At 29.7% G+C, this 144,179-nt stretch overlaps 2 protein-coding genes, 1 long non-coding RNA gene, 13 other non-coding genes and 2 pseudogenes across 16 annotated transcripts; 11 read left to right on the top strand and 7 right to left on the bottom strand.

The window, feature by feature from the left end:
* The first annotated feature begins 57,369 nt into the window (after nt 1–57,369).
* LOC148230504 (uncharacterized) lies at nt 57,370–58,045 on the top strand. The gene is made up of 4 exons (XM_088195680.1): nt 57,370–57,381; nt 57,445–57,678; nt 57,740–57,903; nt 57,973–58,045. Exons 1-4 carry the CDS (start codon nt 57,370–57,372, stop codon nt 58,043–58,045), a joined length of 483 nt encoding a protein of 160 aa, XP_088051806.1.
* A 15,709-nt stretch (nt 58,046–73,754) lies between these two features.
* LOC148230503 (U6 spliceosomal RNA) lies at nt 73,755–73,860 on the top strand. Its single transcript, XR_015811250.1, has one exon. It is a non-coding gene; the product is annotated as a U6 spliceosomal RNA (small nuclear RNA).
* A 48-nt stretch (nt 73,861–73,908) lies between these two features.
* On the bottom strand, nt 73,909–74,027 carry LOC148230502 (5S ribosomal RNA; annotated as a pseudogene).
* Nucleotides 74,028–74,718: 691 nt separating this feature from the next.
* Nucleotides 74,719–74,837, bottom strand: LOC148230501 (5S ribosomal RNA). Its single transcript, XR_015811241.1, has one exon. It is a non-coding gene; the product is annotated as a 5S ribosomal RNA (ribosomal RNA).
* Nucleotides 74,838–76,686: 1,849 nt separating this feature from the next.
* On the top strand, nt 76,687–76,879 carry LOC148230500 (U2 spliceosomal RNA). Its single transcript, XR_015811245.1, has one exon. It is a non-coding gene; the product is annotated as a U2 spliceosomal RNA (small nuclear RNA).
* On the top strand, nt 76,687–78,629 carry LOC148230499 (uncharacterized). The gene is made up of 3 exons (XR_015811061.1): nt 76,687–76,895; nt 77,000–77,522; nt 77,793–78,629. It is a non-coding gene; the product is annotated as an uncharacterized LOC148230499 (long non-coding RNA).
* Nucleotides 78,630–78,678: 49 nt separating this feature from the next.
* On the top strand, nt 78,679–78,797 carry LOC148230498 (5S ribosomal RNA). Its single transcript, XR_015811236.1, has one exon. It is a non-coding gene; the product is annotated as a 5S ribosomal RNA (ribosomal RNA).
* Nucleotides 78,798–79,282: 485 nt separating this feature from the next.
* On the top strand, nt 79,283–79,401 carry LOC148230497 (5S ribosomal RNA). The gene has a single exon (XR_015811243.1). It is a non-coding gene; the product is annotated as a 5S ribosomal RNA (ribosomal RNA).
* Nucleotides 79,402–79,449: 48 nt separating this feature from the next.
* On the bottom strand, nt 79,450–79,555 carry LOC148230496 (U6 spliceosomal RNA). Its single transcript, XR_015811249.1, has one exon. It is a non-coding gene; the product is annotated as a U6 spliceosomal RNA (small nuclear RNA).
* Nucleotides 79,556–83,055: 3,500 nt separating this feature from the next.
* Nucleotides 83,056–106,979, top strand: LOC148230495 (protein APCDD1-like). Its single transcript, XM_088194692.1, has 4 exons — nt 83,056–83,268; nt 84,550–84,709; nt 104,833–105,074; nt 105,149–106,979. The coding sequence occupies exons 1-4, from the start codon at nt 83,235–83,237 to the stop codon at nt 106,531–106,533; spliced, it is 1,821 nt and encodes a 606-aa protein (XP_088050818.1). The 5' UTR covers nt 83,056–83,234; the 3' UTR covers nt 106,534–106,979.
* Nucleotides 106,980–108,747: 1,768 nt separating this feature from the next.
* Nucleotides 108,748–108,853, top strand: LOC148230494 (U6 spliceosomal RNA). The gene has a single exon (XR_015811248.1). It is a non-coding gene; the product is annotated as a U6 spliceosomal RNA (small nuclear RNA).
* Nucleotides 108,854–108,905: 52 nt separating this feature from the next.
* LOC148230493 (5S ribosomal RNA) lies at nt 108,906–109,025 on the bottom strand. The gene has a single exon (XR_015811242.1). It is a non-coding gene; the product is annotated as a 5S ribosomal RNA (ribosomal RNA).
* Nucleotides 109,026–109,623: 598 nt separating this feature from the next.
* LOC148230492 (5S ribosomal RNA) lies at nt 109,624–109,742 on the bottom strand. Its single transcript, XR_015811240.1, has one exon. It is a non-coding gene; the product is annotated as a 5S ribosomal RNA (ribosomal RNA).
* Nucleotides 109,743–110,494: 752 nt separating this feature from the next.
* On the top strand, nt 110,495–110,687 carry LOC148230491 (U2 spliceosomal RNA). The gene has a single exon (XR_015811246.1). It is a non-coding gene; the product is annotated as a U2 spliceosomal RNA (small nuclear RNA).
* A 5,378-nt stretch (nt 110,688–116,065) lies between these two features.
* Nucleotides 116,066–116,258, bottom strand: LOC148230490 (U2 spliceosomal RNA). Its single transcript, XR_015811247.1, has one exon. It is a non-coding gene; the product is annotated as a U2 spliceosomal RNA (small nuclear RNA).
* Nucleotides 116,259–116,673: 415 nt separating this feature from the next.
* On the top strand, nt 116,674–116,792 carry LOC148230489 (5S ribosomal RNA). Its single transcript, XR_015811239.1, has one exon. It is a non-coding gene; the product is annotated as a 5S ribosomal RNA (ribosomal RNA).
* A 597-nt stretch (nt 116,793–117,389) lies between these two features.
* On the top strand, nt 117,390–117,507 carry LOC148230488 (5S ribosomal RNA; annotated as a pseudogene).
* A 51-nt stretch (nt 117,508–117,558) lies between these two features.
* LOC148230487 (U6 spliceosomal RNA) lies at nt 117,559–117,664 on the bottom strand. The gene has a single exon (XR_015811244.1). It is a non-coding gene; the product is annotated as a U6 spliceosomal RNA (small nuclear RNA).
* Nucleotides 117,665–144,179: the final 26,515 nt, after the last annotated feature.

Raw genomic sequence — 144,179 nt, 5'->3', positions numbered from 1 at the left:
ACGGTTACCGAAAGATAAGGCTATCGAAAATAGAGCGGGGGAAAGATTTATATGACTTTGGAATCATGAAACTCGTTTCCAGACTCACCAAACGTATTGGGTCCAATTTGACTATAAATAAATATAGGAGCATCCTAAAGGTATTATCCAAGACGTTCCGAATATATATCGTATGTAAATAGGATAGGCAGATATTGTTCAAAAAGTTTTGATGAAGAATAATATAAGAAGCTTAGCACACCGTGTTGATTTATAGCACCTTTCCAATTAAAATCTCTCATTTACATTTTGCTATTATCGAGCTGCGAGGGCCGCCAAGAATAAAAACGACTTTTTCATCTTCCATCTCCTGCGTAATTACGATTGGACGCTCGCCTTCGCAAATTTATGTTAATTTATTACCGCTGGTGGGCGAAACGTTCGTTTATTTCTCTTTAAGGACCCAGAGCGGAAACGTCCCCGTCCAATCTCGTCGTTAATTAAAAGCCTCCCTCTAAAAGAGGCGAGCAAAAAAAATCTCATTATCGAAGCCGTCACGCCTTCGTCCTATCTCTCTCGAGAGGCTCCTAAAGCCCGCTCGCCCAATGGCCAATCTGCGACCCCTCGACACCTCCCGCGAAGCCTCCGCTTTTAATTTAGTCGCTAATTAAAACTCCGGCCAAGCGACTCCGCCCACGGCGAACGCCCATCAAAGCGAGCGACCAATCGTGGCTCTTGATTGTGATAATTAGAACAAAAGTGTTTGCTCTTCATCGGCCAATGAGAGCTATCGCCCTGTTTACCTTCACTGGAAATGCTTAATCTCGAGGCTGTGTGAATTAAAAACGTTGATTTTGTACGGTAGTTGCATGTCGCTTACGACGTTTCGGCCGACGTGAGAGTTTTATGCTTATATGTATGTATGCGTCGGATGTATAAGGCGTTAAGTAGTATCTTGAAACACAAACACATAACGTTAATGTGTATATACGTACGTCATGTGTGGAGGGTGTGGGCGAAACGAGAGCAGGCGTTCGCAAAGTGTTGTTGACGTTGTGCCCCGTCCATACGTTCAACATTATCATAATATATTTTTAAATTAAAAAATAATATATAAGACTCTAGGTCTTTTGCCGTCGAGCTGTGCCAATAGTATAGCAATATCTATATAAAATATTAATAAATAATAGTATGTAATTAAAATTTGGACGTTTTTTATTATCCTCAGAAATCCTGCTAAATTTTTATTTCAGCGGATTATCCTATGGATATTATTTTATATACCTACACCTCTGTACAATACTCCCTTTCAGCTACAGTATTCTCAGTATTAAATTCCTAGTATTTAAATCTCTATTTCTTAATAAATATTTATAAAAATATCTTAAATTAAAAATAATTCTTAATATTTCTTAACATTCAAACGTAATATTGCTTTATCTCCTTTATTAAACATAACTTATATTGCTACTAATTTAATAATAATAATTGCTGCTGGTGGCATGAGCTCGTGACCTCTGGGTTACCAGTCTAGATCTTACAGACTATGTTATTTCGACCTTAACAAGTTGCATTATTCTTCAAAATTACAATATAACCATATTAGTTAAAACCATCATAACTTTTTGATTAGTTCAAATTTAGAATATAATTTTGTAATGTTTGTTTTTTTATAGTCTCAATTGTAAAATCAGTATACGTCAAACAATGGATTGCTTACCAAAAAAATTAATTTGTATTCTTTTAAAAATAAAAATGATACAGATTATAATAAAATGATAGTTAAATACAAAATTAACAGATATCAAAATTTTGGACCTACACTACTTCTTTGTTTTTAAAACTTTACGTTAAATAATCATTAATCAATAAATCGTAAGACATAAATAATAAAAATAATAATCATAAATTTATTAAAAAAATATTTTTTTAGTTTTAACTAGTCATAAAAAAATATAACATAATACCATTTTAAATTTAAAACACCTTACTTTAAAGTTGTATAACCAATATTTACTAAATAGAAATACCATGAAATATATTATAACTAGTATTTCCCATTTGTAGAGAGATAAAAAATTGAAATCAATTTCTGAGACATTGTGCTATATGAAAATATATATATATATATATGTAACATACAATATGTTTTTATATTATTGCAGTAAATATTTTTGTATTTAAAAAATCATTTTACTGATTACATTTACAAAAATTAGGGTCAATATGTATGCATGTTAATAATATTATAAATGTATATTTAATTATTATAATAATAATTTATTTTATAATAATTCTAAATAAAATATTTATTAAATGTTTAACTAACTGGTACGTTATTTTTCAACGTATTTAGCAAAAAAATATTTAGTAAACGAATCCGTAAAAAGACTTAAAATTATATTTATTCTCAAATCATTAATCTTTGCATAGTATTGTTTTTTAAGTTAAAATGAAATGTCTACTAATTGTAATTTCTAGAGTCAGTCATAAAATTATTATCAAACTATATTTTCGAAATGTTAATCAGCCCAAACCTAAATATTTTTTAAGAAAAATCATCGACAACATATATATAAAGAATTGAAAATATATTATCATATTACATTTACATCTATATAGTGTTATTATTATTTAAATATCACTACTTGTATTATTTATAATAATAACTTATGCATTTAATAAAAGGTAAAAGAATTCACATTTTTCTCTACGTAATGAAAATTCTCTTTAAACTTTGAGAAGCGCTACTTCAAGGGGACATTATAGAAGTTTTGTACTGTCCCGAACGACCCTCGGTAATAATTTGGTCTAACGAAGAAAACCACCCCCTCATGTAGTAGATGTAACGGCGTAGCACCGCAGTGACTTGTTTGTTTTTCTCCTGTTTTTCCATCCGAGCTGTATCTAATAGTTAAGAGCGGCCGGCTGAAAGGGCTTAAGCGCCCCGCAGACGCTGCGCATAATTGCGAAAGGTCCCTGTTTGGAAACCGAACGAAAATTGCACTCTCTCAATCGATGCGCGCACTATTTTGCGCGCGCGCGCAATTACCGCGTCGTAAAAAATGCAAAACATTTCCGACGCGCTTTTTTCCGAACGTTCCTCTCTTCTTCTGACGTCACTTACCCCCGATATTAAAAATATAAAAATAGGGGAAAACGACCCCAATGCGTATGAGTGTGTGTATGTGTGTTTGTCGCGGTGCCCTTCCTACGCGCTTTTCCTACACTTTCCACGCGAATTAATGTGTTTTCTTACCTTGACGTTTTTTTGTGTGTTGTCGGTTCCAGCGATGGTAGAATGCAAACTGCAGTGAGTGAAATATGTTTTAGGTGTTTAAGGGTTGATACAATTTTTTATTAAAAATATAATAATCATTACAAAATACAAAGCATTATTTTAAATAGATATTATATAGCTGATTATATAATCGTGGAAATCTGATTCATAATTGAAATACACTAATAATTTAAAAAATAATACTTTAATAGCAATTAATCAGTAAAAAATAAATATAATGAATATAAAACTGGACTAGGGAAAACACGTTTTTAGAATAACACAAACTTAAATCTAAGAATTTCATAAATTTGGTAAATAATTATGTAAGACGGTTAATTCATTTAAAATAAATCTTATTTTACCGTAAAAATCGCATAAAACATAATCATGCTCCTTAAAAAAAAACTGTTTCTATCAAAATATTTTTTATTTAATTCAGAAAATTGCTTATCTACCTTTGAAGAGTTTTCTGTTCAATGTTAGTTAAAAACAAAACCTAACTACTTCATTCTTGTCAAAATATCCAATAAATGTATATCAAATATGAAATACATTAAAAAAATTAGCAACATTTTTTTATATTTCAATCATTATCCATATTATTAAAACGTTGTATTTTTATTGTAAATTATATAAAAAAAGCAAATCTGAAAATATGTAAATATTTCAGAACTATCAGTTAATAATTTATTATCTTGGAATATTTACATATCTTTGCTATATTTTTTTAACCATATATATGTATTTATGAAATCTAACATATATTTTAGATAATATAAAATTAAAATATACACTCATTTGTATTTTTTTTTGTTTTAATTTTATGTTCATTAAACAGTTAATAAAATACTTTTTGGTTTCAAATGTTTCATTATAATTTATAAAACCAGCATGATAGAGCAATAGTAGACGAAAACTAAATGTGAAAGTTTAAATACCATACGCGCTTTACATAGTGTCTTTCAATTTCTATTGAGTCTGGGAATAATTTTACTCTACAATCACTGATTATGTTTTTTATATTGTCATAATATCAAGGAATATTGTCATAAATATAATAAAATCAATATAAGTCGGTTCTGTATGAATAAATAAAATAAAATCAATGTATATTAAATATTGTTCAGTATTAAATCTCATTACTTTATAGTAGTTCTTGGGGAATAATTTATTTTATTTCCTCGTTTACCGGGAAAAAGCAAAATATTCTCAGAAAAAAAATAAAAACATTTATATTAATACCTTATATACAGCCACTCGTTAGGAAAGTAGAAATTGAAATACCCTACAAATTGAAATATTCCTAAAAAATGTTGACTCACTTTTGAAAGGCATTAAAATATTTTTATTCTTAAATTATTACTGGATAACAATATTAAAGAATATCTGTAATTCACTTAAGCTAATTAAATTAGCAACTGAAACGTTTAGTAAACGTAATTAAAATATGGTTACGCTGTTTTTAAGTTTTTAATCGATTCTTTACGTAAAAATGATGGTGAAGGTTTGAAATTCCGCGTTCTTGAGCTAAGAAATAATGATCTTCTTTCTTGATTAAATTTCTGTAAACACTGAATTTGAAATCTGCTTTTACAGAAGATTTGCCTTAATCATCAAAGTTTATAATTACTTTTTATGCTAGCAAGAAGTTTAATTACTCGATAAAGACATTGAATGCGATTTAAAAAGAAAACTTTCAGTGAATATTCATTTGAAAAATTTAATGGCAAGTTCATAAAATATATGAAAGATTGACTGATGCTATCAATGCAGCACTCAAAAATTAAAATAATATAAATCAAACCGTCAGATAATTAGACAAAAAATAAACAAAACATATCAAAAAACGTCAATTAAAACCAAAAGACTATTCTCGGCGTCATTAAATTTTTATTAAAAAAAAACATTTTTGATCGACACATCCCTTGACTGTCCTTTTTATAATATATTTTTTTAATCAATAATAAACTAAATACAAATATTTTATTTTTTTCTAAATTATATAATTTACTGTATTTTTTTAATATATATTATATTTAATTTTTTGAAAACATTTTATTTTACATATTCTCAATTTTTCATAATCTTCTTTTCTCATTTAACTCTTTTAAATTTTTCTGGATTCTTGAGATTCCCACAAATATTGATTTTTGATTTCTCGATATATGTTACAACAGAAGATTTAATAAATAAATAAATATAATAACTCATGAAGGTAATATTAGTATTGTATTTAAATATTTAGTTTTACAGTTTTAGTTTAATACTGGTTATTTTTAGATTTTAAAACATATTTTAAAATCATGATTTATTTTTATATACATATTTTTATAAAATAATATATTGTTTTCAAAAAATACAATATTTTAGCAATAAACAAATAATGAAAGCTGTTGCTTATAATATTATGTTTTACTACGTAATTTTATGACGCTTTTGATATATAAACATAATTTATCCCAAAATTTCCAATTTTTATTTAAAACATAATAATTCATTCATTTATGTTTATATATTTATTTTATACTAGTAAGTCTTATTTAAATATTTAATTACGATTTATTAGTATAAAAATGACTTCAAATAATAATATTATTTTTGAGTGGCAAATTGATTCCGAATGAAACTTAAAACATATACACATAAAATATAGAATACACAAAAATGTACGTACATCTTCTATATTCAATTAAATATTTCCTGGTATTCTCGAGCTTTATAACATATATTACATGCTAATACAATTTTTCTTTCGAGCAATGAGCATACACGAGATATTATTAATATTAACGATATTCATTCGACAGCACTCTCCCTTAACATAATCCCATCAAAACAAGCATGCCTTTTGATTTTCTCTTAAAAAAAAAACTTTAACACATAATTTTTCCTAATGCTCTTCCGAAATATAATATAATATAATATTTTTAATGCTTTGCAAATTGAAAAGACCCTACGTACCTATGTGTATAGGGCTCGATACGCACGCGTGCACGCACACACACACGTGGACCCGCGCCCCCGAGCACACATGCATACAGCTAAATTATACACTTACATAAATAAATACATATTAAACGAGAGACGGGTTGGTGTGGCGGGCTTAAGAAGAGTGAGACAGAGGAGTCATTATCGACCAGGGGTCAGGGCGCATGCTCACGTGATGCTGCGCAAATTAGAACAGAGCGCGTCCTTCTCTGACACAGGGTCGCAGCTGGAGGTTCATTAGTATGGTCGTCTCACTCGGGCGCCAACTCTTGAGAGGCGCCACCTGATTATAATAAGAATGAAACAACTTAAAATCGCGTCCGAGGGAAGAAGATGATACCGGTGGATGTACAGGATGTGCAAAGATTTTTAATAATTTTATTTATCTGATGATTAGGTAATTCTTTTGTAATTAAATCAAATTAACCACTACATTGTAAGAATCAAATTACAATCAATCATAATAAGTAAGAAACTTGCATTAAAGAGGCCACCAAGGTCCAGGGCTGCCGAGAACGAACCCGGGCCCTGGAAAAACAATGATTCCGGACCTTATGACAAAAAAAAGCATTTTGTATGTTTTTAGTTTTATTTCTTGAATAAATATTTAAATGAGACATACGAGTTAACCCTTTCCATGCCACAAATAAATATAAAAATGAACAACCGTAGCGACATATTTTATATAAAATATTTTAATTAATCATTAAAAATATCTATTCATATTATTTACCTGAAAATTAGTCTTGTTTTCCTTACTGCTCATTATTGCCATATAGTAAACTTTCAGTATAGATCAAAATCAATAAAACCGTTCGATTATCAAGCGTTTATATTAAGTCTTTTTATAACAATATTACTAGTGAGAATCGAATAAAGCTCATCTACTCCGAAATTTGCCCAATAGGAGAGCGCAAAAAACAATTATCCCTTCTCAGAAGTCAAAAATCCACGTCAAAAGCAATAAAATCGTGCCGTCGCCGTCGCAGTGGGAACGCTCGGTAACGAGCGTTCCCACTGCGACGGCGCCGACACGATTTTATTGCTTTTGACGTGAATTTTTGCCTTCTGAGAAGTGATAATTGTTTTTACGATCTCCTATTGATCAAAATCCGGTTTTAAAATAATTTGATGAGCCCTCTTATATTAGAAGTCCATAGTTATATCGGTAAGGATAGTGATCATATTTTTAAAACATAGTGTAATATCGATATGCAGACAAACTATGGAGCAATATGTGAGATGCGATGTCTGTTTAATAAAAGTTCTAAAATTAATTATAGTTTTAGAACTTTCATTAGATTTGGTTTGGGTTTGAACAGCAAATGGATGTTTCGCAACTGTCAAATTGAGCTTTATAGACATTTTAAAGCAGCATATTAGTGCCTATCAGTTAAATTATATTTTCGCTGGTATAAATATATACATCTACTGGTGAAAATGTATTTGAACTTTACTAGTGAAAATATAACTTTACCAAAAAATACACATTTACTGTAACATCTATACATTGGATGTAAATAAATAATGATTAATATGTAAATATACATACATAACGCATTTTTTATAAATAAAAATTCGAATGCTGCTGCCGGGGCTCGAACCTACAACCTCGGGGTTACTAGTCTAAATTGTTACGAACTTAACTATTCTATTATGTTGTTTAGTTGTTGTTTAAATTAAATTATGTTCAAAATTAATTGTTTAATTGTTCTCATTTATTTACAAATCTGGTACTATTCCCAAGTTTTTTACGTTTTTTTTTATCAAACAGCTGCCATGTTCATTACTATAAACCAACGTTCAATAAATTCGCGTTAATTTAAAAAACTATTTTTAGACAAAATTGTAGTGTTTTATTTTTTATAAAATTAACCAATAAAATATTTTTATAAATTAACTAATAAAATCATAAATATCCACTCTGTATAATACATTAATTCCGATACATTATACAGTAAACTGGATTTTTTTGTATAAGTATAAATGTATGCAATTTCTTCATTTAAATCCTACCATAATAATTACAAGATTTATAAATCGGGTGAATCATCATTTATTAAATCCTCCCATGGATTTTTGCTGGCTTTCTTTGTCGTTTAAAATACAATGACAGTTTTTTAAAATGTAACACTTGGATAATGTATTAAATCATTAATTAAAAAAGCCGTAGTTCAATAGGCACTAAGCCATATGTTTGATTTCTGCAGAATCTTTTATTTTGCTTATAATTATTATTATACTGATAAAAAATAACACTTGGACTACGTGCTGATATAATAAATGTAAAACTATTTATAAATAATACAAATAATTAATATTAATCAAGCAAGCAAAAAATATTACGTGTTTATGTTTTCATAATAAGACATAAATTATAAGAATAATGAAATATTAAATTTATTATATATTCAGGTGTGTCAGTATTATTTCAGTACCTCCACCGTCATAGAATATATGCTAAACTTAATGACCAAGTACGAGAAAACGGTAGCTAGAGCGAGACGAAGCACACAGAAAAGTTGCAAGTGCGAGCGAGACGCGCACACGACCACGGAAGAAATTATAATTTGAAATTGGAGAAGTCTCGCAGAGTGTACGGTCAATACTGAAAAGATCATTAGCATACAACCTCTTTATAATGTAGACGTATAGCTATCGCTAGCCACCTACGTGAAGAGCTTTCGCAAATGAGCTTTTTTATACGAGCTTATCTGACCGTTGGAAAGGGACGAGAGAAATTGCTAAAGAAAACTTATTTTTTTGCAATTTCACCAACGGGAAAATTTCCTAATGTACGATTCTTTCTATTGTTACGTAAGAGAGTGTGAAGGTCTGCATCATTAATTCATTTTATAATATATATTTATATATATATATTGTAAAGTATTTTTAACGCGATTAAATTTAGATATTATTTCAATACAAATTATTTAATGAATATTATAATACACAACTAGTTAAAACGTAAACTATTTTTGGCAGCACTGCTATTTTCAGTGCTAGTTTTAACCAGAATCGCAACACCTTAAAGAAAAATTAATGTTTATGGCTATGAGGTTATGAAAAGAACTAACTTAATAAACTAATGGCATAAATGCAAATTAGGAATATGTATCATTTATAAAAAAATATGGAATTAAAATCCATACATTATCAATGAATAACTAATTAAAAACATATTTCTTTAACAACTGATAAACTTCATGAACATTTTTAAGTTATTCCAGAATTATCGTTAATAAGATGGTAATCGAAAGATTTTGTTATCAAAACTCGCGAGTTGGTGGTTCAAAAAAATACGTGAGACTCATATGAGGTTGAATCCATAAATTATAAAATTCATTTACCTACAATTTATTAAAATATATTAGTAGGTAATAATATATTATAACACATTATTTTTAAAATAATTTTTTTAAAGCACATAGTTACCATCCAAATTGGATTCGGCTATCCTTGTGCTTTTATTGTTTTTTTTAAACTCTGTGGAAAGCCCCTATATATTTTTGCAATCTGTCGATTCACACGCGGAGCGATTTCTTCTTACCTAATTAATAACGTAATTCTTAGATTACCAAAGCAAATTAAAAGCTGATTAGAATAGTTACAAAAATCGTATGCAATTTTTTGCCATTAAAATACTTTTGATCTCGATTAAGAGCTTCCAAAAATGAATGCATATTTTCATATATCTGGCACGAATCTGCACTTTTTATGCAGTGGTTATGAAATATTTTAACTGATTAAATTTGAAACAAAAAAAAATATTATTCTAAAAATCAGCAAATTTTATGAGAATTTAAAAATCGATTTAGCATTTTTTTTTCGATAAATTCTTAAGAAGAAACATTATTTGCTTCAAATCTCGCATTTAAAGTGGAATATTTTTTAAGTATTTAAGACGCCAAACATTCTCATTATATTATACATTTATTTAGTGGACGAGTGTCTTATTTACTGATGCGATCTTTTTTTTTTTTTTATAAAAGTTTATTTCTTAAATAGACATAGGTAAAATAGCATACAGATATATTAAATGCACAATACTGGTTCATAACCATTTACATTGTTTACAAATTGTTAAGTTATACAATAACATAAAAAGAATAATAAATTATACGAGAATATACTAAATTAAAGGAAAAATACATAAAACCTTTTACAAATTTAAAAAAACTCCAAAAAAAAAAAAAAAATTTTGGAAAAGAATGAAGCAGATGAGAAAAACAAATTATACAAAATACATAATATACAAAATAAAACACATACAAAGGTAAATAAACCTAGCCCTGTAGACCTGAAACTGATGACACTGTGATGAGCTTAACTGCATCAAAGCAATATGTGCTTAGGCATTTTATGTTTGTATTTAAATTTAAGTTTTGCTTTGTCGTAATCACCGATTCTTGAAATTAGTGGGTTTGCGTGGTCTCGCGAGATTTTTTTATAGTATTTTTCGGTTTGATAATAACAGTATTCTTTAATGGTAGGAATTAAATGTTTGGTGTGGAGTTTTTTAAGGTTAGTATAAAACGGTGTATTATAAATTATTTTTATGGCTTTATTTTGAATTACTTGAAGTTTATTAAAATTACTATTACTCGCGTTACTCCACACTGAACAAGCGTAAGTTAAAACAGGTCTGATTAATTGTCTATAGACTAGAATTTTATTTTTTATTGTAAGCGCACTTTTTCTATTAAATATTGATTTTAGAGCCGCAATGGCGCCGAGCCCTTTCGACCGGAGTTCAGTTATATGTTTATTGAATTTTAGTCTGGAGTCCAGGTGTATACCCAGATATTTAACGCTCGCTCTCCATTCAATGTTATGCCCTTGTTCACTTTTAATGGGTGCAGGCAAGGGTTGTCTACGTTTAGTGAATATTATTGCTTCTGTTTTGTCTTGATTAATTTTAATTCTCCATTTCATAAAATATTTATTTAAGTTTTCAAGGGATTTTTGAAGTTTAACTGCAATAGGTTTAAGACCATAAGAACTAGTAAGGATTGCAGTGTCGTCAGCGTACATTGAGAGTTTAGTATTTTTTAACATTGGAATATCATTAGTATATAGAATGAAGAGAAACGGGCCAAGTATACTTCCTTGAGGAACACCAGCTGGTATTTTACGCGGTGTCGAAAATGTATTATTTAGCGAAACAACATAGCTTCGATTCTTCAGGTAAGACCGTAACATGTGAATAATGTAATAGGGAGTTTCATATTTTAAAAGTTTATACATTAATCCATCATGCCATACTGTATCAAAAGCCTTTTCCATATCTAATAATAAAAGACCAGAACTTTTTTTCATATTAAAATCGGCAGATATGTGCTCTGTTAATCTATTAAGTTGATGCGTAGTCGAGTGATTTTCGCGGAAACCAAATTGCTCATTAATGAGTTTGCTATTAAGAGATTCCTTTAATCGAGATAATATAATTTTTTCAAATAATTTGCTAAATGAGGGAAGTAAACTTATCGGGCGGTAGTTAATTGGTATGTTATCTGCTTTGCCAGGTTTTTTTATCGGATGAATTTTTGCCGTTTTCCAGATTATTGGGAAATATCCAAAAGATAAGCATGAATTAAAAATGTTATTTAAGTACTTAAAGCAAACAAAAGGAAGGTTTTTAATCAATATATTCTCTAATTTATCTATACCTGGAGCCTTTCTATTTGATAATCGTTTAACAATACTAAGAATTTCTGATATGCCGACTTGGTTAATGGATTTTTTATCTATTGGAGTTTTACTGATATCTTTAATTGCCCGGTCTACTTTATTTTGGGTTTTTTGGTCAATGTAATTTTGCGTAAGTTGATAAGATGTAGAAAATGTCTCAGCTAAAATCTCGACCTTCTCCTGAGTCGTGTTAGCTACGTTGTTTCCGGTTTTTAAAGGTGGTATATTTGAGTTTTTATTTTTAAGCGATTTCGTCATTCTCCATAAGGAATTATCTCCCGGTTTCAAAGCTTTTAGTTTACGCGACCACGAAGCGTTTTTGATGTTTTGAATTTGAACGCGAATTTCATCAGTTAGTTTGTTAATTAGAGTTTTAAGTTGGGGCGATTTATTTTTGTGCCATTGCTTTCTCATATTATTTTTAATTTTAATACGTTTAATTATTTCTGGGGTGAGTTCTATGTTATTCCAAATATTTTTACGCGACGGAATTGATGATATTTTGGCCTGCTCGATCACGGATGTTAAGTAATGAATATCATCGTCAATAGTTTTAGTGTCATTTGAGGTATAATTCTGTCGTTTAATCAATACCCGAGACTCTACTATGCTTCTGAATCGCTTCCAATCAGCCTTTGCATAATTGAAACTGATGCGATCTTGATATTCAGTATATTATAGATAAACCCTATTTTTACAAGTGGCACGTTAACTATTTAACACTGATATTTGCGAGCTAAAATACTTCATTTTCATAATTCAAATAATTTATCTTCAAAGGGGTTAGGACGTTATTTAAAAAAATCCTGACCACGCATAATCACTTCATTAATTTCAAGCGATTTTATTCAGAGCCAAGTAATAATCCGCTAAGCAACGCAAACTCTAGACAATTGGAAAACGTACTTAGGTTCAAGAAAAGTATTGGAAAACTGTTCGCTTATTTCTAGATGTTAGATAAAGCACACTCCGAGGTGTCTGACCGAGACAATGTCTGGAATAATTTCTTTTATAAAAATCCCCCGCCGAGGGCTTTCATACATACATATATACATATATTATGCACTAGCACAAGTATTCGCGGTATCATCTTTCTTTCATCAGACAGTAAAGTATGAATCATTATCGTCAATCAAAGCGGTTTACATCCCATCATCTTTGAATGTTTTTTCACTAATCCGGCCGCGTAAACGCTACCACAAAGGGAAAACGACCGAAATCATTACAGCAAAAAAGTGGCCATTCAGGGTTTGTGTTTCTATTGCCAAGATTTTTTCTCTTGCATATGAACAATAATTTATTGGAGGTCTTCCGTGACTATTCACGGTCCATTCTGAGCGATATTTTATGTAAACAGTCGATAAGTCAGGAGCAATGGCCCTTACGCGTTGTTAGAATGTGAGCTTGTATATAATGATATCAGCGGCTCAACTGGACGTTGATATATAATATTGGATCAAATGGAAAGAATACAAGCGATATAATATACAAATATACACGTATGGGATCGTTCCAACTCGGGGTAGCATTAGATAAAGCGAGGGTGTAAGAATAGCGATAGAACATTCATATAAAATGGTTCGATAATTATATGAATGAACGTTATTTACCTGACGTACTACATTTTACATACAAATAATCTTAAACTTCATATTTGATAACTCTTAAAAATAGCCAATAAAATAGTAAAAGAGATAGTTATAACCAGGTTTAAGTTATGTTAAAGGTTAGTAAATATATGTATATGTTAAAGGTTATCATAAGTTATAACATTTTCAAAAAAAAACAATTTCTGTTAGACGTTGAATAATATATTTTTTAACATAATTCAGATTTCTTATTTTTTAATATAAATATATTCCTAAAATAACTTAATATTTATTTAGTATCACATTTTTTAAAGGGCAATATTATACTAAAACTTCTCCAAGCTAACGCTCATTCTTCATTACTTTTACAAAATAGTGCATTTCCTAGTCATCATAAAACAATATCAGTAGTAATAATATAACTATTTTGTCATTGCGCTACTTTGAATTAAATTGCATACATGTAAAAAATAAGTCATTGTTCTGTTAAACTGTTTTAACAAAATAGTATAATTTTAGAAACATCAAGGAAGAGATAAGATGTGAATAATAAATTACAAAAATATGATGTTAGACGTTCAATATTTATTTAGTTAATCGTTTTTGGATTCTCACACAGCAGGGTTCAATTTTGATGATTTTTTTGCAAAAATCTGTATTTTATGGGCTCTCCTGGTGATCGAAAAAGAGTATGCGTACCACCTCTCGTCGTCGTTAAACGATGGTAAATATTATTATTTAATTTTATAAGCATTTTGAGATTTATTCTGAAATATGCTTTTTACTAGGTTACCCTCAGAAATAAAATGAATATTATTATATAAAATGTAAACAATAACACGTAACCTCATTGTAGAGTTTTTTTTCTTATTTACTTACTTCAAGAGTTTTTCTTTGTAAAATATAATTTATTTTATTTAGCGATAGTTGTGCTTTGTATGTGTGTATGAACGGTACATGGCGGAACTTTTAACCCATCACGGCCCCGGGGCAGTTTTTCTAATCAAGCTTCCATCTGCGAGACACGTACGGAACGTTTTGGATCATCATATTTTAGGGTGACTCGCAACGAGTGAGGGGCGGCAGGGGGTTAAGAAGAAGTGGTACAATTTCCCAACGCCAGTGGCGAAAAACTAAAATGAAATTTTATTTTTATGCCTCGTCCTCGGATAAGATGCCTCTCCGACGTTTTTCTCCTCTCTTGTTCTTGTTTCCTTAACAACAAGTAAATAGGTCTTACGAGAGCCGCGCAAGAAGAATGTCGCAAAATTACTTTTGCATAAAGTGACAACTTAATGTAAGGCTACAAGAAATGAAGACGAAACTTTCTTGCTCTACGCGTACTACGGAATGAGAATTATTAATGTACATACTAGTAGCTATACGGTAAATATGTACACTGAATAATTTATTTTTAATAGATTTATGTCGTTCAAGAAGCTATGAAAATTATATTAATGAAAAATTTAATTAATACAAAAAAGGTTATCGTAATATATCCGCATCGAACACCACTCGATATGCTAATTTTACGCCCGATATAAAAGTGTATAAGCTCGTCTCGAGCCCGGCTCTGTATTGATCAAAATCATTAAAAGACAAATGGCTCAATGGGGATTTGCCTTATAATATTGGAAGGCAACTCGACGTCTCCTTATACCCTACCGGGAGGTGGATGATTACATACACTTTTCATATGTGTGGAGGCAGACCGTCCTGAAATTGGCACCCCCGAGAAATGGTGGTTAAAAAAACGGGATATTTTTATTGTCCCCAAGGGATTGTTAAGACCCCCTCGCCGTACACGGAGAAAGAGAAGAGAACGACGTAAAGAGGATGCAAGCGTGCACGGTATAACTAGTGGCGATATCCAAGCAGGTAGAATAAATTAACCAAATAGATATATATTAAAAGTGAAAGATTTTTTAAACATTAGATTTAATAATAATTATTACTTGTGAAGACATACTCCATGATTCTCAAATTTTATAGGTTGTGCTTCCAAACAATATTATCTTATATTTTCATATTGTATTGCTTAAAACCCAAACCTATTCTTGAGCATTTTTTTATTTAAATCTGAACATATTTATTTTTTATATTAGAACATAAAAACTTTTTTAAAAAACTGTTTAAATAAAATATTTGCTATCGAATCATATAAAGTTTATAAAAAAAATTCTAGCTGATCCGAGTTTCTCCTTATACATTTTTTCTAGAGAGAAAAAATTTAACGTTAAAAGGGCGTTTCTTTTGCAAAAAAAAATTATTTATTATCATATTATATAATTCATTGATATATATTATATATATTTTATTTATTACTTTTACACTCTTGCGCTTCAATACTTAAATAGACAAATGTCATTTAAAGTTAAAGTCTTTCAATACAACATTAACATGCTAGCTTAATGTATTACAACAGGATATACACAATCAACGACTACTAAGTAAGTAGTGAGACTCCTAACCAAAATCAAAGTTTGTTAATCAGTGACTTATTTACATTAATTAAAAACTATTATAACAGCTTATAATCAGAAGATACCACTATGCACGATCCAATTCGTTTTTTTATTACCCATGACGATATTCATCCGTAAGGTTAGAAAAATTTAAGAAAACCTAGAATGTAATAATCAAACATAATTATAAGAATATAATAAACATGAATTATGATCTCCAAAAATACTAGGATTCATATGGGATTTGGACCCAAATATTCCAGGCATATTATTAATCAAAAACGTACATAAATCACTGGTCTAGTGCTTCTTCTTGAGAATTATTTCTCAATAATTTCTCAGAAAAAAATACAAAATTAGGATTTCTTATTTTTTTTAAATTGAAGGCTTAGAAACATGGATCTCGAAATACTAATTATCGAGAGATAATTCTATTATGAAATGTTTTTTTCGTTTAAATATTTTAAAATGGTTCACAACAATTCAGTTTTAAAAATAAATAGTGGTTATAATATATTAAATTCACAGTTGCATTCAGAGCAGGTAGTGAGAAAAGAAACAGATTTTTTATTATCACTCCGAAAATCATAAATTTTATGACCGGATCAAGTAATCATTAAAGCAAATACATATTTTTTATTTTTAATACATGATATTTTTATGCGCTGTATTAGCTCACTATTTGAGAATTTTCAATACCAGACATGCACCCTAGCTCGATTTTATTTATTCATTAAGATATTCATCCGAGAGATTTGTAAAATCTAGGTAAACCTAATCTATGATGATTGATTGGAATTATAATTATATAATAATCACTAATTTCGATCTCCCAGACACGATATACATAAATTTAAAACCACTAAGGTTCGTATGAAATTCGAAACCAAGTCTAACAGGTCAATAGTCAGAGACGTGTTTATTTCAGATTTAATAGTAGATTAAATAAAATATTTTAAATATATACTATATAATTTTTAGAAAGCTATTTTTTCAGACACTGAATCAGAAATACAATTATATGTTATATCTATAAATAGTAAAAACTGACAATTTATTTATTTTTATTATTTTAGAACCTTTTTAGAAATAAAGCAGAATTTAGCTAACATGGACAACAATTAAGTAAAAAAAAAGTAAAATTATATTCTTTAATTTATTAAATTAATAAATAAATAATATCAAATGATGGTAATATATATCAATTAATCAAGTCGCACTTAAATTATATTTTTTGAAGAACTAATGTATGTAAATAAATAATTCCTTCAAGTAGTTTAATAAAATGATAAAGCATAGATTATTTTTTTTTTATATAACAAGATTAGTAAAAGTTAAAATCTTATAAATATAACTTAAATTAAATAAAAAATACATTCCCATGAAAAAGCAATTAAAATAAAATTTAGTCTTTATAACCAGCGTATTTATATAATTTACATTGTGTGTTAAAATCTGATTTATAAAATTCCGATCACGTTCATCGACGACATTATTGTATCTTTTAAAAATCTTTAGCGTGCGAATTCGCAAAAAATACATATTATGTACATATTTGATGAAATATTTCAGTGTCAGACACGGAGCGTTGACGCGAAACTGGTTGTTTTTAAAAACAATATCTCGTTTCCAGCAATATACAACCTTTTTGCGGTTTAACCGATAAAATAGTCAAGATTATGAATAAGCAAAAAATAACAAATCAAAAATAATTTTGCCATCCTTTAAGCAGAAATACATCTCAAAATAAAATATTCTCTGGACTTCGTATCTTTGCTTTCCAAATATCATTCGAATTATTATTGTAATAGTAATAATATAAAAATAATAATAATAAACGTGTATAGTGTGAAAATGTCTTTGGGTAACGTATTGTTATATATAAAATATAGTGGTCGAATACGTAGAGAATTTATCATGGAGCCGGCGTAATGTTCGGTTATAGTGTTTGCCTTATATCGCCGGCGCGTTAGTATACGGCGTGAATAAATGTGATGGAAATTGGAGGATTTGTTTACCCATTTTTTTCCAAGTTTTTCTTTTGACACTAAAAGGGATGAATGTCGGAGGAAGCGCCCGAACCCAACCCCCAGTATCGCCGGTATGTGTGTGTGGACCAGTGTGGGGTGGTTGGGCGGCTATTTATTTAAGATATCACATGTTTTATTCGGGCCGGTGGGGTGGCCAGGCTTAGGGGGTTGGAGGCCCAACCCCCGCGACCTGGGTCTAATTCCTACGGTGATATATGGAAGTGAAGATTCGGGATAGCCGGCGATGTTTGCATGGCGTAATGGGATTTCGCTTGGGCGTAATTTTATTTGGATAATGATATAAGGTGACGCCGTGTTAGAAAAGTGGTTCTTTTATGATTGAACGATTGGTAAGGTACCGCTTTCGAGGCTTAAAGAAAGAGGTAGGATTTTTTTGACCAAAGTCCAACTTATCGATTTAATAGTATTAAAATTGTATCTGAATTGATATAGAATTATACAAAACATTTTTTTTAAAGTATCTGTACCAAATTTACCATACTCTTTTCTAGCTTTAAAATAAAAATATATAGTTGGTTATAGTAGTCAAAAATATTAATTTTATATTTAGTAAAAGAGCAATTGTTAATATGTAGATAATAAAATTAATAGTTTTATACAATAAGAAAATAATTAACGTAATAATGCATTTCTAAAATATTTAATTCACATATAATATACTATGATACTTTTGTAAAAAAATATGTCATTAAAAGTTGAAAAAGCGCAACCAATTATATGGCCAGTTTTTTTTTAATATATTATATGTTAATAATATTTAAATGGAGCAATCACTACCTAATCGTATATATGTGGTTAGTTAATAATAATAAATAGTCGATAGCTTTAAATTAACGGTCAATAATTTGATTGTAGGCGTCCATTAATAATTTATTTATTTTATGGAATTTTTACTTATTTTTTATTAAAATTTTTTTATTTTTTCTTTTTAAGAAGCCATTATATTTCATGTCTTGACTCATCTCAGGAGATAATTCCCCAGATTCTTGGTGTACTGATAACACAAGTCCCATGTATTGTTTATTTTAAAAATATTTTATAATTAATCCTCGTTCGAAATGTTGTTGCTAAAAGCAGATATGTATAATATTTTCTTTTACCATTTTACTAATCAATGACTAACAGCTAGTCCTTTAACTAAATTAACGATAGATAAGATTTCCTTTGAATTTCTTCAGCAACATCATTTAAAAGCTGTATTAAAAAATAGTTTTCATAAAAAAATGTATACCTATATTTTTAATCATTTCTAAATAAATATTTTATAAATATGATTTTTTTTCACATATATTTTATTAGTTATATTTACTAACAATGTATTTCTATTTAGTTATTAAATCGATTTTAACTTAGTAGTAAAAAAGCATATAAAGCAGTAAAATTAAATAGGTCGTGGATCAATTATGGATCGATTTTAACTTGTCGAGATAAATATATTTCAGTGTCATCCTCTCAGTTTTTTATAAAAAATGAATATTATTGTTGTGTATTTTTTTGTATTATAATAGCAACAAAATTGTGAATTTAAAGTTAATGAATAATAAATTTTAACCCAACAAGTTTTTTTCCTTTGCCCTTGAATTGTCATTAATCCATTATCCAAAAAAGTTTCATGTTTTTTTCAAGTTTCAAAATATAATTAAGATCAAATTTTAAAGCACAATATTATAAATAATAATTAGTAAACTATTTTTCTACGGCTTTAACTTGAATAGTTTCTGCAATAGTTACAGCATTTTATATATTTTTTTTTTTTAAAATAGTATAGAATCAACTTTATTTTTAAGCATATTTAAAAATTCCAGGTACCTGGGAATTCCTGGAAATGCCTCATAAATAAAAACTCACATTTAATAATAAGTAATTAAAATCAATGCCCATTTAACAAGTGACCATTTAATTAAATCTCCGAATCGCTTCATTAAATTACTGACCAAATAAATAAATGCCTTGAAAAATTTTAAAAATAATTTTATACAATGAATAGATGCAATTCAATTAAATTAAAATAATTAGGAGTGGGAGTGGGAGTAATTTAAATATTTTTTATTTAATATCCAAATCCTTGTTCATTGTTTTTATATAACCAAAATATATTATACATATACATACTATATGAGGACCTTAGTAAAAATTATATTTTTTTTTAAATATGAAAAAAGTTTCATATATTAAGTTGCATAATAAATTGTTATTGAGTTTAGTGTGTTATTAATTTTTACATTATATTTTGATCATGTATATTCTGTTGCAATATATAATATCCCAACCATTTGCTTCATAAATAAAATAATAATGAAAAAGTGAATATTTGTATACATATAATATTGCCAAAAACATTTTATTTATTATTTTGTTTACGAACATAACAAAAAAACGCAATAATTTGCCATGTTAGCATATTGATAAATGTTTGTTTAATCCTGTAACGTAATTTCATTCTCTTTTTGCGAATCGCATGTGAATATCATGCGTCAGAAGGGAAGCGATGTTGTTATATACATATTATGTAGTACGTTCATCCCTGTATGATATATGCCAAATATTATTATTTTTCATATATATGCCAATATTATAATAATAATTTTTCTCTGAATATGTTAAGCATGTCCCGACATAATAGGGGGGATATTCTGTGTAAAGAAAAAAGCTATTTAGAAGTCGGTATCGTGACGGTAGCCCCGGGCCGGGTTTTCCCAGAAAATAGGGAAATTCTGGAGTGGGGACCCAAGTTTATAAAGCCAGGGTAATCTCTAGGCCGATTCACGGCCCTGGTCCGATAGAGCCTAATGCATTTAATCTGCGGCTCCGCACGCCCTCTGTTTGTCTTCCCTTGATGGGACAACACTTTGAAGATAAGCAAGAGAAGATAAATGAAGGAGAAAAAAGTAACAACGCCTTAAACAATCAGTCATCCCTCGGAATAATGGAATTCATAACGCGCGTTAAGACATAAAAAAAATATTTCGGATACAATAATAAAAATATTAATTTCAGATCTACGTTGACATAACGTTTTTTATATAATGTGATGTGAAAAATTAACTTTAATAAATATAATACATTCCTTTTCTTATAAGTGATACTACAGATTTAAATCATCAGTTTATTGTAATATGTCTATGGGAATTGTTCTATTGCCATATTATGCCTTTATGTGTAATAGTAATAAACGAAAGCGTATACCTATAATACGAGATTCGTTCGATGACCAACAATATTTGACTTGTGCGTCATAAAAAGCAAAGCATCCCACCTGTGCTCGAATATTGCGTCCAACAATAAAATTTGAATAGGTTTTGCGGGTTTTTCGCCGAGGAAAGTACGTCGGAAAAGTGTAAGGCAAGTTAAGCACTTAGAATTCAAATCATACGGCGGGATAGCCAGGCGATTTGAATACTTGTGCAAGTTTGTGGCAAGTTTGAAGCCTTCTCGGCCTGGCTAATGACTCCCCGACCGCAAATCTTGTATCGGGATAAGTCAAACGGGGAAAAGCCTTCGCCCTCGAGAGAGAGGAACTTGCAACGAACAACAAACTTACAATATCAATGCCGATATACGTATATTATATTCAGATACATAATTAATGCTGAAAAACTACAGTCATTATAGTAAATAGAAAAATTATTCAGCATCTGATATATGTAGATATATTTTTTCATGTCTCATAATTAAAAAAATTGTATTGTCTATTAAGAAGTAATTGACCTATAGAATAGATTTATTTTAAATAATATTGTATAGTATATGTTTTTTAAATTTTACTATAGATTATAATTAAGTAGCATAATAATTGTTATTATAATAACCATCGATTGCGTTTTTCTACATTTAGTGCAATTTTAACATCTCATATATTTTCCCTAGTCTCTTATCAATATTTAAGTTATTATGAAATTTTAAGTTTAAATATGACTACAATAAAATTATAAAATAATTTTTATCAACTGTAAATATCATACTTTACATCTTTAAATCTGAATTTCATTTTTTGTAAAACAAAAAACTTTTAAAATTATTTTATTAAATACGTTCAAGGTGCATGAAAAATATTTATTTATTTTATTGCTTACGTAGAAAAGATTTTCATAAGAAAATGTTGGTGATTAACTTACATCGCTCACCAAGAGCACTGACCCACAAAATGTGTTCTCTCGACTTCGTCGATCGTTAACAAAGGGGTAAAATAGTAATAGTATTTTGCGCATGGGAATATGCATTGTCTGTAGCGCATCTTTGCTACACAAATATTATGTTTTATGGTACTTACGAGCGATTCACGAGTTTGTACGGGGTGTTCCGTGAAATATTGATAATATCGCAATTGTTTAGTCCCGAGATCTCTTTCCCATTGAAAACCTTATTTTCGAGACGAGTTGATTTTTCTTTTAATTTGCTTAAAATAATTGTTAAAATAAACTCTAAATTAATTATGCAAATGTATGAATCCCCCATGCTATTATATATTTATAGCCCTCGACTTATACGCTTCAATATATATTTATAACCCTCGACTTATATTTTTTTAAATATGCCAAACCCATTTTAAAACATGTGGGATTAATATGATTTTATTTTATAAATATCAGGCATTATATTTATATGTGAATACCGAAAATTTTAATATAATATTTTTATTGTGCTCTTAAGCATTATTGAAAAATTTTAAAAATAATTTGTAAGTAAATTTCAAATCAATAATAAAATATGTACTATTTTAATATTTTAATAATTTTATATTTAATACACGAGTATGCACTTTTTCATATTAATAATTTTTAGATATTGTCAATTTTAATTTTTAAAAACATCAACAAAATTAATATTTTTTAATCACTTTCTGTTTTAGAATTCTTATATGTTATCAATATCAATTTTAATACCGTATATATCATATATAGTGAGTTTATTATTAAGCATATTTTTTCGCTCTAAATTTCAAACTTTTAAAGTAGAAAATATGAAATTTCATTACATAAATCGCAACAAGAAATTTCTTAATATGTTGCAGGGTGCTGTATTGTCTTTTATATGTTTTCTTTTATATTGGTCTTATTATTTTTACGACTACTTGATATATTTTAATATTTAAAAAATATTGAAAAATGTAAATTAATACGAAGAAAATACGATAATTATAAATTAAGATATGAAAGCATAACATTTTAAAATATTCCAACCATTCTACATAGATCGCACAGGGGTGACCCAATCTAGCCGCAATCTACAAATCTGCCTCCTCCGATCATTCTCGTCGCACATCGCCAACATCCAAGATCGTCGCTCTTTGTCCGTGGTATTCTGTGTACGGAATATATTCCGGTGCCGCGTTATAAACAGGTCCAGCGCCAAGATGAACGAGTCTGAGGGACACGAGAGGAGGCCTCCACGTCCTGGGGGCTGATCCCCCGGACCCCCGTGAGGCCACCGGCTGAGGTGCGAACAAGGGATGAATATTGAGTAACACTCGTGGTGGCTCAAGTGCTCCGAGGGGGCGCTCTTAACCAGCTACGTATTTTTTGGGTATTCATTGACTTTTCCCTCAGACCTTAGCTTACATAACGCGCAATTATGAATTCAAGGCGTATCTGATGGCTTTGAGCTCATAAAAAGTTCATAAAACAATATGTAGATAGTATATCCAAGTATTGAAAATATATATTATAAAATTCATTTTCAATATCTAAAGAATTATATTATTCATCATAGGAACAAAATAAATATTCATCATAATAAAATAAAAGACAATTATATATACAAAACCTAGACAAGTTATGCGTTAACAAGATAGTAATATGAAATGGAAATCGAGCGTTTAATACATATATATATACAATTTTGGAATTAACCAATATATTAAAAGCAGAGCGTTAAATGCAATAAAAATAATACACAAACAATAGATCAGGTTTATTTTAATATAATTTGTCAGCACAATAGAGCAGTGGTATAAATTTAAAATTAATACCTGAATAAGCTGGGTTTGAATCTAATATTAATCCTATTGTTTTTGTGTGTTTTCTTTCGTGTTTCGGATATTTGAATTAGTTACTAATATATAATTATAATTTTGATCGATCATTAATAATCATGTTTTTATAAAAAAAAATTATCTCACGGTGAATAGTTAGCCTAGATGTCGTAATGAACAAATAAAAATCGCACTTTATCGTACAGAGTAAGATCTATTGATAGTAAAATGTTTCATTAATTTATAATTAATAAATTTACACGTGAGACTAACGCCTGTCATGTTTCAACGATATATTTATAATAAATAAAATAAAAAATATGCTTGCTCGGCATGGAGTAACATTATTATTTATACCACATTTTATTCAAAATACTGATATGTAGATAAAAATCACACATTTAGTTATTTTATATTTTATATTTATATTTTATCAATTGTACAATATCTCAATCTTTGATATTACGTTTATTTTTTCTCGAATTTAAATTTTAATATGTACTTAATTTTTACAACAAATATTTTCTTCGTCTTATATAATTTTATTTAAAAAATTTCACAATCATAAGCATGAAAATTGTAAGGTACTACTTGTACAAATATCTTATTTACGAGTCGAAGTGAAATAAACGTAAATGTAAAAAAAATATAATAAAATGTCCATTACTCCAAAACGTAACGATACACTGAAAATACATGGCACTAAATAATGATAACGATTAAAAGATCGTCAAAATAAAACATGATATTTATAAAAATATAGCAAAATGTTATTCAAATTCAATCCTGGAGTGGTGCTTGAGACAGGGGTGACAAACTCCACCCCGCGAGCTAACCGCTCTCCTTTATGGCCACCGCCGGACAAATATCTAAAGGCAGCCAAGGGGTAAGGGTGCCGGATGGGGGTGAAACGGGGGTGGGCGCAAAGAAAATTAAACTTTGGAAAGCGAAGAATATAAGTTTAGCGGTGGACTATCCTGCCCCATACCTCGACTCCACCTCTTCCGTTCCTTACACTCGACTATGTGGCCGACGACTATATGTAAATTTTTCGCAAATGCAACAAAAGTATATTTATACATATAAAACAATTATTTATTTCTTGCAATAAAAGAATCAAGCTATTTTATTTTTACATACATACTTAAATGCGTTTTGTAAGCTCTGATTTTTTTGCAATATAAAATTGAACATGCGAAAAGCATTCATCACTCAAGACAATTCCTGTTACTTAGAACGACTGTTTTTGTGACTTATTTATTTGTATTTATTATGTCATAAGGAATGCAATGCTGATTAAGAACTAAACCTTGAAGCTAAAATGCAAAGCACTGATAAAAAAAATATTTTGTTACTAAATATGTATTATGATATGACTAAGTTTGATTAAATTAAAACTTATTTCTGAAAGGCTGTAAATTTAACAAAATAAAACAACTTTTACTGGTAATTCTGTATTTGCAGAATACACAAAATATTTTAACAATTAAATCTAATGTTTTCGCAATAGCTCAGAGACCCAATATTGTTGTTATCTGGAAAATTATTGCAATGATTCTAATATCAGAGCTTTTAAAAAATATATAAAAATATAAGGTCTCCTTAAGAGCCTGAAAAAATTCTAGCAAATCTATTTAATATATTTGAAACAAATAATTAACATAATAAACTAATTAAATTCTCTGAAAGTAATAATTCAAGAAAGAGTATAACTTACCTAAATAAATAAAATCAAATCTATCTATTTTTAAATAATAATAAATCTATTTACTTAATATTTTCATCAACTTATCTGAGAATCGTTTTATTGATGATTATATCAGAAAAATAAATTCAGAGCAATGTTTCAAAAGAAGACATAAAAAACAATAAATATGTTAATTTAGGTACTTGAAGAAATAATATCAGATGGTGATCAAAAGGTGAAGCATATTTTTAACTAAAACATGGTTTAAAAATAAAAATTTAAAAAAGAGTACAACTTTAATTGGAAATTATTTTACTGTCTTCGCAGAATCCACAAAATATTTTTTGCAATACTGGAATTTGAAAGCTGTTTTCTGTATAACTCCCTACCAGATGATCAGCTAGTAATACATTCTTATGATAATAATTTACAGCTTTCATATTTTATTTTTAACGATTTATTTCACAAATAAAGTAAGGTCTTCGTCAATATATCAACGTCCACAAGGCTAGTAAAACAATACAATTGGTTTCGAATCGCTTATTCGCATTTATGCGCATGAGCATTATACCCCACCGGTCGCACAATCGCACGCATTCGCATTAAAAAATCGTTGCATTCAAAATGCGCATACATTTGCGCACGGCGAGAGAAGAGCGTTGCACACATTATATCAGAAATCTCATTCCAGCCTCCCAGTCCAGCAGCGCTTAATACCTGCATGGAGAAAAAAGAAAATATGACTGAGAAAATTTTAGGCTCTCTTCTGTCTCTCTCTTTCTTCGTCTTGAATTGTTCGATAGAAAGAGATAGGATATGTAGGCACGTACGCGATTTCGCGGTCCGGCGTCGAATGTTTTAATATCCGTCGTGCTATGCAGGATATATCCGTATCACTTTGGAACACGAGTTATTTCCATAATGTTTTATATTCTGATTCTTGCGTTTCGTTTTGCGATCTTGAAAAACTGATGTTTGAACGCGCCTGTGAATGGCCTTCGTGTGGGCAAGGGGTTAAATTTGTCAAAGTATAATAAATCTCATTGTTGAAATCTAATACACTTCTACCTCGTATTTGTTTCACTAAATATTGAAGTTTTTAATATAATGTTTTAAAATATTAATTTAAATTTACGACCCAATATGTTTTCATATATGGATAAAAATGTTTCGACTTGATACTGCTTTTCCAGAATGCAGTAAATTTTGTCAAAATGAAATATTTAACAAATCAGACAGAATTGCGTTTTTATAGTCCTTTATCTATTTATATCTCTAAATTATAGCAATTAAAAAAAATTAAACTTTTTTTAAAATCCTCAAAATATTTTTTTATATTGAAAAAGTAAAACATTGTAACATATCATACTTTAAATAAAAAAGGTTACGAATTCCTACCACTGATAATGGTTCTCAAAGTGTATTTATAAATGTAAAGATAATATAAAATTCAGGTAAGCGCATACATAACTGCAGTATTACCTTCACGGTGGAAAAAACCGAAGTGCTCTCGCAACGAACACAATCTCATTAGTGTCTCCTTTTGCGTATAATAATAATAATCGGAGCGAGACAAAAGAGCGATTGGCGTGCTAATGAAAGAGGGACGGCAATAACAAAGGGTGTAGCCACACCGGACCTCCCAGTTAACAGCTACGCCCCGCGAAGGGCGCGCGACAAACGGCGTATGCATATGTGGCTCGCGAAACGTACACCATGTGTGCAAAAAAACACCGATTGAGATACAAACTGTGGGAGGTTACAGAAAATTGTATTTTAAATTATGTGAACTCACATAAACATACCCTATAAGAAAATCTAATAAATATTTTTATAATTATGCTTAATCATCAACCATATTTTTTTTTAAATATTTATATAAAAATGTTATAAAAATGAACATTGGTTATATAACATTATTATATTCATTAAATCAGACGTGAATCGGTGAGCAGAAAATGTCAGCTGTCCATGTGGGCAGAGTGGTGTTCCATTTCTTAGAAACTGGTTTAGCTAACTATTTGGGTCAGTCGACGAAAATATTATTATTTTTGTTGACCAATCGAGTAGATCTATATATAAATACGGATCCATTAATAAATTTTATTTTAATAAATATACAATACAATACATCATCTAGTTTATAAACAATTTATGGTTACAATTTTGGTATAAGCTACAATATAATAATAAAAAAAAATATAAAATAAAAAGTTAATGTTTATAATTTAAGGGTAGAAACTAAAAATACATTTTACAATTTAAGAGCAATAAAACAGAAAAATGCATGTAAAGAATCTAATAATTAAAAGGTATAAAGTTTTTTTAAATATTAAAAATTATGAATTATATATTTTTGTAAAGCTTTATTCTGTATAAGTTGCAATATTACTGCTGTTACTCCACACAGGATGCATATGTAAATATGAGTCTATTTATTTATTTTTATATAAGAATTTTATTTTTGTGTTAAGCGCGCTCTTTCTATTAAATATCGGCATAATGGCCGCAATAGTGGCACGCCCAAGATGTGTATATAAAATTTAAGCTAGATGTTCTTCTCTGTTCACTTTGGAGAGGCGGTGATAAAGTTTGTCTACGTTTCGTATATATAATGAATTATGTTTTATTAGATTGAGTAGATTAAAATATATGGAAGATCCAAAACCATATATAACCAACATATTTCATTAATTTAAACGCTCTTTGATTGATGATCGAATAAAATGTTGTATGTTCAAAATCCCAAATGAATCTCGTATTTTACAGTTATGTTGCACTTCTTAAAATAGCTGCTTAGACTTTCCTGATCTTATAGATCAATATTGAGTTAATTAATTAATTTTGGCCAAAAAATATACATAATTAAGAGCTAAATTAATCTCCTATTGGAGCAAACTATATCATCTAAAAATAAAGTAAAAACTCAATAAGCTAATAATATTTATGGAAATTGCGGCAGAAAAAAGTATTTTTATGACGCAAAATATTTTAAATAATGTAATTTTATAACCAAATAAAGGAGCATTAAAGCTTCGCTTGATTCTATATTCATAAGCTAAGCGCCATGAAGCATTCAACTTTTATTATCACAATAAAAGTGCTCACAACTTCCACACGTTACAGCTGAAAGTCACACAAATATAAATAATTATAATGTAGTACGCGATCATAAATAACGCGTCACTGATAGTTATATTTCAAAATGGTAATGTGTAAATAAAACAGTAAATTTTTGCGTGCGCCACAGATTTACATTCGCTACTTTAATCTGTCCACCAAGCGTCAATATAGGAATGGCCGAACCAATAATATAAACTGATCAATATTCTATATTTGAAATACAACACACACACGCTCGCTCACACTGACACTCTCAGATGAGAATGTGTACTCATATGCAAGTGTACACTCGAATGGGGGTCGTCAACCATCCTGAATATATGTTTTTATACTTATTTTAATAGACGTCCTCAATTGTATAAAACAATTACTTCATAATAAAAAAGAAATGTATTATATATGAAAATGTTCTCGTTCCGATTTTTAGTACTACTTTCATTATTATGATATATTTCTTAATACAACATTCAACTATGATAACTTATGTTAAGTTGCTTTTATATGAACTGCTTTAAGCAACTACTTCTAGTTTTTATTTATCTTATTCATAAATGTAATTATTATCTACTCTTGCCAATTTTCCAAAGCAATTTTTTTGTTAGTACATACATATACCCAGAAGGGGAGAGAGAGGACAAATTCTCGGGAACGTTCTAATTGACGGGTGAAAAAAATCTCTGAAAAAATCATAGCAAGAATCTATGACCTCAAATAATGAATCTGAATTTCACAACAGTTGTTTGAGATATATGTATGTACTGATGTATTTCAAGTATAAGTTCCATCAGCCCTTTTTATACATAAAATAAATAAAAAGAGCAGAACATCGCCTTCAAAAGCACCCACATTCTAGGTAGTACTTTCACATTAAACATTATTATTCAAAGGGACAGATTGTAGTTTTTACCGCGGCTCCGTTTGTGTTAAATTATTGTTGACTTCATTGCTTTTTGAACCTTTAAAAAATATTAGACAATATATTTATCTGAAAATTCAGATCGAATATCAGACAACGAATCTCACATATTGCTTTACAGTTTGTCTGAATTTCGATATTACACTGTTTTAAAAATATGATCACTATCCTTACCGATATTACTATAAACTTCTAATATAAGAGGGCTCATCGAAGTATTTTAAAACCGAATTTTGATCAATAGGAGATCGTAAAAACAATTATCACTTCTCAGAAGGCAAAAATTCACGTCAAAAGCAATAAAATCGTGTCGGCGCCGTCGCAGTGGGAACGCTCGGTAACGAGCGTACCCACTGCGACGGCGACGGCACGATTTTATTGCTTTTGGTGTGGATTTTTGACTTCTGAGAAGGGATAATTGTTTTTTACGATCTTCTATTGGTCAAAATTCGGTTTAGATGTATTTTATTCAATTTTCAAAGTCTTAATATAACGGTTCCGCGACGGTACAATTTTATTGCATTTGACCTGGACTAGAAATCCACTTTATGGAAATACTGAGCAGCAAAGAAAACATGACTAATTATTATGTAAATATTAGGAGTAGATATTTTTAATGTCTAATTAAAAGATTTTCCAATAAAATATGATTTCAGAAAATATGTCGCAACAGTGGCTAATTTTATATTTATTTGTAGCGTAGAAAAAGTTAACTCGTACCTTATATTATTTATTCAAGAAATTATATTACGATGTAAAAAATATAAAAAATACCATTTTTGTCTTGAGGCCCGGAATCATTGTTTTCCAAGGGCCCGGGCTGGCTCTCGGTGGCCCTGCATATACCATTTATTTTCTGACTGGTGTTCAATACTTCTTGCCACATAGGAACGGTAAGAGAAATTTAGAATCACTAAGCAATTTTCATTAAATAGTATAATTAGCCAATATGTCATTTAGCTGATCAATTTGATTCAATACCATTGAGAATGTGAAATAGAAATTTATTTTGCTATGTTTAAGTTTTCGTATAAGAGACATATAATCAAAATATATTTTTTTTATCTTAGAAAAAACTATTTTAATCAATAATGCATTTAAATAATTACAATGATGATTTTTATATTATTATATGTAAAAGTATTTGAGTCAGAGTTTCATATCCCTGTAGCGAATAACTATGCGCTCTTACACTTTCACATTCGCAACTCCTCAAAAAGCAAATAAATGTATATTGACCATTCCCAAACTTTTTTACGTTTTATTTCAATGGTTTTATGCGTTCTTTAAGATACGTGCATCGAAAGATTATTTATTAAAAGATTAAATCACCATGTGCATCCATTAAAAAACATATATAGATAATATATTCTCACATGGTATAATAGAATAGGTGCAATAAAATAATTAATCAGATTTTTGTCTTAATTATTATTAATGTATTGTTACCATTCATTTTTAATCACAATAGTGTCCTTCGTCCAATTTGCAGACGACTAATAAAAACCATTTCGCGCTCCATCGTAAAACTCACATAATAAATTTTTAATAACTCTGGAGAATTTCCATCCCACCAATGCCTCGCGCACCGATAGTGCGATAGAACTTTTTTAAAGAAGTAGTAAATTGTACTTGTGTGAAAGGGACAACGCTAGGCGATCGCATATCACGCGAAAGAGATGAAAAAACTAATTTCGCATACAAGTCTAGCGCCGCCGGAGGAGAAGCACCTACTTAAGCCAGGATCTCCGTACCACAAGTTGACAAACTGTGCGGCAATAATTGCGCATTGTTCATAAAATATTTTTTAAATTGTAATTTAAATTATAATCAAATCATGCAGTATACCTCAAAATACGTATCTTTCAACACTATAATTAATATTTAAGAAATGCAACAGATAAATAAATATTAGTGGCGATGGCAAAATTAATCATATCAACTTATTACATCCAATAAAAATATTTCGTTCACTTAAACATTATATAATAATATAGTAAACTATCAGTTACTAGATTTCGTGTAAGCATCATCTTTAATTAGTAAATAGTTACTGTTCGAAAACTGTTCGAGCGAGTGACCTTACCCTAAAGGTCGAGAGCCGGTCTTGAAATGTACAGCCTATCCTTACCGCAGCATTACGCATCTTACATATTTCTATGTGTAGGAGTTTTACTAAGAACTGCCATCATATGTATGCCACAGTAAGGCTAAACAACTATTGTGCTATTTTTTTAATTCAAAGATTTTATTGAGTCTACCACAATTAACATTTTTAATAATTCTTTTTAAACCTAATTCTATTAAATATTATTAATGATAAACTACTACTGTATAACGGTTACAAATAAAGTCATATATTTAAAAAAAACTTCAGTGCGTTTTAGACTATTTTACACTTTTATAAAAAATAGGTTTTACATTTTTGTATGAAAATATTTCGTTTTGCCTAAATTCACTAATCCCTAATGAGTCGTTATGTTTCATATGTATTAATAAACGAAGACAATTTAAATTAGCCATATATCAAATAAAATACGCATTTAAAAGTCATTATTTAAATATCAATGCGCGCTTTCAATAAGTTATATGAAAACGAATAATATGTGCATTATAATATATAATCTGTGCATTAGTGTAGATGTGGTTTTCGCTTTTCAAAAACAAGAATTAGTTTTTGAACTTTTATTAGGTTAGGTTTTGGTTTGAACAGCAAGTGTTCATTTCGCAACTGTTACAGTGAAGTTATATTTTCAATGGTATGAATATAATTTAACTTATATTTTTTATTGAACAAAGATGTATTTATTTAACGCTTATGTCTTAATATTTTAATGCACAAATTATTAGTTCTACTGCACACTACCGAGGAAATGTTTCTTAATTTAATATTTTTTATCGAACATAGACATATTTATTTAATGCTCATTTTTTTATTATTGTAATGCGCAAACATGTTTATTTAAGTGCATTTATCTCTTAAAATATCATTCTTTTAAATCGAACCCTTAATAAAATAATTAGCTTAGTTTGTGATAGTTAAGCAAATATCATTAAATCATATAATACATAAATAAAGATGTATTATGATTTAAGTTAATCAGATTTTTGAAATAAATTATTTTATAAATGTTAAATTATTATCGTGCATGTGTACGTGTACGGCTGATATCTTCTTCGAGTGTCGAAAACGGAAAGAAAGGGGCACGAGGAGAAAAAAGAAATTAGAATATTTTATACATATGTATATATCCGAGAAATAGATAAAATGGGCAAAAGAGGCCACCCCTCATCCTCACTGCCTCCTCCCTCCACCCTCGGGCAGGTCAACGGGTGGAATAGGTAGAAAGACGCTTACGAAATGTACAGCATTTTTTTTGTTCCTCAGAAGTGACTTTGTCCGAGGTTCTGCGTGGAGCGAGGGGTGTGGGGAGGACGACCGTGAGGGTGGACATATTTTACATATGAGGATAAAAGGATAACGCGTAGTTGTGATGAAAAATGAATGGTAGGGATAGAAAGGTGTGCTGCAATCAACTGGTAATGTATTTTTTCTCATTCTACCACTTTGCGAGGGTTCTGCGCTGGGGATATCGACGCCTTTGTATCCGATTGGACCTCTTGAATTATTCCGCTCTTTCATATCTCAGACACTTATATTTATAATTTGTTATATTATTATAATAAAAAATATGTATTTAGATATTTTTGAGCATACCTTATACGAATTGTCGTATGTCATACGAATCCACGTATATACCCTCACACGTGTGCTAACTTATGGTTGTGTAGAGTCAAAATCGAAATGAAATAGTAAAATGAGATGCAAAGTAAAAAAAGCTTCAAAGCGGGAACTTCGAACACACATGCAGCGCCCTGCGACGGCTCAGTGTGTTCAATATTACTTTATAAAGTAAAAAATACTTTTAAAAGTTTATCTATATTTTTCTACTATTCAATATTATTTACCAATTATATATTAATAATCGTTTTAATATATTATTAATTTATCGTATAAATTATTATAAAAAATATATATTAAAAAAATATTTATTTTCTCAAATAAAAATTGTTATTTGATTTGTTTATTTATTTATTTCGTCGCATTTTTGTATATACACCGTCGCAGGTGATAGTTCTTTCTTTTCGCGCCCAGACACAGGCTAGAGTTGTGGAGATCTCCATAAGGGCGGAAAAGGAGTGAGGACCAGGGAAAGAGATAAAGGGTGACACCACCATACATCCTCGAAGCAAAGATCCGAATCAGTGATCCCAGCTACTGATGTATGCCGCATATACATAATTAGCATACAATCTACAGGGTGACTTGAAAAATGTTTTTTTAAATAAACTCATACGTTAGTAACTACGTTATAAATATGTCTAATAAGTAGTTTAATAATCATTAATCAGACATATATAAAAATATATTGATATATATTTATTTAAAGCAGATTTTAAATGTTACGTTCTTTTCTGAATTTTTCTTGAGTTTTATCTCTACGTTTCGCCATAAATATATTTCAGAATCATCAGAAGATAGTTTTTTTAATTAGATAATGTTAATATAATCCTCATATGTGAAAAATAATATTTTGAAGAAAATAAATATAAATCTATTAATATATTTTATACTTGAACAATACACTGACTTAAAAATGAAGCCTATTAAGTTGTTTATTGTTGTATTTTCATGAATAAAAAAAATATGTTTTTTTTTTATTAAATTATAATAATTTATTGTCAACTCTGTACATCTCAATAGTACATCACGATCGATTTTACGTCTACCCTTCAACAAAGCCGTATTTCAATCTTCGCTTTGACCATTCAAATGCGAAATAGTCCGCAGCGGTCAAGTGATTAATGGAATTAACACTTTGAATTTTAGGGTAAGTTTCACCCCACTGTAAAATAGTGTTAAGGAATTTTCATTTGATATCAAGTCAAATAGAAATAACTTTATGTAGATACGATGCAGGCAAACGATAGTATCAAAATCGAATCCCTATAAAACACCGTCTTTATATAGTTTTCCTGTTTGCCTAATTCAGAAATAAGGATCTACAATTTGAGAATCTCGGGAATAGTCGTCCAGAGCTTATTTCGAATCGGTTGCACTGCACAAATACCAAACTAGCATAAAGCAATATAGAGCCTGTTTTACCTAAGCATACCTCCGAAAGGGGACCTCCTGCCAATGGTGATGTGCACAAACATATGAGGCTTTTAAGTCAAACACACTCGTTCACCCATACATGTACCTACACATATACATCTGAGCTCGGTCTAAAAGCTTGGCTCCACTACTATTTCATTTCTACGTGTACGTGTATAACGAATGCACGGAGGAGGACTCCCTGTTTCGCAATAAAGAAAATTGGCAATGTCTTCGAGTCTGCGACGAATCACCTTTTGAAGAGCGGTGTCGCTCTTAAAGATACTCTCCTTAATGTCCATACTATGTATCGTATTCTATTTCGGAGGAAAGCGAATTAAAAAAATATGAAGGTATGATAGAACGCGCGGAAGTATGCGCGTAGTCATAAAAGTAACAAATATCTGTTTGAAGCACAAAAACCACTTTATTACCCGCTTTTTTTACTATATGTGACGTTACACGTTGAGAAAATGGCGAACGTTGATCTTCACAATTCCCTCATAAATAGTTATTGTATCGGTGTTGTCTTTTTACATTTTATATGATAGATTTTAATTTAAGAATGTATTACAAATCTAATTACATATTCAAATAATATAAAATATTTAAAATACTCTAGAATATCTTACAAACCAATTAGGAAATCAAATTGCAATTTAAACTTTAAATATAAAAAAATGCGTTATCATCAAATACACTCCTATGCTGTTTTTAAAAAAAATTAAAGAAATAAATAAAAAACACAGTTTATATAAATCGCAAATATGTTTTTTTCACCTTTTATTTTAAAAAAATAGCAATTTATTATCAAACCAAAAAAAATTGTTTAATAATATTTTAATATAAACAAATATCTTCAAAATACTTTTTTTATTATTAGGGGTTGCAAAATCTTAAGTTTTTTTCACCCTTGAGCAATATTTTTATTTTATATGGAATTATACACCCTTTGACCTATCTAAATATTGCATGGTTACTCTTTATGACCATGCTTGAAGCATGGGCACCCTCCCAATTCCTGTTAGCCACACCATCCTGCCCCCTGTTATAAATGCATGTAGTATTAAATCCCATCCATTATCAAATTTTTACAATTGCACTTTAAGACCTTAAAGATAAAGTTGTCTCTCCACTCTGAACATCTCTTAATAGTTCCCGATTAATTGTAATATATGTTTTATTAAATACCGCTCGTTTTAAATTTTGCTTAGTTGCACTTCAGGACCCTGATGGCAATATAGTTGCACCATTTTTATTATACATTTCATAATTATTTTAATTTTTATATTATATTTTTGCTTTCATTCCATTTTTTGGCATTGCCTAAGATATTAATAATTGTGCCTTTCTCCTTAAGTATGTATACAAAAAAACAAAGTAGACTGTTCTTAATTAATTATATGTTTATTTGGTATGGACTGATTAAATAAAGTTAAAGCCAATGGATTAAACTCCATGATGTTTGCGTAATTTTTTTTGCACAAATAATTCAAGTTCCTATTAATATCTTATAAATATTAGATATTTAAAAACCATCTTTAATTTTATTGAAAATTGAATACCAAATCACAATTATTTTTAAATAATTTTACTACAACATTAATTAACTACTTAATGATAGAGTTTTTGTACAAAAATAATTTAAAAACATGTTTTTGATTGTTTATTTTAATTTTATACACATTTTAATTTAAAAATAAAAATAAAATTTGCTGTTGTAAATTTTATAACAAGATGTTAAACATAAACCTACGGTACAGTCTGGACAATAATACATACTTTCCAATCCTATTTAATATCTCATTTTGCTCTGCTTTGAATATCGTACTAAGAACCTTTTTTGTAACCGATTTCTTTTCCGTCATTGAAATGGGTTCTAAAAATGTCTAAATAAATTTAAAACGCCCATTTTTTATAAATATTCTGCTTTTACTAAACACAACTGCAGGAATAAAATAGTTTGCAACTGCATTATGATGTTTTATTGTAAATAAGTCGGAACTGGCGAGATTTACACGTGTTAGCGAGCATTACTCGGGCTAGCGGAAATTGAAACGCATTTGACATGCGAGAAAGTATTGTTTAAGGGCATTATTTTTTTATTCTTATACACAATTGTGAGTAATTTTATATAATCTAGTTGGTGTTGAAATAAAATTGTATTTGGTTAAGCTGATTGTGATAATACAATTTTTTTAAATAGTCTCGAAATAACAGGATAGTAACAAATTTTCATATTATAAATTCTATTAAGAAAATTATAAAATTTATTATGAAAAAAATAAAAAAATGTTTAGCTTAATAATTTTTATCCCCCTCCGGTTATCTTTTTTCTACCATTTAAAAATTATTTCCAATAGCAAAAACACACAACCTTGTTTTTTTAAGAATCGTTCTTTCGTGAAATGACAGGAATGGGAAAATGTTTTTATTTTAACTTATATATTCTACTTCTAATAGGTACAGATAAGTAAAAAATATAAGAACTTCTACAGAAGTTAAAAAAGATAAAATGACGATGAAACACATTTTATCTTTACCATCGTTCTTTAATAATTTTTTATCTATAAGTTAAATTTAAAAATATAATGAACACAATCTGGTAAAAAATCAATAAATTTGCTTATAAATCTTAATTTATAATCTATATGAAACATTTGCATGTAAAGCGCAAATTTCCATAATGTTTTTTTTCCAAAAATTATGGTAATGGAAAAACGGTTTTCTTTCAACTGTAAATAATTTGCTAACATGTAAATGTTTTGGTGTGTTAAGTTAAATTGTTAATATTTGATCAAGAGGTTCATGAATTTAATCTACTTGAAACTTTTCTTTAATACAAAAGCTTGTCTATTTGTTAAATTAAAAGGTGTATATGATAAAGGTAAAATTGAATTGTTTTAATAACAAAAATATTAACTATCATATGACATAAAAAGGCGTCAATGGTTAAAGTTTGAAGTACTTGTGGCGTAGAAAGAGAACAGGCACCGTTCCACAGCCATATTTCACGAAGCCCAATTTTAATATTCCTCATGGGCGTTCCGCAATACGTAAAGGGGTAGGTATTTAAGGGGAAAAAAGCGTAACGAGCAAATCCTGTTTGCTCAAAGGAAGGTCAGGTGTTCGTGCCAGCACCACGTTTTCGCATTCCATGTTTACATGGAAAATAAATTTTCTTCGTGCGAACGATTTACACAAACATCGTCCTGCGAGAGAGAAAGAAAAAGCAACCAAAGGCAGCGCGCCGATAAATATGGCGTGAAATTATAAAGGAGAGAGAATCGACGTTTCTCAAATTGGAAATAAACATGCGAAGTGTCTTTCTCGTGTGTCGGTCACGCTCACACAAGCAATTTTCTTCAATTATACTGGTATTCTTCGTATTTGCTCTAAAAGTATTCATAAACGAACCATCATATATATGGTTCATTGAGCCTGTGATTTTTGACTGTGAAAATTATTTTAAAATATAAAATTATGATATAACTTATAATATGGGAAGGATATATTCTAATAAGAAAAATATAATCGATTATGAAATATAAAAATATAATCGATTATCCAATTTTAATTTTTTTAATTAATTTAAAATTTTGCAATCATCTAAAAAGCGTAATGTTTATTTGCTGTGAAAATGCATCTGGAACTCATAAAATTAAGATTTTGGCGATTGGAAAAGCAAAAAAACTAGATCATTTATGGATACTGAAATAAAAATATATTCAACAATTATTCTTAAAACATGTCAGAAATTTAATATTTACCACAACTGAGTAAAAAAAATTAAATTAATACCATTGTTTCCAAGTGTGGCAATAGTAGTATTAACATACATTTCAGAGCAATTATCTTTATATTAGTTTGTAAAATATAGGTTTACAATTTTTTTTATATAGATATATAAACATCTACAAACAATACATATAAAAATAAAAACAATTTTAAAAAAGTTATTAAAATACGTGGCGCGTAGCTTCATGCATTGTACATGGATCTGCGTGTTTATTGCATCAATGTTGTTAAGAGTTACAAATATTTACAGTTAAATTAAATTCCTGCCTATTTTATTTCAATATAAAAGTAAAAATATATTTTTTGCCACCACAATTTTTTTACAGGTGTTTTAATTCATATCACAAGAATTTAAATTAATATGTATTTGATATTAAAAGCTAGTAAAGAAATGTTATATACCGTAAACATAAACTAGATTTCTCATTTCAGCATTCGCCTTTGAAAATGGATTAAACCGAAAAAGCCTGATTGATAGATTAACCGCCCTTTGACTTTCCATCAAGTTCGTAATGATGAACCTAGCCTCCACATATAAAATCAATACCCCACAAAATATTTTTATTTTATGTTGATATGTATACTCGTATTTATAACCAAATTGATTTAATAAATTAAATTAAAATGAAAAAAGCAATAGATTTTTAAAACGACATACAAACATTATTTTATAAAATATAATTATAAGATAACAAAGGTATACTGATTAATTTATAGTTTGAGTGAAAGGTAAGAATATAGAATTTCTTACAATGACCCGAGAATATGGCTGGCCTTAGCCGGCCAATAATAATAATAAAAAATAATGTAAAGCCAAGATGGCGGCCGGCCACTTAATAACTGGCTGACACCGCTTGGGAAATATAATTTAATTTTTGTGTCGGTGCGTTTTTTTTCTCTCGGCTCCCCTTCTCGCCCGAAATTTCTCCATATAGGAAAGGAGTCCGCGCGTATGTGTGTGTGCGTTAAATTGTGAATGTATGAACATTTTTAACGCGAATGTGTGTGTAAGAAAGGAGCCATTCCTCCTTTCTGTAAGAATTTTTCAAGACCAACTCGCGGTGATCGCCGAGAGGAATGACGTAAATTATGAAGTGCGATTAAATCAATATATTTTAATTAACTGTATATTAAATGAACGACTATAAGCTTATGTCTGGTGTATTTCTTATCATAGAAGTTGATTTGTCTTCTTCCTTTATTGTTCAGGTTCTGCTTTCAATAGTAACAGTTACACAATAAATTTAATATGGAGTAGATAACAATCGCCTTTTACGGTTATAAGTCTGCGTTAGAGATTTTTCTCAATTAAATTAATCACTTTACTATTTATTTATGCAATTAGATAATGCTTAGAAATCTCTTGACGTAAGCAATTAAAATTTTAATTGTAATAATTATTATTAATTGAGCAAAACTTTGTATTGGATTTGAACCTAACTTATCAGAATAAATTACACCATTACCCTGTAATTTTTCTAGCTACATCCAAATCATTTTAACCCATTTGTTGAGCAGTACATTTTATTTTAGAGTATTGGTCAAAGTGTATTCAAATCTAATTTTGGTCAATAGGAGGGTGCAAAAACAATTATCCCTTTATAGAATTCAAATATTCACGTCAAAGCAATAAAATCGTGTTGGCGCCGTCTATAGTCAAATTTTATGGCTCTGTGGAAAGACCCCATACATTTTTGCAATTTTTCGATTGCCACGCAGAGCGGTTTCTTCTTGTCTTATTATTCTTGTAATTTTTAGAGTATAAAAGCAAAGATAAGGTTTATTAGAGTAGTTAAGAAATTCTTTACAATTTTTTGCCATTCAAATACTTCAGACCTTAATTAAAAGCTTCAAAAAAAGCATGCGTATTTTAAAGCATCTGGCATGGATCCACCGTTTCTTATGCAGCGTAATCAAAAATGCATATGTGCTAAAACATTTGATAATATTCGTAGAAATTTAATTTCTAACGAAAAATTTGCTTATTTCTCGAGAATTTTCATTTCAATTTACATGAGAATTCTCGGTTTATATATTTTTTTTAAGAATCTTACTTTGCACGATCTAGATTCTAGAAATTAAAAAATCGATAATATTTTTAATAAATATATTTCTGTAACCAATATTATTTTATTTATATTAGCATAGTGCATATGTGTAAGAATTATATTTTAAATTCTAAATCGCTGTTAGAAGGATTTGTTTTTAATAAGTTTTTATTTGTGGCATATTTTAAAAAAAATATATATAATATTATATCACGTACTTTATTTTATAATATATCAAGTAAAATAGTATATATGTTTTAATCGTGCTCGTAAAATATATTTTTAATTAGGTGACTTATAATTACTCATTACATCGCTTGACACCCTATCGTAGATCCACTTTCTAATGCTTTCTATGGAAAGTGTTTTTTTATAATTACAAGCAATTAACGGCATTCAATCACAGCTGTACGTCACCACGAGCCGTAAATTTTCTCCAAACACACATAAGCAAACTCACATGTCGGCGAAGCGGTGAAAGGGTGCCGCGCGTAGGGCGGGGGGTGGTGGAGCAGTGGGGGGCTGCTCGGTACGTGAATTGAATTTTCTATACCTTTCCCGCTTACGCTCACGCCATCCGCATGCAGACATCTCTCTCGCCGCTCGGAGTCGTCCACTACAATTTATCATCAAATCGCCACCTAGGTGCCTTCATATGTTTTTCTTATATTTTCACATTAATTTTTCGAAATCGAATTTCAGCTGCGAATCCAATATGACCTCTCGTACGTGCCCAAGCGACCTCACGGACCGCGAATGAGGAATTGTGGACCGCTGACGTTAATTTTGGAACGGTCCAAAAAAGCTCTTAATGTACATTTAATTCTTAAAAAAAACTTTAAAATAAATATTATACATCAACATTACACAACGATGATATTAGTGAATATTAATATAATTATATATGATTTAATTTGTAAAGCATTACATTTTATATTTATTTTTTATAAAAGTAATGGATTTTTTTACATTATTAGAATATTTTTTTAATAAAGTATTAATATCTAAAATTTAAAAATTAAAAGTAATTTTTAGATCATGATATTTTCAATATATAATATATAACGATTTCTACCCCTTCTGTTCTCATATATTTTTTAAATTACGAAATAGTGGTTTCATATAACTTATCAACGAATTTGTTTATCGGTGATGGAAGTTTCAAATAAAGGTTAGAATCTAGAAGTTTCCCTCCGTCTACGATTTATAGCCAACAATTCACCACTGAGTTCATCGTCTTAATAAAAATACTATTTTTACAAGTACAGCGACAAAAAATTAAGAGTCTTGTTTTAATGTTTGTTACAAAAATATATGACCACACATACTTTTTATAAAATTTTAATTTGCACTGATAGTTATTTTTCAAGTTTTACTCAAGTTTTTATTTTAATTTTATTTAAACTTGATTATATATTCAACATATTTTATGAATTTTACTTATCTTCCAACTGAAATTAATATAATAACCAGCACGATAGACAACTGGTATCTAAAAGTCAGTATCTCATACCTGAAAGACCTGGCTTCATTTCTGTGAGATCGAAATTAGTGATTAAATCATAAATAATTATCATACAGATTTAGTTTTTCTAGATTTCCTAATATCATGGATGAATATCATTGATTCTGTCTTATGCCTCACTACTTGTTGATTGTATTTACCCCATTGTAAAATATAAGATCATGATACAATAAATAAAAAAGAGGTATATCAATCAAATTTTCGATTTTATCAACATATTCATTTCACCCAGGTTTTAAACATTTCTTTGAAATTTGCCAGGTCTAAATAAAATTTTGAATAGGAACTCGTTAGTACCCTGCTTAAAACTACCCCGTCTCTTATTTAACACACTACCCCAATTTTTTTTTAATTTTCTTATTAGTACTTAAGGAAAAAACTACCTAACCCTCGAATATTTCAGTGTCTGGAAGACCGGGAATAATATAATAATTATTATTTATTTTTGATGGATTATTACAGATTAGATTTTCTTAGGTTATCCTAATCTTACAAATCAATATCGTGATATTTATTGTTATATTCTTGTCAGTAATAATAGTGATATATCAATAATTTAATTTCAGTCTCACTACTCACTTAATATATGTTGATTGAGCTTATCTCATTGTGACGCTTTGGACTAAGGCCTGTCTGTAAAAAAATATATTTACTATTTTTATCGCGGTATTAGAATTTTAGGCGATTAATAATTGAGAGGGGAATGGCTGTAAACTATGATTGTAAATTATTATATTTGTACTTTATTACAGTTAATATATATTTCTATTACTGAAAATATTTATATTTTAATTATTCATATCACCTATTTTCTACCTTCATATTACTACATTTTATAAATAATTTATTAAGTAAATAACTAAGCTTTAAGCACTTTTAAATTGAAATGTTATAGCGTCCATGGTACATCGACAAAATAATAAAATAATTACAAATAAAATATCAAAAGAAACAAGGCCACAAAATTTACACAAAACGACGACGATAAAAGCTAACGTCATATTCGACAAAAAACGATCGCCCACAATCAAATGCATTTTACAAACAATACGTTTTACAAAACAAAGTGACAACGACAAAAGGAATTCGATACAAGTTAACGTCATATTTGATAATAAAAAAAATACCTCTAATTAAAATCATTGAAGTGTTAACAATTTACTCAGTTTATTTAGGCGAATTTAAATAATTTTTCATAAATGTAATTTTCTTACACATTTAATTTATGCTGCAATCAGCTGAAGAAAATCACAAAAATAAAATTCAGAATTGAGATTTGGATCTAATATTAACAGCCAAGTTGTACCTTTGGATTTGGTTGAGAGCCACGCATCCACCAGAAAACAGCCAATTTTATAATTTAGAATTTAAAATTTAAAACAAATAATTTCAAATCCTAACCGCCCATCATGGAATGATTCTAAATTGATAATAAATTACATAAATACATAAGTTTTAAATATCTTTATTAATTGCATTTTTGTTAATTCTCAAATTACGATTTTAAATAATAATATAAAAGGTCCAGAGCGCCAATTTTCGTCTCGCAGCCCAAGATGGCGGGGCCTTGGAGGGCTGTCGGCGTAATCAAGCGTTTTGTTGTAAATGATCTGCTACGCCGGGCGATATTTTATGTTTTATACCTCCGGTCGGCTGTGATGCCGAAGGGAGGCCTCATCCTCATCCTCTGTATGCTGGTCCTCGACCACATATACACGACCAGCCCCCCACATGTGACCCCCACCATCTCTCAGCCACCCCCACCACCGCATTACACATACTGGAGAGTCCCCCGCATCTTCCTACTCTACTTGACAGTTTTTCTTTCGATACGAACGCTTTCACCCCCCTATCCATGCATAATCATCATTAAAAATATATGTATATATGTGTGGATGTAAGTCCATAAAATGAAAAAAGCATTTAAAATAAGGTAATAAATAACTCCGCATCATTTTAAGAAGATACCAGGTATAATTCACCTTAGAATAATCTAAGAATTTCACAACTATAAAAATATGAAAAATCGTAAGTTGTGTATATGTATTACTTATAAAAAATAAAATTAATTATGTTCTTTAAAATTAGACAGTTTTTTATTTTATATGTAGATTTAAAAGTAATATAAAAATGACTTAATTAATATAATTATATTGATTTTTAAATACTTTCTTATTACACCTATAAGCATCAGACATATTAATAAATCATTTACAACTGTGTATATATGTTTAAGCTTTTTTGCCATGAGAGCACATTTTAGTAGAGATAAAAGATTAACGGCACGCGTTAACCTCACTCCTCCCCCCCCCCCTCCTTATTCCGTATTACACGAGGCGCCACTGGAAATGCAACGGTTCCGTTTTAACGGGAAACGACCTTACGAGCTAACGAATCTATCGTGCCGCCAGTTAAACGGGCGATTCGATAGATCGTTACTGTTAGATTGTATTAGCCAGCGATTGGAATTTATAAACCCAGTGGAGTCCGTGCCTGATTTTAATTAATTGAAAATAGCTTTCTACCAAAGGTAATCTTCGCAGTAACTAGTAATCCATCGATGTTTATAATTAAAGTTTACAAACCCATTATTTTACTTCTAATGGCTTCATCGAGAATCTAATATTATCATTTAAAATTATGCTAATGATAAAAAACAGTATCGTTTCTGATAAAATTGGTATAAATTAACCATTTTTAGTTCGTATTAAAATCAATAAAAAATATTTATCTAAAGTTAATAAATCAATTTAGATCAATATAATTCTAAATATTTATGTTGAATAAATATTGTTGTATTACATAGTATATAAAGACTTTCAAATTAACTCAAATGAGTTTTTACGTAATAATAATATTGTTGTATTTCATAAAATCAGACTTATACTTATACTCTTATACTAGTAACATAAATTAAAATAAAAGATTAATTATATTAATTACGACTAGTGTTTGTAAAATTTGCTGTTATAGCTTATCTAATACTATAGATATATTCTCAAAACAATAAGAAAATATTCAGATATGTAAGTAAATAAATTTATTTTACTTACCTTGTCCAAATGACTTGCTTTTCGCTTCAAAAACCTTATTTAAATAATAATATAACTAAGTTTTTGGCAAAGGTAACAAGACAGTTTGTCCAGAGGACAAGAAAATGCCTAAAGAAAATTGTTAACAACCAACAATTAAACACAGTGGAGATCCGTTTATTTTTGGTGTTGTTTTTCAGCGTCTGGAATTGGGTATTCGAAGGATAATTGCAAAACGGTATTTTTAAATTATTAAAAAATACCCAAAGCAAATAATCAAATAAATACCTGTATATCGCTGCCACAAAGTCCTGATCATAATATATGCATTTTATATATAGTATGTATATATAAGTGTTCACGGAAATTCTTAGAGTCATCAAAAAAGACACTACAATACTTCAGATAGATTATTTTAAGTTCTATAAATATTAAGTGCGTATTACAGACAAATAGTGGACATAACGACTATAAATTTAATTGTGTTTTAGATATTTTTAATATTAATTAAATAAAAATATGTGTAAGTATGCGTTTAATGCGTAATAAATATTGATAATAATTAAACGTTATTTTTATATTTTTTTCTTAAAACATAGTTGTGTTTGGTGGCCCCTTACTTTTGCACAGTAATGTATATTAAAATAAAACTTATTAAAAATTTAATTTTATATAAAAACTAAATATATAAAATAACTTATATAATATATTTATAATACTTTAAAGTAATGTTTTAGAAATCATATGATCATTCTGTCACGTTTTTTTATTTATATATTATTATTTTCAATTAAAAAATTCTGATCTTTTTGAGTAGACGCATATTTAATCTTTTGTAAATTTTCCGTCCTATTATAAGTATTTTTAAATAGATAAATCGAACTCTAGATAGAGCCCAAAATGTATCAGCACCATTCTCTCCAGGCTAAAACTATCTTTACAATAGTTAATTTGCAAGAAATGCAAACTTGCTTTAAATAGTTGTAATGCAAATTTGCATAAAAATTGAAAAAAAGTAGAAAACAAAATTGCTTTTAAAAGTAAAAAAATTGCTTTAAATAGTTGATTTACAAGAAGAATATTATTTTTTACATGAGATAAAATTTGTTCTTTTGTACATTTTTTTTGTTGATAAAAGCTAAATTACAAATGTTGCTGTTACAATATGTTTGCTTGATGTAATTGCAAAATAATATTTGAGTGTAATTTTGATATTCAACGACTTAAAAAGATTTGCTTTTTCTTTAAAAATTCCAAGAAAGAATTTTTAAGAAGAAACATGTTAAACTTGCAAAAATCATTTCTATACATATGATATTATAGAATGTCTAATTATTGCAAAAAGATTTTGAAATAGCGCTTAATATATTTTAATTGAGTATTTAAAAGATTTCACCAATAATAATAAATATACTATGTTAGGTTACGTTTTTTTATTTACATATATCTACTTTTACCCTTTGGACTAGCAATGTGAGGTATAAAGGTTCAAAAAAGATGATAAAATAAATTGCACTCTACAAAAGCTAGTTTATTGTTCAGCGTGACTTAATTTTACTAGAATAATATGTCAATATATAACATAATATATTGAGAAACTTAAAAAATTGATGGATAAAAAGTTATGCATCTTTCACGCTTTTAAATAATATCATTCTCTCTCCGTTTAAAAAGTAAAAATTTGACATAAAGTACATCCAAAAACGTACATTGAACAATCAAATCCGAAACTTTAAAATTTGCAAAATCTACAAACTACAACCCACCCCTGGCGACAAAGTTGAGTACGAAACCCTCCCTCAGCTCGCCCTCCCTTTGTCTTTGATCTGTTTCCAATCTAAATTCATTGGTTAACAATGCTGCCGGGACCGTCTCCATACATGTAGATAATCTCCCATGTCGTAATCTACTTATACCTACCCCTTACAGCACACACACACACATAACACAGTTAAAGGCAAAAGTTTAATTCTGCATTTTTTACAACCGAACCGATAGCGAAATGTCCATTTTTAAGCATTGCAAAGAGGAAAATTTGTCTACCCTTGTCCGTTGCCAGTATCGGGTGTGTAATACTGACACAGTGTCTCCGCCCTATCTCCCTTCTACATCTAAACCCCGTCACAAGGATCGTCTCTCCACAAAGCGAACGGATCTGGATACAAAGTGGACCAAACAAGATTAGACTCGGAAGCCGGTAGTACACTCGGAGTCTAAAAGGGGGACACCCGAACAAGGTAGACCTCATCAGACCCATTAGCCGTTTTTAGACCACTTGCCTCACAAATTACTTTTGCTAGATTCGATTAGGACCTGATGAGTTTTTAATTCGCTTTCGACAATTTGAATTTGCCACGCTCTTTAAATGTTAAACTAGTTGAATGCATCCCTTAATGATTACGAAAGTGCAGAGCTAGAATAATTATACATAACATACATAACCGTCTAGGTTTTTATAGTAATAATTACGCTGTAAGCTGGTACTTTTTACTATAAAAATATATTAAGTAACTGCAATCTAAAATTAGTTTTTCTTTATCAAAATAAAAATGTCATTCTGCATATTGGTTTTGACAAAATTGTAAATTGTGATATATAGTTCATAATAAACTCATTTACAGCAGATTTTTAAATTAATTTATAATTAAATAGTCAAAAAAAGTCAATATATGTTATCAATAATTATAATCATATTTTTTTTAATAAAATAATACGTTTCTATTTTTCATATACGGGATGAAAAAAATCAGGGTACATAAAATAATCTAATTAGTTTTACAATTTTAAATTAAGCATGCACTTTACATGTGACATTACATCCCTCTCTAATTACAAAGGCGTGTGGTTGAAATTATGGCTTATGTGCAAACATTATAACGATATCATTGTAACTCGCACCAAAAAAAGTGGTATAACCAGTATGCATATTAAGGGGTATTTTTTTCTTCCTACGTTTTTTTCTTAATAAAAAAAATCCCCTACATATAATGGCATTGTTTAAACTACAAAACCCATATACTGTAGTGGAGCGTGCTCATAAACAAATGACATGCTAATTCTCATCCCCAATTGAGCCACCAGGAAAAAAGTCGTCCCGCCCTTGCGGAACGATGGGCAAGATTGATTTGGCCATTGTGGATCGTCCAGATGCGTAGGATGCGGAATGAAAAAAAATCTCGAATACATAAATCAAAAATGTTTACCGTTGGCAGAAAAAAAAAAGAAAATCAGATTCGTGTGTAGAGTCAGAAAGGGTAGACTCTGCGTTTTCATCTGTTCGAGTGGCGGGATCAATTTTCGTAATATGTGACCGGAGGAGAGACGCGCAGGAAGTGTATCAGAGTTTGATCTGTTTCATATAAATGCATAATGATGTTCATTTTTCCATAAGGTAAGAGTGTGACCTGAGGAGCGTCAGGTGTGCAATATGCCAAGCAAAGAAATTGTGCGACTTTGCAGGCAACGTCGTATTTCATATACCGCCCAACCGAACAACTCTACATACATAGGTAGGTATATGTAATATTTTATATAATAAATAATGATATATTTTATTAATTTTGTATCACTTAAAAACAACAAGCTCTTTTTCAACTTTTGATCTTAACAAAAGTGTGTACTTAACAAAAGCAACAGTAAATGTAAATTAAACTTATTTAGTCAAGAAGAGAATGTTAAAAAGATTTTAGCAAAAGCTTATATTAAAAAAAATATATATTATAAATACTATTTTAACCCATAACTACGTGCAATTTTTATACGTTTGATTTTGCATTTTTATCTAATGCATTTATGACTTTTAATTATTATAATTATTTGGTAAAAACACGTTCTTTTTAAATTTAAAATTCTTATGTTTACACAATTTAACATGTACACTAAGTTTACATCACCGGAGCATGCGATTTTTCTACTCTGTAAGATGAAGGTTAAACCCACACTTTTAGCATTTTTTAAAAATGTATTTTTTTTCAACTCAAGAGTCTAAAATAACTTAGTGTTTGCCACTGTAGGTCATAACTTAACGCGTGAACATTAAGTCACATACTGCAATATATAATTATATTATTACTAACTATAGTCAATATAAAAAAAAAAATACTTTAATGAACTTTTAAAAATAATTAGCAGAAATCAAAAAAAAATCAAGGCTACGGAATTGGAGTCTGACTTCAATTCTAAAAATTTGAAAACGACTCCACAGATTTCTTAACAAGCAAAAGTAGATTAGTCGCAACTAAATAATAAATAATAGATAATTAAATATTTTAATATTAATATTAAACGTGGCCAAATATATATACATAATAATATATGTACAAAAATATTATTTTTATTAGTCTATTTTTACAAGATACAACAAAATTCTATTTGAACAGTGCATAAATTAGTTTTATATTATGCATAATTTAATGTTATATACTATAGTTACAATATATTTCTTAGTAAGAGTAAATTACATAAGCTCACTAAAAGAGTGAAAGTCACGGTAAAAAACAACTGTACTGTGAGCTTACGTTCTCTAAAATGTTCTATCGATTCGGTAAGCTATTAATTTAAATTACAGAAAAAAGCGAAAAATCTTGAATGTATCATGAATCGGTATTGCTATTGAAAAACAGTAAAAAAATGTTCTTTCATTTTTTTATCTCTTTTGCAATAGGCGCGATTGTCATTGCAAAGTTACAAAAACTAAAATTAATAAAAAAAAAAGATCTCATTCAGCAAAAAAGTTTTAAAAAATATAAGAAAAAATTAAACTAGTTTTATTTTATATTTATAGCATCAATGAGTATTCAAAGATATTTTTTGTTAAGGTAGATTACCAAAAATTGAGTCTATGAATGCTGCACAACTTCACTATAAAATTATATTTTATAAGATTTCCAATCGACGCCTTATATATATTTGCATACGTTGCTTGTTCCATCAGAACAACCCTATTCGTACGTATGCATATATAATACATATTCTCGTATGTGGAGACGTAGCTCGCACAGTCTCATTATTGATTGGACATCTACTTGCATATCGGCACATTTATAACGAGGGGGGGCTGTACGAAAAAATCGCTAACCGAGACATTCATTTTCACGCCGAAGCGAAAGTCTCCCAGGGTGTGTGTTATTCGATTCGACCCACCCTCGTCCCTTAAAAAAACGCAATTCTCATTTTGCACATGTGTGTGTGTCGCTTGATGAGCGTATGTGTATATATATGTGTGTGTGTGTGTGATATGTACATTTCATATCCGTCCATTTGCACAGTGCTCACTTTTTATACCGTACTCTTAACATAATATAATATTTTCGCTCGCGAAATATATTAATGAATTATATATTACTAAAATTTACTTTTTGATTTAATTATTTACATTTTAAATGAAAACAATTATACTGAATATTATATTAGGATTGGATGTAATGTAAAAATACTTAAATATTTATTTTATATTGACGAGTCCAAAAATAATGCACACGTGAGGAGAACTTGCGATCTTCACATAGTGTATGAAGTTCTAACCTCATACAGTAAATTTATACCCCAAGGTAAACAACATTTTTAATTGATAATGACTAATAAGTTATATTATAACATATAATCAACTATTTGTAATGCTCTATCAAATTAACATACCTTCGTTGCTCGAAAGCGACTAAGTTATACAAAACTAATAAGTGGAAAAGGTGATATTTGTAACTTTCTAAAATACACCAATAATTACATTAATGTGTTTAACTATATAGTTAACATGTCTTTAATATAAATATATTTTGCAATTTGGCTCTGAAGGTATTACGAATATTTTAACAACAAAAACTGATTCTGTTTAATGAATCTATGTAAGAATTATGTGAGACATTAATTTATTTACATTTAATGTTATGTTAATAAAAAAAATATTAAATATAAAAGATAAAAATCAGAAATAATTGAACAGTAGACATAAACAGAATCATTAAGTTGTAGATTTTGAATATTCGAGTTATATAAGAAAAATTGAAAATAAATACTTATTAAATATAAATATACATAAAATAACATACTTATCTCAATCTTAAGCATTTTTTTATCTTTTACTTAAGAAGCTATTATCAGGAAATAATTAAGATTTTTTATATGTAAACGCTACTTCAGATATGTTACAAAGTTCGTAAACCTGCTTACATTTGCTTCAAATATTTTGAGAAAGCATTCGATCGTTTAAAACATGATCATCTTATAGAGGGCCTTAGTTATATCTGGCTAGATGATAAAAATGTCAAGATCTCGCAAAAATCTGTAATGAAGTAATAAGCGTTGAGGGAGATCAAACCGAAAATATTCCAATACAGATGTTCATCTTATCTTCAGTCTCTCTTCTCAATATTTTTTTATAATGTTAACATTATTCCAATAAGCTTGTGATAATGACCGTAAACACAGAGTGACGTAATTAGATAGAGCATTATTAAATGTTTTTATTTTAATATTTCTTACAAAAGTTTATATGTGCGTGTGCGCCTGTATAATTGTCAGTTTTAGTGGTTGAATCGCGAGGGCGAGTGTGTGTAGTATTTTCATTTCACCCCCAGGAGGCAAAAAAGTGCCATAAAAATGCGAGGCAGGGCCCCTCTCTCCCCCTGGGCCTCCTTGACAACCCCTGGCCCCGCTAACTAAGCTACCTAGGGCCCAGGGCCATGCCGAGGGGTGAACTTTTTTTCATCCCAACATGTAATAACTAATTTAAAAACGCACTCGCATCACCTCTGCGTAATGTAATATTTATATTTATTCGCAACACAAGACATAATGTATAATTATTCAATGGGGTTGGTTAAAAACAACTGGGCGTTTATGCATACATATACTCATTGAATATCAGTGGAACTTAATTGATAATATATCACAAACTAGCAACTAAACCAACTGAACCTATTATTTTAGAATAGATTATTTATAAGAGTATGAATAGCGTTCAGGGAAATACTAGCAGGTGCTGAAATCATACCACTACGGTTTATTAATGCATACGTGACTTTAGTTCACATTGTAGATATTAATTTAAGTTCTAGGAAGGAATTCTTTACTAAAAATCAATTAAAATTTTGCATAACGTGCTGTACTTGTTGACAAAATAATGAAAAAGTAACAAAACCTACCATAAAGTCTTGCAACTTGCAAATATACGATAATTTCAATTAAATGTATATATTATGTAAACACAATTATAAAAAATATTGTAGTTGCTAGTTCTGTATAAAATTATTTTTATTATATAAAGTTTTTATATTATTTATTATATAAATTATAATAAATAAAAATTGATGTTTTTTACACATTAGTACACACTTACGCTTTGAGCTAACAAATAAATATTTTCGGTAAGTAAATAAATTAAATACATTATTATTTCAATAACATAATTAAAAATGTATAACTATTACATAAATGTAAACCAGTGGGATGCAAATAGAATAACTAAAAACAAAAATCCTCACTGTAACATCAGAAATATTAGTTTTGCTAAAATATATCTTATCTTTGTTATTTCACTAAGCCTTCTATTCCACAATATTTATTATTAATCGCGTATATTCTTTACCTTGACAATGAATAACGATCTATATTATTTATTATTATTTTTTGGCAGGAACACTGTCTCACATCATCGCTTATTGCTACGACTTGGACAACGGAGCGAAAAAATGCCATTAAGCGATCGGTGCCGTTCAAAGCGGATTTGGGTGGACAGGGCAAAATTGAATTTTGTCACCCCCTTTGTAATATATGGCTAAATTTTTAGGGTAGCTCCTTTAAAATTAAACAGGGGCTACTTTTAACTGCACCACGTGCTGCCGTTTATCAGATGAATAATTAATACACGTGCATAAACACAAATATTTCATACTCAATTAATTACTTTAATTTTATTATATATATATATATATATATATATATATATATATATATATATATATATATATATATATATATATATATATATATATATATATATATATATATATATATATATATATATATATATATATATATATATATATATACATATGTATATTAAAATTACTACAGTATATCTTTTAGTTTGTCTCTCACGTTTGAAACATAAAGACGTAAGCTTATTTATAGTAAAAAAAATATTTGAGGCCAAGTCATAAATATTTGTAACGAAATATATTCTTTTTGCTTTAAGAAATTGTTAAAATGTCTTCATTTATCATTGAACCGAATACATAATTTTTATTAAATTACAGTTTTCTAGTCAAAAATTTAGTTAAGTATTATAAATATGTAAAGTCTAGCTAAGTATTTGAAAGATATATAATATTAAAAAAATTAACTAACATATAATCTATTAAATTTATTTCCCATCATAATTCTCACAATAAAAAAATAATTTTTAAATATCTAAATATTCCGAATATATTTATGTCTTAATCAATTAACATTAATTAGTTAAGTAGCTACATACAATGCCTTAAAAAATACATATAAAAGTCGATAAAATATAATTATCTATCAAGGTCAAGTCAAGTCTAATTGTCCTGCTGATAAATTTTTATTCAGCAAAAAAATATTAATGCCTTTAAAGCTGCTTTAAATCTCAATTTATGTTTTTAATAAATAAGTCACATGAAAAGTCGCGCAATATTACATGAATTTCATGAGGGCTGTGTGCTTCTCTCATGATCAATTTTATTACTCTATTATGAGCTTAGTATTTTTATTGTTTTTGTACTGTTTTTATTTTTTAAATATTAAATCATGTAAAATATAATAATAATAGTAATTAAAATCTAAAAGAATTTGAAGAATAGTAAAACATTTATTATTTAATAAAACTTATTAGTAGGTACATTATCACACATTATTCTTAACATAACCCTTCAAAATCAATTTATTATATACAATAGAATTTAGCAAATTTTCGTTAGAAAAAAACTCCGTTGAAAGCTCTCAAACTTATTTGCAATCTGCTGATTCTTACGCTGCTAATTCTTTTTATCTGATTATTAATGTAGATCGTAGATTACCAAAGCAAAGATAGAGTAGTTGATTTTTTACAATTTTTTGCCATTCAATTACTTCCTACCTTTATTAAAACCTTCCAAGAAAGCATGCATATTTTCAAAGTTCTGAAACGGACTAGCGGTGTAAAAAATACAGCGTTTGTAAAACATTTTAAAATATTCGTACAAATTCAATTTTTAACAATATAAAGGCCCTATGAGAATTCTCGAAAAAGCATTTTTTCGAGAATTCTTTAAAAATATTTATCGAGAAGAAACACTAGGGAAAGCTTATTACTAATAAAATACATAAATCTGCAAGCAGTTCAATAAGACCATAACTTCTATGTTTAATTGCAATTAAAAATATGTAAATTACTTTATCATCTACTCTAGAATAAGTATACTATTCCAGCTGTTCATTTTACAAAGTAGTCACCCACTATCTAATGATAGAATACAACGCTCTAAGAGGAAAAATAATTTATTTATAAATAAATACTTGACCCACCCGCGTGCCACTTTTAGTAACCACTGGCCGGTCTGCGGGCGTCGTCGTTGAGTTGTGTTTTCGCCGCTAGTGAATTTACAGCCTTTGTGGTGAAAAAGATGAAACATTTGTGTATCGTTCCGTACTTTATAGCCGCCATGAGCTATCGCTTATTCAGACAATTCCGGATAAATGCGGAATCAGACAAAAAGGCAAGTTTTGCCGCGATAAAACTAGACGAATGTAAAACACCACATTGCCCCGGGAACAACAATAACAATCATCTTCGTATCATTTCGTCCGAGAGGGCCATGAAAATCCGATACACGACGCTCTCTTTCTCTCTCTCTCACTCTAACTTTTTTTTATATACGACCCGCACTTTTCCCCGCTTTTCCATCTGACAAACGATGATTTATCCAAGAGATATTTGCATAGGCATAAGAAAATCCACGCACCGCGATTACGCACTGGACTATGTCAGTTGTGTGTATGTGTACATGAAATATGTGCCTATAACCCTTTTTATTTATCAAATCAAGAAAATCTCTAATGTTAATATTATATTACTAGTATAGTACCAATACCAGTATACGAAATCAATGCTGAGATTGAATATATGTATAGCTCATGAATAATATAATTTATTTATAATAAAAAAAAACGATTTAAAAAACAATTATATAGTCATTAGAATAATATTTATATATTCTATAAAATCTGTCAGTATGTTATTATATAAAAATCTATAAGTAATAGAAAATAAAATTATTTTATTACTTTAGCCAAGTTCAAAACCTTTAATAAAATATTTATTATTTCACTTGTGGCTAACGTCGGATAAAAAATAAAAACATCGAAATGTAAAAGATCATTACATAAATAATGTCGTGTTTTTTAATTGATCAGAATAGCGCAGTACTGCGTAATTCTCGAAGATATAGAAAGGATTTATATACTAAAGTAAACATATATCACTTGAGTACATCATGGTTTAAAAGTTTTAAATTTACTAAAGTCGTATGAAGGTTTAAATTTTATGTAAGACAAGTTTTGATTTGAAAGTTTCATTAGAGCTATTCTGAATTATTTTGAAAATGCCAATTAAAACAATTGCTGATGATAAATATGCTGAAACCAATCAAAGTGTCTGCTTTTTAAGCCTATAGAAACACGAAATATAAATCATTTTAAAAAAATCAAAGTGTTTCGTTGGTCCTTCGATGCCTTGATAACATTCAGAAAACTTTCTAAAAGCTTATATTACTAAATGATTTATTTAAATAAACGATTGCGTACCTGAGCGTATTTTATATAACTGTATATATTAACAGGTTTAACCCTTTGTACGCGTTAATCAAAAATAATAATTATTTTTTTATTTTATTTTTTAAATGCAAACCTTGATACTGTGTTTAAATGTTCTGATTTCTTAATTTTTATTTATTTAAAATGATATTTTATGTTTTTTCAGCATTATTTTTACTGATTTTTGCGTAAAGAAATTGGGCGACCGTAGTTGATTTCCACGTTCAAAGGGTTAAAGCACTTAAACCTGTTAATAGATTCCGGACTTAACAGTAAACAGATACCGGAACTCACGATTTCACATTTCATAAAATAGCCTATCTTACAATTTTTCGAATCAGCTCTACGCAGATACAGTCTAACAAGATATTTATTAGACAATAACCTTTAATCTGTTTCCGCCCCGAATCATCAGCATTTGCCAGACGATTGCGAGTTGTAAGGAACAAGTCAAGATGCGTATGATAGGCAGAACTCTAATATTTATTAGGAATACATTTCCTTCAAGAACTTAATTTAGAACTACATTTTGCTTCCGACTTTGTATAAATAAGGGTTCAATCGAACTCACTCCAAACGTAACTACACCGAAGCGAACCCTAAAAGACCGTTGAATTAGCCGAATATTGAATATACTCTGATCGATGAATAGGTCCAGCTTAGTAGTTGCTTAAAACCTAAGAATTCAACCCAATCTTCGAGACAACTTGAAGACTACGTGCCGCAGTACTACGGCAAAAACAGTCACATATATGTGTTCATTACTGTATAAAATCTACGAATAATTTCTATTGTGTTTTTAAAATAATTTGCACTTTATACGCACAATATAAAAAAATATATATAATTATATGGGATATAATAAAATTGTCAGTAAAGCCAAAATTTAATTCATTATTCTTAAAAAATACTAGGTGCATAATATCACATATACAGATACTATAATTTACTATATTTTAAAACATCTTTATTGTTATAATAATAATAATAACAAAACACACATTTCACTAAGAACTCAATAGAAATGCTTCACGTTTTTTTATAAGTCGGACAATCGATAGTAATTTATTACATTATATGCAATACTACATTACACGCAAACAATATTTCAGACACTTTTACGCAATCAACTGCGCTGACATTTCCTCATTTTTGTTACATTTAATCACTTTCTGGTATAAAAGCGATAGATATCTGGAACATGGTACATTCAGCATCGGAAATCAATCCTGATAACACTCCAACAATCAACAATCATGATCAGCAAGGTAAAATATCCAAAACTCTAGCTAATTGTGTATTTAATTTAATCATCTATTTTTGATATATAGGTAGCCGTTGTTCTTGGCCTGGTAGCCGTAGCTATTGCTTGGCCCCATGGACATGACGGTGGTCATCGTGGACAAGGAGGACACGGAGGACATGTCTCAGGACATGGTCACGCCACGTCACACCAAAACGTGCACAGATTTGATGGACCGTCTCATGGATACACTGCTCCTGAACATGGAGATGGACATGGACATGGTCACGGACACGGACATGGACACTACTACGATGAACATGTAAATATAAATTAAAAATCACTACTCAAGTAAACCAATAATTTACTGAACATATTTAAAGGCCCATCCTGGATACAAATTCGAATATGGAGTGAATGACCACCATACCGGTGATAAGAAGAGCCAAGCTGAGCACAGAGATGGCGATAATGTCAAGGGACACTATTCCTTGGTTGAACCCGACGGTTCAGTCAGAACTGTCCATTATCATGCCGACAAGCATGGGTATACTATATTTTTTATATATTTTTTTATCTTACGCTATCAAAAATTAATATTTTTTTAATATTTCAGATTCAACGCCGATGTCCACCGTACCGAGAACACTCACCCAGCTCATTACCATACCCATGATGGACACCATTAAATTCTGAAAACATTATGTGACCTGATATATTATCTAAATGTATATTTTCATTGTTACTTCGTTTATATGTGAATATATTATTAAATAAAATATTATAAATAAAAGTTTATCGTATTAATTCATTACTAATATTTTTTTTGAGACATTTCTAATAATACAGTGTAAGTGTATATATGTAATTATGTATGAATAAACAAAAAAATATTTTTTGCATAAAAATATATGATTTAAGTATACTTATTGTTTACATAATAAGTATAAGAGAATAAGCTTCTTTAACATTATTACTTTACTTAGATTCCCATTGATTTTATTTTGTCACCAGTATGTAAATTAATTCGGACTAATCTATTATAACGCGTAATAATAATATTGTTGTATTTTTTTAAATCAGACAGTAAGTAAATATATTCATCAACTATCAATATAAAATAAGCAAAAATTTATTTAAAATATTTTTTTAAATTGAGTCTTTATTCGGCCATAAGCTTTGAAAACATTCATATACCAAAAATAAATATTAAATTCTAAATGCGGCCCTTGACAATTTTTTTGTTGGGTGATGCAGCTTAGAAAATTCAAAAGGTTGGGCACCACTGCTTTATCTAATCTCTGCAATGAATATCCGAAAAGTATTATTCACGTTCATATTGTCAACATCAATTCTCGGATAATCATCTCATATATTGTATTATATCATATAATCGAGACTGATACTCTTTTCCCTTTATGATACACAAAGTCTTATTGTTTACTAACTTCGACAACTTTGACCTTTTCCAACAAGTTTTATGTTTTTTTCAATATCTTACAAAAATGTCTGTAATCTTTTATATGCGTTAGTAAATACAATAGAATCTGGTCCATCCCCATATTTATATACATACATAAACATTGAAACGCTTAGCCAAGACAATCTTTTCTATTTCGCTTATAACCAATGTAAGATGATGCAACGAATTTATAAAATACACAACGCCAAATACCAACAAATGGCTAAGAAACTTGTGTAACAAGTTGTCCCATTGTCACGCATTAAAATACTTACGTGCTTATTTAAAAAATCGTAAGCTTACATAATGTATTATTTGTTGAGTTTCTAATAAAAATAAAAATAAATTATCTCTGTAACAAAATAATTAATCAGAAATGTATTGTATTTTTAACGTTAATTAATTAATTTATTTATTAATATATAAGAACTTCTTAAACATCCAATATACTATATATTGACTATTTCAAAAGATTATTTAAACAGGAAAACATACATCAAAATATGGTCTGGTGGCTAATATAGGTACTGGTGTACCTCCCCCGGAATCGAGAATCGACTACGATGCATAAATATCCGCAAAGATGAACACACAACCATAAAATGGAAATATAAAATTTGCTAAGTTTAACGTTGTACATAGACACGGGGTCCGGATGCGGGCATATAAATTTAACAGTCCAGAAATCTTGGCAATGCCCCACAGCATCCTGCTTATCCAACGGCCAGCGGCGTCTTGCATAATAACGCTCGCAATGGCAACACTTCTAAACATCAAAACAGTATTCTCTCTTTTGCTTTATTGCCGCCGAAAATTCATGAAAATATTTTTTATATTGTTTTTTACGGCCAGGATCTGGCATCTTGCGGCGTAAGAATTTGGATGTAAATCTATGAATAAACATCATAGGGTATCATGGTATCTTGCTTGATATTTTCATAAACATAAATGTACACACATGCTTACATTCGTTTGTATATCAATAAATAATAACACCATACACTATATAATTTAAATAATAAGCTTATTATTAGGTTATATGTTGTTATTAATAAAAATAATAATACATTATTTATTATTAGTTGTGTTTGTACATATTAATAATACTCAATAATTTTATATAAATATTATATTCTAGAGCTTTATAATCAATTGGGCATATTTTAATAAAATAAAAAGCAATTTTGATTTAAATTTAGTATTAAATTAATTGTTATATACTTATATTATGCAATATTATTTAATTGCATAATAAATTATTTTTGTTGCTAATTTTATAAAAAAATATTATAAAAATATTTATTATTTTACATGAAATTTATTTTCAGAACAATGATATCTTGTTTGTAATAAGTTGGTCATCAAATAAAACAGCATTAAAATCTATCGAAAAAAAAATATTTAAAATTTTTTTTTAAAAAATGCTTTTTTAATAAACTATTATATTTTTAATTGAATTCTTTAAATATTACAAATTTACTTTAGTAAATAAATAGTTATTTTCTAGACTCAGTTTTTGTATATAGTTTAATATCAAAATAAGTTCTATATATGTAAGACTTTAATATCAAATAAAATATATATTAATGTAAACATATTTTTTTCATACAAATATGATATTATCTATGAGCTTAAAAGAAGCTCCTAATTTTTTATACATAATAGTAAAATAATAATAATAATAATTATAATACCTAACTTGATTTGAATAAATTATTTATTTTATTAATTTAAATTAAATTAATAACATCGTGACATTAAAGGTTATCCCAATGCATCACAATGGTCAAAAACCATTACATAATATTATTACAATACACGAAAAAATATAATAGAAATAATAAGAAAATAATTAAATGTTAAAATTTAATGATACGAAGCGGACCAGCTCCTCGTAGCTGACATTTTTTTTAAAATACCTTTTTTCAATAATTTAAATAATTTTATAAACATACTAATTATACTATTTATATGCTTATTATTTTTTATTAGCTACAGTTTTATAAAAAAAATAAGAATATAAAATAAAACGTTTATGGTTGTAATTTAATGTAATTTGTAATACATATATATTATGTAAAGTATTTTTTAAATATACATATGCGTATATCAACGAGTATACGCGTTAGTTATATTGCTAAAGAATACCTATATGTATATTTCATCGTTCCACCCTTCTTTCATTCCGTACAATCCATACATTATCGAATCAATCATTTACAGTGCCAACTCTTAATCTCACCTTTACGAGTACAAAAAATGCATCGCATGAAAGAGAATTTAAAAAACCTCCGATTGAAAACCACAAAGATGGATATTAGGAATTGCATTTTTTTGTACAGTGGCGACTTATCAATCACCCCGTTCGGCGGTAATCTATGTCCATCCATCATATGGATTGTCGGCGGGAGAGAGAGATATACATAAAGCACCTTATCTTGCTAATGGCCTTCCGCTTCCTTGGGCGTTTGTCCAAATGAAGGAAACCGCCCCATTTGTGTTTTCGTTCCGATAAATAATATCATCCGATATCCGATTGGCGATTCGTTTTTCGCCCCTTTCGCCCGCCCGAATAACACGAATTCAATTTGCGAAATTCTCGCATACCGAATGTGTGGCGTGGCGTGGTGTGGCGTGGGGCGAATGTGTATGTATCTGTGTGTCATGAGTGTTTGTGCGAGCGCGCAAACATGTATCGACGCCCATCACGACATGCGCCATCGAAATTTATTCTGAACGCGGTACACAATTCACGCAAGACGTATGATGTCCGTAATTTAGAACAGTGATGCGCAATCTTTTGCGGGCGCGCACTAAAGTATTCAAAAGGCGCAAAGGGTTTACGCGACGTGCGAGAAAAACGTAGGCCGTTAAGGGTTGGGCTGATACAAAATAGCCAATTGAAATGACTTTATCTACATTCATAATTAATTGTAAATATACGTATTACATTGACATTATTTACATACACTGAAACCTCGGTTTGCGAGTGTTTCGTAACACGAACAAAAATTGACTTGATACACGAGCAATGTCTTGCAATACGAGCAGTACGTATTGTGTCACTTTCTCCTACACTGAGCTGATGATTATTCTTACAGTGAAGACAGTAAGAATAATCATCAGCTCAGTGGTAATTGTGGTAAGAAATAAATGCTTCTCTCATTGTCAAATTTATATCGCAATGTCACGAGCGGAACATTCAAATCATCTATAATATACACCGACAGATGAAAATATTCCAAGAAAAAACTTAAGCATGTACATATTGCATCAAAACGCGGTCAAGTTGTGTAAAAAATATAGTACTTATTACAATAATATTAAGTTTAGTCATGATTTAATTGTTAATAATTTAATTGAAAATAATTTAATTTACAAATAATAAAAAATTATATATGTATAAAATATATCTTATACAAATCATGATGTATGTATGATCTTACATATTAAATAATAAAAATCCTTTCAAGCACTACTAACTTAAATTAAATGTATTTTTCTTGATTGAAACGCTTCTTTCAATTCTAAATCACCCATTCTCAGTACCATTCTCAATCTCATTCATTTCATTTTCACATACAAAGAATACAGCATCGTCTACGACTTTCCGAGCGTCTCGATACACATTTCATAACAGCGTTAAAGTTAAAAGTTTTAAGTTTTAGAGCCGATTCCGAACAAACAAAACGAGACGAACGTTCAATGGCTTCTCCGATATCGCTTAAGAAAATTGTTTCATAACTGAAACCGTAAATCTTCGACGCTTCGACATCTCGCGATGGAGAGATGCTGCCTCAATACATACGTACACGCGAATTTATGTGTGAGGAAAAAGTATTTTTCATACCTAAGCGAGAAACGAACCCCTGTTTGAGCATATCAATAAAGCTGATTGTGAAAATATACGCAAACATAAACTGGTTTCGTCCTTCAAATTGATTACTCCAACGTTATCGATAATAAATCGTAATCAATACATAGCAAGTGGTAATTAAAATGCAATCATTCAACATTTGCCACAATTTAATTCAGATTTATTTTTAATTAAATACTATATAAAAATTGTAATTTATATTGTATTGAATTTTTTTTTGTGTGAAAGTTTGCTAGCTGACAGTAAAATATATCGTCTAGCTTAGCATATTCGATTTCACTGTTTTATTTTTATATTTTATTCGCTACCAATCTTTGATAGTAGATGCATTTTAGTTACCATTTTAAATAATACCAAGATTACCAAGAGAATACTTATTTCTGCTTAAAGAAAACCGTAGTCTAATTTCTTTGACGGATTTTTCAGCCGCCAATTGTCGTCCTTATTTGTCCCTAAGGAAGAACATGGTACGAGAGGTAAGTGAGGACAATAATCAAGATTTGGTGAAGGAACATGGCCCGAAGCTGACCAACGAAGAACTAATAGATCTACATCGCGAGCATCAGCACGAAACTACAGAGTAAATATCTGGGGAAGAGGCGAAAAAGGCCGAGAATCACATCACTTCAAATGAGATTAGGAATATTTGTATAATGTGTAAAACAGTGCAAAATTTAGTGAAAAAGTACCATGCAGTATCAAATTTCGGTTCCTCAAAAGGAGACAAATGCAAATGTCATGGGATAGGTTCCTATACCCTATTTACGTTAACACAGTCAGTTCAATATCTATATATTTCATCAGTATTAAGAAAGAGATGGCAAGTTTCGGTTTACGCCCCTACTATTAATTTTAAGGCACGCGATAAGGATATATTTTCGATATACTTATCATTACTCTGATTAATTGATAAATATAAAAAATATAGTAATGATTTTAATTTCTATAAATGTGTTCTAAATATAAACAGGAGTAATGATAAATATATCTGTCAACACAAACTTGTCATATTATTCTCAATTATGAATAATGATGAAATGGATAGTTCTCGAACTGACTGTGTTAACGAAAATATGATATAATTGAAGTTCCATGAAAAGAAAAAGATTTCATTGCGCTTTCGTTAATAGTCAGCAGTGATTCTGATATGAATTATTATTAATTCGGCTATTATATAATAAATTTACATAATAAAAAATATATGTGAATTTTGTATTAATTATTTTTATATGAATTTTTGGGTTTTGGAACGAATTAACCTAAGAATTAACCTATCTCTTATTGGGAAATACGCATTGATATAAGTGTTTTGCAATAAGAGCACATTTCCAAAATTAATTATACTTCTAAACCGAGATTCCACTATCTGTGATATTTTTTGGCACCCAACAAGCAGAAATTTTACGGTAATATTTATGAAGGACATTTATTGACATAATTTGTATTGCTCAACATAATTTTTTTCTAATTTTTTTCAATATTTTGAATATCGCTTTTTTCTGCACAATTAATTCAGAGGTCATTTTAATCAAATAAAAAGAAATAAGAACTCGGTTCAAAAGTAAAGCATAACAATAGAAGAGAGAGCTTGTGACTAAACAAATGTGTTAATAATTGTTATTATTTTACGGACTGCATATTAGCACTGCCGTCTCAAAGCGTTAATCACCCGTAAAAACTACTATTTGTTTGCAAATATATGCGATAGACAATGCCTTCTACCTTGCGCAAAAGGACCATTCTTATTTCAACCCCTTTGTTAACGATCTTTGCTAAGCAGCCATCTGAAAGTTTTATTTTTAAAGCGCATATTTCGTGGGTGTGTTCAAGAAGCGATGCGGTTGATCCACCAACATCCTCATATGCGATTAACTAGAGCTGTCTCAAACCAACAATATAAAATATGTGACACTTGGTTACAGAGGAGCAGACTATAAGGCAGAGAGAGAGAAAGAGAGAGCGGTAGTGGATACTCATGCAGCATCACAAGATCAAATAATGACAGATCACAGCAGGCAATAATTCAACTCGACACTCCAATGAAGACTTTCCAACTTTCAAGACCAGCTTTTTCAACTCTACCGTTTGATAACGACAGCTACATTTCCATATATGTGCAGTATTTTATATATACTTTTCAAACTAAACCGTTACTGTCTTTTCCGGCGTCTATTTTATCTGCAAATTCACACTCCTTTGGCCTTAAACATCGATTTTTTCAACATAGAAATATATGTATTTCTTATTATCATATTTTTTAATAACTTAACGAATATATCATTCACAATTATTTGACATTTGAATAGTTGAAAATAGCGAATATTTAAAAACTTAAGTCATATCTCTAGCACGTCACGCGGACCTTATAAGAAATAGCAGTGTTCCCTTTCGAATTAAAAAATTGTTTCCATCTTTATTAGCATTCTATCTTTACATCGCGAATATTCCCCGTACTTATTGACTCTTTTTAGAGTTCAAACCACTTAATCGCTTGATATTCTCATTTGAATAAGTAAAATAAAGCATCCGTAACCACTGATCTATAACGCTGCTTTAAGAATGTGATATTTTACTATTTTTGGTAATATCTTACGATAGATGTTTCAAACGTGTCCAATGTCGTAATAGCAGTTTAGTAAACCTCGATCGTAGCCTATTTCTGTATAATCTTACCGATATATCAAAATCGCCTTCCTAATATCAAATTATATTTTATTTATTGATATTATATAAATTTTATATTCTCATCACGTCCGTAATAACTTACCGATGTATACACAACAACAAAAAAAACGTTATTTCGTATTGTCTTCAATTCGAGACTGACTTATATGCGTATCGAAATGCCCACAATATATCTTCGTAGATAGGCGCGCGTCTACGCCGTAGACTCGTAGTCCGAAAGGACAATATTTATGTTTTATCATCGGTTCAGATATTTATTCTCATTTATTATCCTGGGTGGAATTAGGGCTAAGTCTTGATCTTAAGTACTGACCGAGGGGGGCAGGAGACCAAAGACCTCTTTAAGTCCAGAGAGTGCTGCGGGAGAGGGAAATATAATGCATTAAATCCACATATAACCAAAAACAGACATAACGGGGGGTCAATTGCCGAACAAAACTGAAGCGAAAAAAACCACACACACACATACAGAAATAATAAAAGGCGAAATAAGGAGAAGAGACAAAGAATGGAAACAACGAAAAACTAAATTACCTTTCTTCTCTCCCTGTCTCTCGCGCTGTGTCCGCATATGGCCCTCCCTGTTGGGAGCTTCATACAAAATGCAGGCCATTTCTCTCGATTATTGCGCTAAGTCTTCTCCCTCCACCCAAACCATGAAAAAACCCTTCGACCTACCCGACCCCATCGTCAGAGTTAACCCCCGGCCGCCCAACACCCACTGAATAACCCTCGGCGCTAAGTAAGGTCCCGCGATGGCGGACGTTTATATAAATATTTATGTTTAATAACATTAATACGTTTTCCAATATTCTCCTGAAACCAATCTCTCACTGTGGACAAGGCGTGACACAAAATTAAATGCACGTAGATCTTTAAAAAGCAATATAAAGTGTTTACAAATATTACAATAATTCATAGTCGTTCTTAAATGCTCACATCACCCAAAGAATATACTGTCATATAGTATAAAACCATCTAATCTTAATATTGTTTAATAAAAACAGTCTCCTAAATAACACTATTCAAGTTTTAATTTTTTTACACTGATAAAGAAATTAGTGCTAAAAAATAATATTATAAAAGATTATGCATTAGCTGAAAATCTTGCGATATTTTTAATGGCATTAAGATGCTATGTTTTATATATTTTAATGGAACATCATAACGAACCGATTGGCAATTATTCGCCAAAACGAAATCCGATCATTATTTTAGCATTTATAATATATAAGTCGTTCGATTGTTCATGCGAATTTGTGCGTAGGTATTTCGCGTAAGGGGTGGACGGGCACATATGTCTCGGAGGGTGCTTAAACAGAAGATGGAGGGTAGTTAGAGAGAAGGGCACAAAACGACAATATACATATATACCCCTTCCATTTACGTGGATAGTACAAATGAGACATTTTTATACGCACATATATAAAACTGATATAAAAATATAACAAGAAAAATAAACACTATAAGGGTGTCTCAAAATTTAAAAATCAATAAACATAAACATTAGACATTAAATCCAAAACGCCAATTAAAATATAATAAAATCAATATTAGCAGTAAAATTTATTTATAACATATGATTTGGTCAACTAAAATTTTTATTATTGACAACATGATTTTTATAATAAAAAAACGATTCTTCTAGAGCAAATTGCTGCAAAATTACGAGAGCTATGATAAAGCATGGAAATTTAATGGATTTATTATTTTTTATTCCTAAATTTTAGATTTGCTTGTAAATAAATGCTTTTATTAAATTAATTATCTAAAACATTTATTTGCATCTTAATAAAATGAATTGCATTAAGATTTTTATTAGTATTTTAAAAATAGATATCCGAAAAAAATACTAAATAGTTTTATAGTTATCAAAACTTGTACATAAAATTTAATTTTAAATAAATAAAAATTAAAAAATCAAAACATTTAAACACAGTTAGGTAAAATTTGCATTTAAAAAAAACAATTAAAAATTATTTTTGATTAACGCGTCCAAAGGGTTAGCTTGTTTTAGCACTTATATTATAATAATTGTTAGATTGTTTCAACTTTGACTAAAATTTAATGCTTATTTCGTATTTATAATCGTATATTTCCAATTTTAAATGACACAATTTTTCATGTACACTGAGGATACATTACCGTATATTTTATATGTATTAAGAATAAATAATAATAAAAAATGTTATGTACTCCTATTTTGGAAAATGTATATTCTTCAATAAATATAATACTCAACAGACAACATCACAGCTTATCTGCGATTCACTGGAGTGATAACTTTAAAATAATAATTCGAATAGCAATATTAGCTACCACCAAAATAGATTTATATTTTATTCACGAATATATTATATAAACAAGATATACATAAACGCTGATACTAAATTAATTTATCTGAAATTCCCTACCATTTGCCTTAAAACTACATTAAGATGAAGAAATTATTTTATTAGATGAAACTAATCACATAATAAAATTCACCAACAGTGTAATTTTGCGTACTTCAATTTCTATTCCAATATATTATAGTTTTTAAACTTCTAATTTAAATTGATAATCTTTTTTATTCAAATGTTAACGCCTATTACTTACTATTTTAATATTAGCTTTCGTCCATTTACTTTCCATAAAATATATAAACTTGACAATTTGAAACTAAAGTTTTATATATACATATCAGAATTTCATAATAATAAAAAAAATATAACATTAAATTCATTATAAAAATGATGCAGATTTTCAAGTAGTGTGAATAAATGGATAACATTAAGTAAAAATATTTGTTATCGTTTGATATGTAGGATATAAATATAAATTTAATTCCATATAATTTGAGTTCTATATAAGCCCAATAATCATTTAAAAATAATTATCTAAATATATATTAGTTAATAAAACGTTAGATAATATTTAATAGTCTGAAGTTGAATTATATTTTTATAATATTAAATTAATTTTAAATATATTGTAAATAAATGATTAATATATAAATTATTTAATTTAAATATTAATCATCTATTCAAAATTCGTGGCATAACATGACATCTATATTTTAGATTCGAAATTTGTATATAAAAAACGTAAAAAACACTAATATAAACCCAAGTTTCAAACCAATTTCTGATTTTTTTAAGAAACATTTTATTAAATGTGACAAATATAAATAAATTGCTAAATAAAATAAAGAAAGTAAATTAAAAAAATATTATTTATATCTATAATAAATATTAAATTTATCCTCACAAATAAATACGCGTTTTTTATTTTTTTTAATACAATATAGTAAATTAGAACTGCTGAATAATCTATATTTATTTATTTATTTTAGGACCGGTAAATTTATATCGTAAACAGAAATGCATTTGTGTAGGAGTTATCTGTGTTTGTGCGGGGGTGGTTAGGTGTGTGGGTGGGTGGGATGTCCCTCGATGTGCACAATGGACAAATCCGGTCTGCTTTGCGCACTACCCCCCAACCCTCATGCACGAACCCTTTTTACATACAGATATGTGTGGAAATTAGCAGTGAGGAGGGTCGAGAAAAGGGGAGGCGGCCGGAAAGAGCGCATGCGCCCCTGCACACCTCCTCGCTAAATATTCCGACAAAATGGCGGACGAAAAGTAACGAAAGCACCCCGGGGACAAAATGGCAATAATTATTTAATTATAATTATTTTTTTAATTAATTAACTTATTTGTATTCCAATTGGTCGGGTTAATTTTATCGCAGATTGTATACGGCTCGCTATAAAAAAAGTATTTTATAGACGGGTTTTATCGTAACGCTTTGTGACGACCCTGACCTTTTAGGGTTGGGATTTTTATGTGCAATATAACGGTTCGTATATTTTCGGGAATTTGTTTAGACGCTTTCGGATTTGTGAAACTTTTAAATTAGCTGCAAAACTCGGACGTAAAAAAAGAATAAACACAAAAATCTAATATATTTTATTAAGTAATTAATCATCTAATCTTTACAAAACCATAATAAACTCATTATAAATTGTATTATACTTATTGTCAAATATATCTTGTAATCACTAATGATTTTTATGTTCGATTAAAATTTATAAAAGTATTATTGAGAGTGTGGAGGCTGATTTATTTAGTTGACCACGAGCTATGTGACACATTGGCAACACTGTGATTGAGGATTGCAATAATACCAGAATTTTCAATACCGATATTACCAGTATTGACACTATTATTATTATTATAATTAATTGCCTAAAAAATAATCTGAGTACCACTCGCATAATTCACGGTGTTTATTGATTAGCAAAACTAAAGTATTTGAATACCCTGACAACTATTGTTTCAATATATTATATATTTTAATTAAAACACTTTCATTAATTATAAAAATTAAAATTTTTGAAAATGCGCCAGATCTTTCTTCTTTTAGAAAAATAAATCTAGATTACATCAACATTTGATTGACCGCTTCTGGATGCCTCCTAAATTTTTATGTATGCTATAGTACCACTTTGTAGTTAATTCCAATTACTCATTATTTTTTGTCAGTTAAGAATATCATAAAAAAACTTTATGAGAAAGGACTGCATTGAAAATTGTAAGCCTGTTTGTTAAAAATGCGTCATATTTTTTTTAAAAACAGATTTATATGACTTATGATTAGGATACTTATGTGATAGCGGTGTGATTTATTTACGTTATTTTAATTTAATTATTGCACACTGAATATTTATTTTAGAATATCTCAATAATATTAACTTTCAATAATTAAATTTAAATTATAAATGTGTATGTAAATATAATAGAATAAAAAAACGTAAATACTGCATATCCTTTTAGTCCTAGACAATCTGTCCTAACATATCCGATTTTTTCAAATTATCGATTTGCATTTTTTTTAAATAAATTACGTAATAAGTGGTTTAAAATTTTGAAACTTTTTTTATGTACTCTCATTGGTGTACCTGCTTTTGTTTTTTCTTTGCCAGCCATCCCTATCAAAAAAAATGAGCCGCAGCTTCACAGTCATAACAAAATTACTGGTATTTTGGGTGTATATTTTTTTATTTAAAAATTAAGCATTTAATAATGTTACTTAATCACTATATCACATGGCAAATAGTGGCGGTGAAAGATATGATATCAACAAAAAAATATCTAATAATCAAAGCATATTAAAACAGTTTGGTTATATTGTAAAAAATATAAATGTTTTAGTAGAATTGATAAACGCTGACCTGTAAGTAATATGTATTGCAGCAACTACCCTTCATTCTCGCTCCAAAGTCAAAAAACTGATGAATATTTTGTTCTTACAATAGACCAGCGAAATGACACTTAAAATTCCATTATGCTTAAGATTACTGACTGTTTCACAAACAGATAAAAAGAACAGTGAAAAGTGCTTATTTGAGCAAGTAGAAAAAATTCGAACGCCATGCACCTATTAACAGTAATAAAATATTATTTGATAAAACAAATATTCTCAATTCTCTGACAACATATTTTAGAAGCCAGTTCAACGCCGTAGACTTACTATACTTATTTTTGACTTGAAACTACACTAGAGTTAGTACACAGCCCTGAACTTGCTACCGGTGGAGCTTACGCAGAATTATTGTTATTAAGTTGTAAAAACGATTATTTAATATACGATTAAAATTTATAATAAAAATCATAAGCTATGTAAATAAGAAAATAAAGGTTATTTAATATTTAACAATTAAATCAAGGCCAGACAACGTTATAGATCGCGTTAGGGATAATATTGTATACACTAGCGTTTGTCAAACTGAGGTTAACGTATTTTTTCAATTGGCTCAAGATCAACATGTGATTGCGGCGTATGGGTAGATTAACCCCACAACATCGCGCAAATATAGACAAATAAAACCGAGAAAATATTACACAAGCGAAATAAACAAATATTTTAGTTTTATATTTAAATGCTTCTTTGCACAAAAACATTTAAAAAATGTTAGTTCTCACGGAATCTCAGATACGGTTGCAGCACAACCAAGGAGGCGAACCATTTAAAATAAAGTGTTATAATGTAATTTAAAATAAAACGTATAATTTCAGTTAGTATAATTAGGTGTTAGTTGTCTATTTATAGAAATTAAATTTAAATTGCATGCACATCATGTAGTTATCCTATTACAGTCTCTTTCACCCAAAAGTTATTCCATCTCAGTTTTAAAAATAAGCATATAATAGGAATTCGATAAAAAATGTTATTATGTAAGGTTTGATATAAAATAAGCAATACATATTAAAATAAGCTTACCAAATATTAAAAATAATTTAACTTGATAATATTTTTCATATGGCACTCACTTCTCATACTTTTTTTTAATTTCATACACTATTTCTCATTGTTTACACACGACAACCACACTACACACCGTTCAAAAACGCACTGCTAAATCACTTCCATAAATATCGAACGCGATCGTTGAAATCAATAACGATTCATAACAAAAAACTCATGTGAAAACGAAAGGTGTGTGCCTACCCCAAAATTATTGATAAAAAAGCACCCCTTCATATTTCATAAAAAAAAACACACTTAAATGCCTCTTTCGTAAATATAAAAATGTGAAATACTTAGATTTAGTTTAAATTGCCACTTCCAAAAGTTTCTCAATTAATTTAATATAATTTACTAATTAAAAAAAACTAATTAATGCGTCCTGAATACAATTTCTCGCGTATAAAAAACGAAGTTCACCGACAGCTGCCGATATTCGAGAGGGTAGATCGAAAAAAACCATAGCCCTCAGAAAAAATCAACCCGCGAAATCGATCGTGCAGTAATAACGAGCATGACATAAAACGCTAACCGATTTGTTCGCCAAATCAATACACAAAAAATGTAAGCGTACACTAGGGATGAAAAAACCATTAAACGCGACAAAGAAACACATAAAATCTTTGTACTCGTACCCCGCGAGCTTGGGGTGAAAATCACCTGGTAAACCTAAAATTTAAGAGTGTTCTATAAATTTTTAGAGTCTATAAAAAATCATATAGAACATAGATTTGCAAAAATAATCAAATATTGAGTAAATTGATAAACTCCATAAATATCAACTATACGGGAAGGACCAATAATGGTATGGTTTATTTATTTAAATTCATGTACAGATCAAAACAGCTTTACGCCAATACTTTATACATTAAAAAAAACAATACATTATAACAAAATATATAAAAAGCTTAAATATGATATATGATACATTTACAGAACAATTAAATAATTTTATATTCAATATTGACTCTAACACACTTCGTCCACCAACTATGAATACTTAGATGAGAACAAATCAGTACTTTTCGACAGATGGTTTAAAAGTCAGATAGTTGTGCTTATTGGGAAGTTATCTAATACTGCTGTTCGTCTTTGCGGTACTTGAAACAATACTCGGAAACGCAAGCGCTGATAATTATGTGGCATACAAAAACGAAATTCTTCCAGAATCACCCGATTGGAAATATTTCCTACCAGTACTTATTAGTAAATGTCTGGCCGATTAAGTGTTAAGAACACTCGTCGACGCGACTCAAGTTTATCATACTCCATCTTACCTAGTAGGAATTTTGTGAGAAATAAAAATAGATAATATGTATATCCCTCATGTACGAGAATCTGAGAAACCTTTATTGGACATTTTCTATTAAAAGTAAGTCGGTTGCATTATTTAGCAACAAGATCAGAGAAGCATCCTCGATGATACAGTACACTACAGGTGATTATACAAGGTACACAGCTTCTCAATTGATATGACCAATTACAATATCTAAGTTTTATTGCATATGATTACTAAAGGTTAATGAAATTTATTTACTTCTTCATATAGGACACTCAACTCAACAATAAAGAAATAATGCAATTTTATTTTAAATACTGTTTTCATTTCATATCCTGTATTTTTCTCGTGCAAAATTTTCCCAATTTTATATAACGTATATTAGAAGTTTTACAGTTGTGCCTTCAGTGGAATTATCAAGTTTTATTGTTTTCTATAATATTAGTTGCTATTGTAGAAATATGAGATTTTAATAGCAAACATAGCATAGATCGTCTATTTTAATATATTTATTATTAATTTATTTAAAATATTTTTAGAATACATAATATAATAACTTACTTTTATATATTTATATACATATTCATTTTAAGAAAATTATATTTTATATAAAATAAATATATAGAGCCATCTTACGTAAACAATACAAATTAATATGATTTAACCAAGATATATATTAATAATCACAGTACATATTATTGCAACTTATACGATAATAGGTGGCAGCACGATCGAACGTCCAATTTCGCAAGCAGAGTGCAAATTTAAACTTGGTATATATACCCAGTCCAGTACGCGACATTTGTCCTGCTTCGGCAGGACATATACTAAAATTGGAACGATACAGAGAAGATTAGCATGGCCCCTGCGCAAGGATGACACGCAAAATCGTGAAGCGTTCCACATTTTTTTGACGTGTTTTTTCTTGAAGATTTAGAAAAAAAAGGAAAAATGTAATGGCCAACGACACCCGGTGTTCTCAAGCGGTCACCCATCCAAGTACTGACCGGGCCCAATGCTGCTTAACTTCGGTTATCAGACGAGAACCGTTGCATTCAGCATAGTATGGTTGTTGGCGAAGGCAGTTCTTGGAGTTTGCAAATTCGCGTCTAAATTTATTTACAACGATTGATAATTAAAATATATTTTAACCTTTTTTCAAAATTTGATAAAGATTTACAATTAGTTCAGAAAAAAATAATAGCTAATTTGGACCGACGTGCTTTAAACCTTCAAAATTATTATAAATTTGCTTGATCTCCCAACCTCGTTATAAAGAGCAGGCTTTGAATTTACATACATTTTAGCCGGAGTCACGAAAATCAACAGACTTTCTTAAATATGTTTTTTATAAAAATTTATTAATTTTTTTTAAATTATATAATGTTTTTTTAATTAAAAATATTTTGAAAATATCATATCAACAGCAAAAGAGTAAAGAACTTATGGTGACCTTCAAAGGTTATTATTTCTTAATCTTCTTCAATAGCAATATCTGCAGCCTAATAATGCGAAACATTGGCAACATGTCGAAGCAATACGCTGAAACTTTTAAAAAGTATTTTAGAGAAACAGCTTTAAATAGTGAATTTACGTGTCATAGAATCTTACGCGGTCTTTCATATGCCATTAAAATATCAACAGTACATACATACAAATTAGCGAACTGGATGACTCTTATGATAATTATTTTTATTGGAATAAAAATTTGATTTTATTTAAAATAGAAAATTGCATAGTTTTAATAATCAGCAAAAAAAACAGTGGGGGCCAACGACACCCGGTGTTCCCAAGCGGTCACCCATCCAAGTACTGACCGGGCCCAATGCTGCTTAACTTCGGTGATCGGACGAGAACCGGTGCATTCAGCGTGGTATGGTCGTTGGCGAGCGTTGAACCTTATTTTTACATCTCGTTTATCATTCCATGATCGTTACAATAAATTAGATCAGCGGTTCCCAACCTGTGGTACGCGAAAAATAATTAGTAATGGCGAACATAAAAAGTAAAAAAAATCAGTCATAAAAATATCATTTAAACTATTGTATTTTTCTTAAATGTAATTTTTCAGAAAAGCTTGATGACGATCTTTAATGTTAATGATAAAATTGAAAGTATGATGAAGAAATTAGATTTTTGGAAACAGTGTATCGAAAACAATCAACCGGAAGTATTCGAAACTCTAGATACTTTTTTGTTTAAAAATAAGGTTAGCTTGTCTCAAGATTTACGAGAACATTTAATAGTTTATTTAACAGGATTAAAATCGTCTTTCATGGGGTATTTTCCAAAACCCGAAAACAAAGATAATAATTGGATTTCAAACCCCTTCTATGCAGAAAGCTTCATCGTTATCAATAAAGTGACATCAAGTGACAAAACTATACAAGTAAAATTCGAACGAAACAATCTAATTTATTTTTGGTTAAGCATGGATAAAGAATATGAAAAATTTTCTGAAAAACCTCTCAAATTCTTATTACCGTTCACTAGTACGGAATTATTAGAAAAATCTTTTTCTTCATATGTTTTTTTAAAAAATAAGTATCGAAACAAATTTGACGCAGGTGTAGATTTAAGGGTATATCTCACATTTTTTTAACCAAATTTCAAAAAATTATCTTCTTTGAAACAAGCACAAGGATCTCATTAAATTTATTTTGCTTGTATTATTGTGCTTATATTTTCGTCAAATTTGTTTAAAAATTAAACTAATAACTTGATAACAATGTATTATAATCTTAAGTAACACTTTCATAACTATTATTTCCGAAAATAAATATAAAATTTCGCTAATAAAAATATTTTTAAATACAATTTCATTAATATTATTATATTTAAAATTTTGCCTGAGGCGCTGCTGTAAATTTGTAAAAATGAAAGTGTAAATTATCTCGTTTTCATCAGAAGAATTCTTACGTTTACCGTGTTTAATTTATTTTATATACATATATTTTCTATTAATATCGGTAATTTTTGGAAAAAAATTGTCTGCAACGCATTTAATTTTTTTATACAAGTAATCTAATTTAATTCTATGTAATTTTTTTTAATAAAAATTAGTTATTAAAAAAATACTTCTTTAAATGTTCTGGTTTTGAATTTCGACAAGAAATGAGCTTCGGCACCTTTTATTTTAAAAAAAAACATTGTGATATCTAAGGTTCAAATGTCTCATTTATATCAGAAAAAATAAAACCTTTGGTATTTTTTTTAAACTTAAATAAATGAGTACTGGGATATATAGTAGCCCTATAAAATTTAAAATGCAAATGGAATAACAAATTTCTCGAAATACAATAATTTTTACGAAGTGGTACAATTAAGAGTGATGTACTACCAAGTGGTACGCGAGACAAAAAAGGTTGGGAAACGCTGAATTAGACCATCGAGTCAATATTATTTTTACACAATTCCACTTATTTATTATTATTTATTAGGTAACTAATATTTCTCATTAAAATAACTAAATATACCATCTTGCGATTATGGCAAAAATGTAAATGTTTAAGCAACACACATGAAATTAAATTTTTATTATTATTTATTAATTTTTATTTTTTAAATATGTCAATAATTTATTTCGAATCACATACAATGCGTTTTTATTATGCGCTAATAAGAAAAAAATATTCAAAGTTACATAACGATCAATAGATGGCAATACAGCTATACGATACTCGCAAGCGTCGAGTACACTGGGTGCTTTATAAGCTAAATAATAACCCTACACTGCATCGCTTCTCGGCCTGTTGGCTAAGATCAAAGTGTAGTATCTGTTCTTATCAGCTTAATATCTGATAGTTCCCGCATTGCGGGACCAGTATATTAAACTGATTTTTGGAAAGTGACGGGATGTTCGGGGCTTGCTCCACTCCTGTCGCGGGTTGGCCCGGCATTGCAGTGCCGCCGGGATCGGCCCACTTATATAATCACAATTATTCGGTACATGAACGACAAAACTTATCGTTGCGTTCGATTGTTAACTTAGAAACGTACATATAGAATATTTTCATGATTGACATTAACCTGGATATCGCTTTCTTCAGGAGCCGCCTAGACACCTAGAGTGTCACACTTCATTCACCATCGCGAAGTTTTGAGCAAACCAAATTTTAGTGGCATATGCAATAAATTAACATTCATCCCAACAGCTGCTTACTCTTTCAAGACACACATTTATGTAGTATACACATCCATCTAGCTTGTGTATCAAACTATTTACGTATTTTGTTTAAAAGTGGAAATATTTACTAAAATTGTTTTGAAATACATATGTTGTTATCTTGAAATCATGATAAATTATGTAACTTTAAGTTCTATCGAATTAGGTTGGTGACATTTGTTTGGACTGCGATTGTTTTAGTTTTAAACTACTAGATTTACTACATCTTCATAGTAAACCAGTTCCATAACCTTTATCATTACTGTATATTTATTGGTTGTATTAAAATTACCATATTCATCATTATCTGATATTATGAGATTGTGTAGTTATTGAAAAATATCAGTATAATAAATAGGATTGTCGTTCCTTTATTTTATAGTTTATACCAGGGCTGTGGAGTCGGAGTTGGAGTCGCGGAGTCGTGGTGTTTTGGCCGGAGTCGGAGTCGGACTCGGAGTCGTGAAAAATGAGCGACTCCGAGCATTTTTTTAAATTATGAATTTTTAATTGCGTAATAATGAATGTGTATAGCGTATGAATATTAAGCGTGTAGAAAAACACCAAAAATACCTGATAAAATTAAACTTTTGTGAGTCGGAGTCGGAGTGGAGTCGTGTTGTTGGTAAATATAAGAATCGGAGTCGGAGTCGTGTTTTTTTTTAACGACTCCACAGCTTATACGAACGATCAACGTTGCTTTAAAGAAGTGTTTTGTTTGTGTAAATCATCCAACATGCTACATCTGCCAAACATAAATCAAAACATTTTGGTCACAAAGTGCACCTATGGCAGCTTTTATTGGTTGTAATGATGCTGCATTATTAGATATCCTCTCAAACTCACAATCTACAAAGATGATTTCTGAATTTATATCTATAAGAGCCTTTCTTACACAATTTTTCATAATAACAAAACTGTTCCATGTTGTTTGACAATCAAGAATTGAATAAAGTTACAGCGAATATATTTTCTGGATTTGTAAAAGTTATCATTTACCAGTGGATTACAAAGTTATTTTTCGGGGTATTTGCAGGTAAACCGGTTTATCGGTTTGCCAGTAATGGATTAGCTATTTGATATACCTTGTTTAACCAAACAATTTAGAAAATTCCAATAAAGTTACTATTAGTGTCGCAAGATGGCACTACAAAAATATATTATTTACAAAATATATTTTCAATAAATATAGTACATTTACATATGTACTCTTACTATTAAAATAGAAAATCAATATATAAAAAGGCTATCTGTCTTATTGTCACAATCATAAAATGCCGATTTTAACGTTTTTCATACCCATTGTATGCAATTCAAAATAAATTATTAAACTTTTTTCTTAATAATTGTAATTACACGGAACAATTTACTAAATAACATTTACGTTATGGACATTATCGCACGATGGTATATTTATCTATTTTACTTTCAATATATTATGTTTTCTACTGAATAAAATAGTATTAAACAAAAGGAATTACGTAAAAATAATAGTAATTCGATGCTGTTTATTGTAACAATCATTAAACGATGAATGAGTAGTAAAGTTAATGCCGAATACTTGCCAACGACCATACCATGCTGAATGCACCGGTTCTCGTCCGATCACCGAAGTTAAGCAGCATTGGGCCTGGTCAGTACTTGGATGGGTGACCGCTTGGGAACACCGGGTGTCGTTGGCCCCTATACTTTTTTGCTTTTATTAATACCAAATTATCCAGTCAATGTTTGTAGAATAAAAATTTTGTCTGGTTGAATTTAGTTTTGAAACGGTATGTTTGACGGAATTTCACATGTAGTGTGTGTTTGTGTGAGTTTTCAAAAGCTGGACATATGCATGAATGGAAAAAATGTAACTATTAATATACTACAACGGTTGAAAATATTATCAGTTTTATTTACCACGTCAAAGGTGAGATATATTTGAAGCTGTTTATTTGCCCATATATTTTCCCACGCTCTATCTATAGAATTATAGTGTAACATTTGACAAATTTTAATATAATTTGGAAGGTTGCAAGCACATCGGTCCAAATTATCCACTATTTATTAACTGACTATTAGTATATTATTATAAAATTTTGAAAAAAGTTAAAAATATTTTTTAATTGTCAATTGATGTAAATAAAATTTAGACGCGAATTTATTAACTCCAAAATCTGCCTTCGCCAACGACCATACCATGCTGAATGCACCGGTTCTCGTCCGATCACCGAAGTAAAGCAACATTAGGCCCGGTCAGTACTTGGATGGGTGACCGCTTGGGAACACCGGGTGTCGTTGGCCATCCTCATTTTTGATTTTTTCTAAATCTTCTAAAAAAAAAAGCGTCAAAAAAATGTGGAACGCTTCACGATTTTGCGTGTCATCCTTGCGCAGGGGCCATGCTAATCTTCTCTGTATCGTTCCAATTTTAGTATATGTCCTGCCGAAGCAGGACAAATGCTTTGTATTGAACCGAGTATATATATCTAGTTTAAATTTGTATTCTGCTTGCGAAATTAGATGTTCGATCGTGCTGCCACCTATTATCGCATAAGTTACAATACTATATACTATGATTATAAATATATCTTGGTAAAATCATATTATTTTGTATAATTTACATAAGATGGCTCTATATATTTATTTTATAATAAAATATATTTTTCTTAAAATTAATTTATAAATATATGCATACATATTATGCACTCTAAAAGTATTTAAATAAATTAATAATAAATATATTTAATAATAAATAAGTAATTTAATTTATTTTATCTTGATGTTTAAATTTTACTATTAATTTCGTTGCTTGTTTTCACTTACCTATTTGTAGTAAATAAATAAATTATCCTCAATAATTTAACAAAAATAATAAACAGCATGAAAATGATACTTAAACTCCGGACTTTATTATATAAATTCATATTTCTAGGTTTACTGTGGGTAAAATTAAATAGTTTTTTGAGAAATATAAACTGCTCTAATAGAAATATTTTTTGATACATTTTTACATTTTTTTGAAAATGGTCCAAAAAACGCCAAGAATTAAAATATAGAATAATCGTGCATTATATTATTGTATATATAATATGTATATTATGTTAATTGATTAGGAATACTTAAGTGGAATATAAAGTAAATATTTTAATCTAAAGATCTGTGTGCTATTGATTGATATGATAATTTATATGAAAATAAATTTTAAAATGCGCAATCTCATTTGCCAAACATTGACAAATCAACACCCATAAAAATGTTGATATGGTGTTTCGAATAAACAAAGCAATTAAGATAAAAGTTACTATAACATTCACATCAGTATTGCTTTATCTGAAATGCCAACAAAAAAAGTCATCATGAATTTACGACTTTATCTTACAAGTGTCTGTGCAAAATTCTACCTGCACATCGTGACACTTCCCCGAATAGATTATTGACTTTTGTCAAGCCACACGCAGAGCGAAATCCTTTTTATCCTCACCCAAGAAAACAATTCTTCACTGCCACTATTCATAAAATCTTAATCTTTCACTTTGGACCACGAACGACAATACTTTTAATGACGCTCATAAATCAAGGGGACGACAAAATGTCATTATAACCACCTTCTGCGTATACGCCCTGGTTGTCCAAACAATTTCTAAAATTACCTGTACCCAGAAGTATGATTAATAATCTCACATGCTGATTCTGTACTGCGCTGGCATCGGTAATCTGAAGCTTTATGTAAATTAAAAAAGGCAGACACCACCCAGACTTGAGTTTCGTGATCAACTTTTTTTGCACCCCCATAATCGTTTTGCTTAACCCGATTGTTTACTTTACCTCTCGTTCTCTTCTCGACGATCAATTTGAAGCAGCTAGAGCGGGATGAATATATGATCAGTTTATTGAGTAAATTGTATGGGTTTTCTTCTCCATCGCAATTTTTTTATAAAAGAACCTCGGGCAAACTCACCTGTATTTTACTCATTCCGAACGTAATATATCAATCATTATTAAAATTAACGAGCTGTGCAAACGAGGAAAAATGCAAATAACGATAGGCTGTTCCAAAAAAAAAATCAATATTCAAAACTAGTTATTAATAAACCATACGATAAGTTATAATTAAACGAGAGTCATCAATTTTTTATATACCAAACCAAACTAACAAACATAGGCGTATCTAATTTTATCATATGCAATTTATACATATTAAATATTGTTTCTATTTAAATTGTTTTTTTTCAATACACATGTATGTATGTACATATAAACATATGAGATTTTTTAAATTAAAAAAAGTCACCAACCCAAAACCAACATATGCCTGAGGCTTTGTTAAGTTTGTTGAAAGTCATAAGGCCTTAAATATAAATAATACAAGTTTTATACAAAAAATGTTAATATATTTTTTCGCAATTTTAAATGCATTAATACATATTATTTATTTTTAGCACTATTTAATTTAATTATCATTAAATTTTGGTATTATAATTAATTTGACTACACATAATAATATATTTTATATGTATTTAAAATTAAGAAAAAATAAAGATAATAAAATGTATTTACAAAAAATATACATATACAATTTGTTATATGGAATTTAAGCCATTCTCCATTACAGGTGCATAAACTGGGAACGCCTCCTCGTTGGAAACATTATTTGTTTAGCTGGCCAAAGGTATACTAACTAGCATTGGTCGCAAACATTTTTTTCCGTTATGAAACTTTAGAATAAATATATTAAATAGTATTGTTATCATGATAACATTTGTTTAATCTTTCGTTGTAACCTAACAGGCATAAGCCCAATGCATTACAACGTGGTAAATCAATCACACAAAACAATAGCTAAAAATATATTAACCACCAGTCTGGGAATCGGTGATGTCTATATAATTAACTATAAATTATTATGTATAGTTTACTGTCAATGGATGACACTTTGCAGCTGAGTTTGGATCTTAATAATAGCGCATTTTTTTTTACTTGAATTCGTGGCCTCTGGGTTATTAATTCAGACTAAAAATTACGCTATTATAGCCTAAATTCCAGAATACATATGTATATTATATATAATGGTTGTGGATACATGTGGGTTTTGTGACGTGTATAAGCTTATGTGACGAATTAAAACTAAATAAATACGGAAAATATAGAATTCTCGATGTTATATTAACCAAAATACATTTTCGGTAAAATATTTTCTAACGGAACGCCGTTATACTTAAAAAAATCGTTTTATAATTAAATATCAACATCTATATGCGATAAAAAAATCATTTTTCATAAAATATTGCGAATCTTGAGAATGGTACGGACTATTTCTGCCTGAATGTTATGTTTTAACGCTTTGAGCGGTATCGCCGTACATGTACGGTGGTCGATTCCGCACTGTTTTGAGATACCCCAGATAGTTATTTATTTACATATATGAAAAAAAACATTATATGTATTTATATAGGATATTTTTTTTAATTTGGTATTTATTGTAAATAATTTTAACAGAAAATAATAGCAATTAATTAAATAGTACGAAATAAACATAACAAAAAATATTTTGTTTTAAACGTGAAATGGCGTATGTGAAGCTCTTACAAAAATATTATCTAAATATATTTTTAAAACCAGGTAATTAATTATTAATATTACGTAATAAAATTATTTTTACTAATTAATTTCTGCCAATAATATATTTTAAATTAAAAATAAAAATCTTTACCTCTGATAAAAGTATCTGCGCAGCTTGAATTTTTTTATTACATAAGCTGTACATATGTATGTATATGGGGATATAAGCGATTAACAAAATTATAGTTTAAAAATATTGTTTTTCTCTGAACCATTTCGAAACGTAGTTCGAAACATTTATTTATTGAACATATAAAAAATGTGTTCGTGCGCCAGCGATTACAACCCCTGCCCAGTTAACCATTGGTAAACTCACGTTCGGAACGGAGCTGCTTCAAAGTTGTCGTGGGAGGCTGCGCGGTCAGACGCGTATTTGGCATCTTGGAATCGCGCGAAAAGTTTCTACTTTCAAAACAGTTTAACTTTATAACTCATTTTACGACATGTGTGTGTGTTGAACAATCACAGTGTATTAACAAATGTGTTAACAAATCGTTTAACCACCATCAAGTAAAATGAAGACTTCAACATTTCATCTTATCATTTTGAGTGAGTTAATTGTTTTTTTCTAAACCACAATAATTTGACAGCTATACCTACAGTTTGTTTTTACTCTAATTTTGTTTGCATATTTTTTTGCTTTCACTTTAAAGATTTTATCGCGGTTGGCTGATTTCAATTTACCATAAAATTTTTATGTCCCAGCGAACCTATCGAAATACGATCTGTTCCCGATCCATTTTAGAACCTTTTATACTGTCATCAATCATTATATTTAATGGTTTGCCCGTCCGAAAGGTGGACCGATACATCGCCGAGATAAGAAAAAAACTGAGACAGGGCAAAATTTATGTTTATAACTTTCGACAATACACAAATGTCCGCTCGTTCACCAAACATACAGAGTTCAACGTATAAATTAAATAATCAATTAATATCATAGAAAGATAAACACCATGAGAAACATTTCGTAGCTGTCTATTTTTGTGGATTTATAGCTTTTGCCCTTACCTATCGCTGCTTAGCGATAATAGTCTTTACGCAGCTTAAAATAAGCTTTAATTATGTCTGTATTTCACCTACATTTATCTCTTCATGCTCATTTGGTACTAATTAAGCCAGAAATATGGTTATGACACCGTCTCGTTTGGTACGAGACGAATCCATGTGTCATCTTTGCACAAGGAGCCGAAATCCTTCTAAAAAAAATAGTCTCCTTCCGCTCTTCAACAAGATGATGAATATTCACTGTCATTTTGATGAATCGCTTACAGTGATTTTTTAATTACATTATGAGCTTTCGTACCAGACGAAAACCTGTGTTTTTGGCAAGTAGCTATTATATTCTACAACTTTCAAAATTAACAGAACAAATACTTATTGTTTGGTTAAATCTTTGTTCCAAAACCAACGTGTGTTCTTTGTCTCATAGTAACAATATCGTTTCTAAGATGTTTAATTGACACGTCACAGCTGCGTTCCTCGAGGACGTGCCATTGCTTTCTTAGGATTTCAAAAAAATCCCTTTCCGCATAATCTATTGTCAATCGTCTAGCTACCACCCGTCAAAAGTTGTCAAAAACATGTCAGACCCCAACAATAGACCTTTACATTCTTCGCCTGATCTATTGCTCAGTTAACGCAGTGCGTAGCGTCTAACAATAGAGCTTTGGAAATCTTTGCAGAAATCTGATAAATGGCGAATTGTGAGATAATTTACGCTTTATTCGGATGGTAATCGTATTAGAAATTCTCCATTGTTCGCGCAGTCCCCAATCGATCAGCAACACAATCGGACCACAAATTGAATGAAATTTCTCATATTTAAAGGTTTCCACGCGGCGTACTGCTACAGGCTGAATACTGAAAACCATCAGTATGAAGAAATTGGAGAATGCGAGAAAGCTGTGAGGAGGGCAGCCATTGTGGAAAGGGCCACGGTGGTACTGGACTCTCCGAGTGCCATCCATGGGAAATGGGTGTCCGAAGGGTGAGTTGATTGTGTTTTTGTATTCCGTTTAGTACGCGCCATAATGAGGGGCCAAATATAAATTTTAAGATGAATCATCCTTCCATCTGCCTGCATCCAATATAGAGTATCATCACGAGAGATGTGATCGAACGAACACTTAAAGCACTTTAAAATTCCACGATTGGTTTCTTAGAAAGTCCTCTTATCTATCCAGGTATACATATTCTCGTGATGTTATATAAAAATACATTTGACATGAAGTTTAATATTATTTGATTGATATCATATTTATAATTAAAATAAATATAATACAATAATGCATAGGTTAAAAATGAAGTGTATGATGATTATGATTTATATTTATATTATATTTTTTAATATTTCCATTAATTTTAATTTAAAAAGTGAGTAATCATATATGTTTTCCCTTTAATCAGATTAAATTTATTTATTTTGTAAATATAAAAAAAAAACATAATTACTAGCTTAAAAATGTACTTTTTCATTTTATGCTTAAGATATTTTTTAATGAGTAAATATAAATTAAATTAAAAAAATATTTTTGTGGTATTATTTAAGTTTAATTTGTATCAAAAATCTTGATTAAGACTAGTAATTCTGATCTCTCAAGTTTTTGTAGGTCCTGGAATTTCCGGAAAAATATATTTTTGATAAATATCTGTATGTTCATGTGTGTAAAAGAACATAAATATTAATTTATTGCTGAAAAAATGTAGCAGGCATATTTTTGATATATTTTTTTTTACTAATGACAACAGCAATTATAAAATACTATTATAAAAATAAGAATTCATATTTTATTTTTGATGAGTAAAAAAATATTTTAGAAAGACCATTTAGGGACGAATATGATAGTATATTTATTATTTTTATGATGAATATCCCTGCCATTGAGGCGAGAAGCAATAAGAGAGAATCGAATAAAGGACGCATATCTAAACCGAATTTTGATCATTAGAAAAGCGCAAAAAACAATACCCTTCTCAGAAGTCAAAAATTTAAGTCAAAAGCAATAAAATCGTATCAGCGCCGTTGAAGTAAGCGTTCCTACTGCAACAGCGCCGACATGATTTTATTGCTTTTGACGTGAATTTTTGACTTCTGAGAAGTGATAATTGTTTTTGCGCCCTCCTGTTGACCAAAATTCGGTTTGAATACACTTTGATCAATACTATCATATCAGAAATCCGTAGTAATATCGGTAAGGATAGCTCTCATATTTTTAAAACATAGTGTAGTATCCAAGTGCAGACAAACAGTGGAGCAATAAGCGAGATTCGACGTCTGTCTATACTTCCGCTTATTTTTCACTGAGAATTGAGTTAGCTTAATTTGTATTTTAGACTTGGCCTCATGAAAATTGGGTTTGAGTAATTCGTGTAGTTTAGGTTTGGGTTTGAAAATGGACGTTTGACAACTGTCAAATCGAGTTTCAAAGACATTTTAGAACAGCATATAATTTCACTACCGCCTATCAGTTAAATTATATTTTCGATAGTAGAAATATAAATCTACTGGTGAAAATGTATTTGAGCTTCACTAAATAAATAATGAATGTAATACTATGTATGGAAAGTTTGATACTACATCATTTAACTAGCACATCCCAGATAAATTATATTTTCACTGGTAAAATGTTATATCTACCAGTGAAAATGTATTCCGATACGATTTCACTGAAATGACATATTTTAAAAAATATTTTCGGGATAGATTCGAGACTGTTTTTTTTGTATATTTTCTTTGAGGAAAACCTGAGAATCAGAGACGTCATTTCAGATTTTTATGGGAGGTGGGAGGGGGGGGGGAAGTTGGCCAGTTAGTAGTCATTTTTTTTAATATTTTGATTTCATTAAAATTCATAGTATTTCAATATATAACATGCATTTTTCAGGGCAAATTCAAAGGGGGGGGGGGAGAGCAAATGCCATGCCGGCCCATACCCCCTAAATGAAGTTCCTGTATTTAAGCAACGAGCTTCTTATTTATTTTTTCTAAAAAATATGTTTTTAATGATACAGTTGTGTTAATTTTGGTCAACTTTTTCAGTAGAAAATCAGAAAGGCTCGAGTCTCGGGCTAATGATTATTATGTCCCGGAACATTCGATCCTATTTTATAGAAAAAAATAACGGATTTAAAATGGAATAACTTTTTTTATATGTTTTTCAAAATATTTACCAAATCCATTCTAAAACGACTGATTTTACTAAAAGTGTATGAAATATATCTATGGCTATTTCGTTCGGAAGTCGAATTGTTATCGCTATGAGCTTTTAACAATGTGTTTGACTTCGCAAAGATAAGCAGAAACAGTGTGCGATTCTGCAACGCACGAGTGTGTTCCGGAGCATAAAACTGTAGCTCTATAAGTATAAAACAATATGTAGAATAAATGACTAAATAAATTTCTAATCACACTAAATGTACGAATTTATTTTATAAAAGAATATGAAATTCTCTTATAAAATAAAATTGTATTGAATTAACGATTCTGTTTTTTTTTGTTACGCAATTTTAGGAGTTTCAAGAAACGCTTATTAATTTGTTATACAAGATATATGACTGTTAACATGTTATAAAATTAAATTACCGAGAGCGCAATCGCTTATTTTATTGTATCATAAATATAATACATTATGTTCGAAGTCCAAAGTAAACATTTTTTGCCCACAGCGTTTACTGCAATCATAAAAAAACCGTTCAGGCAAATTGATTTTTTGTTTTCCAATCGACCATTACATTGTTTCAATCGCAACACGTTATTATAGTAATACGACCGGTTGAGAATTCGTCCAGTCAGCTAATCTGGAACTGGCCTCAAGACATAAAGCACTTTGTCGCGTCCCAAGTTTTTATCCCTGAAATTCCAGCATTCAAGTTGCTGGATTGCATAAGCTCTTGTGCGGTTCACGCATCGAAGGCATCTTGGCAATGCCGAGAACGGATTTGGAATGCTTTCACGACGCCAAAACGTCACCTGACATTATGTCATAGTCTTCTATGGTGCATCTCTTCCGAATGCATATTGGTACTATTGAAACCAGCTCGGTTTCGTTGCGCCGATTTATCATCTTTGTGTTTTAAACGCGAAGACGTCTAGAAATGTTATGCTGCAAACCGGCCTTTTAAAATATACACTGGCCGAACCCTATGAATAATTCATATTCCCTTATACCAACATCAATAATACTCGACAAAACGACCAAACAAAAAGTGGTCGGGTGCGCGAGCCTCCTACCCGACGGTGAGCTGATGGACTGTGATGCCAGAAACGGCGATAGTCCATCTGTGGTTCGCAATTTAATTCTGTACATTTACTCATTCAATGATTTTGAATGTTCTTCTTAAAACTTGAGGATGGATTTCTAGTGAATAAAGTAGGAGTTAAAATTTTAACTGAACCTTATGAATTTGACTGTTATTGTACCCTTAACTTGTTATATGGTATTATGTATTATACTTGAAAAAAAAAATATGTGAGTAAATTTATAAATATATTTATAATTCGGTTCGAATGTACTATACGACAGCTATTTTTTGCCACAAATATAAAATTTATTATTTTTACCTAATAAAGTCGAGTTTATTTTTGAAAAATTTCAGTAAAATTCTTCATTTTAAAAAAAATATCTTTTACAAATAGCTCAAAAATATTTTTATGATTGACTATGTTTCATATAGCAAATCAAATCATATTAAAATAGGAGATCACTCCATGAGAGCAGGTGGGCCCTCCCTTGAATTTGGTTAGAAAAATGCATGTCATTTAATGAAATACTATGAATCTTAATGAAATCGAAAAATTAAAAAAAAAGTCCACTGACTGGCGAACTTTTGCTTTCCCCCGGAAAAAGCTGAAATGGAATCCCTGATTCTAAATCAAAAATTCTCTAATTATCCTTCGAAGAAAATCTATAAAAACCCTCTCAAATCTATCCCGAAAATATTTTTTAAAATATGTCATTTCAGTAAAATCATATCGGAATAGATTTTCACTGGTAGATATATTATATATATTTTTAATACTGAAAATATAATTTATCTGGCAGGTGCATGTAAAATTATATGGTCTCAACTTTTCAATGTGTAGTAATATATACATTTACATACTTATTATTATTTATACATGTGCAATGTATAAATGTGTATTTTCAGTGAAGATATATTTTCACTAGTGAAGCTCAAATACATTTTCACCAGTAGATATATATTTCTATTAGAGAAAATATAATTTAACTGATTGGCGCTAGTAAAATTATATGATGCTCTAAAATATCTATGAAACTCTATTTAACAGTTGCGATACATTCATTTTATATTCAAACCCAAACATAATTATAGTTTTAGAACTTTCATTAGAACAAGTCCAAAATATTTCTCTCATGGGAAAATATGCTGAGAAGAAGTACAGAGAGATCTAGCATTTTGCTCCATGTTTTGTCTGCATTTCGATATTACAATATGTTTTAAAATATGATCTTTACCGATATTATTACGTACTTCTGATATGAGAATAATGGTCAAAGTATATTTAAACCGAATTTTGATCAATAGGAAAGCGCAAAAACAATTATCGCTTCTCAGAAGTCAAAAATCTACGTCAAAAGCAATAAAGCGTTCCCACTGCAACGGCGCCGACACGATTTTATTGCTTTTGACGTGGATTTTTGACTTCTGAGAAGTGATAATTGTTTTTTGCGCTCTCCTATTGGTCAAAATTCGGTTTAGGTATGCTTCCCTTATTCAATTCTCACTTATTGTAAGTCGTAATATTATTATAAAAGTCTTAATATAATGATTTTAATGCCTTTACGTGTATTCCCTCTTGAATTTGGCCAGAAAAATACTTGTCATATAATGAATTATCATGCATCGCAATAAAATAGAATGTTAAAAAGATAGTTAGGAATCGGATACTGAAATAATTATTAATGATGTCGTTAACATGACATTCTAATAAGAATCAAACAAACAACTAGGTAATAAACCACCAAAAATGTAGTCCACGAAATTAATTTAAAATTTTTCACCCAACCGGAAAATGGCTTCAAAATTGAAGCCAACATCAACGGAAAGCTATACTATGAATAAAATCCTAATAAAATGGAAATATTAAAAAGACTGCTTTTGCCACCCCCCTTTTGGGAAAATCTGAAATGATGTCTCATCACTGTACGAGTGTTTTTGTTGTTTCAGTAACAGTTTTTCTGCCTAATTTCAATAAGCTAAAGTTTTATTGTGGTATTTCAATAACAGATTGACATTCGCTGCCGGCTCAGCCATCAACGTTTACAGTAACCACCTTGTTAGCGGCGATAGGATGAAATTGTCTTCTAAAACAATGATTTGTTGGTACAGGAGTACAATTTAAACACACGCGCTTTCCTAGATTGCGATCGTTTATATATTACAACTGCTTCACCGGTCGTAAAAGGCATAATAATAGTAAGACAACGATTCTACGGCAATTCCGATTGGTAACGAGTTTCAGACGATCTACGATCTGAGAAACCGCATATATCACATTTCTGTATCAGATTATATTTTACAAACACATATTTAAGTTTTCCAATAGAAACGTAAAAGCTCAGTTTCCGCAGTATAAAATTTTATCAAAATTATTTCTGTGTTTAATATCAAACTTGATATTGTATTGAAAATATGCTTCTGTATTGAAAGCCCTAATTGTAGCTATTCGAATTATATTTTCAAATATGAATAACGTACAAAAAATTCCTGCATACTGAAAGCATTATCAATATTTCAATCATTAACGAGTTTCGTTCACATAATAATGGGAAATTTTACACATTATTATTTAGCTTTTGTGCTTTTATAAGCTTTTTTATATTTTATAGAATACTATAATAATGATTGTTAGCAAAACAGCGGTGCCTTTTCGGCAACCCTTTGTCGGAACGTGTTCGCGTGCAGAGGGCCAACTCTCCATCGAAACCGCCGAATCCATTGTTTCGGGCTGCCCATTCAACGTCAATCCATAAGCAAATCCAGACGATTTATATCGATCGGCTGCATGGCTCCGCCTTTGTGATGTTTGTCGTCGTGCCTTCAAAGATTTATCGCAACCGATGAAAAAAAGAAGCCGGAGGAACGACGCACGGACGCGAATTTGCATCTGAGGACGTTAACAATTCAAATGAGGCGAAAAGGAATATGGAAATAATGCATGGATGTTGATACTGTGATGCTGTGCAATGATAAGCTTGAAGGCTTCATTTCAGTTATATGGTTTTTAAGATGGTTTCTGATGTCGGAAATTGAAAGACTTTGCGTCCTTGATAATTACAATGTTGAAAACTTTTAAAATTACATTTAAATGCACCATGTCGACACAACCCAATGAATTCAAAACAACTAATTAAATTAAAATAAATTAGGGATCAATTTGCTTATACTTAAATTAGCATTTTTATTCACAATACATCTGAAGAATAAACGCGACGCCTGTCAAACAACCTTGCTTACTTTTAAGCTTTAAACAATATAAGTTATGAAGTTGATTTTTTACGCCTGTAACGTTTGATTTCGCGCAGTAAACGTCTCCACGTCGAAGGCAAACTACACCTTATTATATTGTTAAAATATTTTAAACTCATACATAAGACAAACATCATAAACTTAAACCTAAAAAAAGCAATTCTCCCAGATTCTTTGTTTATGTTTCAATTAATATTTCATCGCAATCATACTTTTAAAAAACCCCAAAAAGAAACAATTAACACACCATAAACTTCAATGAAAATAGCCCACAATAATAATAACGGCCGTTGCGAATGTTTACAGTCAGCCAGGCACTATGTAATTTTTGTATCATCACGCCCGTTGCGCCTAATTGTTTATACACCTGTACACGATTCAATCTTCATAAATCTCGTTTGTGTTTGACTAACGACGCGCGCGTGCTTTTTTCTTCCACAACACAAAACCGACGATGAGTTATTGATTATGTTCGTGGTCGGTAATAATAATTCTCAAACGTTTATTTACATACGTGGTAGTCCGCCAGCGCCAATCGGACACCCCGTTGCGCTGGACACTCAGAATCTGGCATTCTTTCCAATCTGACCTTCCAGGTCGGCGGGTGAATATTTATTAGATGGCGATCGTAAAAAACCGAGAATGTTCAATCTCGCCTCCGATGATTGTGTTTCGTCGGTAGAAGAAAAGTAAATTAACTGATAAATTTTCCGGTTAGTGTTCGCACGCTTTTTTGCCTTATCGCCAATGTCTAATAGAATTTTTATTTAATACCACATTATATGATTCATATCTTAGTAGATTCATAAAAAACTTGGATCGATTCCGAGAAAGTCAATATCAATTTTATACGTGATATTAACAAAATTTGGCATGTAAATACAATGAACTGTAAATACCGTTTGTAGAGGATGGGTTCTAAATTTTTATTTTATTTTTTTCTAAAAGCTACATTTTAAAAACTTTGTTCTATAACCATTTAAGTGCTATTGCCGTACATGTACGGTGGTCAATATTTCACTGAGATTTTTTTTAAATTTAATAAAATGTATATATTTTTATAGAGAATAATTAAAATAAATTGAAGAGTATGAAATAAATAAACATAACTAAAAATATTTTATATTTATTTTATAAAAAATATTGAGAGCCTCTGAATTACTATAAAAACCCCACAAATATCGATTAATGTATAAAAAATTAAATAATAAAATGCTAAAATAAATTATTAAAACATACTAATACAAAAAATTAGTGTAATAAGTAAAGTTTAGTGTAAATATGGCAGTCAAAGTATTAAGAATGGCTAAAAAGAAATGGTATGAAAAATTGATAGATGAAATACAAAATGATCCAAATAAGATGTGGAAATCAATAAAACAATTAATTAATCCAACTCAGAAAAACGACATAATAAAAATGGAAATTAATGGAAATATATATCAAGATCCTTATATAATGGCAGAAAAGATGAATACATATTACATTGAGAGCATAGAAGAAATTGTAAATTCAATACCAAGGATTAGTAATTTAGTACAATATAATAATAAAACATTAATTGTAAAATTTAGTAAATTTAAATCAGTATCATTAGATGAAATTCATAACATAATATGTAAATTTAAAAAAGGAACTAGTACTGATGAACTAGATATAAATATAATTAAAGAAACATGGGAAATAATAGGAACTAAATTAAATTATTTAATAAATAAAGCACTCTCATTAGGAGAAATGCCTGAAAATTTAAAGATTGCTACTATTGTACCTATACCTAAAATAAAAAATAGTAAAAAAGTTGAAGAAATGAGACCAATCAACATGCTACCGTGTATAGAAAAAATAATAGAAGAAGTAGTAATCAAACAATTAAAGGAATTTGTTACTTCTCAAAACATAATATGTGAACAACAATCGGGATTCAGAGAAAAGCATTCCACTGAAACTGCATTACAAGTAGTGATAAATGATTGGCTGTTGGCTAAGGATACAAACAAAATCATTGGAGCAGTTTTCTTGGATTTCAAGAGAGCCTTCGAAACAATAGACAGAGAAATAATGCTGAAGAAATTGGAGAGTATAGGTATAAGTGATATAGTTTTGAGATGGTTTAATAATTACTTATATAAAAGAAAACAAAAAGTTAAGATAAATAATGTATGTTCTGAAGAGAGGTTAGTGTATTATGGAGTACCACAAGGGTCTAAATTGGGACCATTGTTGTTTGTTTTATATATAAATGATATAGTTAATAACGTAAGAAAATGTAAAGTTCATCTATTTGCGGATGACACATTGATCTATTGCATGGGTGATAACATTGAAGAAGTTGTGAGTAATTTGAATGATGAATTAGGTGTGTTAGAGATATGGTTAAAGAATAATGTACTTAAATTAAATGAGAATAAAACTAAATGTATGTTTATTAATTATAAAAATGTGTTAGATGATAGTACCAAAATAGTAATAAATAACTCTAATATAGAAATAGTGGATAATATAAAATATTTAGGAGTAATTGTTGATACAAAATTAAACTTTAAAGAACATTGTAATTACATATTAAAAAAAATTAGTAGAAAAATAGGTTTATTATCTAGATTAAGAAATATATTAAGTATAAATACAAAAAAATTAATTTACAATAGTATAATATTGCCCCATTTTAATTATTGTGCAACACTTTTAAATATGTTGAATAAATTAGATAAACAAATGTTGCAAAAGTTACAAAATAGGGCAATGAGAGTAATCTTAAATAAAAATAGATTAACTAATTGTAAAAGTATGATTGATAGATTAGAATGGTTGAATGTTCAAGAAATATTGAGTATGAATGTTTTAGTATTTATATATAAGTTAGAAAATAATATGTTACCACACTATTTTAATAAGTATTTAATAAGAAATAAAGATGTACATAAATATAATACTAGAAATAGAGAAAATTTAAAAATAATTAAGTATAAGAAAACGAGTACGGCTAGGGGAATTATGTACGGAGGTTTTAATTTATATAATAGTCTTCCAAGAGAAATCCGAAACAGCAAAAATATAACGGGTTTTATAAATGGAATAAAAAAACACCTTCGTACATATAGAAATAAAATATTATAATATTAAGTCTTTATTATTGTATATTTTTTCTTTCTGTTATGTATTTTTTATATATTTTTATATATGTTTACTAAATTTGTTAGATGTAAAGATTAGCTATTAAGCTAAATAAATTAATAAAATAAAATAAAATAAATAATAAATAAACGCAATAAAACGTTGAGTCACATATATTTTTTTTTAATTGACTATAAATGCAGTATAAAATAATAATAAAAAAATAACAACAGAAATAATTATGGAAAAATACGTAAAATTAACTCACTCCCAGATGTATACTAACAAATTACCAAATGTATATAAAGCACCTCACTGCTTAAAGGGTTAAGATTTTAAAAACTACTTACAAAGTTAATTTGTTCTATTTTAATGTTAAAAATACTCAAATTAAATTTTTATTTTAATAAAAAACGCAGATCGTGTAGCGAAATATTTTTATTGTAAGAAAAAGATTTTTTTTTTTAAATAAAGAAAAACTGTAGTAGCGTAGCGAGATTTATGTATTAATATAGGGACCTTAAATTGACATTTCATAATGACATATAAGGCATTGGTTAAACACAGATAAAAAACGTGACTAGAGATATGGAGCACATTATCTGGGGGCACAAGCCCTCAGTGACGAACCATCTTGGGCTATTAAACGGTAGGGCATTGTATGAACTCGTTTTTCTATTGGACGTCATTTACACTTTTTCTAGGAATGGGGGGGGGGGGGGGGGCAAAAGTTAGGCAGTCAGTGGTAATTTTTTTAATATTTCGATTTCAATAAGATTCATAGATATATCATGAAATGACATGTTTTTTCCTGTACATATTCAAGGGGAAACAGATGTTTCCACCTGCTCTAAGTGTCCACGTTTAGAATTCACATTGTAGTTGCATGCATTTTCCTGGCCAAATTCAAGGTTTAGAATTCACATCAAAAGCAATAAAATTGTGCCGTCGCAGTGGAAACGCTCGGCTCTCTAGCGTTCATAACAATATTATGACTTACAATAAGTGAGAATCGAATAAAGAAGGCATATCTAAACCGAATTTTGACCAATAAGAGAGCGCAAAAAACAATTATCACTTCTCATAAGTCAAAAATCCACGTCAAAAGCAATAAAATCGTGTCGGCGCCGTCGCAGTGGGAACGCTCGCTACCGAGCGTTCCCACTGCGACGGCGCCGACACGATTTTATTGCTTTTGTCGTGAATTTTTGACTTATGAGAAGTGATAATTGTTTTTGCGCCCTCCTATTGACCAAAATTCAGTTTGAATACACTTTGACCATACATCAGTCCGTAGTAATATTGACAAGGATCATATTTTAAAACATATTGTAATATCAAAGTGCAGACAAACCATGGAGCAATATGCGAGATCTGTCTGTACTTCTTCTTCCGCTTAATTTTCTCTGAGAGAAATATTTTGGACTTGACCCAATTGAAGTTCTAAAACTATAATTAGATTTAAAACTTTCATTAGGTCAAATTGGGTTTCGTTAATTCGTGTAGGCTAGGTTTGGGTTTGAACAGCAAATGGATATTTGTGTTATAGATATTTTAGAGCAGCATATAATTTCACTATCAGTTAAAATATATTTTCGCTAGTAGATATATATATATCTACTGGTGATTTATTCATGATTTATCAAAGCCAAACATCCATTGCCATAATTTTTACCACAATCTTCTTCTTTTGTGTAGAAGTTTTGAAATGTGAAATTAAATTGGCCATGATAAAAGCATTCATCTTTGTGTTTTTGTTTGACAAGGAAAATCAGGAATTGAAACTGCTTAAAACGAAATGTGCAACTCTTTAGGAAATCTTGTGCGCCATGATCATATCTTAAATATATCTATGTTCAATATATTCATAACTAACGCGTTCTATTATTTAGTTAGTTTATGCTGAAGCTTTTTATCCGCTCATTATCTTGCCAATTAAATTTTATTCGTTTTTTAAACGTGCTGCAACTGGCATCATTGAATAGAAAAAATATTTTTTATAGCCATTTGTTGTAGGTATGTAGATATTTATTTGATTAGGTACCGATTTTTACATGAAAGCGAAAGAATAAAAAAGGTAAACTGAATACTATAATATTTAAATTATTATATACCTATTTGAATATAAGCTTAGTTATCTAAAAAACATAATATTGATAAAGCCGTTTTTTCCTTTTTAAAGGTTCTATCTCTAATACCATAGAATTTCCAATCGCGCATCCAACAACATCCATCATAAACACTTCGATAACAAGTGTGTACACAACACATAGTATTATTTTTGACCCGAAGCGTGGTCAACGCTGCTAACAGCGTTTTCTATCCAACTGGTTTACAACCATAAGCGTTTTTCGTTCCCATATCGAGATTCGAGTCTAAAACATAAAAGTGGTTGTGCGCTCAATAAATATAGTAATTAATAACGACGATGTTGCACACGCCTCCGGGACGTTTTGCACCGTCAGCAATATATAATAATTTAGAAGCATTGATGGTGTTTATTTTTCACGGTAAAACAAAACTCGATGATGGCTTGATTTTTTTCCTCAGAGCTAGTTAGACTTTTTGCATAGATTTAAAATCTTGTAGACGTCAGAACCCAAGGGACATTGAGTGAAATATGCAATGTGTGTTTGCATAGCTCGCCGGATGTGTCTTTTAAGGTTGTGATGAAAAACAAACATCGAAAATTCCAAATGTTGCATATTGTATGTAAATATCCACGAAGGAAACGTCGACTCTTGAGAAGAATGCGGGCGTAATTTATTTTATAAACATAAATTTATATTATCACGCTGATAACAATTATTTCATTATTTGTATCCAACAGAAATCTTCAATTTATTATTGACTTAAAACAACTTAATTGAATCGATTATCTATTAATTTCATAGGTCGACCAAATAAAGAGAGAAACTATAGATGGCAATATCTATGTGATTTTTTTTAATGAAAAGTTCAATATATCTATAAATATCCATATGTACTTTGCACGCCTTGAACGCTATCAATTACGTCATCACTGAATGGCACTGTCCTTTCAATCGATTTTTATAGAGCCGACTCACAGAAGCGGATGCTTAAAAAAAGAATCTCGGAGACACTTTTTTGGGCGCTCGAGACCACCGGTTCCCTAACAATGGCCGCCGCTCGTTGGAATAATTGACAAGTGGCTGACATTGTTTGGAACACGTTTCACGTTATTTGAATGCCTCCCAATGATTGAACAAGATGTTTATCTTGTGATGTTTCGGCTCGACCGCGTCGCTTGATTGAAACGACTCTGGATATCTAATTTTATTACGGGTCTTAACGACCTCCAGTATTTTTTAGATTATTTTACAACTGACCTAAGGAGAAATTCATTATTTATTTATTATTATAGAATTATAAAAGGCGCGAATACTGCTTGGAATCAATTTCACGCATTATCGTCCACGGATTATAAAAAATACCTACCGTTTTCTCGCCTGTCCCCTGCATGCACAAAGGACCTCTTTTGCTGGATGATTAAATAAATAATGGAAGAAGGGTCTGACTTGCCCTTTGACGATGACCTACGGTTGTGAAAAGAATATGTTGGCGTGTGTGTGAGCGTCCAAATAATACATCCCTTTCAATTCCGTTTTATTATTGTTTGTATGTGAATTAAAAAATAAGGCGATTCATCGAATTTACACTACAGAGCTTAGTATAAAAATATGTTTTATATGCAAGTCTCAAAAGTCGGAAATAATTCTGAAAATCTGTAGAACAAGACGCTAAGAAGTATTTAGTGTTCAAGATATAAATTGGTTAGATCTTTAGATATATGTTTAGCTATGAAAATGTAGAAGCTAATAATATGGAGATTATCACTTAATAAACAGTCCTCAAAAGTTTAGCCTTCCTTGCATTCCTATATTATTTTTTAAAAGATTACATTTCTCTATTTAATCATGCTTTTAGTTGAAGATGTGAATCTTCCTGTATCAATCTCCCTTACATTTTTAAAAAATATTTTTGATTTGTAGCAGACTTGTAGCAGATAGTGGTTTGTCTATCGCTCCTGAATCTTTATGACCACACCATGGCGATTTCTAGAATACTGAAGAAATATCTACGAATCCTCAGCGAACCGCGGGGGTCCGTCAAATTGAATTTTCAAAATGCATACAACATTCTTCCTCACAGCGTGGGCCCGTCAAACATTCCCTGTTGGGCCGTATTTGTTTACCTTTTATTTATTTATTTTTTGTTACCGTTTCTCAACTATGACAGTGCCTATTCCTATAGCAAGGAAAAGTCAATAAATACGCACGATTTGTTTGGGGACCCTGTTTGCTCAAGACCCCTCGCGATAAAATCTGTCTCGTTTAATTTCTATTCTTTGACGCACACCTTTTTTTTACTTTTTACCAGTGTTTCTCAAACGTTTTCAATTTACATTTAAAACCAATTAAGGCCGAAACGTGTTGGTGATTATCGATAAGCGAGTCACGCGTCAGATGTTCACACAAGATTACAAATTCACGCTACATATCATTCTTTGTGTTTCGAATGCTCAAAATCGAAGCATAGTTTGAATAATAAGCTTGAGCCTCGTTGTGTATGCTAAAGCTTTTTTGTCGAAGAGGTGTCTTCCTTGTTTGCATTATTTTAGGTTGTCAATTTGATTTGTTGTCGTTTGTCTGTCGTGCTTTCGTAATCGTTGTATGTTTTTTATGTTTTAAATACAAAACATCATGTTAATTTATGTTTACAAGAATTGCTTAACCTTTTACGCTCAGAAAGACAATATTTTACATGGTTTTGTGTTTACATATTGACAAAACCATGTAAATAATATATCTGGGAAGACTTCAGTTTTTATTAAAAACTTTCAAATCTTCAGTTTTTTTAAAAACGCTCTTTATCACGAGAATTACATTAAATGTATTGTTTTTTTGGGTTACTGCTAATTTTGTCTTCATATTCATAATCAAACAGTTCCGATAATTTTCTTAATTCTATTCCTTCACATTTGATTTTTTAAAATCCATTCATACGATAAATAGTTAATAAGTAATTATATTACTGATCCTAAAATCAATACTTTTAAACTGCATTGATTTAACAATTTAATTTCTTCATTTTAAGATGGCAATCCCAATTATTATAAGTAATTCTAAAAGTGATTAAGTGATATTACGTTTTTTATTTTGGCTGAATTTATTAATTTTTTTAATTCATTGTATTACGATTAAAAAATACATACATTTATTTTTAATAAAATAATATTATTATTTAAATATTTGATTGAACCGATTCATCTTTGCCATGAACTATAGATCGAGTCGAGGTGAATAAATAATGGATAAATTTGTCACCAACTCAATTAAATCATATGACGTTGATGGAGCACCTGATTTTTAATCAAAGTTACAAAAAAGTCAAACAAGTTCGGTTCTGTTTTTTTAATGTTTCTCCTCGTTACGAAGAAACACTGTAACCGTTTTGCCTGCAAGTAATTTATTGCTCGTATTTTTGGAAACCACCCATGGCTCCTATAGTTGCGCCCTCTTGGTAACATGGCAGATGCACCGAACGCATCGAAATAAAGCAACAGATTCTATTACAGGTTTTTCGTATACGTATTTGAATATCGTTTGGTTCAAAGTTTGTTTATGGCGTTTTGGAGGCTGTGTTTACATGGACCGTTAATTTCGACTCTTCGGAACACGCCTGGTGTACAACCACTTTACAGACGCCTATGTCTTGTCATGTTTGTTAACTCGACTTCGAATTAACATAATGCACACTCACGAGGTTCAAGGTCCGCCTGCAGCAGAATAAAAAACAAACATAATTTCTAGGAAATTTCTAAAAAATTGTAACTGTGTTTATTTTTCCAGTTTTCGCCTTCTTATTTACCCTGCACTCCAGGCACTGACGCGTTCTCCCATAATCCATTCAAACCGAATTGGTTATGACGTGACATTTTTTTATTCCTACCTTGATTTCCACAAGGGCAGTGCAACCAAAATACTTGGATTGTTTGAAATTAAAATACTTTTAAACCACGATGTGTTATACTTTTAGATATTATCTATGATTTCTCGATACATATTTATTATTTGTATATCATTGATAAATAAAATAAAATTCAGATATTTATATACAATTAGGAAAGATATAGTAGATGTCGTATATTCGAATTTTGAGAAGACCTTGTGGTTATTATTAAAAAAAATGTCGGACCTCGGTTGCTCGGATGATTTAACTCGGTACTTCTCGAGTTATTTGAGCGATCGTAGACAGTTTGTAACCTATGGCAGCCGATTGTCGAAAGAGTATTTCATCCCTTCGGGTCCTCAAGGTTTTAACCTGGACTCTCTGTTTATTATTTATTAATGATATAAATACGGCAGTTGTAATACTAAGTTTTCTTTTGTATGCAGATGATTTAAAATTGTATAAATGCATTTGATTTGTTGCGGACTTCTCTCGATACAGTGATTTAGATTTTCGAAAAAATATTTAATGTCGAAAAGTGTCTCTCTCTCTGGGATCTCTTTGTGAGTATTTTGGATAGAGAAACTTGCACTAAAGATCTCGGAATCATTTTTGAGAACAAAAAGAGCTTCTCTCTTCACGTAAACGACGTCTGCAAAATTTTTTCCAATATGCTCAGCCAAGGAACGCATTTCACTTTGACGATCGGTCACTTATTCGCGTCCTCTATGACATTTTAGTTCGCAACATTATTTCAGAAAATATTTTTGAGATACCTATATAAGAGGATATTTGGTTATTATCCATTCCAATATCCCAGCGCCTATCTTTTAGGAGCGTTAGGATACGATTCGCTGAGTTCTCGCAGAAAGTTATATGTCGCTAAGCATTTTTTTAAACTACTGAAGGGTGCTGTCAACAATCAAAACATTCTCGAGGAATTCCAGTTTTGGGTTCTGGAACATCTATGAAAATCACGATCACGTACTCTTTTGATGACAGGACTCGCCTATGGCTGTAGTCATCCGACTCCTCAATACGGTGGCGTTACACATTGCCCTATTTCATGTCAGCTATGAGGAGCTGGTCCGGTTCGTCTTATTTTATTATAATATTTAACTTATATTTTTTGTGTATTGCAATCATATTTAATATTGTTTTATGACCATCGTGACGCATTGGAGCTACCTATTAAGCTACAATGGTTTTAATTTAAATAAATAATAAATACATTATTTATACACAAAAAATAATTTACGAATTTACCTGCATTATACTTTTAAATATTTTTTTAGAACACGTAGCATATCAATCGTTGATTTGTTCATTCGATTCATATATTATAAAATCCTTTGCAACCGAAAAATTACTTAATACTTTTATAATTTTCTGAATAACTTGTAATTGAATATTTATTATTTATTTCATATGTGATTTTTATAGTTTAAAAATCAAAGCCACATACTTTGTTCTTATCTTAATAATATCATAATTTATGCATATTATCAATTCATATTCTAATATAATATTTAAGTTTCAGAAAATTTCTAGAAAATATATTTTCGGTCAAAAACTTTATTTTTTGCGCTAAAATTATGCATATAAAACGCTCTTTAAAAGTTTATTGGGAGAATTTTCATTAAACGCTTCTTGTTAGATACATATCAGTTTCTTGCAGTGTAAATATTATATAGTATATTCCGGTTTAAAAATCAGGTAAAATCTTATAATGACTTATTTAAGGTTCATCAGCATATCATCCTTTTTATTAATAAAATTATCAGTGTTAGACATTTAATTTAGTTTAACTTGTTACAATCGAAAAATAAATTTATGTATAAGATTATTTTTAAGTGATTGAGAAAATAAATCTGATATATAAATATTTATCTTGCTATGTTTGCTTATACCTGTCTGAAATGACGTTGATCCTAAATCACTTGTCACTTTTTTGTTTTGACAAGGGACATACTTTATTTTTCCTCCCTCTTCTCTAAACTCTTTTTTTCTCGTTTCCTCAGTCTGGACACGGTTAGCAGATGCTTTCGATGAAATAATATACGTTTGCTTTCTAAATGATTTATTTCTATGCATCGTAGCATCATTTTTTACACAAATAAAATTAATAACGTTTGTCATCCCCAATCTATACAAAAAAAAAACACAAAAAAAAGAAATCCCCGTTGCGTTATTCCGATATCCACATAGTACACACTGTGTGATTTATTTTAATGCCATATAGAAAAAACGCGTGTGATTTAGCCCCAGGTTTGTGGATTTATTAATATTTGTTTGTAAAAAAAACACAGAATCAACAATAGGCAGTTTAGTTTTATCTAGATGTTATTTCTCTAGAATAAGATGCCCATCTTTCCCGTTTCGGAAGCAGGTTGTATAAAAAATATATAATTTTCAAGCGACTAGATGCTGCGATCCTATCATTATTTTTTCCACTCACGTACGTATAAAAAGGCTCTAAACGTAAATCATTCACGTTCTGTGACAGCCCATAATAAATACGGCGTGTCCAAAAAAAAGTCGTTGAAATCGTAAACCGCGATATTGAGTTACACACGATCGTAAAATATGTAAATACACATTACACGGTGATTATACACACGTGTATGATTCTCTACGTTTGTTTTACGGCTTTTGATATTATTATTTTTGGATAGATTTATAATGTTTTTAACGATCTCTGCGGGTTTTCTGGGCGATAAAGCAATTAATAATTACGTGTGTGTAAATTATAAAAAGACTTGTAAACGATTTGTAAAGAAACACGCGTGGGAATGCGGAGAATTAATCAGACGTGATTAATGAGATATGACTAAAGTAAATAAATAAATTTTACCGTATGATTGAACTTGAATCTTATCTTATGGTTTTGTAATGTTTTTCGTGCATTCTGGGTGGTATGTATCGTAATGGAATCGCTCCACTGTAATTTCGTATCGAATTCATAATTGTTTTCTGGTCCCTTATGATCCAGATAAGGCTTTGTTTGGTGAGTCGACTTAAAGAGCATAATGATGATGTATCCGATACGATAATAATCCACACTGATGCTTACAAAAAAACAGTTTGTATAATAATATATAGTGCGTTAGAATCTAACTATTTTAAATTTATCTTGGAGCTCTTTTCCTCCTCAAAAATATGAGACTAAATTTATAAAAAAATAAGCTATTTTTTGGACAGATTTATTTTCTGTAAATAATAAAAAAAAATGTCAACTCAAACATAAAAAAAACATCTAACTTTATAGTACGCAGCATACTGCGTATTATAAAGTTGAAATTGCAAAAAATTCATAATTTTTTTGCAATTTCTGTAATGAAAATTAAGGTTATTTTGATTTTTTTTTTTTAAGTATTTAAGTATATCAAATATTTGAATCATATATTGCCATTTATATTTAGTATTCTACACTCGTGTGAGAATATATACATCAATTATGCATGTTTGCTCAAAATATATTTTATATTTGCTTAGCCTAGCTGGTTGTTGATATTTACACGGTAGTAGTCACCACTTCTTTAAAAACCGAAATCAGCAAAATAACGATTTACGTATTTTATTTCCTAGTCTTCAAATGTTAATTTGAAATTTCAACTATGCCATCTCTATTGCTTCAATGTTTGCCAAAACATAAATATTCGGGGATGAATCCTGTTAATATTTTATAAAATTCTTCAGCTTCAAGGTGCAAAATTTACCGCTGAAGGTTTCAATGAAGATTTGAGATATTTTAATTAAAATCTAGGTTCATTGGTGAAGTTTATAGACACACAGCAAAATACTTCGTTATCTCTACGGACTAGATGCGATCGGATGAAAATAGATTTTATCCGATTGTTGACTGACCGTTTTGTACGAAACCGATTTTACTAATGCTCTGGAAACAAAAGATTTTCCATTATTTATAACATTATACTAATTAGATATGTTGAAATCAAATAATACGTTTTCGTCTAACCGTTTGTTGCTACGCAAAGGTCGTTGCTGAGTGAGTGACATGATCTATAGACCATATAGACGTATATATCACTAGCTATTTCTAAAGAATATAAAGCATTATTATAGTCAGAAAATCAGAAAATAAATTATATATATATAAATCTTTCTTAAATGTTTTAAAAATTATAAACTACTTATTTTGTCCTAAATATGAAAATTACATTTATTAAAATAAGCTTCTCGTTATGTGTTACCGGCACTGATTTTAAAAGATCAACTTGTAAAACCGATTCGAACAGTAAAAACATCATTTGCTTCATAAATCAAGCTTTATCTCATTTTTAATCTATTCTATTATATTCAAAACACGTCTTAACAAATCAATAATCATAATTCTGAGCAAAAAAACGTTCCCGGATTATAATTCTAATCACGTATTTGCGCTCGATAAAAATCACGTCTCGTTTAATGTCTAAATGATTGACGCGCTAAATATTCTGTCTTAGTTAGTACTTATGGTACCGTTAAAGCGTTTCGTGTATTTAAATGTTATTTTTGAATTCTTTACAGATGCGAGATTCGACCTGGGCCAGAATTCTTGCTTCGATCTTACACATTCTATAAAAATGGAACCTTCAAACTCCTGCAGTTTTACTACAGTGACGAATCCTGCAGTACCCCTGGATATACAATCACAGCTCGCGGGCAACTGAGAGCCCACGGTTTATACTCGCTGTACAGGGTCTCGATAATTCCTCACACGCCAGAGGTCGCATATCACCTTTCAGTCAAGATGAACGCGACTTGTCCAAGTAATTTTATATCCACTTCAATACAAAAACTATTTTTAAATATTTTTTTTCTAATCGTAATTCGATATTTTTAGGTCTCGTGAGAAAACGATGGAAGCCTCACAAGGAGTATTATTTGTTTAACTTGTCAGAGGAACCGCATCCACTACGCAACCACAGGCCTTTCACCTCGTCACTATCCAGTGATGAACCGTACAGAAGCCATACAAATACGCATAAAAAACACCACAAGCATGAAACGTTCAACTGTCTCCTATCTCTCAGTTTAGTGTTTCACGAGCTGCATCATTTTAAAGTTCAAATCAGACCTGGAATGAACGATAAGTTCAAGACGACCTATTACAGACAAGAACTACTGCTCGGAGACATTCATTCCAGACTCGACTCTAGAGCTTCGTACAAACCGACCGCTTTCCAAGTTCCGTTGCTTAGAGTAGACGCATCTGTCTCTGATACTTTAGCTCTTCAGAGCGCTTCTCTAATCAGAAGCGACTCTTTGCTCAATTTCGATCCTAAAGGAATTGAAGACATGAGGGGTCGCATCCACGAAAAGAGCTACATAGGAAACTTTGACGTGGGTACCATTAGCGACATTGATTCAATTTTATCACCTAAGATGGAAGATTCGAAGATTGAAGAGCCCAAAAATACTGAGCTGCTCAATCACTGTCATGTTTGCGCAGCAGTGGCTATGGCTCACGAGAGATCCCCGCCGCATCTTTTGACTAAAATAAAGCTACCTCTATCCTTGACCGGTGAATGGGTTTCAGTGCATTGCGAGCAGCGTCCCATGAACCTCTATTTGACGAGGCACTTTAGATTTTACGCCGGCGATAGAACATGGATCGTCGAATACAAATTTTTCTACGACACGATATGCTCGGGTCAAAGTTTTTCAGTCACAGCAGCAGGACATTACAAAGTCGGTAAATCTGACCATCACACACCAGGAGGTACCGAAGTGGACTTCCACGTAGAAAAAGCATCTCTCACAGTTTTCGATCAAAATATGTTGGATAACCTGAAGCAAGATCTCGATTGCGGCATAGGTCCATGGAAGTTGGGTTATCCCCGCGAAATGTCGTCTACTCATGGTTGTCCGACTTTAGGACTGGCCGTGCCTAGTGTCGAATACGAACTTTTGAGAGTAGAAACTGACTTTTTTGGCTTACCACTCTTATTCATGGGGCAGGTGGATACTGAAAATAGAAAGAGGGGAGCAAAAGACAGACCAACTTCTTATCAAGCGCCGCTGATTAGATGCGAAAATCTACCTGCACACTCCGAGAGTCTCAGACAAATACTGAACAGTCCTTTGTATGGAGACGATACTTATACAAATTACGGATCTAATATATTAGCAATGGAGATGGGTCATATGGAATCATCAAGTTCAAATACAAGTTTTAGTATAACACTGTTAATAAACTTATTATTAATTTTGACTTTTTATAGATAATAAGATGCTTTTGAAATTAATATATTTAAATGTAAAAATACATAAAGAAATTGTAAATTATATATAAAAAAAACACACTTTACTATGTAAAGTGATATAACTTATTGACCAAATATGATCTCAATATAAGAAATGTATGTAGATATTAAATTAAAAAAAATATATAAATGAACTATTTATTCAAAATGTATATTATTTTTTTATGTGAATCATGTGCCTTCTAATTTAAATTATATTTAATATTTTTTTTATTATTCCATGTAATAATGTAAATATACAAAAAATGACGAACAAATCCCAGTGCCTTTGATAATTAATTCTACTTCTGTAATAATAAATATTGAAAAAGTAGAAATTTGTAAATATGTATGTATATATTTGTTATGTATCCAAAATGCTATCGTGATATTTTAATAATGTTTTTAAATAAAGTATATCAAAATATACCTTATTAGTTTTAATTAATTAAAAAAAAATACAAGTTGTAACAATTAATATAAAAGTATGTTGGACTTGCAATAAAAATAGATCATTCCTTTGGAGTCCTCTGTCCGCACATATTGGACATCTGTTTTTTAATAGCAGCTCATTGTTTAAAATTACATCTTAAAATTAATAATATAATAAAAACAATATTATTAAAAAAAATATGAAAACCAAATTAATAAAACGTATTTTAAATAGTTCATTTACTACAATTAATATCTATACATAATGTAATGAAAAAATAAATTAATAAAGCAATTAATGCAATTATTAAACTTTTCTAATCTAATAATATAATTCACAAAAATTAAATATCAATAAAAAATTTAAATTCTAGTAAAATATAAATTAATATAACGTAAAAAAGAATTTTATATTATTTAAATTAAAATTATACTATATATATTAAAAATATACAATTTAAATTCTAAAGTCAATTCTGACCAAATATAATATTTTTCATATAATATTGAAGAAATAGTTTTTTTTCAAATAATAATCATTACATTATGTATTTAAATATATTCCTTCAAAATCTCTTGGTCTTGGGGCAACACTTATTTAACAAAAACTTAAGACTTCAAAGGGTTAATAAATAATTATAACAAAATTTTTAGAAACACCTCTGGTGACCTGGAGTCACTAAGCTCTTAACAAAAAAAAAGAATCAGACGTCAGCCAAAAATTTAATATAAATATGGAGCCCAATATTTATATTAAAAATAAGTTGTCAATGCTTAAATATATTTTGTTTATAATATAAATAAATTGAATATAGGAAGTATCTGCAGTAATCAACTAGTAATAACTTATCCTGTATATATGACAAAAACATAATATGGATTGTTTTTTATAAATTTAACAAGTACCAAATATCATACGACAATCGAACAAAAACTAAAAATTTTGTCATTTCAAAAACATTGTATTTTACAGAAAATCTAAAAAGTGTATGTTATAAACATAAAAAAAATATTAAAATATATATTACACTTCAATCACAATAACGGATATATGTATTATTTTAAAATTATATTTTTAGTAATTCATCCTTTCGCTAGATGGTATCAATAATATCTTTCCACCTTTTCATTATATATTTTCAATATACCTTACAGCGATAAAGGGTGATAATACTATACTCTGAAGACGCGAGATGACACTTTATAGAGAAAGTAAAAAAATTCTAAATATTTTTCATTTATTATTTTTGAACAAAAAGCAAAGTATTTTACGAAAATAAATAGATTCCCGGGTTGATGGTTTTTACCGGTAAAATAAACATAAATACTAATCGTCAGAAAGAAGTTCGTAATTTATTATTTCATACTAATTATAATACATACTATTTAGAACTTTTAATTATTTAATAATAAGTTTTAATAAAATAAACTTGTAGCAAAGAGTAATAATTTGTAAGGTAATAGATGGTAGCACGATCGGACGTCCAATTTCGCAAGCAGAATGCAAAACAAATAGATAGTTTAATATAAACTGATATAGGTATGTATTCATTTTAGGTAAATTATATTTTTATATAAATATATAGAGCCATCTTATGTAAACTATACAAATTAATATGATTTTAACAAGATATATTTTAATAATCACGGTATATAGTATTGTAACTTATGCGATAATAGGTGGCAGCACGATCGAACGTCCAATTTCGCAAGCAGAGTGCAAATTTAAACTAGGTATATATACCCAGTCCAGTACGTAACTTGTGTCCTGCTTCGGCAGGACATATACTAAAATTGGAACGATACAGAGAAGATTAGCATGGCCCCTGCGCAAGGATGACACGCAAAATCGTGAAGCGTTCCACATTTTTTTGACGTGTTTTTTCTTGAAGATTTAGAAAAAAAAACCAGGAAAAATGAAGTGGCCAACGACCACCCGGTGTTCCCAAGCGGTCACCCATCCAAGTACTGACCGGGCCCAATGTTGCTTAGCTTCGGTGATCGGACGAGAACCGGTGCATCCAGCATGGTATGGTTGTTGGCGAAGGAAATTCCTGGAGTTTGCAAATTCGCGTCTAAATTTATTTACAACGATTGATAATTAAAAAATATTATAACCTTTTTTCAAAATTTGATAAAGATTTATAATTAGTCCAGAAAAAAATAATAGCTAATTTAGACCGATGTGCTGCAAACCTTCAAAATTATATTAAAATTTGCTTGTACTCCCATCCTCGTTATAAAGAGCAGGCTTTGAAATTTCATACATTTTAACCGGAGTCGTAAAAATCGACAGACTTTTTAAATATGTTTTTTATAATCATAAATCATAACAGCAAAAGAGTAAAGAAAGCATGGCGACCTTTAAAGGTTATTATTTTTTAGTCTTCTTCAATAGCAATATCTACAGACAAATAATGCGAAACATGTCGAAGCAATACGCAGAAACTTTTAAAAGTATTTATAAGAGAAACAGCTTTAAATAGTGAATTTACGTGTCATAGAATCTTAACCGGTCTTTCGTGTGCCATTAAAATTTCAACAGTATGACTCTTATGACAATTATTTTTATTGGAATAAAAATATGATTTTAACTAAAATAGAAAAGTGCACAATTCAATAATATGCAAAAAAACAGTTGGGCCAACGACACCCGGTGTTCCCAAGCGGTCACCCATCCAAGTACTGACCGGGCCCAATGCTGCTTAACTTCGGTGATCGGACGAGAACCGGTGCATTCAGCGTGGTATGGTCGTTGGCGAGCGCCGAATCTTAATTTTGCTTGTCGTTGATCATTCCATGATCATTTTAATAAATTAAATCATCGAGTCAATATTATTTTTACATAATTCCACCTATTTATTATTATTTATTAGCTAACAAATATTTCTCATTAAAATAACTAAATAAACCATCTTGCGATTATGGCAAAAATGTAAATGTTTAAGCAACATACATGAAATTTAATTTTTATTATTATTTATTAATATTTTTGTTTTAAATATGTCTATAATTTATTTCGAATCATATACAATGCGTTTTTATCAGGGCTGTGGAGTCGGAGTCGGAGTCGGAGTTGGAGTCGCGGAGTCGTGGTGTTTTGGCCGGAGTTGGAGTCGGAGTCGGAGTCGTGAAAAATGAGCGACCCCGAACATTTTTTATATAAAATGCATTTTTTTAAATGATGAAATTTTAATTGCGTAATGATGAATGTGTATAGCGTATAATATATAAAACGCGTAGAAAAACATCAAAAATACCTGATAAAATTAAACTTTTCTGAGTCGGAGTCGGAGTGGAGTCGTGTTATTGGTAAATATCGGAATCGGAGTCGGAGTCGGAGTCGTGTTTTTTTTAAACGACTCCACAGCCCTGGTTTTTATTATGCGTTGATAAGAAAATAAATATTCAAAAGTTACATAACGATCAATAGATGGCAATACAGCTGTACGATACTCGCAAGCGTCGAGTACACTAGATGCTTTATAAGCCAAATAATAACCCTGTACCGCATCGCTTCTCGGCCTGTTGGCTAAGATCAAAGTGTAGTATCTGTTCTTATCAGCTTAATATCTGATAGTTCCCGCATTGCGGGACCAGTATATTAAACTGATTTTTGGAAAGTGACGGGATGTTCGGGGCTTGCTCCACTCCTGTCGCGGGTTGGCCCGGCATTGCAGTGCCGCCGGGATCGGCCCACTTAAATAAATCACAATAATTCGTAGTGCTAAGTTAGGCCAGTTCGCGTTCTTTGGTCAGCGTGTTTCAGACGCGTTCTCAACAACCACCGTCGCGGTAATTTCAAGTTTAGTAGGAGGTGGAGTCATGGTGTTTTGTCGGAGTCGTGCAAAATGAAATTCTCTATAAAATGCAACGCACGTAAAGGGTTAAAATCCTCAATTCTGATTTGAGAGCTTCTACGAATACATATTTAATAGAAGTAATGTTGTTTTATGAATAAATTCAAAAAAATAATTAATAAAGTTTGATCTTGTTTTATTTTTATGACTATAACATGAAAAATTTGCCTATTTGCAAAAATAGGAAAACAACCTGATAAAATTAAACTTTTTTAGGCAAACCCAATTTTGTAGCGTATGCGACGATAATAAAGAGTAGCGCGTTGATGTCACAAGCCGGTTGCTCTTTCCGGCAATCGCAGCCGAATTAATGCACAATAGGCCACTATGTAGTTTGTGTACTGAACTCATTACGTATTTTGATGGCAGTAAATGTTTTAAAAGAAAGTTTTGTATACCATGCGCCAATTTTTTCACAGACAAGTTCAGGTGCGCCATACAACTCAAGCACTTTTTTACCTTCTTATGTTCTCATTTAGGGTTGTAAAATAGAGATAGGAATAGGAAAAGCTTCGCTTATGGGAGGAAAAGGAATAACTCAATCACGGAATTCAATTAATTTATTTACGTCATTTCAAAAGACACACGTTTATTAGAGCACAAATCTACAGTAATCGGAAATAATCACATCGACGAGACGGTAATTGCTGTTCAAATTCGAATAAGTTATTCGCGACCTGGTTTTGCCTTTTATTAATTTCATTTATGAAAAGGCTTGTTCACCCCTGTATATTTTGAACATAACCAAAGGCTGAATAAAGGGCACTTAAGTTAAAAATATGAATATGGATTCAGTCTTGACGCCTATTTTAAAAGAATAAGTGGGCGCAAGGATGCAATGTGCCACTTGTGATCATCCAATGCGCCACGGGTTGGCCACCACTGCCTTAACCCTTTCCGCTCGTAAGGCGCGTGGGACTCACCAGCGCTTGGCTTTATATTACTCGTATGATGCGGTGCGTCAGGCGCACCATTTCAAATAATGAAATATAACGTCTTTTTGGGTATTTACTATGCATGTTTTTAATGGCGTTTTTGCAGTGTTGTGGACAGGAGTTTCAAGAAGCGTATCTTATCAAAAAATATCATTTTTACTCGAATCAAATTTTATTTTTACTTAAGTGTTTATCTCAATTCAACATTTCGGAAGTTATTTGAGACGTTAACTTCTGCCAAGAAAGTTTTAACTGGATCGATAATATTTGCAATTTGCATAAAATGGCAAATGTTTTAATGCAAAGTTGTGTATCAGATTGAGTTCTATAAAAAGTTTAAGAAAAGTGTTTATCTCAATTCAATATTTCGGAAGTTATTTGAGACGTTAAGAATTGCATAGGAAGTTTTAACTGGATCGATAAAATGGGTGCCGTTATACCAAAGGCACAATATTCACCTATAATTATCAAACAATAATTGGCGCGCTAATGCGCTGACCTAAATTAATAATTAATTAAATTTAATTATAAGAACTATTTTAAATATTTTAATAAAATAATGAATTAAAAATTAAATTTAATTTAATAAAAAATTTAATTTAATTCAATAAAAAATTTAAATAATTAATTTAGTTAAAAAAAATATTTAAATAATTGTAATAAATAATTAATTTAATAAAATAATAATTTAAATAATTTATTCAAGTTTATAATCAATTAACTTAATATTTAATTCAAAAATTTAATTTAACAAATGAATTTAATGTAATTATTTTAAATAATACATTTGGTTTAATAAATAAGTAAATAATTAATTAAATAGTAGAAAATTTTAAATCAAAACAATAAAATAAAAAAAAATTATAAAATAATTGCGTTCGTGAGTCTGCGGGCTTCCGAATTGTGCTTCCCTGTCTTGATGGGCCGGGCCGGGCCGGGCGAGTGTTCGGCGTGCGCGTGACACGGTTACAGCCATTTATATGATATTCTTTACTCTATGCTCACGACCGACTCACGCAGAAGTTTTAAAACGTTAAAGAACTTATTATATTATACTGCACGACACGTAATGTGACGCTGACATGCCAGTCGGCAATTTTTCTATTGTACCAAAAGAAATAAATATAATGTCACAACCCGTGGTCTGATCGTATCGAAACTGGTGACAAACTTTGAGCGCTGCTTTGTTAATTATTTGATTAAATTAGTTATTTAAGTTAAATATTGAATTATTATAAATTAAATATTTAAATTAATAATTAAATTAATTATTTAAAATAATTATTATATTAATTATTTACATTAATTATTAAATAAATTATTTATTAAATTAATTATTTGATTAAATTAAGTATTTAAAATGCGGATTACTTTCGCATCTCCCACAATAGGTAGTTACCCGTTTTGTACGATTTTTTGCATATTTTCGTCCATTAATTGTCACATTTAGTTTATAGCATCTAGCGCAAAAACGACGAACTTTAGCTGCTGGGCCATCTTTTTGTAGCATTTCGTGTCGTGTACTTCTTGGTGGTACTTGGTGGGATTTAGATGCCTGATTAAAATTTTAACAGGTCAAATGTAATAATAATTGCTGTCTAAATTCGACAATTGATATTTTCTTTTTCGTCACCTCCATATACAGCAATCTTGAATTTACAACCGCTGTATTCAATAGTAGTTCGATTGCAATTTTCCGGTACCATTTAACCGTTTTTCGTAAAGGGGTACAGTATGCAGCCATTTAATCCGATTAGTCTACTGACGATTTCCCTCTATTATATTCTTTTACCATTTTTGGCTTTTGTTTTATTATTCGTCTTCTAGTTTTTACGTCACAGTATTCATGTGTGTGTTCGGTGGAAAGAAGCATGATATCTATGGTATCTTTCCATTTTACTATATTAATTCCTCTTTTATTTTGTTTAGCAGCAATTTCTCCTTTTTTCAGTTGCACATTTGCGACATTTTTTGGGATACCTCTTCGATTGGATCGTAGAGTTCCCAATAAGTGTGAGCCTTCTGTTATTAATTTATTAGCTAGATCAATACTAGTATACCAGTTGTCTGTGCATATAGTATGACCTTTTTTAAATAACGGTTGACCTTTCCATCACTACATTTGTAGGTACAGAACCAACAACATTCAACTGTTTGCCTGTATATATTTTCAGGCTGTATGTATATCCCGAGGACGTACATAATTTGAATATCTTGATTCCATATTTGACCTTTTATGATTCATATATTGCCTGAAACCTATTCGTCCACGAAAAGGAACCAAACTTTCGTCGATGCAAACAGTTTCATGAGGGTTATAGTGTTTTTTAAAATTATTGTTCAACTCGTCAACCAGATTGGATATTTTCCACAGCCGGTTTTCTGAATCGGAAGTGTTATTGTCTGTGAAATGAAGCATTTTTAATAAGATCTCAAAGCGATTTCTACTTAATTTAATAAATTGTTTATGATTGATAAATTGATTTAAGTTAGATAAGAGTATGTTTTCCGGCTGAGGGATCAATCATCCATGATTATTATAATTCAATCGCGCGACTTCAGGTATATACGTATGTCTTCTCACCATACTTTAGGATACCAGTTGTATTCATAATCCACTTAAAAGGTTCAGACATTGAATGGAGAGCGAGCGTTAAATATCTGGGTATACACCTGGACTCCAGACTAAAATTCAATAAACATATAACTGAACTCCGGTCGAAAGGGCTCGGCGCCATTGCGGCTCTAAAATCAATATTTAATAGAAAAAGTGCGCTTACAATAAAAAATAAAATTCTAGTCTATAGACAATTAATCAGACCTGTTTTAACTTACGCTTGTTCAGTGTGGAGTAACGCGAGTAATAGTAATTTTAATAAACTTCAAGTAATCCAAAATAAAGCCATAAAAATAATTTATAATACACCGTTTTATACTAACCTTAAAAAACTCCACACCAAACATTTAATTCCTACCATTAAAGAATACTGTTATTATCAAACCGAAAAATACTATAAAAAAATCTCGCGAGACCACGCAAACCCACTAATTTCAAGAATCGGTGATTACGACAAAGCAAAACTTAAATTTAAATACAAACACAAAATGCCTAAGCACATATTGCTTTGATGCAGTTAAGCTCATCACAGTGTCATCAGTTTCAGGTCTACAGGGCTAGGTTTATTTACCTTTGTATGTGTTTTATTTTGTATATTGTGTATTTTGTATAATTTGTTCTTCTCATCTGCTTCATTCTTTTCCAAAATTTTTTTTTTTTGGATTTTTTTTTAAATTTGTAAAAGGTTTTATGTATTTTTCCTTTAATTTAGTATATTCTCGTATAATTTATTATTCTTTTTATGTTATTGTATAACTTAACAATTTGTAAACAATGTAAATGGTTATGAACCAGTATTGTGCATTTAATATATCTGTATGCTATTTTACCTATGTCTATTTAAGAAATAAACTTTTATAATAATAAAATAAAAGGTTCAGGCACCATAGTCAGCAACTGTTGATAGATTGATGAAAGGCCTAATATAGTTTTATCGTGCAGTAGTAAAACACTGGTAAATATTCGAGGGCGCCATGGTGGCCACTAATGGCGGACACTTATTCTACAGAGCCATGGTGGCCATGGGTGGCGGACACCCCCAATAACCTGCCAGCTACATCCAGTTTTGCATCTCGGATTACTTTTTCTAGGGCAATGTTGAACAGATTGCCCGCTAGAGCATCGCCCTGTCGTAGGCTGTTAAGTGTTCGCAAAGGTTTTGATAGATCATTTTGTACTCTCACTTGGCATTTGACGTTTCTCATTGTGTTTTATCAAGATTAGTTTTTTTGGTACACCCTACTGTGCTTTTCTTCGTTCGCAGGTAGATATATCTAAAACTGAGCGGCATGTCTTTGTTATTTGTGTATATTTAAGGTTAAAACATTGTTGGGTCCTTTAAATATTTTAAAATGGGTCGTCGCTCTATTGTGTTAATTTATTGTTATGAATTGTCAACCAATGGTACTTGAGAGAAGCAAAAAAAAATGTAATTTAGAGAAATGCAAGTTAGTAATTAGTTCTGATTTCTTCGTTTCTGGATTAGTTTATGCTCTACACATATAAATTTTAAAGATAATGTAACATTTTTATTGAGTTGGCGACATACCTAGTACAAGACTATTACGAGTGCAATGAGTTAAAATGTCGCGACGGTGGTTGGTAGAGAAACGCGACTTGACCAAAGAACGCGAACTGGCCTAACTTAGCACTACGAATTATTGTGATTTATATAAGTGGGCCGATCCCGGCGGCACTGCAATGCCGGGCCAACCCTCGGCAGGAGTGGAGCAAGCCCCGAACATCCCGTCACTTTCCAAAAATCAGTTTAATATACTGGTCCCGCAATGCGGGAACTATCAGATATTAAGCTGATAAGAACAGATACTACACTTTGATCTTAGCCAACAGGCCGAGAAGCGATGCGGTACAGGGTTATTATTTGGCTTATAAAGCATCTAGTGTACTCGACGCTTGCGAGTATCGTACAGCTGTATTGCCATCTATTGATCGTTATGTAACTTTTGAATATTTTTTTTTCTTATCAACGCATAATAAAAACGCATTGTATATGATTCGAAATAAATTATAGACATATTTAAAACAAAAATATTAATAAATAATAATAAAAATTAAATTTCATGTATGTTGCTTAAACATTTACATTTTTGCCATAATCGCAAGATGGTTTATTTAGTTATTTTAATGAGAAATATTTGTTAGCTAATAAATAATAATAAATAGGTGGAATTATGTAAAAATAATATTGACTCGATGATTTAATTTATTAAAATGATCATGGAATGATCAACGACAAGCAAAATTAAGATTCGGCGCTCGCCAACGACCATACCACGCTGAATGCACCGGTTCTCGTCCGATCACCGAAGTTAAGCAGCATTGGGCCCGGTCAGTACTTGGATGGGTGACCGCTTGGGAACACCGGGTGTCGTTGGCCCAACTGTTTTTTTGCATATTATTGAACTGTGCACTTTTCTATTTTAGTTAAAATCATATTTTTATTCCAATAAAAATAATTGTCATAAGAGTCATACTGTTGAAATTTTAATGGCACACGAAAGACCGGTTAAGATTCTATGACACGTAAATTCACTATTTAAAGCTGTTTCTCTTATAAATACTTTTAAAAGTTTCTGCGTATTGCTTCGACATGTTTCGCATTATTCGTCTGTAGATATTGCTATTGAAGAAGACTAAAAAATAATAACCTTTAAAGGTCGCCATGCTTTCTTTACTCTTTTGCTGTTATGATTTACGATTATAAAAAACATATTTAAAAGTCTGTTGATTTTTACGACTCCGGTTAAAATGTATGAAATTTCAAAGCCTGCTCTTTATAACGAGGATGGGAGTACAAGCAAATTTTAATATAATTTTGAAGGTTTGCAGCACGTCGGTCTAAATTAGCTATTATTTTTTTCTGGACTAATTATAAATCTTTATCAAATTTTGAAAAAAGGTTATAATATTTTTTAATTATCAATCGTTGTAAATAAATTTAGACGCGAATTTGCAAACTCCAAGAACTGCCTTCGCCAACAACCATACCATGCTGGATGCACCGGTTCTCGTCCGATCACCGAAGTAAAGCAACATTAGGCCCGGTCGTACTTGGATGGGTGACCGCTTGGGAACACCGGGTGTCGTTGGCCATTTCATTTTTCCTGTTTTTTTTTCTAAATCTTCAAGAAAAAACACGTCAAAAAAATGTGGAACGCTTCACGATTTTGCGTGTCATCCTTGCGCAGGGGCCATGCTAATCTTCTCTGTATCGTTCCAATTTTAGTATATGTCCTGCCGAAGCAGGACACAAGTTACGTACTGGACTGGGTATATATACCTAGTTTAAATTTGCACTCTGCTTGCGAAATTGGACGTTCGATCGTGCTGCCACCTATTATCGCATAAGTTACAATACTATATACCGTGATTATTAAAATATATCTTGTTAAAATCATATTAATTTGTATAGTTTACATAAGATGGCTCTATATATTTATATAAAAATATAATTTACCTAAAATGAATACATACCTATATCAGTTTATATTAAACTATCTATTTGTTTTGCATTCTGCTTGCGAAATTGGACGTCCGATCGTGCTACCATCTATTACCTTACAAATTATTACTCTTTGCTACAAGTTTATTTTATTAAAACTTGTTATTAAATAATTAAAAGTTCTAAATAGTATGTATTATAATTAGTATGAAATAATAAATTACGAACTTCTTTCTGACGATTAGTATTTATGTTTATTTTACCGGTAAAAACCATCAACCCGGGAATCTATTTATTTTCGTAAAATACTTTGCTTTTTGTTCAAAAATAATAAATGAAAAATATTTAGAATTTTTTTACTTTCTATATAAAGTGGCATCTCGCGTCTTCAGAGTATAGTATTATCACCCTTTATCGCTGTAAGGTATATTGAAAATATATAATGAAAAGGTGGAAAGATATTATTGATACCATCTAGCGAATGGATGAATTACTAAAAATATAATTTTAAAATAATACATATATCCGTTATTGTGATTGAAGTGTAATATATATTTTAATATTTTTTTTATGTTTATAACATACACTTTTTAGATTTTCTGTAAAATACAATGTTTTTGAAATGACAAAATTTTTAGTTTTTGTTCGATTGTCGTATGATATTTGGTACTTGTTAAATTTATAAAAAACAATCCATATTATGTTTTTGTCATATATACAGGATAAGTTATTACTAGTTGATTACTGCAGATACTTCCTATATTCAATTTATTTATATTATAAACAAAATATATTTAAGCATTGACAACTTATTTTTAATATAAATATTGGGCTCCATATTATCATGTAGCGACTTTATTAGTGAAAAATATATAATAATATAGAGCTAAAAATTCAGATTTAAAAAATAAGTAAAGTTATAATATATGTACATATATAAATAATATAGGAAGTGAAATCAACTACTAATTATACATATACAATTACTTATCTGTGTGACAAAAACATAATATTAATATTACCTGAAATTTACCTACTTACCTGAAAGCAATTTTCTTACTTGCTTACCTGAAAGCAATTTTCTAATATTAATTGAAAACTTTTAACATGATCTTCCAAAACACCCTCGTTTTTAGAACAATTAAATCAATTATCATTTCAAGTCTCAAAAAGTGACATGTGAGTTTTAAACGCTGATATCACAATGTTTCTTTTTCTTTTCACTATAAAGGCCAGATTTGTTTGAGATTCTACCAGTCGTTAGGACAAGTCGAAGTTAATCATATCGAAAACTAGTCGAGAGATTCGTTCGATAGTGCATTCAACCCGCCAAGCTTTAGCATAATCATAAATGCAATGCAAATATTTTTTATTGTACGATTATATTCACAACTTGTATAATTTGAAAGACCTTGAGGTTTTTTAACAGCATCTAAAAGAAGATTTCTTGGTCTTGTTATTTGTATGATTTAGGTAGTATATTGACCACTTTCTTTACGCCATATGAAGGGCTAAGAGTATCTGTGCCACGTTCGTTTTTCTCAAGACCTTCGTAGGCATAGTAGGACAAAAGTTTTTTTTCTGGCCCACGCCACAAGCGATAGTGTGTCGTGATGGAAGAATGACAGTCATCCGAAATAGTAGGAGACAAGGTGAATGCTCTCGGTCGACCCGGAAAACCAAAAGTGGATTAAAAGCTGCGCCGAAGAGAGTGCGGCAGTGAACGCCACGGGGGCAATGAACACTGAAAACGAAACCGATGCGCTACGACGCCCCGGCTACGAGAGAACCGTAGCCGCGTAGCAAACTGACCTAGCAAAGCGAGGGATGTTGCCCCAGGACAGGAACAGGACTCGAATCCTGCGATGTTGATACGGCCCACTTTTAAACACATATCCACAGATGTGGCATGTTTTTTGCGGAATTATTTAGCTACAATTAGAATTTATCTTTAATTATTATACACAGCTCAAAAGAAAATCGTAACGAATCTATTTTTTATATAATAACCAATTATTTTCGTTTCATATATACATATATATTATATATAAAATAATGTTTTTTTCTATATTTACAGTAAGGTAATAAAATATGTTCATGAAAATATATAGATAATATATAGGGACTGCAGATTTCAAAGAGCATCTATAGAGTGCGGCCCTTTACAGAGAATTATATAAAAGCCTGCGCCATTTGGTCATCAATAGGGCGCGTCGCCGAGGATCTGCGCTCCCGGCTCCATGGCTTGAAGTTTGTTTTTTATCAATGTAATTTTATTTTAATAAGAGTGTTTCAAATAAAAATTATTGAAATGATATATTTTTATAAAAATATATCTACATATAATTTTGCGACTAAAGAACCCCGCAATCGTTCAAAATGTATACACAGATAATTATTTACATGGGCGTGCAAATTCCGTCGTACATTTCGTTTTAGAAGTTTGGGAACCGCCCATCGGGCACGAATCCGACCCGACCTTTTACTGAAACAGTTATGAGTGAATTAATGATAAACGTGGTATATTTGCCGCATACATGATTTATTTAAATATTATATTGTATACAGACGATTGTGAGTGTCACTTCAATTACGAGCCATAGTCGAATGCCCACATATTTCTTATGTATTTTTTTCGCCCAAGAGACGTCTCTATATATGAAAATGATGAAACCAAAACTGATACAAGTTCATCGGAGTTCGATGACTCCGTGCTGAGGCGAAATGTATGCAACATTTAAAATTGCTAAGTGAAAATAAAAAAATGTAAGTATGTATATATAAAACGAGCCAAGCGAGGCCGAAGCAAGCTAAATCACTTGCCATTACCAAATACAGTTATATCTTCGAATGGAGAGTGTATGTACACTGTACAGAATGATGGTGCAAATTACTGACAGAATCGATTATTATTTATATTATAATGTATGCATTCGAAAAGTGAACATTCTGTAATGTGTTTGGAATAGAATTAATATATTAATGCGTGATATTTTATTTTTATAATTATAATTACGTAAAAATAGTCTTTATTATGTAATAGTTCAATTTTAAGATTATTGTGTGGGTGATACGTTATAATTAATGTTCTCGAATATTGAATAAAAATAAATTAAGTATTCGAATATATTCGTAATTTTTTATCGGTTTTTAGTGCAAAAAATCAATTAATTTCCTGTAAAAAATATGTTTAAATCAAATATCTTTTAATTCAATGTTAGATTTTTGACAGATAATTGTATGATTACATTTTTTTATGGAAAATTTTTGTATTTTCAGGGTATGATATTTACATAAAATAATGAGATGCGGTGAATTTTATTTTAACTCAAATACGATTACGAAGTGTCTCATTATTTTATTTTTATTTTAACAAATGACACACATGCTCATGGCAAAATTTAGGGTAGGCAAATGTACCCCTAAATGACGACCCTGTGTGTCAAAATGAATAAATACGAAAATTCATCATGTACTTGTGCAATAACAAAATTTGAGAAAATATGATGCACGAGTTCCAAGATCCATAATGATAAAGAATGAACCATTCCTATCGTGGGTTTTTACCGAAAGTGCACTTTCGCTAATGGCCAATTTTAGGAAGTCATATTGCATCTCAGCAATTTTACATGTTTCAATTCTACGTGTTTTCAAATCACACATTTATTTTTCAATTAAATAGTTTGTGAAAAACAAAATTAGCCAAGAAATTTAATTTTATTGTAATTTATGTTGTATATAATTTTTTAAACAAATTTGATGTACATACACATAGATCGGTATCGTTTCATCATCTGTTTTGTGCGTAATTGCATGTAAATTAAATCACCAGAATTAATATAAGCTGCAACATTTTATCGAATTTATTGTATATACTATGCTAATAATGTTTTGAACGAATTTTATATACATAAAGATCTGATCCTTATTGGCGTTTGTTTTGTGCGGATTTTCATATAAATTAAATAACTAGAAATAAATTAACCACGATCGAATTATTGAACTTGAACGTCTTGAAATAACAAATAAAAATAATGCATGACTTCACAAAAATTGCGACGCGCACCTGTTTTTGAGATAAGTGTGAAACGATAATAAAAGGTGCGTCTTTCCAATATTTTTGTATTTTACAACGAACGAATTCTGCGAATTCGGTCATAGTAAACACGCCATAAACATTATTTTTACAAATGTTTTGCGAAAGCATTTAAAACCATTTTTTTGTTGAGATGGAGCATCTCATTGTCTCGCATTTCGAAACAAAATAAAGACGCATAGAGGATAATGAACTTTATAGCGGCACTAGTCACTCGGGTATATTAGGAAATAAATAAAATTTAAAAAAAATATTTTTTTTTAATTTTTTTGAGATAGTATAAACGAATATTCGATCAATTATTCAAATATTTGTACTCCTACATCTCAAGTCGGTATTAATTTTAAGATCGATAAAATATATATATTTAGAATAGGATGGCCTAAAAATTGAATGAACTTTTAAATGTAAAAAATATTAAAATAAAAACCAATTCAATTTTTTTATTATTATAAATATATAATATAATATAATATATTATACTAACGAATTTTATCTATACCTCTTCTAAAAACTGTAGGTCATTTTTAATTTAAAAAAAAAAAAAATTTAAAATGGTTTCAATTTTTTGTGATATTACTTATCATATATCTTGTTAATAATTTTATTGTATCTATGGAATCAGGAACTCAATGAGGTGTCAAAAAAAAATGTAATTATTTTTTTTAAAAGTCCTTTACCTGAAGTATAAAAAGGGAATGACAGCAAATATATTTTAAAGTTTTTATTTTAGAGATATCAGTAATTAATTTCCCTCTTTAAATAAAATGGGAATTGATATAATGTTCTTACCAAGAATTATATTTCAAAATATTTCTTATTACCTTGCTTAGTTTGTACAAATATTTCACAACGTCTCAGAAATTATTCAGGAGAAATAAGATCTAACAACCTTGGGGAACAAAGGTTCACTGCGTATCGCGAGATTACTTTTTTACTATTTTTTTCTTATAATAATCTTTTAGCATAACTCTATTTGAAAGGTATTTTGAATTCAAGTTGTTTATTTAAAGTCGATTTGTCAACAAGACAATTATTGTCGTTTCTGAGATCTGTTGAATATTAAACAATTTTAATTTAAATTAAACTTTATCACAATTTACATATAGTTCACCGGTTATGAGCTTTGTGATATTCTTTTTATTTTAATATTATTTTAATTTTACTATAAATCTCCTTATTTTTGAGACTTGTACTAAAAATATTTAATACATCTAAATAAACCAGCACGAAATCGACCTGGCACGAAAACACTGACACGTGTACTCTCGTTCGGTTCAACATAATGTTTTCGTTACTATTTATATCGAAATGCGCAAATTTTCATATTGCATATCGTATTATCATAATGTGTCAGAATTTTCATTGTATAGCGACACTAGCTTGTATTATATAATACATTTCAAGGAAACCGAGCTTAGGAGAGCATCGATCGCTGCGTTTAGACTGCAGCATCCGAGGTCCATTACGAACATAATATGGCGACAATTATAATTTTTTTACGCCTCCTTCTTGTACCTCCTTTTGCGGCTGCTGCGCAGTATTTGTTCTGTCATCCTCCCACTAATACGTTTTTTTATTATTATTTTCGTCGTTGTTACCATCTTTTGTCACACTGATGAGTTCTGGCCGCGCTATAATGGCCTCTCGCAGACTTTGTCCGTCAAATGCGAATTTCAAATGCAAATTTTACAACGAGACGGAATTAGATTGAGAAGCGTCGGAAAAAAGAGGAAGTTAATTTAATTTTTGCGAATGCAAGTGATGTAGAAAATTGGCGTTTTATGAGAATCAGTGCTATTCTAGAAGTATCTGCATTAATAGTTTAATCAAAGTTATTTAGGTTATATTATTTATTCATTTTTAGCTACAATCAAATTTATTATACAATTTAATTTATTAAAGCTAATTCGAAACACTATTTTTAAATTTGCTTATACAATTTAACCTTAAAATATATTTTGGTTTAGTACTGATCTTATTACTATTTTAAAGCTAAAAAGAGTATGGTTACTTAATAATAGAAATAAGGTAGAATTAGTGTATTATATATACTGTTCTTATAATCAATATACAACATGAAGGATTTTAGATTTGTAGAAGCAGACGCAATTCAAGCCATTTTATTTGAACAGAATTCTTTATTAATTACAATTTTAAAATTAAATTATAATCAATATATTATATAAAAAGAAAGCACGGTTTAAATAGAGAATAAAAAATCGTCACTAAAGAAATGGTTTACGGAGCACATTATCCAGGGGCTCAGGCTCTCGTCGATGCGCTATATAAGGGCTGTTGGTTGGTGGGGCGCAATGATAAGATCGTTTTCAGGAGAAAAACAGTAGCGAAGTGACTTCAGGTTGACACTAAAAAGAGGGCCTCATTCCGTGGAGCAAGCTCTGTTGGGGGCTCTTTCCGGAGGATATCATAAATGTGGCCGAAAACTCCTAACTCCGAGGGTCTTGGATTTCTTGATAAATTTAAAAAATAATCAAGTCTTCAATCATAAAATATATTTTAAGAACTCCCTCGTTAATATAGATTTATTTTCTCAAAATTTAATATACTTTAAAAGTATTATTCATACTTTAGTTTCATGTGATATTTTCGAATATAAAACCATTTTACAGATAGTTTGCTGGAGAAATTCAGGTGCTAAAGTTCTGTATGAAATGAATTGTTTTTAACAAAATTTTATATATACCAGAACGATGTAAAATTGCTAATACTGATGATATTAATAACATTGATGAACAATCTATCAAATAATCTGATATTAAAAATTTAAATAAAAGAGATTGTACAACTTCTTTCTTCGATTAGAAGTCGGGGGTTTTGTTTTCATTCGCGTGATAGCTTAACCCTCACGAACTATCAGGCTTAAAAATCTGATTTATTTCGTCTTTCTAAATATTTAACAATAATTAAGCTTACCCAGGCTCGCCGAGTGGGGGGAGGAGAAGGGGAAAATTCCTGAGGCTCGTTCTCCTTGAGGGGCCCAATTCTGGAAAAAATCATAATAAAATTATATTTATAAAAAATATAAAATAATGAATCTAAGATAAACTACAATTGTTTGAGCTGTACCTATAAACTGATATATTTCAGGTATGAGTTCCTTTAGCCCTTTTTGTATAAATATTATACAAAAAATAAAAAGAATGGAACATTGTCTTCATAAGCACTTATTCATGATTTTTAACATATATTTTTTGAACCTATATACTGTTCTAAAATAATTAAAACATTAAAATGTACTTCAATCATTTTTTTAGTTCACACTAATTTACTTTTATCGCGTCTCATTTTCATAGTAATACATTTTTGTGTGCAAATTTTATACGCCATTAAGTTTTACACACACAAAAATCTCCCGTAGCGGTCCTCTTTTCTTCTCCGAGTTTTCCTCACGGTTTCGTCGTTAATTATGAGAAAATCTAGCTTTTACGTTTTCCTTTCGAGCAACGTGCGAACTTCCGCCGATTCTAAGATTCGAACCCGTTAACTGTCGGCGTCTAGTTCAACACAATCGTTAACCGGTGGCAATGACCCGAGCCCTAACTGGATCATCACACTTTGGCCTGAAATTTATGCCCTCTGGCTGACACACATTTCAGCATAAATTATCCGGCAAACATCGGCGCCGGATTAAATTCACTTTTATTATTAATATTTATGATGACTGACGATGAAATTGAAAAAGAGTGGAAAGCCAAAGCTGTGCGATATGCCCTCGTGAGAGGTCATGTTTACCATAAAAACTGAATAAAACATATTTTTGGTAAAACTTACTGGACGTAGTACCTTTCTGTATAAATATTATTATTTATTTATCGCTCAGTTAATGTTTTTTAATTATTCCAAAATCTAATGATTCATTTTATAAAATATATTATTTAAGTAATAAAAATAAATATATTTATAAAATATTTACATCTTGTTTTATCTGTCGATTGACTACTATGCGGTACAATGACAGAAACTTTGTGAAATAAATCTTTAATGAAACATTTGAAAGTAGTCCATCAACACATAATAAGTATTAGTTAAATATGCATATCGTGCCATCATTAAATAATGATATAATTCTAAAATACTTTATTTAGTGTTATGATTATGGTTGGATAACTCAAATAGTGTTTAATAAAAAGTACTTAATTCAGTAGCTTACAATAAATATCTATCTGAAATAAATAAATATTTTTATAACTTTAGCTTTTTCCGTATTTTTAAAACAAACTATATATTTAAACGCTTTTTCTGTAATGCGGTATTTTTTGGGTTACTACTGTGTTTTAATAAATCGATGTTTCTTCCGCAGATCTTTCATTTAGTATAACAAAGTGCAAAATATATAATATTGCATCGGCTCAATTTCCACCCGTCACCATCCGTACGCAAAACTGGTGACCCCGACGTGATTATTCACACAATGGAATCAGATCAAATCGGCCCCTACAAATTTATGCACAAATTCGCCATCTAACTCTTGAATACGAATAGATAATATAACTTCTAATAGTCTAGGTGAGGGTCGGACTACACGGTGCGATTTTCCCCGATAGCGCCTCATTACGTATCCCTACGTATCTTAACGTATCTCGATAAATCCTCGCATGTCGATGTTAATCATTGGTAAATCCGCTCCGGCGAGAATGTTAAAAATGTTGCTATTCACTTCGCAATATTGAGTGTACGTGTCTGCCAGTGTAAGTGGCAAGAACCAGTACAACAACGTTCGCCGGAACATTTGTTACCTTACGGTTTATTTCGTTTTCGTTACGACATTTCTCTCGCTATACCGTTACGCTCGCTTTGGTCGCAAACTATTTTTTTTAATTTGATTTTAAAAATAAATAAAAAATATGTAAAATAAAGGTATAATAAATAAATAATAGGCATAATATGTAAAATCAAAATAATTGTAAAAATATCAAGTAATAAAATGTAAAATATTATCTAAGATGCTTAAGTGTATATTTTTTAATAATAAAATCAAAATAAAAAGGTGTCTGATTTTTAACATGAGCTTTTCTTTGTTATCATACCCATGGGTGCTTGCTTGATGGCAAACTTTCATGCGGTTGCCGCAGCCTACATCCGTTTCTACAAACAACAAACTGTGGGTATTCTATGAACTAAAATATTCGAAATGTTTAATTTATATTATTACCCTTCACATAGTAGTGTTTATTAAACAACAATAATATGTACAGTATTTTTTTAAATTATGTTACTGAGGTGTTAATAAATACAAAAAAAAAAAATAACAATATACATATATGAATATATAATATGTATACATTGACCATTGGTATAAGTTGGAGACTTATAGCTGAAATACCTGGGTTCGAATCCCATATTAACCCTAGTGTTTTTCAATCTCTATAATGTCTAAGAGATTATAATGATGAAATACATTAAATACATGACCTTCGGGTCAGGGGACTTATTTTTGGTAAGACAAAATTTATCGCTATTGTTATTATTTCAAATTAAGATATATCAAGTCTTTATGGGTGTGTCCGTAGGCTGCAAGTATCTCCAATGCGTACTTACTTTGGATTCCGGACGTCGAGCTGAACCAGTGCGAAGAGAGAAGCGGCCGCTTCTGTGATCTTCGCTGGTCTGAATTTGAGTCGGCCTAATCTTTGTTAAAGTCTAAGTTGGAGAGCTCTTGAAGATCTAATGCCTTACTTATGCAGCAAACTTTGCAACTTAAGCTGTTAAGATGTTAATTACGGTGGTGTCCAATTTTAATGAACAAATAAAGACGGTTTAAACGCTTTATTACAATCCGAATTTGCCTTTTTATGCTTCAATAGGACGAGTTAATCCTTCAAATTGTATAATTCGGACCGATCATCACATATTAAGAGCTTATAGACCATATTTTCCTATTCTTACGTATAAATATCGTGATGAATAGTTTACATAAAATTGAGCTAGATCGTTTATAGTGGCATTTATTAATTGTTAGGTGTACTAATACTTTTCAATAAATAAAATAGATGTCACTGCTTTAGAGTATTTGTCTCACTACGCCTAAATAAATATAAATCGAATAATTTTAACTACGGTAATTTTTTACCCTAATGTGCCAAAAAACAGCTCTAAAAGCAAATTCAAGACAATATAAGGTGTTTTTAATTATAATTTTATTATTTTTTTTACAAAAATTTAATCAGAAATAAATGTACCTCCAAATTAATACACAAAAATAAGTGAAATAGCAATAGAAATAATGTTTCAGTAAAATTTAAACTAATTAAGAAGCGTGTAAAAAGAATATCATTTAAAGATAATTAATTTTTATGCGCTAGTGTTCGATTGCAATTTTAATACAACTACTGTATATATGTCAACAATCAGCTACGTATGAGGTTTGCAGTATTTGATAAAATACATTACAATTTTATAACCATTTTGTATGTAATTTAAAAAACGCAACCAATAAAATAAGCAAAGAACCATTGTTTGTTACAATTTTTTTTTTTAAATAAAATTTGAATATATATTATATTATATTATATCAACTAATTAAACCTCAAATAAGTATTTAAATAAAATAAATATTTATAAATATAATATATTAAATAATACGCAATATGAGTAAATCATTTATTAAAATTTTAGTTTATGAAGAGAAATCAAACCTTCGCTAAAAATTTGCTCACTACATTTTCCTTAAAGAAAATAACATTAATAAAACTTCAAAAAAATTATAGCTGCGCGGCTAAAAAAAATAGTTATTATAAAATAATTAAGTTACGTATCTCGAATGTTTTTATGAAATATGGTAATTTAAAGAAAAAAATCGTGATGCTCGGCAAAATGGACTTTGCACTCAACTATACATTTGCTGCCAATAAGTATCAAAAGTTAACAACTTATGTTCACATTATTAATATTTTAATTTTAATAATATAATTTACCTGAAACATAATTAACCTGATGCGTAATGTTCAACCTTTATTTTTGTAGAAGAAATTTAATTTAAAAAATAATAATATGGTTACGAAAGATTGATGTTAAAATGATTGACATATTCTCTCATGTTGTAAGATTTATAGAAACAGATAATTTTTTGACGATCGTTTGCCACTCCCTTTTCAACTTTAAGGTGAGGTGATAACGATGTTTCTTGGAACCACTTTAAAGATAAAAATCATGGTAAAACTTTTATAAGCGGTATAGAAATCGTTGACTTATCAGAAATACTCTCATTTCGCCAGGTGCCGGAGCGAACAACAAATTTTGCGTTTTCGACTAAAACGTGCGCACTTCCCTTTTTCTTGGCCTGATACAAAGAAATATGGAAGTTTCCTTAAATTATTAGCTTATCAAGTTGCCATTGAAAGACTCTCAGAAGACCGAGCTTCCGTCCTTGACTGGTCGCCCCATTGTAGACTCCATCGCAGAGGGTCCGTCGCGGAGCAACATTTACAGCCTTTCAAGACCTACTTAGAAGGTCAGTTGGGAGTATGCACCACTTTATCATACTAAGAACAGCAACACCAGAAAGCACTCCGTCGACAAAAGCCCCTAAACGATGCGTTCATGAAAGTCTGCGCCCTTGGATAATGTGCTCCGTAAACAGTGTATTCAGTTTTATTAATGGCTTAAATTGAGTCTGAATAACCGGCACCTAAGATCATAATGAGCATAGTTTTGAAAACTTATATGCCCTTTAACTCTTTGATAGTATACTGAAGAAGCTACTATGAAATAAATACTATTTTAAAGCATCTTTCTATGTAAAAAATGTTTTTAAACATGAACGTAAAAAGTTAAAAATATGTTGATTGAACACTTATATTGAATATAACGGCAAGTATCTGAAAGTCTTTAAATTTAAAACTAAACCGTCATAATTAATAATAAATAGCTCTCGTAAGCTTACCTTAGAAATAAAAGCTAAGTTTATTTGGCATTTTTAAATATTTGTTTATACATAATTTTAGTTTTAATGCAGAAAATTTTATCATTGTATTGTTTATTTGCTTAATACCTCCGATCAGTGCTTTTTTATAAAAAAAGTGTCGGAACTCATATATAACTCACAAATAATCTTTTATTGAAAAAAATATATATTTCGTTTTTAATATAAATTTATTATTGTATTTAAGGCAAATGTTTTAAAGGTTTGTTAAATTTTCTTGCTGTTAATATCTATGACGGAATGTCATCCTCTGAGTAACCACAGATCAACGTACTTTGAAGGATCGAAAAGTCTTTGAGGTGACTCGACAAGTTTGATGAACAGAAGTGCTGAAATAATTTAGGCTTCAAGTTGAAGCTTTTTTAGTGTGGCGATTTAATACATCTGCTAAAACCTGCGTTCACATTCACTCGAAGAAATGGGAATGCTATTCAGAGTTCGTATCAAATGCAACAGTTTCTGGATAAGTTATCTGGATATGAATCTACAAATCATTTCCATTTATTTAGTTGCTAATTTCCATTCTCCAAATATCAGTTGAGTATTAACATCTTCAAACCAATGTTTTTGATCAATTACGCGAGACCAATACGCTAACTCATCGTCTTTGCTAGTAAACAATTTTTTTTCGATTGATTCTTTGAATTTTGTATGAAATGTACTTAGGTCAATGAGAAGATCCATTCTTGAATATTTTTTATGAACTAAAATTCTACGAAATCGAAGATCACGTACATCAGAAATTTATAATAAGGCCAAAATTCTGCCTACTTTCTTCAAAAACTTATATTAGTATTTTTATATTCTTATTTGCCTTGTACAGATTCATGATACGGTCCTGTAGGGCCAAACTTAATTATGATAATCATTGGAGAGCGTCACACATCAAGTATAAAATTTACTATTAAAACTTTCTTCTTATTTGAAAATATGTTGAAAATATGTGTATTCTATGACAACAAAGCTCTGCCTCTGATAATAAACAAACATGAGAGAAAATGTAGCGTGAGTAATTGTGAATCTAATATAATATCTGGCACGCTGATTAAAGAAATAATTGTTATGAAAATAAACTGCTGCTCAAGTACCTAATGTGTATGTAATAGCAATTTAATTTAATATTGGTAGGCTTGAAAAGCTTTCTTATTGCGTAACATTGGATTTAACTGTTTTAGTGTTATATTTAATTCGTCGCTATACTTTATTAGTACATAGGTGCATCTGAGTAACATTTAATATATTATGATTAAGGCAAATATGTTCAGTTAAATATACAAGTTAACTTATTTTATTTTATAAATGCATTAAAAAATAACTCATTGCCTCCTCTTAATAATTTTCGTTTTGCCAATGACATAATTATCTATCTATTTGTTATCTTGTTATAAAATATTAATAATCCACAGAATTTTTGATCTAAAGTGAAATAAAACAGTAATATTAAAAAAAAAACATATTGAGAAACATCGTGTAAACTTAGCGCACCATTAGAGTTCGACGACCTCAACGTAATAAGTGAGTCAAATAAGATCTAAGGCTTTCGCGGCTGTCGTCGATATTTGGATAACGGTTCCAAATTATCCCCGTCGAACACGAAATCTTGCGGTCATTAAACACAAACACACGTGTGCAGTTAATGTGTATGTTTTACTGTCGTATACAAAATATCGTATGTTCGTGACTACTAATATGTTGGGCTGCAATAGCTCAAAACGATCTCTCGATCTTGGCGTGATGCTGTCCCGCCAATGCGACTCTGTCGTAATTGGTCAAGATATTCTAAACAGGAAGGCTTTTGTCTGCACCATTATATCCGCATTGCACTCTAACACTTATCTGCAATAGTGCAATATGTATGTCATCGTGATACTTTCTACCGAGCCGTAAGCGCATCGATGAAAGCAGACACGGTGCCATTTATAGAGCGGGCTGTGTCGTTAAGGGTTGATGAAAAAATATTCATAAATAATAAAATTGTACATAGCAAGAATATTTTTGTTTTATGAAGATACTAACTTACTATAAATTTACCCAAAAAAAAGCATGCCATTTAATGAATCTTAATGAAATCGAAATAATCGAAATTTGCCCCCTCAACTTCAACTTTCGCCCCCTTTTGAAATGACGTCCCTGATTAACGACATACATTTTGTAATTAATAACCCAGAATATTTATTATATGCTGATTACCTTGAAGTGTTTTAGAGTATTCACACAAATTAAGATTCACTCTCTTTAAAGAAAGACCTGGATTGGCCGTGGAGTTTCGACTGCCCTAGAGAGTTGCCAGCTTCTCAATGAGCTTGCTAAACACAAGGATGTTTTCGGCAATAGCTATGACGAGCTGAAAAAAATATGTAAGATAGTGCTAATCTATTTTATATGTGTATCATACCTGTTTTTTAATTATTTTAAAATGTTTATTATTGTTTGTATATTGGCCAACAAGACGCATTGGAGAAACCTGTCAAGTTATGATGGATATAAATGATTTATTTAATACACAGTTTATTCATTTTTTAATTAATGACATGTATGATTAATTTTTGTGGGTATTATTATCCTCTATATAGTTTTTAATAATACAAATTGATTGTTAAATGGTGGTAATTTTAGTATAAATAATTCATATATTTATCTATGTTTGTAATTATGGGATATTCATGATGTTACATCGTTAAACATTAACAAGATATCCGGCAGACTATTATTTTGATATATGGACCATTATAAACGGTAGCAAGGAGATTTTGTACGAGAAATGTGTAATAAAATATATTTAAGTTTGTATATATGTATATATTATTTATAATAATTTATATTTTAACTGAAATATATGTAATATATAAATTGACATAATTGAATCTATTTGAAATATATTTATTGCTATAATTAAATGTCTTCAATTTTTTTTCATTGAGTAATATAATAATATATGAAAAAGGGAGAACTGCAGTTGTTTAGTTTATTGAAGATCAGAGAATAATAAATGATAATCAGTAATATTAATTGCAATTTAATCGTTAAAGTGTATAAGATCGTGTCATAATAATAATTTGGTAATCAAGGATTAACTCTGTATTTAAAGTAACCGCCTGAGGTCTATTTGGTGGTGGAACTAATAAAATGCAAATATTTAAAAAACAGCCACTGACTTGCTAACTTCTGCCCTTCTCCTGGAAAAAATCTGCATTTCAGCCCTCAACGGTAACTGTGATTCAAACTGAATGATCAATTATTTGCTTATCAATAATTAAAAATGTTTTGCGGACAACTATGTGTATATAAAACAATACAAATTTATTCAATAAATAACATTAATTTATAAATATATAAATGTTAACATGATGTCGTATTAACATTTTGTCGGGGAGCGTTATGTCGCGTTAACGTAGACAGCAGTTTCAGATGAAATTTGAGATAAAAACACAAACAATAAAAAATTTCTTTATTAAAAATGTTACATGCAGTAAATAAATTCAATATGGCAACACTGAGCAGCAAAGAAAACACGACTAATTATCAGGTAAATATTATAATTAGATATTTTTAATAATTTTTAATGCCTAATTAAAATTTTAGAAAATATGTCGCAACGGTGGGTAAGTTTATATTTATTTGTAGCATAGAAAGTGTTGACTCATATCTATAATATTATTATTTATTGAATAAATTATATTATAATATTATTATTTATTCAATAAAAATATATATATAAAATACCATTTTTGTCATGAGGCCCGGAATCAGTATTTTCCCAGGGCCCGGATTGGCTCTCGGCGACCCTGCATGTTAATATATATGTGGTCACTAATACCAAATCATAATTATTTAAAATTGTAATATTTCTATGCTACACTCCTGATAAACACATAGCATGTAGAATTTTTACATATGAGGGTATTTTTACAGTAAGCATAATAGGGGTAGGGTTGACATATCAACATTTAAACTCGATTTCAACTTACAATCATTATTTTTGCACTTGTTATCTGTATTACCCAACACGTTACACAAACGTTCGGAATTAGGTTTTATGTGGGCTGAAAATTGTCACCGCCGCGCGCCGCCATGACAATGGCCTTTCCTCGCTTTGCATATAGTCGAGAGAGAGGACACGTTGTCATAACGTCACGGCGTTAACAATGACCTTTTTGTGTTGTTTTGAGCCGCTTGCATAACCGTTATGCCGAACGGCGACATTTGCGGCATCGCTCACGACTTTACTCTCTCTCGCACGCCGAACTGCTCGCTTGCTCTATCCGCGATACGATATAAACGATCGTTCATTTTCTCTATTATTTCGCTCTTCACAATGGGCTCAGAGCAAAGCACCGACGCGATTCAACGCCCACGGCCACTCTCAGTGCGCAACTTTCTCATACATAACAGGACAATCGGCCGACCGTGGAATTTGCTATGAAAACCCTATGGAAAATGGGATGAACTAACACTGTTATAGTTATAACGTACACTTCTCATTCTGACGTGAAGAAACTGATGTTGCTTATATCACATACAAATATCGAATCACGGATGCTCCTTGAAGCTAACGTACATGGATCCTTATAGAATTAAATCAAGCGATATATGAATTTGTTTTTCTAACAACTAGGTATTAAGAAACAGCCAAGAACATGACATCCCCCACATGGGACATAGTAGAGTTAATCTGAACTCGTACCATATAGAGAGCTACGCCGACAGAGACTAAGTAGAACGAGAAAACAGCCGCTTCTCTCTTCGCGTCAACACTGGTCTATAGATACGATGTCCAAAATAATTCGATATTTGAAAACGACTGAATTCTTCAGACGCAGACAAAACTAAAAAATCTTCACGTATTTATATATAACTACAAAAATTATATGTGGCTCAAAAGTGTCACAATAATAATAATTTATAACTAAATAACTTTGTGTTATATAAAAATAAACAGGCTGACACTTTAGATCAGGACAATATTCTCTAACGCTTAAATAACTTTAAGCCCCATACTTTTAACGAGTTCGCCCTTATTCTATTATATGACAACTACAGTAAAAATAAGTATTACTAATCTCTCTCGATGTTAACGATTATTTAGAGATTGCAGGAAGAAAATTCGGTTCTGTCTATTTAATTAGTATAAAAAAAATCATAAAATATTGTATTCAATATGATAATAATAACTTGCTATCATAGAGTTTTTGATTAATATTATTTTTAATATTTAATTAATAGCTTATGAAATATCAGAAAATAAAATAATTATTTAAATTTCTTTGAGAGCCTTTTTTAATTTATGTTTACAGAAACTGTTATTTGGTTTAATATTTTTAGAAACTAAATAATAGCATATAAAAAATGCATTAATTCAGTGCAATAACAAAACATGTAAAAAATGGGTTTGATCTCTCTTTTTAATATAAAATTGTTATTCAATTGAAGCAAAACTCATCAAAAAAAAATCCTCATCTGATTTTGTCTTTTAAAAAATTTAATATATTCATTGAAAACTGAATAGTGAAGAAAATTTAATGACTATTCAAAGAGAAGATGATCCAATACAATGCATGACATTGAGAAAATATTTATTAAATATTTTAATCAAAACAGATTTTTGTATTGTTTTTTTTTCATTATATGGCTAGATTAAAAACTTGTTACTTAAATAGGTTAATGTAAAAAAAACTTAAAATTAGATATACTATGAAACATATTTTAAGACAAAATTTACAATTATTTTGCAATGGATTATTTTACAACAGTATCTAGCTACAGGTTGTATTTAAAAAAAAAATTTAAACGATATAGTCTATTTACAATTTGTCATAATTTAACAGCATTTGGTGAAGTTCAGATTAAGTTTTGCATAAATAATAGCCATTATATATCATACGGTTCCTAAGAAACAATACTATTTTTTTTGTCATAGAATGCTACGTTATTCATGGCTGCTTTTTAATAAAATATTGTATATTATTTTATGTGCATGTGTATGTGTGATTTTTGGCGTGCGTGTACGTATTGTGCCGTGATCGGTTTGTGAAAGTATTAGTGCGCGTGTGCAGATCAGTGTTTATGGTCGCAAGAGCGAGTTGCACAAGAAAAGTGTTACGAAACTGTGGCAATGAACCTCGGTGAACCTGTCCGTGGAGGCTTTTGCCTTTTAGCAACGTCGACAACTATCGAAGCGCGTGCCAATATTTATTACAATTAATAATATTTGTTATATTTAATTTGATTGATTTTCTTAATATGCTTCCCTCAGCAACATACAAAAATAAGCCTATTAATAAAAAACAGATAGAGCCACATTTTGACATATAGTAATTAATAATAATATTATGAAGTGGTTGACAATTGAAAAAAAGGAAAATAGTAACTCCCAGACTTCACTAATTTCAATTTAGCTTAGTTATTATACCTACTTGTAAAACATTAGGTTGACGTTTGCAATTTATTTTCCCTAATATGTGCTTCCTAAATTAGTGCAGAAAATAATGCTTAGATCAGGAGTGAAGATACTGTTTTATCCAGGGAGAAAATAAGTATCACTTCCAGAAGAGATAAATATACCAAAATTTCGCGTTGTGAATAATGTTTAACAACATTTTCAGCTTATGAGTCTGCAAAGTTATCAATCATGTATGTAGTTAAAATAATATTTAAAATTATTTAGGCGTTAATTCAATGTGTTTCAATAGTGTAAACACAATTAACAACTACTAAGTAAGCAGTGAGACACCTGTGACTTTAGAAAAAATCTGAGTAAACCTAATCTATGATGATCGATCGGAATTCATATGTATCCATGACATTCAGGTATTAGTCACTAACTTATCGTGTTGTTTATGTATGCATTGTATATATATATATATATATATATATATAGTTAATTTTTTACTGTATTTTATTGGAAAGAATTTTAATATTTCATTGAAGAATTAAAATCTGCATATCTTCTTAATGGCGTTATTTTTTTCCCTTTAAGACGATTGTTTTGTGTCATTTATGAGAATTTAGATCGCAACAATAGGTCATTAAAAAGAATGAGAGCATTTTTCGTGTGCGTTGTCGAGTTATTATTAAAGAAATTTGCTAACTACGGATAATGTTAATCCAAGATTAGTTTTCTTCTAAATACTTTTTTATAAATTGATTCAAAAGTTCAAACATAATATTCAATAATATTTATCAAAACTAGTTTCTTGATGTTTTTTTTTCTCAATGTCATGTTTCTTTGCTTGTTTATTTATTGAAATTTTGAGCTTATCTTTAAATCAATGTTTTCTAATTGTTTCAGAAAAAAAATTTAAAGCCTCTTTGGCTGTCAATAAATATAAGTAGCCTCTTCTATATTTTTTGCAATTATCCGATTTCAAAGCAAAGATATGGTCAATTAGAGTAATTAAAAAATCGGGATTTTTGGATATTAAACTATTTCCGACCTTTATTAAAAGCTTTCAAGAAATCATGCATATTTTCAAACATTTGGCACGGAGCCACTCTTTTTATGTAGCGGTTGTAAAACATTTAAAAATATTCGTACAAATTTAATTTATAACAAGCAAATGTTATATTAAAATTCTCGAGAAATGAGAATTCTTGAATTGGTATTTTTTCGAAGAATGTAAAAATATTGTCATTCTGCTAAATTATTACAATTATAATAAAAACATTTTTTTGCCATGATTTTCATAATACTATTTTTGAACAAAAATCAAATCTTCAAATTAGTTCTCTTCTAGCTTTTTATTTTATTTAATTCACAATGATTAAATTAAATTAAAAAAAAAATTTTACTCCTTTGCGCTAATGTCCTTATCCTCAGAAATTTATTTAATATGTAGCCATTCTTGATTTTGATTTATTGTCATATTATGTTGTGCTATAACTACTTAAAATAAGGACCAAACGTGATGCTCTGTGTAACTGTACACTTTGTACTACCTCCAGTCAATTAATAAATATCGATTATATTTACCTCGTTTAGAATTAAGTAAAAGTTATTTATATTATCTGATAAAGGTTAATAACCGCTGCATTTATTCTGCTAAAAGTCTGCTAAAGCTTTATGGATGATATTTGCCCATAATCGACGTGTAATAGATGCAACGGAACGCACTTATAGCTCCAATGCATCTGAGCAACCTACTCATCAGAAGCTATAAAAAGACACTAGTATAACTTATGGAAACGCTGCACTAGAAAAGAAGGCTTTCACGATTACTGAGAATTGCACAGGAAACTAGAGAAACGTCCGGCCGCCGTTGTATGTGTGAAAATTTATCGCGCGTCTATTCTTTATTCTCGGACCTTTTTCGAGCATATTAATATTTTTTTTATCGATAGATCTATTTTGTGGTCAGACCCCTAGCGGTGATTTTGGAAAGCTCGAAGTGGGCCAGAAACGGTCACCGGCCCACATTTGGCCTCCACTTTGGCCACTCTCTTGCAGACGTGACGTGGTTGCTTATGCAATTTTCTTTCGAGCGTCAATCACCGCTTTATGTCGAATCTTATAAAATATTTAACGTTTCACCATGCAGAAAAAAGGCGGAGTGTCAAGGCGAAGCGACCTCAGTGATTATTCAACGGGTCAGATCAGATATGTATTGTCGAGAGGGGAAATACAATCTACTTCCATATGCAGTCAAAACAACACTGCTATATGTTTAGACGGTGACATAAACTTTCCACATAATTTTCTAAGAGTGATTGATTTTTTAGGTGTCGTTTTCGTAGTACGTTTTATAATTATTAGTTATTGATCTGAATAAATGATCAAGCAAGGCGATATTATTTGTAGCTAATTGAAATTGAAAAATCATCAGAGAAAATTTGTTGTATTTGTAATAACATAACTTTATTTTATTTTGCAGTTTTTTTTTTGTTAAACCTTATTTTATTAATTAAATGAAAAAATAATACTATAAATAAAAAAATACAATAGATTAAATTAAATAATCTCCGTAAAATGAATATTAAAACAATTTTATATGCAATAAAAATATTGAAAGCTTTATTAAATGTAGTCATAATATTTTTAAATTCGTAGTTTAAAGAAATACTTCAATTAACTATTTGTGTGTAATTATTTGCTTCTGTAATTATATTTCATATTATATTTATACTGATATATTATATATATATATTTAAATATATATTTTTAATTCTAAAATTAATTAATATATATTTTATTAAATAATAATACCATATATATATCATCATGTAATATTAGTGTATTAAATATTTAGCATAAAGAATCTAATTATTCCATTTATATTACAATAGAGAAAATTATTAAAATTATACATTATTATAGTAGTTACTCAGAAATATATAATTTTATTTAATTAGACTTTAAAATGCTACTATTAATATTTTTTAAACTAATTATTAAAACTTTAAACATTTACCTTAAATCAATATATGTGCATGTTATACCAGTGCAGTGTAAAGTTATAATTTTCTACTTTATTTATCTTATTATTAGGTCTTTAATAATTTATTTTTTATACACATATGATGCTATAATTTAGAAGCTTACTTCAATAGTTAATTTTTTTAATTTTTTTTTTATAGATGTCCAAATACCTAAATATAATTTTTTATGTAGTATTTTTATTTTAAGGAATTTATTAATTTAAAATTAATTTTAAAATGTTTTAATTTTAATTATTATATTTCAATTAACTAAATAATAAAAAAATATAGAGATTTACTTTTTCCATTATGAAGATTAATAATAAATATGAAATTTTTAAAAAGTACCGAGATTAATGCGTACTATCAATGCGTAATATTTAATGTGATTTTTGCCGTAATATGACATTTTTACATTGTTATTTTTTATAAATATAATGAAGGATAATTTAAATGAGCAATATATAAAATAAATACTCTATAAAACGAATTGTTTGTGCATTATTGCTGGACAGATTAGGTGCAAGCGAGCATTAGTCAGAACCGTGAGCACTCCATGAAAAATCTGAAGATTTCGTTATATAAATGTACAAGCAATTCATTTTATGGAACAAAGTAATTATTTAAATGCACATATAACCTAAAATATTTTTTAGCTTAATCGCATTCAATATAATGCAATATATAATAATTTTAAATTTTAAAAGTATCGAAAATAACTTTTCTTATAATTTTTTTCGAAATAAAATATCGTGATAGATGAGTACAAATCAATAAAAATCACTTTATGCATCAACACAATAACCCTAAAGTGATTTATATTCACATAATCTATTTCGTAATAAATCAATCACAATGAACGTTTATTTTCGACGCAAACATCTAAAGCGCATTGTCGTGTCAATTTTAAAAACGCGTCCCCATTGTTGGAGCGAACTTTTTTCCCATAAACAAAAATGACTGATTCGCAACAGCGCCAGTGGTAAAAACAGTAAAAGCAATGAACTTGACTGAGACGAAGAAGTGAGGGTTCAGTTCAGTTCAGTGTTCCACATAGATGAGCACGATCCAACAGACGTTTTCTATTCAACTTCTCTATTTCAATGCATAATTATTACTTTTTAGGAATAAATAATTTAATAAATATGTATATTTTTTTAATTAATCTAATACGATTCTATCAATGCAGTTTCAATAGGAATGATTTTTCTTACCAGATACATTTTAAAGTTTTCTAATATAATAGGTTTAGGTTGACTGTACATTTTCTTTCACGAATCTAATTAAATTGCACTGAAATATCCGATATGTAATTTATAATGGTCGGATGTTGGACTCGTATTGGCATAGACGTTTTCTATTTCTAATCGCTCTATGTTCAACCTGGTTTTTGGCTTGAAAAAATCGCTGTCTCCGTTCCAATTAAGTCTTCTGTCTGCCTCTTCTACCGGTTCCGTCGGCTTGTACACTCACTCAAAGCGTGTCTGCGTCTCCATCGTAAATTTTCATGAATATCTTGCAGCAATTGTATTTGCTGACTGTACAGTGGCAGTCAACGAACTCTGTTAAGTTCGCGCTCCAAATTGTTTCTTCTTTGAGCTTCTCTCTTCGAGGAAACGCAATGCGTTCACTCTTCGATACTAATTAATTCCACTACGTTTTTTTTACACAATCGCACATGTGTTTTGATTGGAATATATAAAAGAATCACTGCAGATTCCATTATAATCGTTTAAATATAATGACTACCTTTTCGTTATGCTTGAACATTTTATTTATCCAAATAAGCGCTGTGAAATTTTAGATAATTTTTTATCTATCACTCTTAGTTCTAAGCAGAAATTCGCATAATTAACGTGTCGTTCAACTTGTCGCTCAAGAGCCGTGATTTTATATTCGTGTGTCCAAGGAACAGATTCACTTCCACTTGAAGTAAATCGAATTATAAAAAAATACATCTAAGCAAATAAAAGTATCTCGAGAGTGTCAAAAATTCAAAATTGTTGTTGAGCGTTTCTTCTATGCGTCTATGTCACGGTTTGCTCTCAGGTAACTTGAGTTTGTTGACCTCAGCGATTTTTGACTATGAATTGAACATAAAAGTAAAATAAATATATTTGTATGTTTTTTTAAATATTAAATATGAAAAGCGTTAACATATTTGTGTATCCAAAATTACAGCAATTATGCTGGAACTGTCATAATGGACGAGTCGCTTCTTATGAAATGGCGCGAATGCGAAACGCGGGTAAGAATCGAGTTCAACCAAGTTCAATGCCATACTTTCCAATACTTGCAAATAAGGTTCAACGAATGAATACTTATTGTTAATATATTATTTAATATTTAATAATAAAATTAATACAATATAATAAACCATACTATTTAATACAATGGAATATAATAAATTTAATTATATATTATTATAAATTATCTTATATTAAACATACATTTAAACAATTGTTATAAATTAAAAATATTAAATAAATTTAATAATATAATATGTATATTATATAATATAATAATAATATATAAGCGGGACAAAAATGCTATTTGCGGGTTTCGTGTGTAAACGCGCGTCGATGTCTTTTAAACCACTAGCTTTTTCTTCATACAAATTTTCGGGAAAAAACTATTTTTTTTAAAAAAAACTGTCGTTTTTTAGTGTGTAATTGTTAAAAGCGTAATTATTAATGTGCCCATATATGAGAGTGGTTCTGGTGGGTGTTTTGATATCTAAAAATGCCGAGCACACCCAAAAATTTGGGTTCACTTTTATAAGTAGGCATCGGCGTTCGGGCCGGTCGAACAAGTTTAACATAACGGTAAACTATTATTATTTTTTCTTCTTCTTACAAGCACTAACCACATCTGGACCTTCCATTGAATCGAATTCTTTCCAAAGCCTTTGTCACGGCTGAGATTTATAATTTTACTTTCACGGCGATATTTTATTATAATGGCGAATTAAATTGTACAATTCTTTAAATTTACTAATAAATAATTTAATAAAAGTTTCACTTATTTAATGGTAAAACGTTGAACGGTAAATTGTACAAAAAAACAAATATCTAACGTTGAAAAAAAAACACTTTTGTTCCATGTAACGGTAAAAAAGGGCTCAGCAAGATTTATTTTATTACCTACGCCTTGAAAACGGAAAGTAAAAAAAAGTTAACGAAAATCGTTTACAACCGCCCATAAAATTTACTTGCAGTTTTAAAAACGGGCAATAAAATATTTGCATCACTTCCCCGTAATGCATTTTTTTGTAAAGGCTCCAGTGCCGAAGATCAGCTAAAAGGTTCTTCGAAGCCCTTGCGTTTATTGTTTGCAATTTATCACACGGCCATTATTACCCGCTTTAGTCGAGAAACCATTGCGAAAGGTTGCATAACTGTCATAACGATTATCTGCAACTAAAGCGAGTTTAATTTTAATTATTAAATATATTTACAAATAATGTTAAAATATATTTATAAAAAGATGACATAATATTAAATAAATAATGTCATTTATGGGAGATTTATAAATATATTAATTTTATGATTAGAATTATCATTATTAGAAAAAATTACCAAGTTAAAATGTTTAATTGCTTAGTGCTATTATTTAATTATAATCTAATTTAATAGCCCACGAACAATGTAAATACAAATTATTGCCGTAGTTTAAGTAAACTTATTTATTTTTTAATTTTTATTTCTTATTTACTATACAGTATTTTTAGATTTATTGTATTATAATTATTTTCATTTTAAACAACAAGTCGATTACAAAAAATCAATTTCAACTGATTTTAATATTTGTGGTATTATTTTATATATACAAGTATAATACCCTACGAAATCTATTTATTCTAAATGTTATAAATATAAGTATACCTATTCAATTAATTTATCATATATAAAATAAATAAATAAAATATTAACATTTTGTAAAATATATAAAAAGCAATTATTTGAACGTTTCAAAATGAAAAATCAATTTTATTTTTACTCTAGAGCTCAAACTTTTATTTTTATAAATATAATATATAATAAATCTTCTATATAAATATGCAGAATCTTTAGTTTATATAATTTTACATATATTTATAAACAAATTAAGATATATATGTATATAAATATTTACGGATGATAAATTGATAAAAACTTCTCAACAAATAAATTCACATAAAACACAAAATTGTTTAAGAACCATAAATATAACTTCTTATATTAATATTGACGATATTAAAAAATAATGATTGCTTTGAAGTTAAGTTATTTAATCTTTGTGGGATTTGAGGAATATAATATATTGCTAATAATTTATTAATATGTAGATATATAAATATAACATATTTAAACAATTTTACATAAATAAAATAAATAAAATATAATTGTAAAACATTTAAATTCTTTACGTGAAATATTATTTTTAACGGATATTTAATAGTAAAAAATAAGCAAAAATAGTTAAAAAATAAGAATTAAAATAAGTTTGTGTACATTAATAATTAAATTTTAACGCTAATAATTTATTTAAAATTATATAATATAATAAAAAAAAAGTTGCAAGAATAAGATGAAAATTAATAATACAATATCAAATAAAAATATAATCATAAAATATTACGATATAATTAAAAGTTCTTCTCTTTTAAAAAAATGTGCTAAATTTTCTCAAATATGTTTATAAAAATATTTTTATAAAAGCCATTAAAAAGTTTGTACCTAATAAATTATGTTATTTTTTTGTAATATAAACACATTTATTCATATTTAATAGTAGTAAAATATTTAAGTATAATATTAATTTTATATTTTTGTAAATGAAAAAGTTTTGTAAAAAAAAGCATTTTTCTAGTTTTTTGCTACTTACTGTA

Source organism: Plectrocnemia conspersa, unplaced genomic scaffold, assembly GCF_051122295.1.
Source record: "Plectrocnemia conspersa isolate PC_06_02 unplaced genomic scaffold, ASM5112229v1 ptg000010l, whole genome shotgun sequence".
Taxonomy (NCBI): domain Eukaryota; kingdom Metazoa; phylum Arthropoda; class Insecta; order Trichoptera; family Polycentropodidae; genus Plectrocnemia; species Plectrocnemia conspersa.
The sequence above is the reverse complement of the archived record's forward strand: the minus strand, read 5'-3'. Positions and strand labels throughout refer to the sequence as shown.

Excerpts from the sequence above, each read along its gene's own strand:
- LOC148230504 (XM_088195680.1), top strand. Across the intron at positions 57,679-57,739 it reads GACACTACTACGATGAACAT|GCCCATCCTGGATACAAATT; the intron begins GTAAATATAAAT and ends ACATATTTAAAG. Across the intron at positions 57,904-57,972 it reads TATCATGCCGACAAGCATGG|ATTCAACGCCGATGTCCACC; the intron begins GTATACTATATT and ends TTAATATTTCAG.
- LOC148230495 (XM_088194692.1), top strand. The coding sequence starts at position 83,235 with ATGAAGACTTCAACATTTCATCTTATCATTTTGA. Across the intron at positions 83,269-84,549 it reads ATTTCATCTTATCATTTTGA|GTTTCCACGCGGCGTACTGC; the intron begins GTGAGTTAATTG and ends TCATATTTAAAG. Across the intron at positions 84,710-104,832 it reads GGGAAATGGGTGTCCGAAGG|ATGCGAGATTCGACCTGGGC; the intron begins GTGAGTTGATTG and ends AATTCTTTACAG.